We start from the raw sequence: 102434 nt of genomic DNA, 5'->3' as shown, positions 1-102434 counted from the left end.
GCAATTCCACTCAAACATGCATGATTTATAGTATAAAACTTTGATATATATGGCAAATTTGCCCAAGAGTCTTGTTATAAGTTTGAATATTGCTTCTTTTTATCCATCTTCTTCAATTCAACATGCTATTGGTCATAAAATGTGGCAATTCCACTCGAGCATGCTTGATTTATAGTGTGTAATTTTGATACATATGAGAAATATGCCCAAGAGTCTTGTTATAGGCTATAAAACATGCTGTTGGTCATAAAATGTTACAACCAAGCATGCATGCTTTGTAGTATCTTCATGACATTGAAACTTTGATGCATATGACAAATTAGCCCAAGAGCCTTGTAATAGGGTATAAATGTTATTAACTGAGATGCAACAACTGGCTTTGATTGGAGTATTCATTAAGAAGTAAGAAGGAATTCTCTACAAATAGGGGAAACCAGGTTGTGTTGGGCTAATTGGTATTGTTTTGACAAGATTAGCATGTTGAAAGTCAAGGGGATAACACTGAGGTTGGATTTTGATGATGAGTGGATGAGGATGAGGATGTAGGAGTGTTAGGATGAGATGTTGTCACATGAGTAAAGAATAGATGAACAAGATGTTGGATAGGTGGAGTTGGAGTTGGAGTAGGAAGTGAAATTGAACATAAACAAGCCAAAGAGGTTGAGAGACAAGAGGGAGGCACAAAAATATACTTTTTGACGTCCTTGAGGATGAATTGGAGTCAATGGGACAGGGCCAAGCCTATGGTGAGGATCAAACTTGAGTTCTTTCAATTTAATGGTTATTGTAGACCATTGCCCCATTATGAATGATGAGAACCATTTGGCAAGAACAAGATAAATATTATTGGCTTTACCTACTTGTGATCAATTAGAGGGAGACCCCCTTTTATTAATTCCATATTACAATGACGAACTATGGACGGATGCCCTTAAGGTATGTACAATCGAACAAGTGCCAAAACTAAAGAATTTGCAATATAGCCTCTTGACTTTTACATCTTGGTGGCTTTGAACAAGTAAAATATAACCTTCATCTTATCTAGTTTGACTCCACATGTTGCAATTGCTATAAGACAACAATATATAAATGATAAAGCACATGATAGCTTGAAAGTAGATATGCTTTCCAATTACAACCTTTTTCCATTCAAAGCAATATATAATCTTGATCCTTTCCAATCCAGTTGGTTGTAAGCATGTGACTAAGTAAGCACTATCTAAGTGTTAAAGCATGCAATATATAAGTTTTTCCCACTCATAGGCTACATATTAACACACATAACATATACTATGTGTGAAGGAGGTAGATTATATTATTGTCTTTGGAGGTCAAACATGACCAATGAGACCAAAAATAGCCTTTTCACGTCATAGATGCGACATTGAGTAGCATCTCGATGTTTAGGAACTTTACTAAAACTCTAGCAATTGAAAGTACACACAATGATTGAGGATTGGGTTTGGTCAAGGATATGTGGAACACATAGTTGGATGTGGCCTAGCATGCATTAATGTGTGCAACTTCCCCATTCAAGAAAGAACATGGTATTGTAGTTAGGTGCAACATATGTAGTATAATGTGTGATACATTATACTACATACATTGCAAAAAGACCTCAATTTTCCCATGTCATGATACCTTGATGTTCGATCTTCCAAGCCACTTTTCCTTTCCTTTTCTTGCATCCAATCAAAACATAAAATTTTGCTTAAATTTTGGATTTGTTTGCTTCCTTCTCATGTGTGTCTTGGAAGTTTATGTGAAGGAGAAAAGACTTCTAACTAGAAGGTAAGTTCTTCTAACCATTTTATTAACCCACATTACCAAATGGGTTGAAGTTACATAAGACCTTACACTTGCTCAGTCATGACAATTTACAAATTCCAACTATTTGGGGTCTTCACAATTTAGGTGTTTGGGAAGCATGGAACCATGCTTAGGTTAGAGTCACACCAATTGCCATGTATTACATCTACCCAATTATTTAGTAAAGGATGCTTATGTATGGTGTACTTGTGTAGCACAATAGTTTGCCTCTCAAAGCATTTATATTTCTCTTATGCACATTAAATGTTATGAAAAATGAATATCTTACATAGCATTCATAGAATAAGACAACCATGAAATCATTCTGTGTGATCAGTTTTTGCCTCATTATAGGTAATATACATACCATTTAGCTTCCATTACTTTTCACATAACATGTAAAGATCGTGCCAATGTAAATATGTTCATATATAAGTCCTGAAATAGTTATTAGTCATAATGTTTTTCTTTGCAAACAATTGTGTACGAATAGCCTCAACTATTGTGCATATGCGACAAATGATAATCGCATGTAAGCTGAATGACGCATAATAAAAGTTGGTGCTCCCTTTTACAATCTTTTACAAGTTGACATGTTATGGTGTGAACTATCTTTTAAGTATGGAAATTCAAGAACTTTATTACACGACATACCAATAAAAGTGATCCTAATGAAGGAAAGTGTACTTTGCATATGTTTTCACAAAACTTTGCAAAAAATGGTTTTTACCATATGAGATATGGTCAACAACGCTTTTAAAAAAATAAAATCTTTTCTCCCTTTTTTAGCCTCAATCCCACCAAAATATGTATAGTTCTTTACATCATCAGGTGTTGTAGTTTAAAATAAATACAATTATAGTCAAGATACAATATCCTTTTTATTGTAAGTACTCGTAGGGATTTTGATATACACAAACATATGTATAATGTGTCTATGTTTTCATTGATTTACGTTTGGTTTGTTTAAGTTCGTTTACTCACTGTTTATCCCTTCCAACTAGTTTGACATCAACAGTTGGTTTGAGTTATCTGAACATCATTACCTAACTCATTGCATGAGCAAGAGTTGTTTCTAATTTTCTTGTGACCATGATTTAAATTTCAATTGCTTATGTTTTACATTGACTATGTGAAAGAGGCAACTTATGTTTTGAGGAGCCTAGTTAGAAAAGTTATAATATATCCTTTATTTAAGAATGAAAGTAAAAATGTTCCTTGTTTATGAAGGTCGTGCATATTGCTATCAATATGTATAAGTTTTTCTTTGTTGTCATGTATCTTCCAGTTTTGTAAAGGTTAATTCACAAGGATGCTTGTGACATGGTGTACATTCTGCTTGAAGTTTGCACATAATGGCATATTTGTTTCCTATCACATCTATGGAATTATTGGCAATAACCTTGATCTATAAAATACTGACCAAGTTTGAATTATTTCCTGGGCACTAGACCTAGTTATGATCATTAACAAAGACATATACATAGCGTATGACTATCTCTTTTTCAAGGTTGTGGTCATGCTTATGGAGGTGCAAAAGTTCATTCATTACATCCCATGTGTTGTCTACATTATTGCAAAAGTTATTATCAATTGTCAAATTTTACCTTTTAGTGGCTTTCTTGTGCTCATTACATTCCATTATAATTTTCGTCCTCTCTCTTTTAGTTTGTTCTCATGTAGTAAAGGTGTAGTTTCCCAATGTTTGTATTCCATTGCTTGTATTTGGACTTCCATTCATACATTGATCTAGCATGATAACAGACAACATCATTGGCAAGCTTACCCGCAACTTCAATAATCACAATTTGAGAGAGATATTTGTACACTCGGAATTCACTATGGAAAAACATAGTAGCTATGAGATTATAAAGTATATATAACTGGTTAATGGTTTATTGAAACCATAACACATGAAAAAGGTGCATGAATGACGGATTTTCCATTTGTGTTGGATAAGGATGAGATACCCATTCATTTGTTCAACCTATCCACATTGAAGAGGAGTGTAAAGTTAGGAAATATGCTAATGAGATTCATACACTCATTTATTTCAAGCAATTATTTATTTTAGGCATACCTAAGCACAAGGTGGGATACACTTTTGATGTTGTAGTCAAACATCATCCACAATGGTAAGACACATGGAGACATCATGACTGTGATGTGGAAAATCAAACGTACTCTTAGGTGTCTCTGTTTATTATTAAAGGCAACAATGGGGTGTGCAACCACATAGAGATTATTCACCATCAAAATATATTGATGACAATGCCATGAAAACATGTTTTATGTACATTATTGATATCCATGGTTATGCTTGTCCTACCAACGTTGTTTGAAGAACCAGGGGATACTCTTGTATTCACCAAGCAATGTAATGATAAAAGGAACTCTTGTATTCTCCATCCCATTGTACAGATTTTATAGCTATGAATGCTATGAACAATGCAAACAAACAATGTTCATAAAATCTTGTAAGTAGGCAGATTGCTTTAATCATATGATATAGTTCTTACAACAAGTTGGAGAAATACAACAGTAGCATTACATTTACTTGTTAATAATGTCATGTGGATGCATTATGCATAAATGCCGATTTGATCTCTTGCTCGTTAACCATGTAATGGCATGCATACATGTGGAAGGGGTTTGTGTGTTTGAATGTTGCATTAGAAGGGACAAGATGATGAGACTTCTGTAAGGGGTTACCTAATTTGTGTCATTATTTATGCTTCTGTCAAAAATTGTGCAAGATTGCATTTATTGTAAAGCAATTGTCAAGTTGTCTATAAAAGAAAAATCTATTCGCCCAATGTTATTGTCACTTGTGTTTTTTTATTAATAATCTTGATTACTTTTTGTTTTGTGATTAGTATGTAATTAGCATATTCCTTTGAGAATTTGTTCACATAACAAGTCTAAATAATCACAATTGAGTTCATTTAGTGAGGTTTTCTCATATAGCTTGATTGGAGCCTTAAAACTCTGCACATAAAACAAAGGAATTTGTTGAAGATTTGTGGACCTAAGCAGTGAAACCCAATTGGGGCATCTTATGTTTTGTGAAAGAAACATGATCCTACTTGAAAAACCAAAAGGCACTTACAAAACAACTTAACGACAAACAACACTAATCATTATCACAATGAGGTCTGCCTCATGCTCAAAGAAATCAAGACATTGGTAACATAATCCGTATCAATGTTACAAAAGGTTGCAAAATGGTTTCTGAAGAGGGCCCCCTATGAATTAGTAAAGTGCCCAATTGTTAAATAGGCACTTTAGCAAAGTAATCTCTTGAGTCTTAAGTCAACTAATATTGTGTGTGTGTGTGTGTGTGTGTGTGTGTGTGTGTGTGTGTGTGTGTGTGTGTGTGGAGAGAGAGAGAGAGGTGCGCACATGTGTACCGAAACCTTGTCTCATAAAATATAAATCATTGTTTTGGTCAACAACATTTTACTACAATAACTTTGTTTCAGTTCTCTTGAAATTGTGCCATTGTATATCAATTTATCATGATTTCATGAAACTAAAATTAATAAGCAAGTTGAAACAACCAATTTCCACATCAAGAGGACAAGTCACAAAATGAAAAGTTTGGGGCATTATTTCCTAGTTTTGAAGGATACTTGAACTAGCAAGCCAAATTAAGTTTAAATTTTAGAGATAAACCACATTGATATAATGTGGAATGTGGCATACCACCATGGCAATATTCTACTTTCGCAAAATAAAAACTCTAATAGTAAAAATAACTCTACTTTTGTTCAATTGAGGTTTGCTCTAGTGCCAATAGACAAGGAGTTCTACTCATGTAGACTTCCTAACTATGATTAGCAACGCCTATAAAAAAGAGAGTGATGGGATGAATTAAAAAATCAATATGTTATCCACAAGCCTCATACAACACATTCAACATTGTAAAAGAGTTCACCTAATGCATCTTGAAATAGGATTGAATGAGTCTTCTCCAACTTGATCTCATTTGTATTTACGTTTATTTTATTTTATTTTTTTGAGAGAGAGGAGAGAGGCCAAGTGGTGTGAACTTCCTAGGCACGATCCGATTATTGATCAAATATCAACCTTTTAGTGAGACAGTTGTTTAGTGGTGCATACTTCGTTGATATGGTTAGGTAACCTTTTAGAGGGTGATGTGTTCTTGAAGGGCCACATGTGATCTAAGAGAGAATGGGATAAGACAAGAAAAGTAAAAGAGTTTATGTTGGAGGACCACATGTGAAATGAGAGGTATGGTGTTTATTACTTTCCTTCAACAAATGAGATATGGCTCATGTGAACACGATACCACTAAAGAAAAACATTCCCCTACAACTCAAAGTCATCACATGGCAAAAGGAAAGGGACTTGTGTAAAGAGAGCATAGAGCTCTGAAAAAGGAGTATAGAAATACTAAAGGAGAGGGAGGCGGGGGGAGGAAGGCTAAAAGTCCTTCATCATCAAATCACATGGAACCCAAAAAAAAGTCAACAAGAAAAGGAAACTACCTCAAGCTCAACTAGTCTCTCTACAAAATGGGAGTTTCTAATACAATCAAGGAATGGCCTACCAACTAACATTTCTCACTGAAAAGATGGTTCTTAATACCATAAGCTACAACTTGTGAGTCGATTGTACCATTTGAACATAAAACATCTCGCTCTATTGAGGACTCAATATAGTCATAGAACTCATTATAGTCATTTGGTCCCATGTCCATGATATACAAAAATTCCTTGCAACATGTGCCAAGTTCTAAATCAATGGGTATTTCCCAGAAGTCAATTATTTTGATAGTGTCAAAAAAACAACCAACTCATGATATGGACCCGACACTTTCTAACAAGGAATGGAGTTCTTGTTGCCATTCTCAAGTGGTCAAGTAGCCAACCATTTCAAGGATTTGACATGTTCTAGCATTGAAGTTGCATGTCAATTGCTTCATCCAAAGATTTTGGAAGCAATGACTAAGTCCATGAAAGAGAGACAAAGGAGAAATAATGAAATACCATGTAGTGTTTGACAAAGAAATGGATGCCTTAAGGCCCATGCAACAAACGACTTTACAACAAGTCAATATATGCACATAAACATTGTTTTATCAATTGCTACTGAACAATCTCACAAATACATCAAAAAGTCAAACAGAATGCAGTTGAGTTAGTCAAGGAGATATGGTTGATGCTTCTGCATACTCTAAGAGGTCAATATGAGGCAAAAACTAGTGGAGCTTGATGTTGTGTTTCGTCAACAACATTTCTAGAGAAATGTGAACAAAGGTGGAGGAGGTCTTCATCTCTTTTGGGGAGAGAATAAAATAGAGATATGCTCCACCAAGGTGGCTTTTTCGGCCCCCAGTATAGAAGGATCCCGATTTTAGATGTGTAAAATACAATTTCTAAGGTAGCTCTGCATGAGGGCTTTTGCTATTCAACATGTTGGTTGATTTGTAGCCTTTGGGCATCTTTCTATTAATACCAAGGTGAATCTTTAAAAAAATCCTCACAAATAAATACACGATTTCCCTACATATATACATAAATATACATCCATTTCTTTGAAACATGGAAAATGTCACCAAGTATGTGTGAGAGGAATAACATAGACTCTAATATCCAATGTTCTAACTCTCTACACAGAAACCCACATAAAAGGGGGGGAAAGAATCCAAAATCTTCACCATACCATCTGAAATGGCTTTACCTATAGAGAATGCTTGGAATGTATGTTGCCATTAACAGTCGGCAATGGTCGGAACTGAACCGAACCGCAAAACCAATGCTTAACGGTTTAGTTCGGTTCGTTTCAAGTTTAGGTTTTTTTTAATGGTTCGGTTCAGTTTCAACCGTTAGAAAACACAACTTAAACTGTTTATTTATTTATTTAAAATTTAAAAATAAAACTTAAACAATCATTTCATTTTCAAGCCTTATTCTCACATTTTAGGAAAATCTTTAAAATTTTGAAAAATTAAAATTAAAAAATAAAAATAAAGTTTAATTTTAATTTTGGATTGTGACCTAAGTTGAAAACTGAAATTGAACCACAAAACCGCGGTTTTAACGGTTTAATGGTTTAGCGGATTGAAATTTTTAAACGGTTCGGTTTAACAGTTTTGTGGTTCGGTTCGGTTTAACAGTTTCATACTCTCCAACCGAACTGAACCGTTGCCAATTGTTAGTTGCCATCATCCTTGAGCATTGTTTAAAAAATATATCCCTTATGGAAAGAGCACCAATTGGTGAGTAAAATATTTGATTGCGTGGTCATTGAAGAATGCATTGACGATTTTTATCCAAATTATTATTCGACATTTTTCACTATGTATAAACCCTAAGTTAGGGTCTTCCATGACCCTTTGGATGTGGAAGAATCGACAGATGAATTGTAGTGAAGAATCAACTCGTTGAATCCACTTTTTCGCTTGTATGTCAAAAGATGGACAATAGTTTTTTCTCTCTCTAAAAAGATTTGACTTGGATGCAAGAGAAGAGATTTGAGATGCAAGGGAAGAGAATTGACCGAATAGTAAATACAGAATACATATACAAACCCGGGGATAATTGTTGCGTTGTAGGGTCATTAATTCAATAAAGCTATGTACGACATTGATATGCTACACAAATTTATCGAACCTCAAAAGAGATGGCTCAATTTGGTAAGGTTGTTTGACTAATAATAAAATTCCATGCATTCTAGTAACTTTCTGGAACATCGACTTCCATGCATGGGTGAATAAAAATATTGCCTACAACTAGCAACATGCGTGCGTGCGTGCGTGTATGGGAGAGAGAGAGAGAGAGAGAGAGAGAGAGAGAGAGAGAGAGAGAGAGAGAGAGAGAGAGAGGAACAAAATGAAACAAATCACTAAACTAATAGTGTTACTAATAGCTACTCTTCTCTCCAACAAAATCCATTGTGTGTTGGACCTTTGGCTAGGTTGGAGAACTAGTTGCAATCTATGATAAATCTTGTGGCATCTATCACCTACTTTGGGTTAGTCATGTGCCATGACAACTCGTGCTTACCAAGACGAAGAATTGAAGAAAAATAAGCGAATGAACAAAAGTTGCACACAGAGTAACCGACCATTAAATATTTGTAGCCCTAAGGTCTAGTATCCAAACCAAAAGCATCTATATTGTGCATGGAAAAACTATCAACATGCAAACTGACCTCTTGTCCTTCTCATCAATTCCCATTGTCACGTATGCAGTGTGCACATTATTTGCAATAGCAACAACTCATTTGGTAAAGTTGAAACTGTACGTAACACATGTTCTACAAATAAATTCATTGGATCAATGAATGAGGTGGGGGGTAAATTAATGGGATTGGTAAGTGGCTAGATTTGGTGGAAAAAAGTCTAAATTATGGAACCTTATAAAACCCTTACATATAGAGAAATAGATTTTAGGATAGAGGTAAAAATCTCACATTTTTTCGGGAGGGTCCAACATGACTCATGGTTTTCAATGTCAACACTTCCGGGGTCAGTGTCCAAAGGATTCATCCTCCTCTCAGTGGGGGCTAACTCATAAGGACACTTACCTCTCTATTTTACACAATCGGAGAAGCCTCCAATGTGTCTTGAGTTAATATAAATTGACACACACACCTAATCATTACACTAATTAAAATATATAACTGTATTAATTAAATAAATCAATAACAAATAAGAAACACACAAGATGTCTAATTCAATATACAATTAATGTGTAAAAAAAACATGTATACCTCCAATGATAAGTTGGAAAAGTTAAATAGAAGAAAGTGGGTACTAGTGGATGCAAAGGGGAGATAATGAGGACTAAAAGGTGGGGCACCTAAAGGTCTCTTTACATTAGAGCTCTTACCCATTGGCAATTAATCATACTTACTTACTAGTTTTAGTTCCTCGCCAATTACAATACATCATGTCAATAAAAGTAGTTCCTCACTAATTACAACACATCATGTTTTATCATATAAATTACAAAGTAGGATGGAGAGAGAGACAAAAACAAACGTACGGAGACAAAGTAGAGAGACAGCGACATGTAGAGAGAGAGAGTAGAGAGAGAGCGTAAACGTAGAGAGAGAGAGAGAGAGAGAGAGAGCGAACCCGCCAGAATGTAGAGAGGGAGACCTCAGAGAGAGCGAGAGCGAGAAGGTAGAGAGCGAATAGAGAGAGAGGGACAACGAGAAGGGAGAGAGAGAGAGTAGAGAGAGAGGGACAGCGAGAAGGTAGAGAGCGAGTAGAGAGAGAGGGACAGCGAGAAGGGGGAGAGAGAGTAGAGAGAGAGAGACAGCGAGAAGGTAGAGAGTGAGTAGAGAGAGAGGGACAGCGAGAAGGGAGAGAGAGAGAGAGCAGAGTAGAGAGAGAGCAGAGTAGAGAGAGAGGGAAGCGACATTTAGAGAGAGAGAGACCGTAGAGTAGAGAGAGAAGCCATCTTCGTCTTCATTACTCTTAATTAATCCGTCGTCACACACACACTCTCTCTCTCTCTTTCACTGTGTTCTCTCTCTTTCTCTTTCCCCGCGGGCATCATGACAATGATTGCTTGCTCATTGATAGATCATGATAATCAATAAGAATTGTACAGCCATTGGTGGTGGTGGTGGTGATGATGCTATCGATGGCGATGGTTATGGTTATGGGCCATGGCTATGGCTATGGCTATGGCTATGGAAATGATGGTTTCTGATGAAACATAACCTATCTATATTGGCCATTGATGTTTCCAGACCAGACCGTCGACAAAGAAGAAGCCATAGCTCCTTCCCTGTGATTTCTCTATCATTAATGTAACACAGGACGCACATACAAATCCTTCTTCTTCTTCTTCTTTGCCGCCTTCTCTCTCCTCCATTAATGAAGCTTTTGTCTGTTTCTGCTGCTTTCTCTTTAGTGAGAAACATTACTTTGTGTCGGAGAAGTAAAAAAATAATGAAATGGTGTATGGTGAGTACTTTGACGGATTAACATATTTGCAGATTAGGTTTCTGCCAAGAAAAATTAATCCGTGGTGACTTCTGTGACGGGATCAACATCTGTACGCAACAGGTTTTCTGAGCGAAATTTGATCAGTATGGTGGGTAAAAAAACTGTGCAGATCAGTTTGTGAAGAAAGTTTGATCTTTGGGGATGTTTCTTCAAGAATTACTTAGCTATGGTGAAATTCGGAAGGATAAATCTGTACTGATCCATTTGCGAAGAAAATTATCTATGGTGAGTTTGTAAAAAGATGATCTATGGCGAGTTTCTGAAGAACTGTGAAGGCTCAATTTTATGAAGGAAATAAGATGTTGATCTGTGCAGAGACTGTCTGAAATGCTCTTATGACAGAAATGTGAGAAGAAGGATCTCAGAGAAGAGAGGAATTGCAGAGAAAGCGAATGCGAAATGTACTAGTTCGTTTTCTTCCATCCTCTTCTTTCTTTTTATCTTTCTTCTTCTTCTGCTTCTGCGAACAGTTGGATTCAAGCTTTCCACTATAACTCCCCCGTGAAGATAGTAAAAGAGTCATATTTGATTTGTAAAGCAAACGAATTACGTTTTACTGAAGATTTAGCAGCAAACTCTTCTTCTTCATCATCTTCTCGACAGGCAGAGCAGGCTATTTGCGAGCATTGTTGCTATTGTTCTTCTTCTTCTTTCCTCTTTCAAGCTTACCAATAAAACTCTCCTGTGGAGGTAGTAAAGGATTGTGCTACAGTCAGAGCGAGCGAATTACGCTTATTTTATCGCAGTTCTTGTTCAATTTCTTTGTTCCTCATTTTCCTTCTTCCTTCTTCCTTCTTCTTCTTCTTCTTCTTCTTCTTCTTCTTCTTCTTCTTCTTCGAGCGTTGATGAAAATCTTTGCTCGTCTTGAGATCGTCCTTCTCTGTCAGCAGCCGCAGACGCTATGACAGATTACACGTGCAGGAAAGAGAGGAAGAATATGTCATCCACTTATGATCCTGTCCCAAGAATCCATGGAAGCTTTTCTACGTCAGGGACATCACCAGGTATGGCCGACTATTATATGTGCAGAATTAAAGAGAAGGGGAATATATCTATTTGTTCTGATACTTCCCTAATCCATGGAAACTTTTCTCTGTCGGCAGCTGAATCTATGAGAGATTATTCTGCTTCAAGGATCTCAGAAACAGCAGCAACCGCAGATTATACCTGTAGATATGATAAGAAGAATATGATCTCTACGTCGGATCTTGTCTCAGTGATCCATGGAAACCTTTCTCTGTCAACAGCAGAAGATACGACAGTCTATAGAACCTGCAGAAGTACAGTGAACGAGAACACATTCATTTCTGGTCCGTCCTCAACGGTAAATAGAAACCTTTCTCTGTTTGACGCAAAAGCTATCGCAGACTGCACTGACAGAAAAATTCAGAAGGAGAAGATCTCTATTAATTCTTATCCTGTTCCATCGATCAATGGAAAGCTCTCTCTGTCAGAATCAGCCTTAACTAGGGACAACTATTGTACGTGCAGAAGTACAGAGAAGGAGAGGTTCTCTATTGGTGCTTATCCTGTGTCAAGGATCCATGGAAACATTTCTCTGTCAGGACCAGGATTTATTGCAAATTATACCGATAGCAAAGATCAGAAGGAGAAGAAGATCTCTAGTTTTACTTCTTCTGGAATTAATGGAAAACTCTCAGAGCTTCTCACTGCTCGGAACAAGCTAAACACAGCGATGCAGAAATGCCAAACATTACAGGAAGATCTGAACAAGACTCGTCTTCACACTATAGCTCAGAGTATCCCAACCTTAGAACTGGAATTCAAACCGATGAGATATCACAAGAAATTAGCCATAGATGATCTACCTTTGAGTATAGATAAAGCTATAGCCCCAGCTTCTGCTGTTCTGCAGGTTTTTGATGCGATGCATGACCTTGAGAAATCAATCTTTCAAGATCCTCAACATGATCTTCCCGGTTATATTGGTCTCATATCTCGTCTTGAAGAAGCACGCTCATTCTTGTCAGAGAATTGTCCTATGGCCATTGAATGGCTTCAAGAAATGGTTGAAGTTCTGAGGAAAAATGAAGAAGTGATTGAGGAAGAAAAAGATGGATGCATGAAGAGGATGTCTTCTCAATTAGAAACTCTGCAAGCTTTGCAGAGAAGTGGTGAAGAAGCATTAAACCTGGACGGAGGTCTTCTCTCTGAAGCCTTAAATAGGTTGGAAGGTGAGTTCCAAAGGATCCTGTCTATGGGAAGCTTACCTTCTATTAATTTAGATACTAGCTTTTCTTCTTCTTGGTCTTCGTATAATCTATCCACTCAAACAAGAAGAAATCTCCAACTTATCTTACAGAAACTAACGGCAGAACCGAGTGGCATTAGAAGAGAACGATGCTTGAATATGTATACAATGGCTAGATTAAAGGTTATCAGAGCAGCTTTGAAACCTATCCCTTTGGGCTATCTTCATCTCATGAAATCAGGAACAAAACTCGAGTGGACGAACATTGAAATGCATATAGTTTCCTGGACTAAAGACATTGAAATGATAGTGACACGTGTATGTGATGCTGAATATCATCTTTGTAGCCAAGTCTTCGAGAAGGAGCTCGGTTATGGTGATTTACTCGAAGAAACTTTTAGTAAAATTTCCTCTGGGTCTGGACTTCTTGAGCTTTTGCAATTCGGAGAAGCTTCAGTTAAGAGTAGAGATGAACCACCAAAGCTCTTCAAATTGCTGGATATGTTTGAAACCATGAATAATCTTTGGCCAACCTTCACAAAACTTTTCTGTAGTCATGGATGCCGACACTTGCAACAGAAAACCAGAGATTTGTTGAAAATGATAGTGCAAGGTGCACATAACATCTTATTAGAGCTTAAGGTTCAAATAGAGAAGCAGAGAAAGGTTCCTCCAAAAATTGATGGAAGTTTGCCCAAGGTTTCCAGCTTTGTATTAGCCTATGTCAAGCATCTTGTTGGTGATTTCTACGGACCTATCATGTCTCAAATCCTCATCATCTATGAGAGTTGGAAGGATAATAATAATAGTAACACTAATAATAACAATAATAGTGATGGCAATGCAATCATGGTGAAAGATAATAATGCAACAAATATATCAAAAAAAAACTGTGATCGACCTCTTTCTCGAGCTGTGGTCAAGATTGTGAATGCATTAGTATTTAATATGCTAGAATGGGCTTCGTCGTTCAAGGAAGAAGAGCCCGTTCTTTTCCATCTCTTCCTTTGCAACAACTATTGGTACTTGTGGGTGAATTTTCAAATTTCACCAGGGCTCAAGGCTATGGTGGGAGAGAAGTGGATTAAGGATAAAAAGCAAGAAGCCGAGGATCATATGTCTCTTTACATGAAAGAAGGCTGGGAAAAAATTGTTCATAATCTCAATGTTTCTACCTCTACTACCTTCACAGGCATAAGCAGAGCATCGACTAGAGAGCTTCTCAAATCAAAGCTCAAAGCTTTTAACATTGCATTCGAAGATCTCTATGAAAAACACATGAAATGGGTTGTTCCTGATGCTGAGCTTAGAGAGAAGATGTGCATAAAGGTTGTGAAATGTATTGTTCCTTCTTATAGGACATATCTTCAGACCTATGGAGCTCTCCTTGAACAAGATGGTAGTAAGAGCAAGTATGAGAAATATAGTGCCCAAGACTTGGAGAGAGTATTGAGTGGTCTCTTCCAAGGAAGGTCGTGAGGTCTTTTAGGGTAGCACTTGACAAATGCCAAGTGTTGTATGACATTGGGTTGTCTGTAAATAAAAGAGATAAGAAGCTTGCAAAAAGCCCAATGTATAGGTAGTGGCAGTAAAGAACCAAAAAGGGTAGGAATTCGATGAACCAAACGCTGTGTTCATGCCTACTCGTATATTGAGTGAGAGAGATTTCTCTATAGTGAAGCAATGCATTCTTGCTTTTCATGAGGAAGAAAAAATATCCCATTTTTTCCACAAAACCTGGATTCTATGTTCAACCGAAGTATGCATGCCCCTCCCAAGAGAGGTGTGTCTCTTAGTGAAGCAAACTATCTTCTGTATGGATGAAGCTAAATATATGCACAGCCTCTCTCAAGAGAGGTGTCTCTTCATAAAGAAAATATCAGATTAATCTATGAACTAGGAAATGGATGGAGCTAAATATATGCATATACCTCTCAAGCGAGGTAATATACATGCAGACCTTTCTCAAGAGAGGTTTTCTTATTATTATTGTCGTGATTATTCATACATTGGGATCTTATGATAATTGGATTTGGATTGATGTACAGTTCAAGATTGCTTTATTTATCTTATACTCAATTTGGTCAGTTCCGAACATCTACAGCATATTATGTGAATTACAGGCATGCAGCGGATGGACAACTAGGAAAAATTCCTGGTTAAAGCTTAGATGAAAAAACAAATGCAATTCTTGGTATAAGTTGGCAAATAATTATGGAAACGATATCCTTTTTTAACACAAGCAAATGCACACAGTTCTTCATTTCATAGTCTTACTTTCTAAGTTGTATTATATACATATTCAGGGATTGCGAGTAAATTTCAATCCACGTGTGTATACAGACATCATCAATTTCTAATACAATTTGAAGCATTATATTGAGATGCATAATTTGAGCATTTCTCAGCTCAATCGATTGTGATGCAAAGCGAAGCACTATATTGTGATGCATATTTTAAGTATTTCTCAATTCATGGATTGTAAAGTAAATTGAAGGATAGATTGTAATTTGTATCCCAAAATATTGTAATGGAAAATTATAAAATCATCAAATGGAATGCAAATTTCAACTATTGATCAACATCAAGTTGCTCTTACATGTATGTACTCATATCTAGTTCGTTTTTTGTTTCTGATTTATATATGTGAAACCGAAGGATTTTAGCTTTAAAGATTCATGAGAAAATTCAGTAGGCACGATGTATATGGATCAACCAAATGCAATCAATAATGAGATATATATACATACATCAGCAAAATTACTTTTTCCTTTCGTACAAAAGATACATAGATGAAAGATTGTGTGTATATATACATTACACCCACATAAAAAGATATTTATCCTCTAAGAGAAAAGAAAAGAACCTAATTTTTAAGACTCGTTTGGCTCTTACCTTTTAATCTCAAATGTAAGGGAGTGTTATTTCACGTGATGGAGCCCACCCAAATTTACGAACTTGTGCAATCAATTATCAGTGATCACATGGATTGTTAGGTAGGGTTCATCTCTACAAAAGTGTATTTGTGTTATATGTTCGTATGAAGTAGACCCCCGTACAAAAGTATGTTAGGCAAACATGGCTTGCATGTAAATTGCCTAGAACATTTTGTACCAATCCTCAGACCTTGTGAACTATTGCCCATGAGTAAGTTTTGAGAAAGCAAATATAATTACGTATGCCACGCCTTAGTTGAAATCGTAACACAATTGTTGCTCGTGCGTGATCATTTGATAGTAATCAATTATCACATGGAGTGCTAGGCAGTATTCAATTTGGCAAAGTGCATTTGTGTATGTATGTTGAAATGAAGTGAACCATAGCAAAAAAGGTATGCTACGCAAACCTTGCTTACATGCAAATTGCCTCACCTCATAAAGTTTGGGCTATAGGGAAAGTTTTGAGAAACCAAATCAAAGTATTTGTGTCACTTATTGGTTGAAATTGTGACATAATAGCTGCCATTGTGTAAACATAAAGAAAATAAACCAAGACACCATGGGAGAGATGGAAATTTTTTGGAAGTTTTTGTACTATCATAAAGAATACATGTTAACATTTATCCATCAACAATATAAATGAGCTTGAATTGGTGCCACATCAACAACCGAATGAATGTGAGCCTTATCATATAATGAGAACAACCCATTTAAGGCATCTTGGGATTGTGGTAGGTGTTTCGTGAAATATGCTAGAGTAGAGTGGCATATTGATAACCTTTATATACATTTCACCTAATTGAAGACTTTATTTAGCCGCTCTTTGTAAAAAATGAGAGAACATAAATGAAAAACATCTCACAAATGCTTTTTGCAAGATGATCTTCTTCTTAGTAACCAAGAGGTCTCTCAACATGTGTATCTATATATATTTTTATAATCATTGTGGAGTTTCAAAGGTTATATTGCATAGAGAGAGAGAGAGAGAGAGTTTCATGTAGTGATCTTTCACCATCTTACCGTGGTTGATCTCTCTTTTTATGAGAGTCACATGATATGCATAAGTGTTTCTTTTTTCTCAATATTCACATAATCTCTCTATCTCTATCTCTCTCTAAAAGCATTTTTGAAATAAAACGTGAGGATACAAAAATTCCTCGCAATCTCAACTACTCCAATCGTAGTAAGGTTCTTATGGCAAGGTAAACCCTCTATGGTGTTGCAATACTAAATGAATGGCATAACGCCAACTCATGCAGGGACAAGGTGCCCACCAAGCATAGAGCATCACATTAATTTTCCTTTTAGTCTATCTATTGATCTGTTATTCCACAAATTTTTTCAAATATGAAAGATTGTATAGCACAGTAGATTGGCACATTGGACTACGGATCCAAAGGTCGTGGGTTTGAATCCCATCGTAGTCAATTTGAATTATCTTTGGCCAAATTTGGTCTTAGAAGATGTTAATATATATATCTTCTTTTTTTCGTAAATCTATGTTATTAAAACAAGATGATAATACAACCCTTGTTATCTCCATTACTTCATTAGTAGTGATATGGCAAGGTAAACTGTCTGAGGTGTTGTAATACTAGATGACATAACTCTACCTCATCTTGGGACAACATCCCCATACAACATAGTTGTAAAAATTGCCAAATGAACTTACCTTTCATCCTACTAAGTTGTTGTGTTACCCCAATAAGCCCATCAAATAAGAACCCATTTCTAATGGTCCAATTAAACCACGCCCCCAATACCTAAGGTAATCAAACGCAACCTGATATGATGTTGTGGGGTATATAGCATTACCATCATCAATAACAACTCACTTAAAGGTGACCAAATTTGTGATATAATCACCCAAATGGCTTTAGCAAATGGACGTATGATGAACCTATGTCTGGCATTTTCATCAACCAACGAACAAAAAAAACATGTCCCATTCGAAATATGTCTTCGTTTTAAAGTCATTGCCAAAGGCAACCCACCGACCATCGTATGCCAAAGAAATGTTGTTGCCCAAAATGGAAGGTGAGACTACCATCTTGCATCTAAAACTCTACGCCACCACCTTACATGCCGAGTTATGTACCATGTATCCAAAACCTTTTTTGCTAACCAAGCTCTATTTTCACTAACTTATGGTATATATCATTAGTGTGCACTACAAATATCGATTTTCCAATACCAAATGACCAATCTTTACATGGTTCCTCAACCACCAACTCTGGAACCAGGAAAACTAAAGTAGGCAATGCCAATATTGATTGCCAAATATACTCATATCCACATGGTGTATGAAACTTATTTCTGATTGTCCAAAAGGCCATCATTTTCTTACAAGACTCTAATATATCGTCTTCTACAATTACCAAGCCCAACCTTGTCATGTGATTGAACTGTGAATTTAAACTTTCTTTTCCATCCCAATGTAATATCCTTGAAGTTGCCAACACCTCTGTTGCGAAAGAATTACTATATTTTCTGCACTCATGGGGTCTCCAATTAAAAAGTTGCAAACATAGTTGCCAAGAAAGCACTAATTTCTAAAGCATGATAGATTTTGAACATGTAAATGAATGAGTACTATTAACAACATGCCACAAGATTGTGATTTTCATTTTCCCATGGTATATACCAACCTTTTTCACAAAATAACGAATCACTTCTACCCAAGGTTGGGTACCTAGTGACCTATGCACATAGCTTTTAAAAGATTGAATCTTTGAGCCACCATATGATCATCCAAATTTAGTAATAGGTACATATATTATTCTATGATACCCAACTCATACCAAATTTTGACTCTTTCTTCCACAGTGTATATTTAAGTGAACGAGTTAATTGATCACGTGATTCGTTTGACCAAGGTAATAATGGCAAAAAACAAGAAACCATTGGAATCATTGTAGCTTTTACCACATTGAGACTAGTACTAAATGGCCAAGCTTGAGACTTCCAATACATAAACTTGTCTAAAATGGTTCCCGATATCCAATTCAAACTTTAAATCAACACCAATAGGTAACCTATGTTTACTCATTACAGGCTTTCTCTTACCTTTGATACATTTTGGCAAGTGCATTATTCCATCTTACCGTTATATTCTTCTTCTTATAGTGTCCTTTTTTATTTTTTACGTGCTTGGTTTTTATTAGATGTTTGATAATAATTTAGTAAGAGTTACTACTTTATCTTATTAATAATAGTATTCAAACGTAGTGGACAATGCCCCACACAAATGTAACAATGAAATGGGTATCATTTTCATGAAATGTTAACAAACAAACGTGTCAAGGATTTTACGATGTCAATGTTAACAAACAAATATGAAATGACAAATTTGTCAAGGATTTTACGATGTGAAGTTTGTTTGGTGGTAAAATCACTTTTGATTTTATTTTCCAAACCCAAATTTATACACTAAATACGTAGCAAATTTTTATGTAGAACGTCTACTAGCTAGAAAAACATTTTCTTCACTTTTTGGAAGTTTGGCGATTAGACGTTTTCACTTGTTTATTAGCTACCTCCTTTACCTTGACCTCACGTCCTTTTTTTAGAAGACTATTTATTTCCGGTCACTTCCACGTGGAGGGAAAGTTTCTTCTTTAAAAAAGTTGAAGATAATACATTGGTGCATGGAAGGTCTAAAGGTGATGTGTGAGTAAGCCTTATGTACATGGCAGTTGACCCCCAAAGTTTGTAAAAGTAATCCCATAAGCCCTAGCACAAAGCAACACATTAATCAAACAAAAACTTACATTTAGTTATTCTCTCCTCTTCATTGCTTTCCGAAACCTTGTTTGTTTTATCTTTGAGGTTTTTTGGGGGGGTGGGGGGGAGGGTAACGTGAACCCACCCTTCTAACATGTTAGGCGACAAAGCTAGACAAGCGTCTAGGAATTATTCCACTAAAAGTGATTGGTAGTAGTGACTAAAGGCTAAATTTGATAATCTTGTGCATAACATGCATCCACAAGAGTGGCAACGACAATGTTGCTCTAGAATCTGACCTAGCAACAATCAAGATAGCAATCCCACGAGTTATGATGGTCACCGTCAACAAGAAGAAAGAACAAACTACTTGTGTCTATGAAGGTTAGAGAAACATGAAAGAGGGTTCGAGAAACCTTGGGAACATCGCCAAGGAATTATCTCAATGATAGTGATAGTGTGATAGTGTGATGAAGGGTGACAACAATAATGATGCTCTAGAATGTGTTCTAGCAAGACAATCAATATGGCAACCCCACAAGTGATGATAATCATGATGAAATGAATGAAGAAAACTCTTGATCAAAAACATAAAATGGCCAAGATCAAGTCAGTGAAACACACTGTTAAACATAAAAGTCTGAGAAACTGTAAGGTAATCTAGATCTAAGATCACAAACCATAAGTGTGGTGCTCACAAAGCAAGGTAAGCCAACTTGTCTCTTGATCTATGGGGAGACATGTTCATCAATCTAAAAACCATCAAGGTGCAAAACATCTTTGGGTCCTATCAACAAAAATTCCAACACAACAAAATAACATCAAAGTCTAGGGATTTAAATACATTTTAACCATGATATGGAGGTTTTGTGTGAAATCCAAAATGGATGCATGTAGCAAAAGGCTAAAAGTAATGTGAAATTCATGTAATGTTCTAACTATGCATTAGATTTAAAGGGAGAAAGCTCTCACTATTGAGATAGAGAGAATACATATGAAATTAATGCACAAACATCTATACATTAAATTAATGCCAACTTGACGATGGTTTTAAAGAGAGGGGCCATTGTAAATTTGAGTAGCATCTAACTCTTTAGACAATCTCCAATTGTGAAAATCATCACATAGAAGTCACATGCATGATGCAAGATGTAAAGTTGGATGTATCATGAAAGCAACATTATCACTTGTAGTTGGATGGATGTTTACCAAGAATAGATTGCAACATCAAAAGTACAAGATCACTTGGATTTGCAAGTTCAAAAGAGAACGAGAGAAATGGTTTATACTAAACACTCTCCGCAGTGCAAATTGGAAAACAATCAAACAAAGCTCAAGAGTTAGTACTAGTCAAAAAGTAATATCAAAGTTACAAGAGAGTTAATACAAGGCAAGAGCCAAATTCACCTCTTGGGTGACATCTGGCAATGTTCACCAACACTCAAAAATGTTCTCAACCACCGCATGCAAACTTGAAGAAATGCCCAAAGTTTACGCCATCCTCACGTAGAAGTCACATGCATGATGCAAGACGTAATGTTGGATGCTTCTCACATTAGAATCATGAAAGCAACATTATCACTTCTACTTGGATGGATGTTTACCGAGAATAGATTGCAACATCAAAAGTACAAGATCACATGGATTTGCAAGCTCAAAAGAGAACAAGAGAAATGGATTATACTAAGCACTCCACAATGCAAATTGGAAACAGTCAAACAAACCTCAAGAGTTAGTACTCATAAAAAAGTAACATCAAGAGAGTTACGAAAGTGTTAATGCAAGACAAGAGCCAAATTCACTTGTTGGGTGACATCTGGCAATGTTCACCAACACTCAAAAATGTTCTCGACCACCGCAAGCAGACTCAAACAGATACATAAAGTTTACGTCATCCATCCTCACTACGTACATGGGCAAAAATAGAGCAACCACAAGAACAAACTTTAGTCTTTGAAACAAACAGGGCCCCTATACTCTCCAATTCTAAGGTAAAGCTATATTACAATCCATTGCTGAAACCTATGCCTTCCTCAGATAGGCATCAAGTAGAATGAGAACCATACTCACACAAAGATGCTATCTACAACCACAAAATATCATTGTAGTTATTAGTGAATATGGATTTTTAACAACTTTCCTTTACTTCCATGGATGACTGCTATATCCACCTCCTTCACTCAAACCTCACTTGTAATGAATTCCTGTCAAGACATAATCCTTAAAGATACCAACAAAATGAAACAATAATCAACTTGATCCCCAATCATAGTTCTTTCCACAACAATGAATTTCTGTGTGAGAAAGACTAAACGAAACATATGCCGCAGACATAGCATCCCAGTTGGAACAAGCATTGAGATTCAGCTAATAAGGAAATTATACTGAACAATAACTGTACCATATCATATACTCATGTAGAAGTTACAGACACTACAACATAAAAATTCAATAAAGCAAAGTGATTCTCATTATGCTAACAAATCAACCATTACAAGAAAAATCGAAGGGTTCAAAATTGCCATTGTTCTCAACCACTTCAATGAGATCGTGTCAAAACTCAATAAAACTCTAGTTTACTTCTTCTTCTCAGCACCACCAGCAGACCTACAAACGTTCAGTTGATTATCAATTAAAATAGTGTGTATTAAAAACAGGCGAGACTTGCAACAAAACATACAATGCTTAGTAATTTTGTTCTTTACTCAAAAATGATATATAGTAAATCTTTACAGTCATTGCATTATACCCTGCAAGTAATAGACATAAGTGCATATATGCAAATATCCTGGATGATGCATGTATACAATTCATGAATGAAAACTCAAAGAGAAGTATTGGAAATATAACAGAGAACAGACAGCTTTGTATTGATTTGGTACATAATTCTTGTGTATTTTGTAAATCTAAAGGGTTTATAAAGTCTCAAGTCTTGTGAAGGCATCACAAAAAATTGAACCTCCTCTCAACATACTAGCTTCTGGAAATCACAACCAAATTTATATAATGCTCAAACGTGGAAGATGATCTAACGACTTGTAAAACAACTAAAAAAAGTCTATCTTGTCCAGATCAGCATTTAGAGGCCCGACACAGTGATAATGTAGTATATAAGCAGACAAGGATCAGTATGTTAAAAGTAGAAAAAAATATTTTGCTCAAGATGAAATAAAAGTATCCGACTTTGTGCAATTTCTAGTGTCTTTGTGATATTATCTCTTACTGAATTTTATTCCTTCTACATTTAACACTACGCTTTTTTTTTCATGATGGTCTTTCTTATTGTATGTGAACTCATTTTACATGAAAAGCTAACTCTGTTAGAAATGGTCTTGTACCAAGTACATGTTGTACATAAGCAATAAACTCAGCCTGTACTCAAGAAAACGAATGTACATTGGTTAAAGATGTCTAAAGCCAGTTTACCTCAGGTTACGAGGAAGAAAACATCAACACGCAGAATAATAGTTTAGAACTGGATGTGTAAACTCGTCTTAGATAGAAAGTCATAGAAATGAAGAAATATATTTTATGTATTAGATGTGTTAACATCACCTTGGAAGAGAATATTAGTGTAGAGTATTAGATGTGCTTGCCTCACCTAGAAAGGATGAATTAAACAAGAAATCTAACATGCATTAAATCAGGAAATATACAATAGTAGAGAGAGCATTAGATGTGCTGAGCTAATTCAGCAAGAAAAAGAAAAAGTCATGGGTTTTGGGATGCATTAAAACAACAATTGTACAATAAAAAATTGAGAGAAGTAATAGATGCGTTCATCTCATCCAGAAGAGAATAGATAAACCATTTCATGTTCATTAAATCAGGAAATATAAAATACTGGAGAGAAATATTAAATGTGTTTTACCTCATCTTGCGAAGAGCAGAAGACATCTCTTCTCGTTTCTTCTTGGCACGGAGATGTGTTCCTAACCTTCTCTTTGCAACTTTCAGAGCTCTCTTATCCTTCCCAACCTTCAGGAGCTCAGTGATACGCTTCTCATAAGGAGCAAATCCAACAACTTCTCGGATTAGCTTCCTCACAAAAGAGGTCCTCTTCCCAAGTTTCTGCAATACGCAAACATAAATTGATAAAAACAATAGAATTCTTCCAAGAAAATTAGTATAATAGATATCTTTCAAAGGAAAAAACACAATGTGAGGCATCTTTACGGTGACGAATTAACAAAGGCCAGTACATGTGATTTTTAGAATAAGAGATTTTCGTTAAGAGTGAACAAAAGACGGTTTGGGAATGGATATTTCCAGAGAAATAAAAGACAAGGTGACGTATCTTTGAAACATAAATATATCATGACCTATCCTTACATGGCAAATCAGGAAAGCATTGAGAACTGATTTCTGGACAAGCTACGTAGGTGAATGAAAGTTAAAAGAAAGAGTATGGCTTGAGATATCTTACAAACGAAAACAATACATTAACGAGAAAACTTCAAGGGGCTCAAGAGAATAGGACAGCTAGAGAGATCGTAGAGAATCAATGGCAAGCAAGATATCCAATTTCAGGTATCCTTCGAGGGAAAAACAAGCATAGGAGAAACTCTATTGCTTACGGATGAGAAAGAAAGGAGTTGCATTGAGGCTCACCTCAAAAAAAGACAGTTATTCTAATGAGGAAGTTTCAGAATTTGAGAGCCCGTATCGCAAAAATCTACACTTTAATCACGGACAAAATAAAATAAATGAGAAGGAAAGAGAACAAACCAGGCCATTGATGAGCAAAGTCGTGCAGGAATTCCGAAACAGAATCAATACACATTGAATAGAGTTTCAAAGAGAAACGAGAATTTCTGAATAGACGATTCAAATAAATACAGGGAGAGAGAGGAGGAGGAAGAGAAGAAGAAGAAATCGCAAGACACTCTAAGATAGAAAACTGTAATAGATTTACGCAGAGATGAAGCAAAATGAGACTGGATGATGGTTAACTTACCCCTTTGGTTGACGAAGGACGGGCAGGGATCTCACGTTTAGTGACGACATGGCCGCGGTTGAGTCCTGCTGCAATACCACTCTTCGGAGCTTGAGGCGCCATCTCTATCTCTCTCTCTCTCTCTCTCTCTCTCTCTGTCGAACGAGCGATCTCTGCAAAGAAGAAAGATCTGGAGACGAATGGAAGAAGAAGAAGAAGAAGAAGAAAGGGAGCCTGTAGAAACCCTAAAAATATATATATAATTTTGTTTTTTTAAGCCCTTTCAATTTGAAATTTATATAGTAATAATAATTGGTACAATGAATTGGGGGGGGGGGGGGTGGCTTAAGAATGCTCGCTGTTTTATGTTACATATTTTCCTAGAATTGTCCCATGATGGCAGGTCACTTCATATTTCTCCCCGAGACAAGGAATAGAGCACCCATCTATAGTGCCGATCTAACTCATTCCGTATGATGCATTCAAGCAGCATTCACGTCCTACTTGTTGGCTTCCAATATGTCATTCTATGGACCTGGGGTAAAACTACATGTAGGAATCATGGTGTCGGCATCATGAGTTTTCACTTGTGCCTTTTGGGGTCTTCACGAACTATTGTGCTTGATCGATCGACTATGCTTATGACACTTGATGGCTATAGTCTGACCAAAGATAGCCATAATTGGCATATTCGTGTTGATGATGTACATTGTGAATAGGGAAGCATTCTTGAGTAAGAAAATGATGTGATGGATGTTGACTCCACGAGAGTTTGCACTCCTCCATCCAATGCAACCACGAACAAGGAGAAATGTTCGACCTTAGCTTTCTTTGGCCCCTAGCGCTCCTCCTCCTACTACGAAGCATTTAATCCAAACTTTGCTTCGTGTTGTGGGCCAAGGAGCCAAGTTATTGGCAGGAAAGCAACAAACGTCGTGAATGAATGCTGGCGAAAGTCGCAACAATACAGAAACGATGGGTGTGAAATTGTAAAAATACATATACATACGTATATATGTACGCATGTACATTTATACATACGTACATACATTTATACATGGTACATACATTCATAGATACATACATCATACATGATACACACACATACACATACATACATACATGGTACATACATTCATAGATACATACATCATACATGATACACACACATACACATACATACATGATTACTTCGAAGCATGCCTTCCCATTATAAATAATTAAAAACACCAAACGGGAAGAAGGTTCATGCCCCATAGCCAAATTAGGAGACGAAAAGAAGAAGGAGAAGGAGAAGGAGACGACGACGACGACTACAAAGACGAAGCAGCTCCTTCACGCCATAGCCAAATCACTGGAAGAGCAGCTGCATGTCCATGCCGTAGCCAACAGAAGAAGAGGAAGCAGGAGAAAAAAGAAGGGAGGAAGCTCCACACCATAGCTGCAGGAGAAGGAGAAGTAAGTGAATGCAGCATCTAAGCAGAAGTTGAAAAGCCCTCTGATGCAGAAAAAAAGGATATTTGATCTCTGAGTCTCACAGCATTGCCATAGGTATGGCCACTATGGTTACAGAATGCATTTCACAGGGCCACAGAGAACTACATGGAAAAGGAGGAGGAGTTGGAGTTGCAGTTGGAGTTGAAGAAGAAGGCGTTGAACTCGCTGTCTGCATTCCCATCGATGGATCAGATCCCCTCTTTCTCAGGTAAACCATTCTCCATCTTTCTTTTTTCTATTCGACGATTTCCTTCCATGTTCTGTGATGAGAAGGTTCGCTCTTGCTCTTGCACATCTTTCTGTTTTTTTTTCCTTCTGACAAATGATTGATATCCGCTCTCTTTCTCTTTTTGTCTATATTTTTTCTTTCATTTCCGGCTGTATTTGTGGATACGTTTTTTTATCTGTCTTTCCCTTTCCCCTATTCTCCAATGGAGAAGGGTCGTTCTTTCTTTGATTGTGTTTTCCTTCTTTTTTACCAGTACCCCGCCGTTTCTCATTTTCTGTGTTTTATTTTCCGATGGAAAAATGATCATTGTTTCTCTGTATGACATCGTAGATTTCTCGTTTTCCTTTGCATTCTCTATGAGAAAGGAGCATGCCTTGTCCTCTATGTTATTCCTATACAGTTTTTATATGGCAAATGATTGTGTTTCTTTCTGAACTTAAACTTTCCTTTCGTTTCCTATGGCAAAGGATTATTCATTCATTCTCTTCCATTTGTTTTCCTTCCATTTCAATATGATGAACTGTCTTCTCCTCCTCCTTCTCTCTCTCTCTCCGCCTTTGCGTTATCCACATTTGCATTCCTTAAATTTTGCTTTGCCAATGGATACTCCACCTGATCTCCTTCTTCACTTTTCACTGTCTCTTGTTTGTTTAATCGACTCAGATCATTCCGGAAGAAGACAGGAGGTTCATCACCAGATATGGATCTCCCTGAAGAAAACACTACTTTGCAGAAAGTGAAGCTAGAAATGAATAGATATAGTGACAGGATCATTGAAGAAGACAAAGAAGAGGATTTAGCTAGGGATGAAGACGATAATCATTTCACCATGTTTCCTCCTTCACTGACGAAGTTCAATCTGGACGAGTCTCAAACCTTACATCTAGACGCTTCTTTTGGCAATCATACTTTGCCACAACCAGTAAGTCTGTCTGAAACACTAGAAATCACTCTCGATATTGGAAGCCACGAAGATATTTCACTGGTAAAGACTCCATTTGGCAATGCTGCTGATGTTAACTACGGTGTTTTATCAGAGAAGAATAATGCATTTTGTCTTTCTCCTTCATCATCATTATTATCACCTTCTAATAGTTCTTCTACTATCAGTGACCTATTTGTTCTGATTAATGGTGAAGAAAGCTCTGGTTTTGATCCAGAACAACGCAGTAAACCTCGGTTTAGACTAGTGACAGAATTATATGGAAGTGAACATGAAGTTACTGGTTCTAAGAATCGTCCTCCCAAACGCCATAGCTGTAAACAGCGAGGTTGAAGAGGGACAACTTTATATAAAAAGATACATTTGCTCCATAGAGAAATTTGATCATTTGTTATAACTGTGTAACTTGAAAGACTTGAAAAGAAAGGTATTCTTTTACGAAAAGCGATGGAATGAGGATAGAGGAAGATATTCTTGATCAGTCGCAATCAATTTTATCATGAAGAGGTGAGAGGATCAGAGATATTTTATTAGAGGAAATAGAAAGAGGTGAGAGGTTTATCAGTTGTCATAGCATTGTAAACCGAAAGAGATGAGCTGGAGAGTTTTTTTTTATCAGAAGCCATAGAAAGAGGTAAGAAATTTTCATCAGTTGTGATAGCTGTGTAAGCTAAAAGAGATCTTTTATAAGAACCTATAGAAAGAGGCGAAAGATTCTTAACAATTGCAATGCCATAGCTGAATGAGATGGAAAGGTAAAATCTTGTTTCATTAGTGAGTGAAAGAGATGTGAAAGACATTTTAATGTGCCATAGCAGTAAGAAGGAAGAGATGAAAACAAATTTACTACTATTGTTATCAGAGGATGGAAAAATACCAAAACAAGAGGTAGGAAGAGACAAAAGCTGCAATACCAAGAGATGTGATACAGATATATTTGAATTAAGTTGCCATAGAGAGTTGTTTTTGTAATCAGTTGCCATACCTGGGAGATGGAAGTGTTGAGATACTGATGAGGTGAGATGCAATATTTTGGTTTCTTTATCAGGTGCCATAGCTCTTAACCAGAAAGAGACGCGAAAGAGGAAATTTGCAGGAAATGGAGAGCATTTTGTGAAGGAGATATCTCCATTATTGCTTTATAAGGTTTGTCTTGGGTAGAATGCTTTACATGTAAATGAAATCGATGGTATATACGTACTTCATTTTTTTTGCTATGTTTTTGGATGATTATAAAGAAAACACATTAGATTGTTTTAGAATTTCTGTGTTATTTTGACGTTATTATTAAGGAAATACATCTGAATTTTTTGAATTGTTGTGTTATCTTGATGATGATTGTGAAGGAAACACATTAAATTGTTTTCAAATTGCTGTTTTTTTCTATGATGATTTTGAAGGAGAATGTATTAAACCATTTTTGAGTTGCTGCTATGTTTTGATGATGGGTTTGAAGGGAACTCTATTGTATCAATTTTGTATTGCTGTGTCTTTTATGATGATTAGTGCATCAAACTGTTTCCAATCTGCTTTGGTTTTGTATTATGATTGGAAGTTAAACACGTTGATATGTTTTCAGGTTTCTGTGTTTTGTAAATGAAATGTATCAAATTCATAACCTCGGGAAGGTCTTTACGATTGTTTTTAAAGGAGTTGCATCCATTATAGCTTGAATGTTAACTGTTTGGATAAATCAGGAGGATCCATCAATACTCTAAATGGCATATATGCATCCATGGGAGCACTTGCAGACACGCACGCGCACATTCTCTCTCTCTCTCTCTCTCTCTCTCTCTCTCTCTCTCTCTCTCTCTCTCTCTCTCTCTACATGTAGTTTGACCTTCTCTATTAACTTGGTTGCCATTCTTACAGGTAAGATATTACTCACACATTTGCACGGTCTGTCTCACTATCTGTAATCTCTCAATTAAAACAGTTCAGACAGGGAGTGTGGGATGTTCATTGTGCCTGCTAGATACCACACTTTTGTTGATGCCACCCTTCGCCTACTAGGGAATATGTTGAAGTGTTGTGAAATTGTTGGATGATGGATGGATTACACAGGAGATGTGTTGAAACACTTATCTTTTGCAAAAGATGTTTCGATAGCTTTTCACATGCCTTGCTCAACAATTGCAATTGAAGGATATAACATTTCATATCATGAAATTGAATGCTTTGACAAATATCCATCCTATTAGAATGTGCATGCCATCATGCTCTGCTCTTGTTTATTTGAAGCACATTGTTGGTTGCAATTGTGGTTCTCAAGAACCTTCAATTATTGTTAGTTCAAGGTAAGAAAATGAATGTTAACTTTGCAGCAGTAATATGTTTCTATGTGCCATTTGTCACAACTTATAGCTCTGGTTTTAATGTAAATAGTGCAACAAATTATAGTTAAAGAGTTATAACTATTAATGTAGAAAGCTTGCATACTGTTGGCTAGCCAATGCCATTCCCCTCATAGATTGAAATATTGACACTAGTAGTAAAGGCATAGGTAAGGCCATATATTACATGTTTGTTAGGTCGATGTCTTGTGGTGCAAATTGATGTTTCATATTACTAGAATTGTCTTTACATGTACCAAGTTTATGCAAAAAAACACTATGAGAAAAGAGGAGAATACTCTCAATATATGGTATGAGTTGAAAACCCCAAAAAGAGTTGCCACAAAAGAATATTGGGATATGTGTGAGAGATCTATCCCATTAAATGACTCTTTAAAGGGCATGGAGCCATCAAGAAACTAATGGTAAGATGATAAATGGAAGTAGTTTAAGAGCATATACTAAGGAGGTTTTGTCATGTTGTATTCAAACATCCCACAATCTTCCAAACTACATTGCCAAATAGGTGAAGAATAAAATTTAAACTACAAGAAGGGATCCATGGGGCATGATTGTAAAGATGAACCTTAACTTATCCAACAATCACGTGGTATTGTATGACGTCAAACATAAATGTCAACTTTGTACAACTTCTTATAACAATCTTAGGATGATGCCAATCCAAATTTATCATCAATAGAAAGTGACCTATCTATAGCTCATCATGACAACTTATTGAGCATTGTATGTACTTCGAGCTGTTTAGCTAGCTCTCACCTTGTTAAAATTTGATTGTTGCCGTGGAATTCCCTCAATGCCCTATAATAATGAATCATCAATGGTACCTTGACGATTATTTGCTCATTTAGAGTATCCTAATACACATTCCTTGTACTCTTGCCACCATTAGTTGGCATGGTTCAGTGCCCGTCATCCTATTACAACTAACATCATTCTATAGTTGATGGTGCAATGTGATTTAAAACTCCAACAACTAAAGTGACATCAATTTATATTTTATGGTAAGTTGATATCAATGGTTTGAGTTTTGATGTGGCACATTCCTCACGATCCTCGATGATAGTAACTAGACTGTGGTCAAACTACTCTAGACCAAGAAAGGTATTGGTTAACATCATTGGTGAGATGAGATGTGTGGAATGGCCCTCTCTCACACACTTCCTCCACTTTGCTATGTGGAAGACCTTATTTAATTAGAGTGTTAATATCATTATTTGTTTATAAGAACCACTAAAACATAGAGATGGCTAATAGTATAAATGAGTAGAGTTATACGTAGATGATGAAATCCATAATTTATTCCCAAACATCCACTCAACTTTACACATTCTTGAAAATGCTAATGCCCAAAATATGAAAATCTTGCTTATGAGTAATTACCATACTTTTAAAGCATCAAATTCCAAAATGTGAAAGGAATGTGCTTTAATCAACAATGGGAAGAGAAGATGCTTTAATCAACAATGGGAAGAGAAGAAAATCTCGAAGTAGTAAGCTATGAAAATCTCGAAGTGGCATTTTCCGACAAATTTGGCAAACAAAGACCATAATTTTGATAGAAAATTGTAAGTTGTGGCCCGTGGGAATACCGAATAAAATCTCCCATAGGGGTAGATTTGTAATTATTCAAAACCCACAAAAACAAAATAAAACCAAAGAGCACAGGTAAAGAGAGGGTTTTAGAGAGGAAGAAAAAGAAGAACTAAGCAGTCAAGGAAACATGGCGATGGCTGCGATCTTTCGCTCTGCAGCGAAAAAGAAGAAATGTCTTCAAGTCATGTCTTCTTGTTCTCTCATGAGGGAGGAGAAGAAGCATCTCCATGTCCATACGACACAAACGTTTGCTTCTTCTTCCATTCTTTTCTCCAAAATCAACAGCTCTTTCGGTCTACCCCCTTCCTCTTCTTCCCCCACAACCCACGAGCTCAAAGTAAACCAGTTCCTTCGCAAAGGTACTTACATTCTTTCTTTCTTTGATTTTTATTTATATTCTCAAAAAACCAAAATTTTTGATATTATTATTTTTCAACGTAAAATATTAAGTAAAATAAATCAACTTAGTTATTTTCAGTATTTTTTCTTCTGATGAGGAATTCGTTTTACGTGAAGTTTAACTTTCCCTGAGGATTAAGCGTTGCGTGCACACACCCACATATTTGTGAACATACATCCTTGTGAGATCATTTTCTGGTTATTTTCTGCTTTTTATGATGAATGAGTGCTAATAGGATTTTGGGTTCTTGCCTGTTGTGTCAAAACACTTTATTCTTTTGATTTATTTTCTCATTCTGTTTGCAGTTCTAGTGACGAATTAATGTAGATGCTGGTTTTCATGTTGCATCTTTTGAGATTCCATTACTGCATGTAATATCTCTTTTCCCATTTAAAAATTTACATTGATTTGATTTCATTAAGTCCTTTGATGTCATAGAAAGCTCATAGAAAGCTTAGCTTCTTGTCGTTTTCTAAGAAAGGCATTATATTCTTCATTTTATAGAGATAACCTTATTGGTCATAGTAAGGCACAATGTTTAGAGCCTCATTCACTAAAACTCTGTTCACGTTTTTGAACTTGTTGGGAGGAAGTACATATATAAGGGAAACAAATCTGATAGAGTAAATTCCTGTAGGTTTGTGATACTTTTTCATAAATTCCTATTCTATTAATTACCAAAAGAAAATCTTGATTGATTAGCACATTAAAATATCCTGAACGCCTGCAATAAGGCATAGAAGTAATAGATATTTAATTTTACAGACATTTTTGAGAAACATGAATAATATCATGAACGTCAAGGCCATGATGGCCCACAAGAGGTTTGTGAGAATCTCTTAGGAGCCACAAGGCGGTATATAAATCTTCAAAATGATGTCCCTTCAACTGTCACACATTATTCATTGTCTATTGTTCAAGTATTCTGTTAATGAACATTCATATAGTTCTTTGTATCGGACAACCACCTTGATTATAGCTTTCACATTAATTCTTAGTAATAGCATTCTATGCTCTTAATGACTATGGAAAACATTAGCTTTACATGCACATCTCGTATGAATGATCTAATAATGGAGAATGGCATGTACATCTTCATCTACTAGTGCTTTGGTTGAAAGTTAAGAATATTTGTAAATGATTATTATCAGTAATAGTATCTTGAATTTCAAAGGTCAATTTGTTTTATAAGTGGAAAATCCCCTGCTCAATACTGCATATTGCACACATGATATATTGAAAGCTTGTAGCTTCACAACATAGATGATTAAAGGGTATAAATAGCTTGATTGTGGAGCCTGGGCAAGAGTGGGAAGGAATGCAAGTAAAGGGTGAAATGAGGGTGGAAAACACAAAAAGAAGAAAACAAAAACTTGGGCATTTTTGAGAGGAATCAGAAAATTATCAATGTGAGTTTGTGGAGGTTCCCAGAAGGATCAAGCGACTAAATCAAAAGTGATTTGGAATGGAGTGATTGTTTGTGCATGAAATTCGTCAAGGATATAATAATATATATGCGTGTTATATATTGCATACAAGATATATAGAGACCTTGTAACTTCAAAATAGCTATTTATATATCAGAATTGAAAGTTGACTCTAGTACAACATACCTCCATTTTATTGGACAAGAGTGGGGAGGGGAAAGGAATGTAAATAGAAGGTACGATTTGGGTGGGCTTTTTGAGAGGAATCAGAAAAATTCAGTCAATGTGAGTTTGCGGAAAGGTTTCCAGAAGGATCAGTGACTGAGTCAAATTTGATTCGCAATGATGATTGTTTGCGTGCAAACATTTGCAAAAGAGAAAACAGAATGAGGATTTCTATTCATTTACTTGTGGGTTTAGCTTAGAAGATAAGTATTATTACTTACAAGTTAATTTTAACTGAGAACTTAGAGGATTTATCTGAGAAATTCTGGAAACACTTGTTTCTTTACCAACCATGAAAACATGTTTCTGTTACCAAGAGTTGTTGTTTGTTTTCTTCTTTTCTACTATTATTTGATAGCTATTTCATTCATAGTTTTTTGCTTGCTACCTTGGAACTCTTGAAATATGGCTAGAAGACATTGCATGGCATGCGTGAAATTGTTGAGGGCCAATGTTTGCTAGAACTTAGGAGCCAATGCTGGCAGACCCCAGGATTGGCATCGGTGCAATCAAGTTAGCATTGTTTTGCCTAACACAAGTTTAGGTTAGGCTCTGCATAATTTGCTTAAAAGTTTAAAGTGAGTGAGCTATTAGCAATGGCCCCGGTTTCGGCTCAAACTGAACCGAACCGAAAAACCATGGCTTAACGGTTTATAGGTTCAAAGATAACTAAACAATTTGGTTTGGTTTCAAATGTTACTAATCGGTTTCGGTTCGGTTTTGAATTGACCGGTTTTGCGGTTTTGCGGCTTATCGGTTTCTGTTTGTGTGGTTCGGTTTAAAGGTTTAAAGGTTTATAGGTTTATAGGTTAAAAAATACTCATAAATATTTTCTATAAGCTATAACTTTCAACTTTTAATTTTAAACTCTTGTTTTGATTTATTAAATTTTATATGTATTATATGTAGAGTCTCTTTTTCATTTATGATGATCAATTATGATAAGTATGATGATCAAATTTATGATTAGTATGATGATCAAATTTATGATTAGTATGATGATCAAATTTATGATTAGTATGATGACCAAAATTATGATAAGTATGATGACAAATTTTGTAATAAGTATGATGACAAAATTTATGATGAGTATGATGAATAAATTTATGATGATTTTCTCACACAAATTTATAATAAGTATAATGATTAATATCAATAAAAAATGGTTTGGTTTGGTTTGGTTTTGATTTATGATAAACTAGTTTGGTTTGGTTTTAAATTTTTCGTAAACGGTTTGGCTCTAAACAGTTCGGTTTAAATTGCTTCATAAATTTTAAAACAGTTTGGTTCGGTTTTTTTTATTAATAAATGGTTTGGTTTGGTTTGAAGGCCAAGAAACCGAACCGAACCGAAACCGAATCGGGCCCATTGTTACGAGCTATGGTTATTTTTTGGGAAGGCAACACTTGACTACATGAATTTCAAACTGACCTCTTTCAAAATTGACCTCAAAATTTTTATCTTTGGTGGTGAATGGAGAGTCATTTAGAGTGATTTAATCATCTAGTCTCATAGAACATAGTGTTAACTCTTTTGGCTCAAAATCAATCCAGTTTCATCATTTGAAATTAAGACTTAATAAGCCCAAAATTTAAGGAAGTGTATCTTTGGTGAAGAAAATTTAGCTAATCTGATCATTCAATAGCCGTTTTACCGCTTTTGGGAAGTTCCACAGGTTCTGGCAACTTTGTTTAGTATGCAGGTTAAAACATCACGGAGAGGGGTCACTTGTATTGTCTTAAGATGGAACCACACCAAATAATGAAGGGACCCTTAAGAGCATCATTTGTCTAATGGTGTAGCTTGAATTCCTGTACTACTACTTTGTTAGATTTTCCTATCACCAAAGAATGGATGACACTGACCCCACTTTGTATAGGCAGATGCCTGATATTATATAGTTTTTATGGTGAACATATTACCAAAGCTGTTTGTGTTGCTTGAGCATTTAAGCAGGATCAATTTGATCCTGGGAAGACACTGACTTCATTTCTTGTGTTGGATTATTGGAAGGAAAGACGACAAATTCATATATGATATGTGAATATTGGCAGTTGCAAGCCTGACATTTTGACTCCACATTGGTCTGCAATGCATGATTTGGATGCAGTGTACCTTGACATTTTCTGGGATTGGCAATCAATGCTATGTCAAAATTGAGCGTGCTATGTTTTTTAATGTGGACTGTGAAACATAATGTATGAGAGTCGTAATGTATTTTATTAAATCTTCTATGTGCTTTGATAGATCTTTAAACATCATGTATGATTGTACTTTAGACTGATAAACCTGTCTAAAATTGTGTAAAAGAAATAAGCACCTGTTCTTCCTCGCAGTTTTATACATGACCTCTTACATTTAGTGTAAATTAAAGCAGGATTGATACCTTTTGTAGAAAGAATGGAAATTAATTGGGAGAAAGGGATCCTCTGTGATTTGTTTTGGTTAAGCTCAAGTCAATGTAATGAACTTTTAGAAACACTGTACTAGATACTGAAATTCTCATTATTTAAATAAAAAGATTGAATCTACTGCTAAATCTTTGTTTTAATGTAAATTAATCCATAAACCATTCCCAAATTAATTGGTAAAATAGGCAATTTATCCATTTGTTATTTGCGTACAATATCTTGTTTGGTTTGTAAATTTCTTCAGCTCTTAAGTAGATAAATACTTAAGTTTAGAACTTGTTATTTGGTGGTTTCGTCCTAAGATTGATTGGTAAAGAAGAAGTGATTAACCCTATTTAATAAGCATCCTCTTTTCCTTTTGCTACTGTATTCAGAAATTTCTTTTGCATGTTTATATGCCGTTATAAACCCGAAATCTAATCCTTTTTATGGTTAATACATTATTTTAGTTTGAAGTTCGTACAAGGATACTCTGAATTCCAAACCATTGAATTACAAATCAAAACGTTTACTGATATTTTTAGGTCCAATCATGGACTTATCAGCACTGAATTCTGCTGGATTGAGCTTGGAAATGTACCAGAGAATGGTATTTATAAAGGCTGAATAAAATATGCTCCTTTTCTTTATTGTAAGAACTCGTTAGAATTTTTTATCTGATTATTCCTACATACAAGTTTCGGAGTATTTCTACGATGAGTGCTCCAACGCTTAGCCCACCTCTCAGTGATGGAAAAGATCAGCCAGTTCCTTCTCCTTTAACAATGGTGCCGATGCCAAGTGATTCTGCAAAGACAACTCCTACCACAGAACCAGTGAAAAGGGCAGTTCAAGCAGTGTTGAAGAAGATAAAAGAGGTAAAATCTACTTCAGTCATTGAGAAGAAAATTTCAGTTATTTAAATTGAAAATAATTCATGTTTTTGTTCATAATCATGTTCCTCCTCAAACACCTCTTTTTGTCAAAATTTGTCTTGGGAGACACTTTTGTGGTGCATTACAGAGTTTTTGTTTTGGGATTTCCCAAGTACAAAGTAGATTTCATTAAATAAAAGCAAAGTATAATGCGTATCTCTGTATACATGATAGAGATGTTGTCCACTCTTTTAATAAAAATGTGTTTTTAGGGAATTCTTTAACCTGCTGTAAAAACATTTAATATGTACAGAGTCCAAAGAAGGTGAATTTGGTTGCTTCTCTTGTTCGCGGCATGCGAGTCGAGGATGCCCTTGCCCAATTAGCAGTGCTTCAAAAGAGGGCTGCTAGAACAGTGAAGAGGGTATCTACTCTCTTTTATCGCATATGTTAAAAAAGAGAATTTTCTTCTAAAAAGGGATCTCTTAAATATTTTAAAAACTATCAGTTTTCTTAAATTTTTGATAGGTAATATCCTTAATCAATTCAACATTTTGTCTTAGAAAGGAAACACTAAATATACACTATAAAAAGAAATTTCATTAGGAAAATTTTGGACTGAAAATGGGGGTTTGTAAGAAACCGCCATGTCATTGATGTACTTATCCTATAACAATTCAATATTTTGTCTTAGAGAGGAAACACTAAATATACACTATAAAAAGAAATTTCACTAGGAAAATTTTATACTAAAAATGGGAATTTGTTAGAAATGCCATGCCATTGATGTACTTATCCTTAATCAATTCAACATTTTGTCCTAGAGATCAAACACTAAATATACACTGTATAATGAAATTTTATTAGGAAAATTTTGGACTGACAATGGGAATTTGTAAGAAATGCCATGTCATTGATTTACTTCTGCAAAGGGTGTGGCCAAATATGATGTATTTAGGTGTTACCAAAACCTTATAAAATGACATATCATTGTAAAGATTTTAATAAAACTATTCCAGAACACCATGGATAGCTTACTTGGAATTTTTAGCATGGAGTTATGTTATTCTCTCATAAAGCAACCCCCCAAAAACCCCAACAGCGAAGCCTCTTTCTTACTGTTTGAGAGTTAACATATTGAGAATATTTGAAATGCTTGGCAAGATTGAGTCCAAATTTTTTCCTTCTGTTCTCTCTGTTTTATAAGGAACAACATTGTTACAATAATAATGCCAGGTTGTTTCAAATGCTCGTGCAAATGCGACACACAATCATGGGTTGAATGGGGATCGATTATATGTTGGTATGTGATGTTTCATGACCTTTGGTACTTTTCAAAGTGGACTTGTTGCTAGTTAACTCATATTTCTACATATTATGAGAATGATATATGTTATGAGCATTTCATTATTATGAGTTTTATCTACACAATGTGGCATTGGGGATAAATATATGTATTCTAAACTTCCTCACAGGGTTCCATGGAACAAAGATCCATAATTTTTAAAATTGATGTGAATGGATCTTTGGACAATATAAAAATACCCATGGTAGTCAGTGACCACTTCAAGCAGCCTTCAGTTTAAGGATAATAGTCTCATATAAGTAAATTGATACAACAAGATTGTATGTTGACTTAGCAAATGAATGCATTTAGATGCTCAGGATTACCTCAGGGTGGGATGGGGGATTCAGCAAGCCCCCATCCTGAAGTGCTTGCCTACTTTACTGTCTGGACAGGTACAACCCTTCAAGCAAGCAGTGACCGTAGGAAAAAGACTGGTCAACTCTTCGCAGCTGCTGCTTTCAGGCATGACTTACGTGGAGTTTTTACACCACCCTCTACGGCCCACATTCACTAATGACAACTGACCTGGAAACTTAGTACAAGTCCTTACAGTACTCAGTATTGTAGCCCGTAATTGTGAACTGATGACTGGTTGAAATAGGTTCATGGCTGAAGACGCAGTTTTGGATGGCATGTGAATTCTAGATTGCTTCATTAAATTATATGAAATTACATTATATAGGGTTATTAGATTATAGTGTAATTAAAGGAAATCTCAATTAAGCTTCATGCAATTAGATTAGATGTCTTGATTGGACTCAACACCTGACGTACCACAGGTGATGTTAAATTTCTGGAAATACCAAGGGTATAGATCATATTTGTGGAAATGCCGAAGATAGCACTTGGTATGGAAATACTAAGGGTATAGATGATATATGTATAAAAATGACTAGTATATATATATGCTTTTGGGGGGAAGGACAGTATTTATACCAAAGTACTTGATATGGAAATACTAAGGGTATAGATGATATATGTATAAAAATGACAAGTATGTATATATGCTTTTGGGGGAAGGACAGTATTTATACCAAAGTTTTAAATATATTCATTTGGCAAAATTGTACATGTGAACTTTGTTTTTTCATGAAGCCGAAGCATTTGTTGGCAAAGGAAAATATTTGAAGAGGATATCAATGCATGCGAAAGGTAGGTCAGGAATTATGCATCATCCGAGCTGTCGGCTTACTGTAGTTGTGAAAGAACTCAACGAGGACCAGGAAACTCAGATCACTAAATATCAATCTATGACTTTCCGAGAGCGTTCCAAAGTCAAAAGTAAGCTATTCCCACATAAATTGATCGAAGTTACTCCTCAGTGGAGTCGAAGATCAAAGGAGTCTTCTTCAGGCACTCTTGACGCATAATCATTTATTTGTACACATATATCTCCAACAAGTTCTGTATTGATGTCTGTTATGATTCATATGTCTCTTGTAAGTTTCCTTTACATTGGAACTTCTAGTTGTTTACTTGTTGAAGCATAAAATCTTGGTAGTTTTATTGTTTACACATTGGATAAAGTGTGTGCCAATAAGGTGTTTGAGTAAGTTAGAAAATGCCAAAGTTTAATTGAGGATGAGACGCGTTTCTCTGAATAAAAAGAGAAAACTGCTGTAAATGTCTTGTCTTTTTATACTCAGTTTTTTTAACAATGCCTCTCTAAAGAGACAGCCTATTTGAAACAAAAAATTCAAACTTCTTTGATGCACGTGTTTTTCTGTTATTTCTAGATTATGGGCTGTATGTTATGTGTTTCGAAAAGCTATAAATGACTACATTAATTAGGGAAGAATAACATCTTCAATATATGTTTTAATTAAACTTGTGAAAGGTAGGTTTGAGGTAATGAAAATGGTAGAACGATCTAATTTATGAAGCTCTTTAGCACAAGATTCTAAATGCAACACCTTGAACTAAAATGTCATGTGTTTAAAGTGTGTGGATATGAAAAGACCGTGTTGTGCCTCAATGTATCTAATAACATGGTCTATAAGGGTATATAGACAAAATGCTAGCTTTATAGGATTTTAAAGGTTGAATGAATGACCTAAATGTTGCTCAAATAGATAAATTAAAGATACATCACACGTTTATGACCAGTTCATTATAAAGAGCTATGTCTATATGATTTTTCTACTATCTTTATTTGTTTCCATTTGAAGCTATACAGCTCCCTATTCCTAGAGCCTATAGAGATATCTTATCAACCTATGTGTAATAGAAGCTGCAGAGTCTAGACTAGTTCCAAAAAGTCTTGAAATTTACTTATTATTTAAAAATATATTAGATTTCTAAGAAATGAATGGGCAAGGATTAGGTAGACCAAATCATCACAAACGAGTAGTGATAACAAGGATTTGAAAACTTGCCACCCTAGCACACGAGTTCAATAAAAGATATTAGTCAAACATTAGTACTCAAATCAATTTCATTTCAAAATATGGTTGTAGGTACATACATAATTTGTTTCCAACATATTGCATTTCTCGGATATTTTAAATGTTTATCATGCTTATATTTTCACATTCTCTTTTTCTATCTCTCTAAAACTAGTACAAAGATATGAAATCCCCTTGGTGGATCTTTTAGAATAGTCTTTATGACAAGGTCAACTCTCAAAGGTGATGCAAGACAAGCTAGCATAAAGTAAACCAAGTTGGATGTATCCAATTGAGGAAACGAGTCTTAGTATAAATCTTGATAAGGATGTGCGATGGTTGTATGTCAATTTATTGGGGCAAAAAATAACTATCTTGTGAATTCCAAATACCATGTTGGGTGAAGCATATTCATGTTGAAATGAACCCAAACTAGGTCGCGAAAACTTTGCATGAGGAGCTTTGATGTTTGGGTAGAAACTCCATTAATTTTGCACAATAGTGGTGTGAGATTTTTTCAGCGTGATAAAAGGCATTGAGAACCAATCAATGAGTAATAAAGGAAGAGGAGGCAAGGAGACTTCCTACCAAAAGGTAAACAAAGAGGGATACAAAGAGGCAAATACACAAAATGTATAGTCCACTCCAAAGCTATGAACATGAGCGCGAGTCTGTGACAGGGGATGACAAAATGTGAACCTCCACCAAGGTTTACTGTGCTATTGGAGGAGGCAAGGCAAACCCACGTATACCAAACAAACAAAGCGCGTGCGCACACACACACACACACACAAATCACGAACTCAACAATTCTAGTGTCCCCCCTAGGGTGTCGGGGAGAACCTTACTCTTGGTGGCCAATCAAGGGTTGGGCAAAACAAAGTGACATTCTCTAAGTTATCGATGATCAAGGTACGTGAGGACGGACAAGCGGTAAGTCTTTCTTGTGTGTGTGTGTGAATGTGGTGTTAGTTATGTCTTGAGCCTATATCATTCATTGCATTACATTCAACTCATCTATCCATCTCTATATCTCTCTCTCTCTCTCATTCATTGTATTACATTACATACATTCAACTCATCTATCCATTCTCTCTCTCTGTGTGTCTCTTTATGGATCTACTATATTTATCTATCTATGCCTACATTTTCCACCAGCAACAGCAGCACCAACACCAGAAGAAGAAGAAGAAGAAGAAGAAGAAGAAGAAGAAGAAGAAAAGCTGGATGAACAACAAGCTCAGGCACAAGAAGCCTAAGAGGAAGGGTCAACCCACCAAGGTACCCACCCCTCTGCTGTCTGTGTATGTGCAATCTCTGTCTGTTTTCTGTCTTAATTTTTGTTTGTGTATCTCTCTCTCTCTCTCTCCCCCCCCCCCCCCCCCCCCCCTATATATATGTATATACATATGTGTGTGTGTGTGTACACTTATATGAGATCTGAAGAGGATCAAGGTACGTTTCACTTTGTTTTTTGCCGTCTCTCATTATTTATCGCCTGGATTTTCTCCCTCAGAATGAGTTCTCTCATGTTTTAATTGAGGCTTTTCTCTTTTAAGAAAGATTTTGAGCTCTCGTTTAAAAAAGTGCATGCGTTTCTTCTACGGGAAAAAATGATCAAAATGCCATTCTGAGTTTTCCACGATTCCTAAGTTTGCCACTCTTGAGTTTTACTGAAACTCGTAAAATGCCACTCTAGTTTACTGTAATTACCCATCTAATTTACTGCAATTTCCACTCTAAGTCTACTGTTCTTTGGGAAAGTGAATTATTTTCGGTCATAGTTGAAGTGTTTTCTGATAATTACCGACCAATTCATCAAATCAGACATCGTTTACTAATAAAAATTTAAGAAACTTCGAATCCTATAAGCTCTTACTTATTAACTGATGAAAATGAATTAAGTTGTTGTGCATTGGGAAGTATGGCAAACTTGAGTTGTGTTTTAGGAATTATAACAAATTTTCGTACGATTTTGAGATTGATAGGTGCTAGGACCACCTTCCCTTAATATATCATTTAACCTAGTGGACATGATTAATTTATCCCCGAAGAAATTATAAGGTTAGACGTTTTGATTCATCACCTAATTAGGAAATCTTCAAATGCCGAGCGCATTCCATCCACTTGTATGATCCAGAAGCCCAAAAGATTAAATATTTTTAAGGAAATGAATGGGAATAAATGCATTTGGATATTGCTAATGTATATTCCATAAACTACGTTTATTTGATGTGTTTGGAAAGTTTCTCTCATCCAGAGAGGTGTTAATGCACTGGCTGGCAGATGATTTAGTTATAGGTTTTGGATCATGCTTGTTCTCAAGCTGATGCCAATGGAAGGTGGCCCTATGGAGAACGATACCTTAGGGAAGAAGCGTACTGCTGACATGGTGGTAAATGGTTGAATTAAAAAAGTGGGGTTAAAACTTAAAGGGTGTTGTGTTGATGTGATGGTAAGTTGTTGGCCGCAAAAAAATTAAGGGTGGTATCATGCCTCTTAGAGAAAGGGGCATGATGCTGGTGTATTAAACGGTTGGCTGGAGAAAAGGGTATCTGAGGTAAAATGAAGCCTTAAGAAAGAAATGTGGTGCTGATCTAGCAGTACATGTTGGTTGCAAAAAAATGTGGCAGTTAAAATTGAAGGCCTAGATTAGGGATACATGGATAAATGCTTGGTTCCAAAAAAGTATCAGTTATTGTAGTTCATGTTTCCAAATTTAAAAAAAAGAAAGTTTCCAACTCGTGGCTGACCAATCATATGTAAAGTTTGTTCTTGTTTTGTACCAACACTTTTCTTTGTCTTTTGACAAAGGGGTTTGCACTTTTATGGACTGAGCCTAAAGGTGTAAACTTAAGATTCTCGAAAAACAGACCGGGTTTGGCAACCAAAAACAATTAAAATTTATAACTGATCTTGTCTTGAACAACAGTACCAGTAACCTTTCTTGGTTCCTTGACAATAAGTAGACTGCTATTATAGTTGAGTATAAGATAATACAAGAAGTAGATGAGATTTGCCACCAGATTATATAGCTCTTAATAGTACACCATATTCCAGATATATAATAGCCCTAGGTTTGCCACATCGTATGGTTAATTAAATAAAGTGGAGGGTCAATAGCATAGCGAGTTCTAAAATATTCTACAGGAGAACCTAAATACTCATGTAAGTATAATATCTTTAATCTATTCTAAAAAAGTCCAACTTAATTAGTCTACTTTGATAAATCTTCCTATTGGCACTCATATTGTATGCAGAGTTAGTCAATTCTTTCCTGATCTTCTCGCTATTCTAAACAAGTTCAAGTGTTGTCGTGATATGGATGCATTCAAAACTATGCCCAAATGATATCTGAACATATTCTTTGGTTCTAAGTGATAGTGAGCTTCAACATGGAGAAAAACCATGATTTTAGAGGAAGAAGAATGATACTTGATGGGGCCATCCACAAGGGTCAGGGTTCAGTCGCTACACCCAATAGGCCATCCACTAGCAAAAGGATATGCTTAAAGCTTCATTAATCCTAACCAACTTAGTCATATATATGTTCCAAGAAGATTTAATGAGGAAAAAAACACATCCTTATGATGAATTGACCCAAAAGAGGAATGCCTGTTTCTGCAGTTGGGGAACCATTGAAATGTAAAAGGTGAAATTTATTGATTAATTCGAATGTAGTTTGTTTTATTAATTTATCCATAGCTCAAAGGTTATTACAACTGTTTCCTTTTATCTGTTTCAGAGTTACTTTTTGACTCTGGAAAGAAATGATTGATGAATACAATGGTTAATTTTTATTTTATTTTGTTCATATAGCTCAAAATGATTGCACTTACACTGTGACTGATCAGGAAGGAAACTAATCAGAACGGAAATGCTAATATTCCTTGTTCTTCACATGTTGTTGTACTTTGTGACCTAACAAAATCAGGTATCTCTGACAAGAAAACCAGACGAAAAAACCATAAGTTATTTTGGGATACAGCTTGAGGTGGTTTTCTTGCATTCTTGAAAATTGAAGAAACGTTTACTCTTGAAGTCATAGGGTGGTTGAAATTATCACAACAGTTTTCAGGTAAGCTGATGTACTCATCCTTCTTTGTTGGGAATATGGAATTAATCATGGAGTGATGGCATTTGTGATTTTCTTCTAAATGTTCTCGCTTCAGGCTGTGCGCGCTCTTAAGGTATGGTCAGCATTCGGAAACGCCGTCACCTCAGTCTTTTGGGTATGTAATATCATGTGAAAGTTGCTAGTATGTTTTTTTTGTAGCTTTTTAATGTAAGTGAGGCCAACAAGTTATTGGTTTGGATGCTTTGAAAAATGCATTTAATCAACTAATGCTAGGACATTGGTGATATTTGCGTTATATTTTGTTGTTATCATTGTGCATTGATAATGGAGATTGAGTTCTCCATATCTCAATGCCTATTTTTAAATTCAAATATTGAAATGTGTTGTGCAGAAAGGCATAAAGTTTTGAGCCAGATTTCTAGAGTACATGGACAACACCCAGAATCCAAAGTTGAAACTTTAGAAGATCCAGGTATAGAGAAAGGCATTATAGAGTCAGAGCAATTCAAATCTGAGCTGAAGCTGGTTAGTGCATTTTGAAGCGAATTATAGATAACATTGATTTAATACGTGGTTTTATTTGTTCTAAGTTGGATGTTTGTGGTATCATTGCATTATGATTGTTAACAACCACCTTAATTTATAGCAAACATTTGGTGATTCCTCCAAGTACCACACACATTTTCAATGAAAATAAATAATTCGGTTTCTATGTGCGCTCTGCTCTTGATTCCTCAATAACAAGATTATTTTTAAAAAATTCTAGGAATATAATAAGTGATTGTAATTATGAATCCAGCATAAATTTTTGTATTGGAAGTATATTTAGAAGTATGCATAATACAGGCACCTCTCATCTTGAGGAATTCATTTGACCATTGACCCTTGAGCTAAGGATAATATTTTATGTACATCAGTCAACATCACAATACCCATCAGAATTAGCATCAACCACAATCACAATAAAAGAGAACCCCACGAGCTGAGAATGACAATAAACTTGCCATGAGCAAGGACACATTTCAGAGGGAAAGTGCAAGTGTTCTTAAAGACGAATAAGTGACTGAAAGAGTTACGAATCCTTTCAATAATGCCAGCCTCTCTTCTTTCTTTCTTTCTTTCTTCTCTAATGTAATGACTTTGATTAGAAACTATTATGAATCAAAGATTAATAATAAGCAATGCATACTAAGATTAAAAAAAGAATATTTTAAGAGTGCTTAACCACATTGAGCTCCCCCAAGTGAATGACAAGAGATGAACATAAAATACCATCAGCGTCCTACTCCACCCAATATTATTTAATGTCGTACCATGGACGTTAAGATGTATGTAGCTGAAACAGATTGCTTGGCCTACCAATAGAGTCTCAGCACCATCTCAAGTTGCTGTAGTGAAGAGGGTAGTTAGTGCTCTTTATATAGCCCAAATCCTTAGGCTCTAAGACAGCCATGTCTTTGCGTGTGTCACAGATCCTTATGGGTTTGCCCCAAGTGCGAAGATGATTGGTTTTCGACGTATCTTACCCTTAAACAATTGAAATTAGCCTTTAGAATTGGTTCCTAAGTTTGTTTATGACAGAAGCAGTGTTGGGGTCTCTTCTGACTAAAAGCTTTACACTTCTAGATAAATTCCATGTAGGAAACTTGAGTAAAGCCAGTATCTTTCTGCATTATTACCCAGACAATTGTGTGTGGGTAATGTAATTCTCCAGAATTTATGAAATTTTATCGACTTCTATGCAGGGGTCATTTTGTCAATGTGGCATAAATTTTTTTGATTGTCAAATGGTTATTTTGTTTATGATGAAATGAACTAAAGTGCATAAATGGTTAAGAGATTGATCGTTTCCTTTTTTTGTTGCAGGCACTCGAATATGAGGTCACTGCATCCGTGATTTCAGAAAATAACTATTCCAAGGATAAACAAAGTAATCTGCAAGGTATATGTTGTAGAAATTGGAAAAGAAGAGTTCTGGTATACATGCTTGATCTTTTACTGATGGGAATCCATATGTTGTTTTCTCTTAGAAATTCAGTTCATACTAAAACAACACGGGTAATTGAAGGGCATTGAATATTTAGATAGATGGTATATTGGGGTGAAGATAAAGAGTGAAAGAAAAGGAAAGTGCCAATTTCCTCAGATTCTATAAGAATCCATCAACATATTATAATGCAATTTTCCTATGCTTGAAAGTATCCTAAGATCTTTGCTAATCCCCTGTTTTTATCTGATCCCTGAGTTCTTGCCATTCTCCTGGTAAGAAATACATCCAAAATTGTAATGAATAGGTAAAGAAAAGATCCTTATATATGGATAGAATTCCTTAAATCTTCTATTCCAGGTCCAACTGAACATGAATCCTCCTTAGGGATGGTCAGTGTTCTCAATAAAATGGAGTCTAATTGTCAATGGATGTTAAATGATCATCTGATGTATATGTATACTTCATTTCTGTATATTTGTGCATGTGTATGTACATATATATAGAGAGATGTGATTTTGCCAGACAGTTGTAGCTTTGTTGGTAAGATTTTTCAGTAAAGATCAGATGTCACGTGCACAATGCCTACATTCTGCAGTGGCATCTAACTGTGTATACATTGAGATTTCAACCTCGTTTGTTGAAACTGGCCTTACCTATAGGGTATATCCCATTCTTTTCAATGTAGGTTTTTGTATCCTCAGGATTAGGGCAGTGCCAATTATGATGCATTCTTTCTGTATAGATATTACATGCCTGTTTCCTGGCCAAAAGAGTAAAACATGGAGAATAAGAAGGGAAACTCTTTTTTTATATGTTTTATGTAGAATGTGAGCTAAAACGAAGGAAGAGACAAAGGAGGCGCCAATCAGGAAATCAAGAGACTTGCATGTTGCGAGGTGTTTATTTCAAGAACATGAAATGGCAAGCTGCAATCAAGGTGGAGAAAAAGCAAATACATTTGGGCACAGTGTCATCCATGGAAGAAGCTGCCCATCTTTATGATCGGTAACTAATTCTCCATCTTTTTATGTTGTCTTTAGCATTGCTAATATAACCTCAAAAATTATGAAAGGTATGTAGAGGCTGTACCTATATGTATGTGTGTGTATAGACTACTAGCAAGTGACTTATGGTGTCTATACTAGGATGTTCACACAACTATCTTGGAAGGTTTTGTCACACTTTACGGCGTTTTAAAGCATAGAAGAGATTTGTTTATTGTGGGTGCACATATCATTCATGTTTCATGCATATTTTATGGATATGAAAGAAATTCATTTGTTACTAATTCATGGATAATGTCTTATATGGCTCTTGAGACAGGGCTGCATACAAATGTGGAAGAGAACCAAACTTTGAACTCTCCGAGGAAGAAAAGCAAGAATTGCAAGGAATGCAATGGGATGAATTCCTTGCTTTAACGAGAAGTGCCATTGCAAACAAAAGTAAGCTAAACCTCTTTCTTTTTGCTATCTTGGTATCGTGAAAAGGTAACTTGAAGTCAATTTGCCCATCACCATCTGTTCATAAATAAGTTACATTTCATCAAGCATAATGTGTTACTATGCAATGCAATACCCCCATATTCTTATAACATAAACATAAATGATGTATGTATATGCGCATAAAAATCCATCTATATTCGCATATAAATCACATACCTAAAGATCCATGAATATAAGTGCATATTAAAAAGCAACATAAATAAGATCCATGTATGTATGCGGACATAAAACAACGCCATCATATACAATGTTGGTAGTGGCAGGGGCCAATTGAAATGTTGTCTTCCTATAAAATTGTCATTGTTCCTCATAATTTCATATTATTTCAATCCATGAAAAGGAACTCAACTGGTTAGTAAAAACGATGTGTTTGCAGCTATGATATGCACCAAAAGGAACCATCACTAACCACAAATAAATTCTCTTCACTGTGTTTGTTTATCTTATTATGCCCCATTTGATTGAAATTTGTCTATTTATCATTTTTCTCCGTCAAAAGATATTATATTAATAGTGTCTCGTTGGCAGAGAGGCAGAAGAAAATAGACACACGTGTAAAACGAAAGCAATCAATGGAGTTCAGTGTGAGCAGCCCATGACTATAAATAGGTCAAACTGTATGTACCATACCATTTAATACTTCTTTTTCGTTAAGGGCTAAATTTGGTCCGCATGAAAAAAGACTAAGAAAAACAAAATAGAAGTAAATGTATATTCCTTATTCAATTTAAAACATGAGAGAGAAGAAGCCTTCTTATGCGTTCACGATGTTTAGGAGATATTGAATGTGTTACTCGTGCATTTGCGAGAACTGCCAAATTGTATATAGCAGGTAATTATATTCAATATGAGCATGTGAAATTAAATGTGCCATTGGATGTGTACTGGTAAAGAATCTCTTCCCTTCATATTGTGTGTCTATGTTAAGACAAGACTATAATCTACATTAGATGCATAATAATGTGTGTATGTCTATCTGTAAATATTAATATTAAAAGCATAATGATATGTATGTGTAAATATTAATACATACATGTTTGCAACTCTAGTGTACCATAATTAATTCAAGTTTCACTAAAGCAACAGAATGTTATGAAGTAGTATCTGAATGTTGTCTACTACAAGATATGGTACTACAAGATATATGAGACACTTGAGAAACTTGATGACCCTTCATAAATAATTAAGGCAACTACTTATCTATCTTCAATGTCCCAAAAAGGATTGTTGAAATCATTGATGGTATTGATGTTAAGGGAAAAACACATGTCTTCTTACAATTATTTTTTGTAAGTTTTGGATAAAAGATGATTACATATTTTGGTGTAGTGTGGGGGACATTTACATGGAACCTTGAGACTTTGATTGAGGTGTTATTCCACTTCAATGAACAAGGATCGAAGACGTTTAACTGTTTTAGATTATTTTGAAATAGGGGTTTAGATTATTTTGAAATACTCCACTTTCCTAGAATCATAATGGATATGTAACAGAATACTAGAAAGAGAAGTCTTTTGCTGTTAATTACAACATGTTAAGGTAAGGTCGAGTGATCAAAATGCTACTCTAATATGCCAAAACTCTATTGAACTTCACCAATGTACATAAAAGATTTGGGACCCAATATTAATTTATTGTCATATCTATGTTTCACAATTCTTTATTCACCAACTTGGCTAACTAATGTGTCGGGTTAGCATATGAAGCTATAATGAAAAGTGCATTTCTCACATATTCTTGTTGGCATCATGTGCTTTTAGGAAATCCATTGGCATAACACTTTTTTTGCACATCAATGCATGTAGGTGCCTGCCTGCTCATGATCATCACCCACCATTGTTTATTTGATTAGAGCTCACATTCTACATTAAAGTAATAACTTTTGTTCAACTTGACCTATTCTTCCATTAGGACCATTATCTTGGTTGTGATGTGTATTCTAAATTGCAGCATTCATCAATAACTTTTTAAAATCTTGAACATCTAGAGTAACTAACCAACCTTGTAGTTGTGCAATCTATTTTTGGTCAAACTACTATGAATAAAAAAGAGGTGGGCAAGTATGGAAAATCACTTCGCATACTTCCATGCTCAATTACAAAGAATCTAGCCTTATGGAATGAGACCAATAGCATCATATTAAAAAGCATGAAAGGAAGTACATGACTTGGTTGGTTACTAATTCAAAGGATTTCAAAATCCAATCACGTAAATAAATGTAGCAATGGTAAATATTTTGAATGTCTTGACAGTGTGAAATTCTACCATTACATTTTTTAACGTAGACTTTAATAGAGCACCTTTATACGCTAGTTGAGATGATGCAACAAAAGGCAAAGGTCCAAAATGCTGAGACACTAGTATGGAGATACAATATTTACTTTGAACAAGTTAGATAAATAAAGAAGGGAAACTATTTATTGTTTATGTCCAAAACTTTGCAATCAAAACAAGATCTTTGTTCCACTTAGTTCAATGTATCTATGTACATATACTTTGCTCTATATTTTGTAGAACCTTTGTTCTTGAATCAATTCTTGCAAGTTGCAATATAACATATCAAACAATACCATGATCAATGTGCTACACAGGGAAAACTAAATTTGGTTTGTCTTTGTAGAACTTTTGTTGTTGAAACAATTATTGTAATACAACAATACAATATATCAAACATTACCATGACCAATATATGCTAAGCAAGGAAAACTAAAGTTGGTTTGTCTCGCTACCAATAGTAAAGGAACAAAAACCATCCATTGCCTATGTTGGAGGCCTTTTGATTGACTAAGTCAAGCCTAGACAAAGAGCATTCATCTACACCCAACCATTGTACTAGGCAGGTGGAACACCAAACAATGAAAATAGAAACTTTTTGCCAATCTAGGAATTTGAGAAGGTTATGATTGAAAGCAATGTATATTGGTTGGAGGCAAAGTATATTGGTACATGAAATTAATGTGCCAACAAGAATATGGGATGTAGACAAAAACACGAGAGAATTTACAAATATGCAATAGAGTTGAGAAACAAAATAATGTAAGCATGCATTATTGATTGGATTCATTCAAATATTGTCTTGTTTGAGAGAGGGGATATCTTGTGTAGGCACTAGGGTAGTTGGATTGCTATTCTTTATTGACCATATATAGGCATTCACTAACCCACCACATTAAATCAAATACCTTTTCTTTCCAATTCTCATCTCTAATCAATCACCTTCAATTGTGCAAAAATGGTGAACTTGTGGACACCATCAATGGGTCTATCTATGTTTGACTATGAACACGGAGAGAAACCAATGATGTCATGGGATTCTAATTATGATTCAAAGTTAATTATAATTATGGGTACGCCTTGTAGCTTGAAGTACATGTAGCTCCCTGTGGGCATCACAAGGTGTGGACGCCCAAAGATGCACAAGGTATAGAAAGAAATCAAAATCACAAGTTAACTCAATGGAAACAAGCACACAACAAAGGGCATTCCTCTCCATTAATGGTAGTAGTATTTGATGGCCATCCACTTGTTCAAGGCCTTTGAAAATCCCATATGACAAGACATGTATAAATATTTTGAAAGTCATATTATGACTAGGGAACAAAAAACTGTAACACATCAACATGGATAGGGAGAAATATGTTTCTAGCCCATCCAGAAGTAACATGTCATGTGCCCATTCAAAACAAAACATTTGACATAATCGATACAAACTATCCATAATTGTGTGATTATTATAATCTACAACGTAGCTTCCTAGCTAGTAGCAAGAAAAAATGATGATTTTCTATCCCCTTCATTAAAAATAAACGCAACATGTACCAAACATTTTATCCTTTCATGATTCCCCAAGTCCTCAATCCCACTAGTGGATAGCTTAATTAATTTTTTTTATAAATTATTTGAAAATTGAAATATGTTATCTATATATATATCTTAAGCAATTAAAAAGATTTGGACCAAAATTGACTCATTAGAATGCAAAACTCTTGTTTTGGTTTTTGCTGATGTGCTCGTGAACAATAAAGTTTGAAGATGCACGCTAGCATATTGCTTGTAATTAGGAACATCTCAAACAATTATTTAAGCTTCCCATTTATCATTCCTGAATAATACATTGATTTTATATATGCATTTCATACTATATTGTGGGGTCGCATGGTAAAACCACAGGGCAAAACCCCTCACCTATCCCAAGTAGCTATAACAAGGGTTAGGGGAGTTATACCATGGTTTCGTTAGTTATACCATAGTTTAGTAAAAGGTTAGTTAGAGGGAACTAGATGAGTAACTATAAGTGTGCCAAGATAACTGAATGTATCTTGGAATGTACTACCAAACACTATAAAAGGATTTAGATGGAATGGAAAAGGAAAGAAGAGTTTGAGGCATTTTACACACTTTGGTGGAGAAGACATGCAACACTCAAGACACCAAATCAAGAGATAACTGAAATAAAACAAGACGCTACCCCAACACAACAAGACGCAAGAACAAGAAGTCGAAACCAACATACATTATATGGCATCCCCAATACAGAACAACGGTGCAACAGAATGCATCGACATGAATCCAGAATTTCTGCAACAACACTAAGAAAACCGTCAAACTTTCCAAATAGATAAACTAATACAAGGGGTATCTAACATCGTAGTACAATCAAATTTGACTAATCAGGCCATGCTATCTTTTTTCTCTTCGTAGATAGATAGGCACAGTAATTGTCCAGATCCATGAGTACGACCTAAATCCTTCTCTGGTCTACTGTCTAAGGACATCCTTTCTTGGCACGATCATTTTGAAATGGTGGCAAGCTATCATCAGTGGACCGAAACACGGAAAGCACTAGAGATGCGAACATTGTTGGAGGGCATCGTAGCAACATGGTTCATACAACAATTAGAGGAGGCCAAGAACAATTTGTCGATACTTAAATCCCTCATGATCGGGAATTTCGCAAACCATGACTCAACTCAGACGGCCCTGCAACAACTAGAGACAGTCAAACAACAACAACATGAGCTAGTAACACAATTTGCTATCCGATTACAACAATTACTTACTCGCGCAAATCCAACAATGCCAGAAATGATGAAGCTATTCTTCTTATGGCCACGTATATATCGTCAAGTGCGCGACCAAGGCCCCAAAACATTTCAGGAAGCCATCCTCATTGCACAACGCATTGAAGCAACAACACAAACAGAACTCCAAATGACCTGGTCATCCAATGTCAATTTCGACAAGTAGTACAATAGCAACGTCACACCAATGGAAGTTGATGTCCATAACACTAAACTACATGCAAGGACCCTGCCAACTGTGATGCACAAGGAAGACCTAAGTGTTTTTTTTGGCAATAACTATGGGCATGTAAAGAAACACTGTCGGAAATGGAACAATCAAACACAAAAGCAGAATGTGCAAGTACATTTGGTTGAGAATAGTTACCGGGCCGACTTGTCGGAAAACTGAGTCACGGGGTGTTGAAGGGAGCACTACCCCTGCACATACAAGCATCCACATCCTTAAGTTCTCCTGTGTGCATGGACATGGTCACAATGCTCAATAGCCCACACGAAGTTATCTTCGATTCCGATAGTAGCATATCTTCCATCATCCAAGATTTGGTCGATCGCCACAATCCTACAACCTCCAAAGCCCCCCCCCCCCCCCCCCCCCCCCGTCAAAGTGTTGTTCGGCGATCACCAACACCTATATAAGTCCAACACCACAACCGTCTGCACACTCAAGCTTGGCCCCACCACAATCACACACACCTTTTACGTACTTCCACATCAATTGTTCCCACTCACACTTGGATGTGATTGGTTCATCCAGAGCAAGGCCCAACTAGATTTCCATATGCATCACCTCACATTACCACAAGCAAGGCCAGTTCCTCTCTTCACAAGCAAATGCAACCAACAAATCAGTAATGCACCGGTAACATTAAGCAAGGAGGTTTGACTAAACGATGTCCAAAAGGTTTTAGCTCAATACCCTGAGCTAATCAACTCATCTGACAACCCCACTACAGTCTCATTCCAAGTCCAACATGTCATCAACACAAGGATCGCAACACCTGTCCGGACAACAACAAGATGACATTCTCCTTTAGATCATGCACACATTGACCAAGCAGTGAATGAGATGCTTCAAAAGGGGATCACCTCACCCTCACATAATGATTGGGTATCAGAGCCACACATGGTCAAAAGAGGATGACGACACATACCGATTTTGTGTTGACTTTTGCAAGCTCAATCAAGTCACCATCCATGACCTTTATCCTCTGTCGTGAATCAATGATCTCTTGGACCAGTTGGGATGCTCGACGTACTTCACCTCTATCGATCTTGCCGCCGAATATTGGCAGATTCCAATGGACCCAAGAGATGCACATAAGACAACTTTCAGAACACAAAGAGGCCTATTCCAATTCAACACGATGCCATTTGGCTGGTCCGATGCAGGCAACACATTTTAGCGGATGGCAAATTCAATATTCGCAGACCTTATCTCTAAAGGTACAATCCTTGTATACTTGGATGACATTCTAATTCATACTTCCACGTAGCCACACAGTTCTACAACGAATACAACAACACAATCTGAAATTACAGTAGAAGAAATGCAGATGAGGTAGCACCCAACTAAAGTTTTTGGGCTACATAATTTCTACCGAAGGCCTATAGAAGACCGAGGTTGTCAAGGTCAAAATAGACCACCAACCCCTAATTCATCTAATTAACAAGCCCCAACCACCAGGTCGCCTATTAAGATGGGCAATGGCTTTACAGGAATATCGGTTCACATTGACTTATAAAAAAGGAGTCCAATATCTTATCGTCGATGATTTATCAAGTGTAGAAACACAATGTGTTCAATTCCATCCTATGCTAGTCCAAATGCCCACAACGATGGCCCAAATAGCAACCCTACAATATCTTATCGTCGATGGTTTGTCAAGGGTAGAAACACAATGTGTTCAATTCCATCCTACACTAGTCCAAATGCCCACAACAATGGCCCAAATAGCAACCCTACAACAAGCCGATGAGCAAATACGACAAATCACCCATGAGATCCAGTTGACAACATGCAAAAAGGTACACACACATTTCCAATTGCAAAACAATGTCTTATACTTTATACAAACAGGGAAAGAGCCACGGATCTACATACAAAATAGCTTGCGGAATTTATATTTGAATTTTTTTCACGATCACCCGATGTCTGGCCACCTCCGATTCCTCAAGGTGTTGTACAAGATCCGTCTTCGGTATTATTGGCCGCAAATGCGTACAACGATGGCAACCTACATCAAACAATACCACTCATGTCAACAGATTAAACCACCTCATTCCAACGACGGCCTACTCTAGTCTATTACCGTCTTTTCCCGAATATCATCGACCCTTTTCCCAAATCCTAGGCATGAAACATGTATATCTTAGTCATCTTCGAATACTTGACGCAATGGACCGAAGCCGCCGCAATTCCAGATGCACATGCCGTCACCATAGCAACAAAGTTGATGGAGCGGATTGTTTTCCCACATGGCTGTCCAGGTCGCATCCTATCAGATAAAGGACTGCAATTTAGTGGAGAGGTATTGCAAGCATTAGCCACACAGTTAGGCATTCAACCGATATTTACCTCCCCATATCATCCCTAGATGAACAGATTAATAGAACGGATGAACAAGACGATTAAACAACAACTTGCCACATTCATCGACCCATTACACACAACGTGGGACTTGATCCTACCCTTCATCACACACGCATATGACACCTTGGTGCAATCCTTGACTCGAATCAGCCCTTTCCGAACACTATATGGGCAAGACCCCCGCTTACCCCCCGACATCAAGGTGGATCTACCCAACAAAAATACTTGAGCCGATACAACGGATTGGTGGTTACATTTGCAACAGGTTCAACCTATCTTACGATTGAACATACACAAGAATCTACAACTAGCTTAGTCACGACAAAAGTGGTGCTATGATAAAGGCCGCTGCGAGATAAAGTACGCAACAGGAGCAAAGGTCCTAGTCTATTTACTGATCCGGTGCCGAGGACTCAGTGAATCAATGATGTATCGATGGATTGTCCCTTTTACGGTCATCCGATCAATGAAGGCCAACACTTATTATTCCCTCTGTCGAGATGCCATGGACAAATGACCTATGTGCATGTTGTCGCGGAATTCCGCGAGTACGTGTAGGATCATAGACGGGACCGTGAGGGCCCTGGACCGAGGAGTAAAGGGAGAAGAAGACCCCAGAAAGAAGAAGGTAAGTCATCTTCCATTCCGTGCAAAGGTGTTTCTTTGGCGTGCCATAGTTGGTGGGTTGCCTTTGGCGATGGCCTTAAAACGAAGTCATATTTCGAATGGGACATGTTTTTTCTGTACGGTGGCTGAAGAAGATGCTAGACATAGGTTTATTACATGTTCGGTAGCTAAGGCCATTTGGGTGATTATGTCACAAATTTGGGCATCGATAACAGGAAATATTTTGTCACCTTATAAATGGGTTTTTATGGATGAGGATAAAGTTATGCCCACACCATCATATAAGGTGGTTTTTGATTACCTTAGATATTGGGGGATGTGGTTTAATTGGACCATGAGAAATGAGTTCTTGTTTGATGGACTTGATGGGATAGCACAACAAATCCGTAGGATGAAAGGGAAATTGATTTGGTAATTTTCACAACTATGTTGTATGGGGATCTTGTCCCAAGAGGAGATAGACTTATGTCATCTAGTTTTACAATACTTGAGAGGGTTTCCCTTGCACTATCACTATTTATAAAGTAGTGAAGATAGCAAGGGGTGTATTATAATTTTGTTTTAATAACAAACATTGATTTACGAAAGAAGAAGAAGAAGGTAAGTAGATGTCAAACGGAAAGATTAGATTGCGAAACAGAGTACAATCGGCTTGGCTGGAAAACAGAGCTGTAAACTTGACGAACAAAACCCGCACACAGACACCCAGACACTGCGGGGAGCCTCTGTCGGGAGTACACAGGCTTCTTGTGCAAGGAGAGGCGTCGAACCGAATCAAGCACAAAACAGAGAGTAAGAAAGACAAAGAATGAGCACTTGATCCCCAAACTGACACCACCTCGTCCTCCTAAAATCTACCCCCTTCCTTAGTCCTCTCTCGCTCCTTTTATAGGCCATGGAGAGAGTGGGCTGTTACATCAAGTAGTTAAATTGGCCGCTTTGGATAGAGATTTTCCTTGATCTCCTCGCGTCAAACTCCCATATTCCACTCTATCCATGCGGAACTTTAAAGTACCTATTGAAATTCCTAGTCCCTAGCACCTACTAGCCCTACGCTATTTACATGTGTCCATACATAAATGCATATTTGAGTGCATCAACGCACACCCTCGTTCACCTGCATTCGGACCCCCTTTTCCTCTAGCAGTCGTAATCCTCCACGACATCCGCCCCTACCAAACCGCACATCCACCAGTATGTGCCGAGAGAAGGAAGGAGGAAATTCTGGTTTCTCTTTACTCGTCGTCCACCCTCGAATCGGCGACCTCCGGGTTCGCCATCCTTGCTCTCGTACTATGGATCCGACTCCTCCTCGTGCCGCTTCTTGAAGGACTTAATCTGCTTCACTGCAACTGGTACCGCTATCCTTGTTCCCTCGAACTCCGCAAGATGGTATGTGGCATTGTTGTTTGCGCTCGTCACCACGTAGGGCCCAAACCATCTTCGCGCAAATTTCCACGTGGCCTTGTGCTAGTTGTCAAGGCTACTGTCGTAGACCAACACCTAGTCGCCTTCTTCGATCTTCCTCGGTCGTAGCCGGTGCGTTCATCGAACCGGTCCTTGTTCCTCACCCGTACCGCGTGCAATTTTGTCTTTGCCCTCTACATGTCCTCTGCACTCCGCTTGAGTTGCTAAATCCTCACTACCAGCAGCTCCTCTCGGTGCATCTTGCTCGTCCAATTGATCGCCGCCCACGAAGATATCGTCCGCTCCATCGACATGATCGAGTTTTGCCCGTACATGAGTTCCGTCGACATGTACCCAGTCACCGAACTATGCGTTGTCCGGTCCGCCCGTAACGCGTAAGGTAGAAGCCGGTGGCCAATTCCCGACCTGTCACTTGCATGCCCGTATCAGCGCCTTTACGAGTGGGCCGTGTCCGTGCTCCACCTTCCCGTTTGCTTCCGGATTGTACGTCGTAGTCAAAGAGAGCTTAATCCCTAACCGTTTGAACCGCTCTTCGGCTTCGCGCATATCCAGCTCCCCTCGGTCGGCCACAATCTTACCCACGTACCTATATCGGCAAACCACCTGTTCGATTAGGAACCGGCACACGGCCGTAGTCGTCTTGTTCTACAGTGCCCAACCTTCCACTTGGTTCGTTAGATCCTCCCATGCAAGCAACAAGTATCGCATTTGCCCAACCCCCATTGACATCGTAACTAAGTCTACCATCCACTTGAAATGAACGGTCGGCGGGTAGATCGGGTGTAACTCGTCCTTTTTTAAGATTGCTTAAAGTGTGCGGCACTGCCACTTTCGTAGAATGTCAAAAAGTGGTGCACGCCACGATACATTCCTGGTTTATAGGTCATGGAGAGAGTGGGTTGTTACATCAGGTAGTTAAACCGGCCGCTTCAAACAGAGATTTTCCTCGATCTCCTCGCGTCAAACTCCCATATTCTACTCTATCCGTGGGGAACTTTAAAGTACCTATTGAATCCTAGTCCTTAGCACCTACTAGCCCTACACTATTTACGTGTGTCAATACATAAAGGCATATTTGAGTGCATCAACGCACACCCTCGTTCACACGTATTCAAACCCCATTTTCCTCTAGTAGCCGGAATTCTCCGCGATAACGTGATACGGATGAAGCCATATGTCACAACTCAAGCATCACAAGAAGCAACTCACCACGATGTCTCCTTTGATGATGAGAAAACCCTTCAAACATAGCCAACCAGCAGGAAGAACTAGAGCCATCATCGAATATGAGCAACTGAGACGCTATCTACAATGGAAATGCGTCAGATGTAGCCCCCATAGCAACAGAGTAGAGGCACCATCAAGCACAATAGACATACTCTGGTTTTTTGAAGGGGGGAGTTGTGGGATCGCGTGGTAAACCATAGGGCACCCTCACCTAACCCAAGTAGTTATAACCAAGGTTAGGGGAGTTATACCATAGTTTATTAAAAGGTTAGTTAGAGGTAACTAGATGAGTAAATATACGTGTGCCAAGATAATTGAATGTATCTTGGAATGTACTACCAAACTCTATAAAAGGATTTAGATGGAGCAGAAAAGGAAAGAAGAGTTTGATGCATTTTACAATATCTTTAATTGGAAATTTTATTTAATAAAGGTAGTTGCATAATTGTCATTAACATTAACAGCTTTGCACATCATTACATGGACATTGCATTCAATGTGTTAAAGGTGAAAATGTGCACATGATTACTTTATGTAAATTGTGTTTGCATGACATTGAATTATTGTGTTATGTGATCAATTATTGCAAAGTTCTTTTGCTCATAGAACTATGATAATGATTTGGACAATTTATTGCATACATGAGAGGGTGGTTACAAGTGTTGTGCAATCATCCCACGAAATATTTATGTGAATTGTGTTTGCATGACATTGAATTATTGTGTTATGTGATCAATTATTGCAAAGTTTGTTTGCTCATAGAACTATGATAATGATTTGGACAATTTACTGCATACATGAGAGGGTGGTTACAAGTGTTGTGCAATCATCCCAGGAAAGATTTATGTAAATTGTGTTTGCATGACATTGAATTATTGTGTCATGTGATCAATTGTTGCGAAGTTCTTTTACTCATAGAACTATGATGAAATTGTTTTAAAAATAATCACATACATCAATATAACATGATCTAGGGCAATCTTTCCCATGGATAATGAAGCTTCAAAGAAGAGTGCATGTTGCCACTGTCATTAGTTGCATGTGGAGAAGAGGTTTCTTAAAGTGCGTGAAATGAAAACCAAATCTCTTATAAAAATTTAAGTTTATTGATGTATGCATGGTCATCACTACACCAAATGCTACCAATTTTGAAGAGGTTGTGTGAAGCCAATGGAAATGTATGAAGATTTGGACCATGGCATTGATCAACAAATATGTCATGACATGTATTGTAGAAAATATCAGACTTGTAGAAATCTCATCCTCATATAATTTTATGTTGGTTTATTGAATCAATTTATCACATGTGTGTTTATTTAATTAATGTGTATTGAAGTTTTTTTGTGCAATGTATTGCATCATCTTTTGATAATGTTATGTTTGTCTTTTAGCAAATGCTATAGTTCTTGTTCTCGACTTTGGGAGGAAGGAACATGCTATAAAGCTAGCAAGTGTACAGTCTACAGAGTTGTTATGTCTCTTACGGACAATATAAAAACCATGAATACTAGAAACAATATTTGGAGGAGCTCAAAGTGATAAAGGTGAAATTTTGGTTGGATTTGCCCGAAACAAATTACTTCTCAATTCTTTGGAACATATGAATATGATTGATAGAGGTATTCCTAGAGAACGTTTAGCATGATGAGGTCGTTCCACCCACCGTGATTTTAGACAAAGTGTCTTTGTCAACATGATTGTTCCTTTCTTTATGTTTTGTGTAGCAAGTACTAATAATGAAATTTTCAATGTAATGCATAAATTTTGTTTGCTCTTGCATCATTTCCACCGGCCTTTTACATCTAGATTAATTACTCCTTTCAATATGGTACAATTTCTTCTTTCCTTAACGTAGACCATGTTGACATCACCCATGACATCTATCTATATAACATGATTATTAAAGCAAATACAATTTATGGATCAAACACAGTTTTAAGTCGAAAGAAGTTGAAACAGATCCCGGGAATCTTTTTATGTAATGATTAATATTGCAATTTGCCTAGGTCAATTTAAATACTTTTTGTCCATTGTCTTTTGAACTTCACCTAAGGGTTTAAAGCACCTTCAATCGATTTCTCTTCGTGGACCACACACTAAATATTTTGTTGGTAGATATGCAAACAATGTCCTTTGAAATTTTGATTGACCTTATCTTTGGAGGCTCATTCACAAGTCGTCATGTAGCTCCTTCCATCTATTACAGGACCTAAATTTGACGGGTTAGTATTATTAAAGTTTCACATTTTTATGTATGGAACGGAAAAGAATCTTAAAACAGCTTTTCGGACACCCTCTCTTGTAAAAGAAACTACTTTGATATTAAGAAAAGGTAAAGCCTATATTGCATTTACCAATAAAAACCTCAATGCTACAAAATGTTGGCCTATTGTGTCTCCCCTTCCACCTTGGTATACAACTTGCATACAAACACTTGGAGAAGCAAAATAACGTATGAATATACCAAGCATTGGTGAGAGATGACATATACATATGTGGTTCATTAGATGTATTTTGTGGGCATATTGCTCCGATGCACCACTACTATACATAAGCCATGCACATATTGTAGTTTCATTTAAGTATAAATATGATGATTGGGATTTAAGTAGTATTGGACAAAGATGACTTTGATATATTAGGTTGGGCATTTAACATGTAAATGTCCAAGATAATATTAGACCAATCTAATTTGTTCTTTTGGGGGTTCTTTGAATACCAAGTAAAGCATCACGTGGCAAAGTACTATGAAATTTGATGCATCTATTGCACAATGTAAAAGTATAAGACCAAAAATCAATGGTACAAACCCCACCTAGATAGCAACAGGATTAACTTCAAATTCACATGAGCAATATTTGTGACAAAGATACACATATGCACAATGCATATGCATGCATTATGTATACATCTTTCTCTAAGACACTAAAGCTAGAGAAGTTAAAGCCATAAAACTTCTCGAACCTCTTCTATCTAGCTAATATAGGTTTGCACAATAAATGCATCAAAATAGATTAAATTCCATCCGAATGATGCTACAATGTGAGCCATGAAGTGATCTATCAAGAGGAGTGCAATTTACTTTTATAAGCCATAATAATAACCTTACCATATCGCTACTAATGAAGTAGTGGGGATCACAAGGGTTGTATTAGACAAAGATGTGGTAATGTAGTTTTACACACACAAATAGACTACATATATCTATTCATGTAATAACATCCATTGAAAATTGATGCACTGTTTATCTAGTATAGAATGTTTCAATGAAGTTCAACTTGACAAACCCAAAATGTTGAGGTATATCAAATTGGCAATGACACTGTATATTTAGGTCCATTTATATAATTAGACTTGTACAACAAGTTCTATACTTTCCTTATAACTTGTATGACAATGGCATTGTGCATAATTATGCCTTGCTTAATGTATCTATCCATGTGCACAAGTGTGTGTATATATGGCGTCCATATGTCTATGATTGTACTCTAATCCTACCTTCAATAATCTTGATAGTGTGATAAGAAAAAATGTCGAAAACTCATGGATCACTATTTACTTCCTAGATGCCATAATATTTTTCAATGAAGAAACCTTCCAAGAACTTACAGTAGTTCGAACTTTAGAGTTTGTATTAGTGCTACACAAAAGGCCATATTTAGGTAGGGAGAATGGACACTAGAGTGACAACAAGAAAGGGAAGATGAGAGTAGAGAGATACCCTTAAGTCCCAAACATATTTACATATTTTTATATTCATGTATTTAAATTACATCTTGTCGAGAGGGAAGAGCCTACAAAGGAAAACAATCTTCAATAATTTAGAAAGCATCCTTAAAAAAAGTATCTTCTAAATCACATTACCATACTTGCCATTGTAATCTATAAATTTCTTTTTGTATCCTTTTGTGTGACACCATTTCCAAAGCTCTTTGATCAATTTGTACCATATATGATGTAAAGCCTAATGGCATAAAGGACAATGTGTCTCAATCATTATTAATGTCATAACAACTTCCTTTTATCATTCATAGTGCATCATCATCAATGAGAACTTTCAATAATGTGAAGCACAAAATAGTGTCACGTGGTTGAAAGGCATGGAATTGATAAAATATAATAATAGCTACTCATGTCAAAGATTAATCTGGTGTAACATGTGTGTAAGGAAGGTGTTAGTATTATGTTTAAGATAGTTTGATCTTGTCGTTAGGGATCGGCAACGGTTCGGTTTAGGCTTAGCCGGTTTGGCTTGGATCAGGCCAAACCAGCTAAGCCTAAACCGTTTACAGGATCTCAAACCTGAGCTGAGCCGAGCCGGTTCACAAACCGGTTTATCCTAAACTGGTTTGGTAAACGGCTTGTAAAGCGGTTTCCAAACCGGTTTAGAAACCTCTCTCTCTCTCTCTCTCTCTCTCTCTCTTAGATGATCCACTATATACTATATAGTATACATTGTACAAGCTCTCCCTCTCTCTCTAAACCAATTGTCTCATGGGCCAAATTTGGCCTTAGAAGACGTTAATATATCTTTCTTTCTTTCTTTCTCTCTCTCTCTCTCCTTATATGTTGTCTCCCTCCCTCCCTCTCTCTCTCTCTCCTTATATGTTATCTCCCTCCCTCTCTCTCTCTCCACGTTGTATAGTTCTCCCTCCCTCTCTCTCTCTCTCTCTCTCTCTCTCTTTCCCCTTGTCTGTTGTCTCTCTCCCCCTCTCTCTAAAGTTTATAAACGGTTTAGCCGGCTTGAGCCGGTTTGGAGAGGCTCGAGCCAAGCCGAGCCGACCTCAAACCATTAAGGCAAGTTCAAGCCTAAATCGAGCCGAGCCGAGCCACTAAGCCGGCTAAGCCAAACGGTTTAGGCTTGAGCCGAGCCATTGCCGATCCCTACTTGTCGTCAAACTTATTACTAGTGGGAAACTTGAAAGGGTGGTGAAAACCCACAAAGAATAAAGATAAGTATACTAGTGTCAATTAGACATTAAAGAACTTAGAAGCCTCTCAATGTAAAGAGTGTAAATTTGCATTGTGATGTCTCTAAGTTGCAAACAATCAAATAGAGATTACCAAAAGTGCTTCTCAAACCTTCGGCTAGAAATCTGTGAGAAAGACATGCACTTAATCGTTGTACAAATGTTAAGATTTGACCAAAAATTGACCTGTCCCTAAACACGAACTTCCAAACATTGAATCAAAAAGTTTTTGATTGAATAAAGAGAAAATGTATAATACCACAAAAAGTGGCATCAAGTACAATTTTCTTTTGTTCAAAAATTTGAAGTTCCATAAAGTTCTTGCAAATGAAGATATATGAATTGCATTTCGATACATCCCAAATTATTTTAATTTCCAATGCAAAACCATCATTCATCTTTGAAAGTATGGTTTTCACACGTTCCTCCCTACCTTCGTATTCCACTATCACGTTACTCAAACGTAAAAATTATATGAAAATAGATGTCTTACACCAACCCACAACTTTATGATGTACCTATTAACCATAGATCTATGCTAGACTAGAGATGTCTTCAACCAATCAATGGAATCGTTGCACAAAAGAGTATTATGTGAAGCATTCGTAGCTAGATGTTTGGATAATGAATTGAGTGGTTGCTGATAAAGTTCTATTAGGAAATTACGAATAAATTAGATTAGGACGGATTCGTTGGCGACAAAGAACATTACAATGTAGCAATACAATCCAAATTTGGCTTTCTTAACATTCATCACAAGATAATCTTGCAACCATTGCTTGTAATTACCACATTGATAAAAAAGACAATAATCTCTCACATCATGAGAAGTACAATATTCATTCATCAATGTAATTGTCATGTAGCCACGTGAGGCACCAAACCATGATTTCCTAAAATGGTAAATTGTTATTCATCATTGTGAACAAACATACAAGGAGCATATGAATCACGTCTCTTCACGACAAGGATACCAAGTGCCAATCGAAATTGAAATCGAAATTGACGTAAGGCACGAGTGCATTTTCTTTGCTTTATCGAGAACCTCAATGGACGAGGGCTCATTCTCTCATGCGAAACCGATTCATCATGGAAGGTGTATGCAAGTGGTGCACGAAACTGACATGATTTGGTAGTGTGAAATTCAATGCTAACTCAGCACACTTGTGTGTAGCCATTGTTTACCATATCCAAATCTAAAAAACATGGCAGAGACTTTTGACAAAAAGTTTTAGAGACACTTTTGAGTCGGGGCTTTTTCATCAGAACTCTGGCCCCTCCCTTTTTCATCCTTCCCATCACATAAATGCTTGTAAATTGTTCATTCCTCTTATAAAAATTGAAAAAAAACAAGCTCTGTTCATCATCCATAACTCTATATAAAAATGAACACATATCTGCCAGAGCTCAGTGAGATACAACACATTCATCACCTCAGTGTTCAAGCTCTCGTATTTTTCCTTCCCTTACCATTACTCAGATGGCATTAAATGCATGTTCCCTTCAAACTCTCCTCATCCTTTCTAGCTTCTAGCTCTGTGATACTCCTTTCTAGCTCCTAGCTCCTAGCTCCTAGCTCCTAGCTCTCCTTCCACCTCCAGTCACACACTCCTTGCTCCTCCTTCCTACCTCTAACTGGTTCTTTTGCTTCAGTGAAATGTATAGCATCCCATTTTCTCATTTCTAGATTCAGGAAGTCCCTCTCCTTCTTCCTCTTCTTCTTCTTCTTCTCTTTCCTCTTTTTCTTTTCTTATTGCAACATGACCCATGTGCAGGAAATCAACACACACCCATATTCCCCATCACCCACCAGGTCTCCTGCTCCCTTGCTACTCCACCAACAACAATATGGAGCCACCCCTTCTCCTCTCTCACAGAGAGACATACAGATGGGCAAACTTGACTTCAATCGCCGTCGTCCAGAATCTTCAACTCCAGTTACCCTCACTTGGAAGGACTTATGGGTCAGTGTCTCTATTAAGTCCAATAGCCACAAGCGTCACCTCCTACATGGCATGACTGGCTATGCTGAGCCTGGCAACATCATGGCCATCATGGGACCTTCTGGTTCTGGAAAAACCATTCTTCTCGACACTCTTGCAGGTACAAATATCTTTTCTACCTTCTTGTAAATTAGTTTGAATTAACTAAGAGAAACTTTGAAAGGCCATTGAGTTTTTCTTTCTTTGCATAAATTCTCTTGTGCATTTACTTAATCCAGATGAATGGACCATGTAATTGCTCAAATAGCACGGCATTATACAGCTCTTTCAGATGTTGATCGAAGCTATTCCAGAGTTTTTCTGTATTAATTATGGATACCTTGTTGACTCTCCTAAGTTACTTTAGTTCAAGCAAATGACCAAAATGCCCATTACTGATGGATATTACATCCCTACATATTAAATTGGTACTAATCACTTTTTGAAAACTTAAAGAGAAACCTGGTAAATATCTAAAAGGTTACAAGGTAGTTTGGTATTTTGCGCTATTATATCTTTTCTTTACATTCTCTTAAATTGTTTTACTCTTTGAGGTACCTAACTCTTTTTATTTCATTGGGCTTCTCTACTTGCCTTCTCCATTGAGTAACCTGCATCCTTTAACAGGTAGTTACAACTCTAGATTTGAGCTTCCTTCTCCTTTTTTCCAGGGAGGCTTTCTTCCAATGTAAAGCAGAATGGAGAAATACTTGTTAACGGCGTCAAACAAACCTTAACATATGGAAATTCAGTAAGTGCCTCACAACCCAATGATGGATCAGTTGTCATCCCAAGCATTACCAGACTTCACCAACTCTAATTGACTAGCGAATGTTACTGCTAGGAAGAACTAGCATAGAGAAAGTCAGTCAGAGTGCATTGTAACACACTAAATCTTATCCCTAACTGATATTAATACTAACAATCAGAATTTAAAATTTGTGCACTGATCAAGCATGCTGATATACTATCTTAAAATGGATAGGCTCATTGTATTATGAATCATAACTAGGAACAATAATGATTATCATCACATAAAATGAGATAATTATCAGTAACGTAAGTGCACAGTAATCCTACAACTCACCGACTAGAATTCCCACACTTCTCCAATTATTATGCATGGATCCACAACTAGATATATTAACAATCACGTGGTATGTGTCCCAGGCTTATGTGACCCAAGACGATGTTTTAATGGCAACCTTGACAGTGAGAGAAGCAGTGCATTACTCAGCTCAACTCCAGCTGCCAAGCAGCATGTCTATCCAAGATAAAAGAGAGAGGGCTGAGAGTACCATCAAAGACATGGGTCTTCATGATGCTGCAAATACTCGGATTGGTGGATGGAGAGCCAGAGGGATTAGCGGAGGTGAAAAACGAAGAGTAAGCATTGCCATCGAGCTTCTCACTCACCCTCAACTGCTCTTTCTGGATGAACCGACTAGTGGCCTTGACGGGTAGAAAAGTCCAGAATCATGCATGCTTTGCATAATTGACCATATATAGGATATGACTAGGAGCATTGAAAGTTTAGCATATAAACCTTGCAAACATCACAAAATATCCAGAGTCATGTTTGCATAATAGACCATAATTGCTCTAATCATATATGCACAGGATTCTTGAAAAACCAATTTTGTGTACTATTCTGCAGAACATTTTGCATATAAAAGATAAAAATGGCATAATAGGCCTGATTCATATGACATATTTGACAATGAATCATCTAATCATATACACAAATAGACTACAATCATCCTAATTATATAGTTTAAATATACAAATTTATTCTATCACTAGATCTACTATCTAGGGACTAGGGTAGGATCATTCAAATCAAGTAGTCTAAGTATACAGACTTAATCCAAATTTATCTTTACATTTTTTGCCCCCAGTGCAGCAGCATTCCATGTGGTAAAGCGGTTAAAGCATTTAGCCCAAGACGGAAGGACAATTATTGCCTCAATCCATCAACCTAGCAGTGATGTATTTGAGCTCTTTGATTTCCTTTATCTCCTCTCCAATGGAAAGACGGTCTATTTTGGTATTACCTCACAGGCTCAAGAGGTAAATATTCAGAGCATTATTCCCAGAATGTTAGGATCTGGTTTATTTGAAGCCCTGATTATTATATAGCTGATTATCATTGCTTCCTTTTGGTATAGTTTTTTTCTTCCAATGGTTTCCCTTGCCCAAGCCTTCGGAATCCATCAGATCACTATCTTCGGACAATCAACAAGGATTTTGAAGTAAGCTTTTGAGATTCTGTCAATCAATTGATCAGACAATATTAGGAATGGCAGGATAGGCACCTTCTTTAACCACTTCATTCTTTACATTTCCGAATTCAATAAGAATATGTAATGACACATGACTATACTACAACATGGGGAACATCTATGTTTGCATAACTAGTATAAAAGATGTTTATGTTTGCTTACATGCAGTCTGCAGACGTGGAAACAGGGGCTCAAATCACGCTGAAAACTGAGGAAGTTATAAGCAGGCTAGTCAAAGCTTATATGGACTTGTATATGGGACCTGTAATGAACCATGTGGATGCACTTTCAAAGCAGGTAAAAAAATCCACCTCATACATACGGATAAACTAAAGATTAATTTGGTCAGCAGACAGAATTGTAGCCCAACATTGCACACATTTTAATTGATGTTCTATTTGTGGATGGCATCCCAGGATGGACCGATGTTACAGGCTGCACCTAACCCTGCCAGCTTCTTTACCCAAGTTAAAGTTCTTACCATAAGATCATTCAAAAACATGTATAGAGATCTTGGATATTATTGGCTTCGGCTTGGTATATATGTGGCACTATGTATTTGTATTGGTACAGTATACTACAAAGTAGGAACTTCCTACAATGCAATACAGGTGTGCATATCAACCTATTGGTACTTAGTACGACTCAACCTATCTTGGAAAAATCCTCATTCATCTTATGTATGCATATTATATTGTTCAGGCTCGAGGATCTTCTATCGTGTTTGTGTCTACTTTCTTAACTTTCATGGCAATTGGAGGTTTCCCTGCTTTTGTGGAAGATATTAAGGTATAGAATGTAGCATGCTCAAAGAATACTTATGTGCATAACAAAGATGGATGTTTGACATTAATTAATAATTATCATCGATGATTTTTGGCTTTTCAGGTATTTCAGAGGGAGAGGCTGAATGGGCATTATGGAGTGGCTTCCTTTGTAGTTGCAAACACTCTTTCATCAGCCCCATACCTGTTTCTCATATCAGCATTTCCTGGGGCGCTGGCCTATGTGTTGGTGGATCTTCATCATGGTTTTATTCGATTTTTATACTATGTTCTTACACTCTATAGTTGCATGCTCGTTGTGGAAAGTCTCATGATGATGGTTGCAAGCATTGTCCCTGATTTCCTTTTGGGAATCATCACAGGTGCAGGGATTCAGGTACTTGTGTAAAATCTTCTTTTCACTTCCTGATTAAATAATTAACCCATATTCATATGTCTCCGCATCCTTAAGGTTTAAGTTCAGGGTTTAGAGCTCAGAATGTGATTCATTATGTCAAATAAGTCATGTATATGCATTACCAGAGTCATTCTCATACTAAAACGTTTGTCTGTTTTCTGCAGGGTATGTTCATGTTGACTGGCGGGTTTTTCCGTTTGCCTAATGACATTCCAAAACCCGTATGGAAATATCCAATATCCTACATAGCTTTCCACGCATATGCTACTGAGGTATTTCACAAGGCTAAGATCGATAGTATGGTTTATTTAAATGTGATGCAATCCCTGATATTTTAGTTGTTTTGCATAACTATAACAGGGCCTCTATAAGAATGATTTTCCAGGTCTCTCATTTGAGAGCAATATACCTGGGGCACCTAGAATATCAGGAGAGTATATACTGACGGATATATATCAAGTAAAGAGCTTCTCAAAGTGGCTGGATCTCTTGATTCTATTTGGAATGGCCATATTATACCGTTTCTTTTTCTTTGGTCTCACCAAGCTAAGGGAGAAGTTAGCCCCTATAATGAAAGATATGTTCTCAGGGAACTACACAACTCCAAAGACACTAGAGGATGACTAGTGATAAACAGTAGATGAGGTTCATTTGATATAGATAGAACTTAATTTTCAGTGAACCTGGCCTATGCATATGTAAGAAAATAAAAAAGAGGTGCTAAAAGCAGTTCATTTTCATATTGCATTACTATGCAACCTCAAATATGTATCAAGAACAGAAAAATGCAGAAGCTGTATTTAAAATATTCACGAAATGTGACACTGTTGATGAGTTTCAGAAGGCTTATTTTCTATTGTAAGGATACTGTCCAATGTATATTTACTGATATCACGGACAAAAACGTGGAATCCAAGAAATGGACTTCATCATTATGAAAATTGCATATTGAAATAACCGATTGAAATTTAATGCCACATGGACATCTGGGACACATGCACATAGTTAAATTAGATTAGATAGGATGGACCTGTTAATGCTCCCATTTTCTCACTTGTCCATAATGAATCGTGCAGGGAAAAGACTTTTCCAAAATGAATCTAGAATAGACTTTCCCATTTTCTCACTTCTCCATAATGAACCACTTTTCCATCTAGAATAAACTCTTTAGGAAGTTGCAGAATGGTGGAAGAGATAATAGTGGCATTTGGAAACCATGAATCCCTCCTCTAAAGCTATAAACGACTTTGTCATAACTAGGTGCAGAAGGGCTAGCTACTTCCTAAATGATAGTTCAAGTGGGAAAATATATGGCTGTTTGGAGAGTGTTCTCTGTAGGGTGGGAAAGATCAAATGGAAAAAAAAGAAACAAGTGGTTGACTACTCGAAGAAAATTGAGTTGAATGGGAGAAAGAAATATGAGTGGAGGCTATGGAGACGTCACAGCTCTGATACCATGTGAGAAAACAGTTATAAAGAGTACAAGATGCCAACAAGGCTAGCAAAAACAAGAACTACATTTCTTCATGAGGTTCAAAGCATTTAAATACAATAATGAGTGTGGTTTTTGTAACCCGTGCATTCATGAAAGGAGATAAAATACTCCTAGGTACATAATGAGTTCAAGTGGTGGAGTGGCGAGAAAACAACGATGCATGAAATGTTGTAATGTAGTGGTAGTTCTAAAAGTCATACAGTAATAAAGTAAATCTCGAGAGAGAACATATGCCAATAGATTCCGAAAGCGAGAAATCAGTTCTAGGGCTGTCACCCTCCAACATGGTCAAGCCAAGGGATTGATAAGAAATTCCCTAGGAATATGTATCAAGAAAAAGAAGTGTAATCCTTGAGCCTTACATGAAATAAGTCTCCTGGTAGAGAATTTTGGAAAAAAATGTTTATGAACACATTTAAGAAGACTTCCCTGACTAATGTAGTGAAATTAGATTCCAGTTCCTGTGCATTAACATCCTTCGTAAAGACCAAGTATACAGAAACGTGATTTTTCCTTGCAAAGACCAAGCTGAGATAACAGGAATAGACTTGCCTCTAAATTTTACACTTAAGACACAAGCCTTTCCTTTTATGAAGGAAAAACTTCTTGTTGTAGGCATCTACCAGTGCATGAAGCCTAACAAGCCAAGACTTACCGACAACACATCTCCATCTTCCAAGGGCATAATGTAAAATTCATTACGTAAGTATCTTTGAATGTGCATAGGAAGCTTTCTAAGTATTGTGATAATAGACTTGAAATGACTAGAATATGCCAATTTTGTTCAGCCATAGATCTGATCTCCTTTGGGTGAATGCCTAACTTTGTTACCAATGATGAAGTAATAATATTTGCATGAGCGTTAGGTTCAATAACCATTATAGCTGTATGATCCTACATATTTCTCCAATATTTTCATAAAGCAATGGATTCATTGCAGGATTGCAAATAAAAAACATCAGGCATTAGTCAAGAAGAAGCATTTGGGTTTGGCATCCTTCAGTTGAGGACAATTAGAGGCATAGTGTCCTTTATCTTGAAAAATATTTATTGGTTTCCAGGGTGTAGTCCACTAAACAAAAAAGAGTTATGAGACAGGTAATTGAGTTTTTAGAGAATGGGATAAATCAGCCCAGTTCAAATCCTTATTTCTGCAAAAGAAAGATGGTTCTTGGCACATGCATATTGATTATTATACACTGAACGAAAACACAGCCAAGACACGTTTCTGATACCAAGGCTTGATGAAATTCTTGACTGGTCAAAAGGATGGACAATTATTAGCAGGATTGATTTAAAAATTCACTGTCACCAGATTCGGATTAGACCCGACGATGGAGTGCGGTTTTATCACCCTCTGATAGTTCCCTAAACCGGTTTCATTCCCTATCAAATTCTGGTAAATATTTCTTACATCAGGAAATAAAAGATTGGAGCGAGATATCATCTCTCACTTTCTATTTTGATAAAAAACTGTAATTATCAGATTGCTGAATACTTGGGTGTGGGATCACAAGGAATATACAGACCACAACTTAGGGTTTAGATCACATCTCTTGATGCTGCAATGCAAGATAGCTTCAAATTCATGAGTGAACTTGTGGAAAAACAAGTCTCACGTTACTAGACTTATCCCCTTTCTTGACCATATTTAAACAATGAACAATCTCTTCACACCCCTTTCTTGGCTTGATTTGGACAATGACAACGTCCATTCTCACCTTAACTTAACTTAGTGAGAAATCTCATATTTTACCCTTTCTTGATTCCCTTCCTGACAATTTCCCTTGATTTAGATGATGAAAATCTCTGATTAACCCTCTTCTTGAGTTGATTTACATAAAATGAAGAGTCTCATGCTTCACCTTCTTGACTTGATCTAGACATTCTTGACCTGAAAGACTCAAAATTCAGGATTCATCCCTTTCTTGATTACATTCAAGGACATTGAGAACTCGTTGCTCAAAATGAGAAGAAAAACGCATGATTTTTGAGCGAGAAAGACAGTGACAGATAGAAGGGGAAAGGGGAAAGGGTCGTAAATACCTTTAAAGACTATGAAGCAGATCCATCGCCAATCGTTCATCACCAAGCTTCTTTCCTCTGTTCGGTTTCTGTCTAGGGTTTTACGAAATGAGGGCCTGCTTCATATATTTTTTACTACCTTTTTTGTTTGTACATTATTACAATTTACATATATGTATATATATATATATATATAAGTACATATTTATTTATTATTTATATTTATATTTAGTTATTTATGTATTTATTTATTTATATGTACACTATGACCATCATTTGAGAATGTTCATCCACTCGAGAGACAATTTGTCATGTAAAGGTGTTGAACATATGTCGTGATAATCACCATTCAGATTATATCATGATTGTGATGATGGCACTTCTGTGACCATCATTATAGATGGTGATGATATATGATTCCTAGTGAGCCTAAGGAGTACATAGAAGTGGCTAGAGATAGACAAAGACAGAGAATAGCAACACTGGAAGTGGCTAACAAATCTAGAAAGTGCGATTAGAATTGTTTAAAGATGAAGAGGGATGCTTTGACCAACAAAGAGAACAAGAAGTTAATGTCTTTCACCTAACCATGATAGTTGGAAATAACTCCCTAAATTAGGTCTTACCACTATGCTCTATCGCGAATTTGGCTCACATTCCATTATCACCTTTCCCTAGTTTTTTTTATCACAAATGATGAGGTTTTTTGTCTTTTCGATTACTTTATGTGGCCATCCACACTGTCATTGCTCTCCTTCTAACATCATCTAGAGATAAATCTTACAAAGCCCCGATTTCATTTTGTTGCTTTTTGCTCATGAAGAAAGTTTTTCATTTTACTTCTCCTCATTGCTAGGAGTCGGCAATGGCTCGGCTCAAACCTAAATTGAGTCGTTAAACGGTTTTTAAATAGTTTGGTAGTTCAATTTGCACTTCCTTACCCAGTTTGGCAAGGCTCAAGCTGAACCAAACTGATTTTGGCCAAACTGGTTTAGGATATAGTTTGGTTCAAGTTTGAAAACTTCCAAACTAGGCAATGCCTTAACTAGTTTGGTTCAGACAAGGCCAATTTGGTTAAGCCAAACCCAAACCATTGTCAATTTCTACTCGTGGCCATACTCATTCACCAATTTAAGTTATCCTTGATTTCCAATAATCCATTCAGTAAGAGCTTTTGGGAAAATCTATTTAAATCTTCAACCACCTCCATTGTAGGAGATATATTTATGACATAACATTTCCTCAAAGCTCAAATTTGTGTCCAAAATATGCTTGATTGAAAGGTTCTTGAATGCCTTAGTATACGAATGATAACCATATAACATTGTTATAAACTTCACAAGAGATAGAAGTGTTGAATTTATGATGAATATGACCATGAAATCTTTTGGGCGATACAATGTTTTCATATGGATATAAGACACTTATAGGTGGATGCCTCAAGTTGTCTAAAGTGCCCTTTTTTGCATATTCAAATTGGGTTGACGTTAGCTATCATTGCTAATGCAAATAAGCCTTGTTCTAAACTAGTATGTGAGATTTCCATCTTGTAGAGCTCCTCCAACATAATGCACCACATCTAAATAACAATCAAAATAATTGGATCATTCATATAATATCCAACCTATAATATACATATTTTCTAATTATGGAACATGATCAATCCCCGTTAATTTTAGGACAAGATTCTAATTGGTCATCTTCACATTTTAGTACACCATGGATATGACATCCTTTGTATAAATGTGTGGTTTACATGTTTTTAAATATATGAAAATCTTCGCCAAAATATTATTTTCTTATTTGGAAATAGAAGAGGAAATGCAAATGGCACATTGCGGGGGGCGGATAAGTATGCATGGGATAAGTTTCGTTTAGCATATAATGTGATAGACTATTGGAATGCACCTAACTTTCAAATGCAAAAAGTAAAATCTCTTCTATACTCTAGAGTAGGAGGAAGCATGCATGGGGGGACGATGTCTAGGCTGGGCAGATGGTATTTGGACCCTCAGCTCATTGATAGGGAAGGAAAATGTATTATTTATCCTGGAACAATGTTCTCTAACCATACACTAGTTATGTTACATATACAAGAAAACAATCGATGCAGGCCACATAATGTGAAGGTGAGCAAGGAATTGGTTATGGATAATAAATGGACTAATGATATACAAAAAATATGGTCTAATATCAAATGGAGGTACCTTAATCCTGCTCATAGGCTACCTATGAAACTTGAGGAATGTGCATGGTTTTTTCGGAAGAAAGTGATTGAAATTAGAAAAGTGATCAGGGAGAAAATGTAGAGAATGCAATGGACTCTCGCTTCTATGTAATTACTAAGAGAACTATGCCTGCATAATGTATGGATTGAAGCCCGGCTAGAGGAGGCCAAAAGCAAATTGGATATAAGGATTACCTACGCCTATCGAAGTAATGCAGCAAGATGGATGAGGGTAGGAGATCGGGTTACTAAAGGTTTTTTTGAAGTTGTCAAATGCAGAGGATCCGGGACTCAACCTTCATGTTTAAAAAAGACAGATGGCACAATGACCACATGCAATGAGGAAATGCTTGAAATAGATACGAGCCATCATGCTCAACTACAAAATGTATGCAAAGAGGAACAAATTGATCAAGATGCCTTCAAAAATATAATAAATGGGATACCAAGGAAAATTACTATTCAGATGATGGACTGGCTAAATACCCCTAGATGTATGCAATAATTGTGGGATGCAATTTGGGACATGAACAAACAAAGTTGTGCAGGAATTGATGAACTTCCTATATTCTTTTACATCAAACATTGGGATTTAATTAAGGATGACAAGTTGGCCAGGATGCAATGCATTATGGCAGAAGGATTAATGCCCACAACAATGTGCAGAGGAATGATTTATTTAATACCCAAGGATGGAAAAGACCTGACAACGATCGATAATTGACGACCATTGACGATTTTCACCAATGCTTATAAGATAATGGCCAAAGTTGTAAGTAAGAGATTGAAAATGGTACTAGGGGACATTATACATACAACACAAACTGGTTTCTGGGAAAACTGGAGCATTGTTGACAATGTGATAACTTTTTGGGAATACTCAGTATGGGCGAAGGAGCAAGAAGTGGACTTGATAGTAATGCTACTTGACTTCGAAGAAGCATATGACAGGATCTCATGGGAATTCTTAGAAGCAGCGATGGAGGCCCTAGGCTTTGAACAACAACGGATCCTTGGAACGGGTGCCTTTTACAGAGGTGCATCCAACCAGGTTTTAATGGCTGGAAGTATGGGGAAGAGCTTTAAGATGTCATGATTGGTATGCCGAGGATGCCCATTGGCCCCGTACCTATACATCATTGTAGAAGACTCTTTGCATTATCAAATTGCTGATAAATCTTGGCAAATACAAGGCCTCCACTTGCTCGAAGATGCAGGAAATCAATGGTGCTTGATACTGCATATGTTGATGACACAACGACTTATGTCAAGGGTGATGCAAACAACTTGGGCAGATTGCAAAGTGCAAGGGGATCGACTGCTAAAATAAATTGGAATAAATCATTGGGCATTTGGATCAGTAATAAGCTCGTGTTAATTGGGCCCTAGACCCCAATTTCATATGGTTGAGGAGAGGAGAAGTTATTAGATACTTGGGGTTCAAATTTGGTATGGACATCGATTGATCAAAACACTACAATCTACTAGTGGACAAAATAAAAGTGAAGCTAATAGGGTGGAATGCAAGAAAACTATCCTTTGCGGGCAAGATTGTGATTGCAAATCAGATTCTAATGGCTACTATATGGCATATTGTTGCATGTTGGATAATCGTGCCCAAATCGATGAAATTGATAAAAAGGATTACCAGAAAATTCTTATGGGGGGCACGGAGGAAAAACAAGTTCGTGCAAAGGTTGTTTGGACCACACTTATAAAAGGAAAAAGTGAAGTCGGGGTGGGATTGATAGATCCCATGGTGCAAACAAAGGCCTTGCTAGGCAAAATGGTGGTCAGGAGCTTGCAACCACCTGAGGCTCCTTGGAAAATTTTATGGAGACGTAGATGGAAGATGTGGCGACTGAGACAAGGTGGAAGCTGGTCAAGCAACTCCTTTTGTGGTTTTGTGCCAGAAATGCGACCCAAATATTGGGGATGTATGCATAGTCTATGTGTTGTTGGAATTATGAAAGCATGGCAAGGAATCAGAAAGGAGATCAGGTGGAGAAATGATGCATATGCCCGGATGTACATGCCAATTGTATGGAACCCACTGATTAGAGATGTGGATAGGTTGATGATAGGACAAAAATCAGGCTTCAAATGGGCCGACTTAATCAATGCCCAATGGAATGCATTAGTGGACAGGAAGAGATTTCTTTCTAATGATGTGGGCACTAAAAAGGCTAGAAAAATCAAGACTGGAAGAGATTTTTGTCTAATGATGTGGGAAGATGAAGATATAATGTCCAAAACTGAATAGACATGACTTATAGATTTTGAGAATTGTCTAATCAGAATTAAGGGAATGAACGCAAGATCTAATGAGGCATGCTAGTATAAAATAGAGAATGGAATGACAATATGTGAGCAACCAACTTATCAAAGCGAAAAGTTGATTAGACTGATTGCAAAAAATGGAAAAGATATGATGATTGACCCCAAACCAAGGGAGATCACATCGACAATAATGTGTTGGCCAATAGAAGGGCATTCGGATCAACTATCATGGGACCCAACGATGTATTTATGGAGAACTCAAGGATGAATTGAGGGTGCAAAGGTGGTTGAAATTTTCAGGTACAACACGAAAATTGGGAGGCAAATTATTCTAGAACAAGAGCATGAATATATTGCAACACATAAATTTTAGATACATGAGGGCATTAGTGAAAGGAGATTAAATAAGTTCTGGAAAATGATATGGCATGACAGTAATGACCGCAAGATAAGGATGTGTTTATGGCTTATTGCATTGTCGTGAAGATTTTCGGCAATGGTGTGAAAATCGTGTGGGACGGACAAAATCGAGAAGGTGGAATGTGCACGTGTGAAAGGGGTGATGGTCACGCGCGTACGCTAACATGTTGTAAATAGGAACGAAATGAGAATTGGAAAAGAAAGGCTAGATATAAGGTTAAACACGTGCTCATGTGATGTGTGCACATTACACGAACACTTGAAAATAAACCTAGGGCCTAATAGCATTTTTGTGCATAACAAAGGTGTAAGTAAGGTTTTAAACCTTGCACTTCTAAGATAGGAGACAATTGACATGCCATTAGCCTAAGTTATTTCCTTAAAATTTTCTTTCATCATTGTACTTTTCACATGTAAATTATCATACATGAGAGCTTGGATGAGCGCCAAATGGCAATCATGCATTGTAATAATGTCTTGCACCCTCACATGCATCATATGCATGGGGGCATCTATAAAAGAAAGGAAGAAAACGAAAAGGATATCAATCAAGCTATGTATTGAATGAAAATAATAATAATAATACCCTAGTTATCTTATTGGTGATGTATTTTGTCTCTCAAAATTGAAGGCAAGGTTGAAACTCAAAATTAAAATTTCCTTCTCTCTCTCTCTATCTTAAATACTTTCTAAGTGCTTACGCCAGTAAAAACATCGAATCCTTCTGGTCCATGACCCCGGTGGTCCCGCTTCATTTCACAAACACACGAGGATTTCCTTGACGACGCATAGAGCCTTGCCAATAGGGAGTGGGGCAAAGGCCCCAATGTAGACCCTAGATGTACTGCATGTGGACAGTTAGAAAGCATTTCCCATTGCCTATGGGAATGTCGCGAGGCAACAATTCTATAGGGAAGGGCATTACTTTTGCCCTCAAGCTTGTTCACCCTCAACTAGGGACATACTTGCAAGCAAGATTTTGGAGATCTATGGATGCTGCTTGCACCCATTACCATATGGTGCATATGGATGGCAAGGTGTACCAGGGTGTTTTCAGGAAACAAACGCCCTCCAGTTGAATCGATTAAGCTAATATGGCACACATTAATAACTACATTGAGAGCACAATATGAGCGGATTGATGGAACTGATGATGCTTTAGAACTAATTAGGCTGGATTTCAGAAAACGTTGGTGTACTACACCGATGGCTACAACAAATGGAATGGATATATGATGGCAATATGTAGGTACCCGTATGGTTGTTCCCCCCTCCCATTAGTTGAAAGAGTGGTGTGAACAAGATGACATGTGGGATATTGAATGCAAGTGATGTGTATGGAAGTTTGGCTAGAGACACATGCAAGTGATGTGTATGATAAATAAGTGAGATCGCTCATAAATGATAGGATAATTTAGGCAAAGACTACCCGATAAAGGGATCTAAGTTGTGTACATTTTAACTAATGGAGTATATTCTTTTTTGTATAAAAAAAGATATTTACGAAAATATATAAGCCAAAATATGTTTGCATGATCAAACATCATGAAACCACATTGCAATGTCCGCCATAATGTAACATTCATTCACAAAACGAAGATGGATTACCTATTGTTGAGAATCCCAACCACAAACCTTGTGGATATTTGAAGATATTTAGAAGTGAGCAACAAGACATGCTAGGACCAAAAGTTTCTATCAAGATAAAGTGAATGGTGACTAGTTATCGGATATTTCCAAAAACATCTTACTCCGTTAAATATGATATACAATTTTTTTCTTTTGATGAGGTCTATACTCGTTGTGCTTTCTGAAATGTCAATATTAAAGCCTTGGAAAAAGTAGACAAACTAAGTAGTGAATGTTCAATCTACCTTTTAAGAATCAAATAAAATATTTCTAGAATATTTGTTAAAACATTTGGATTTTAGTATCGTAACCTTTAAAGTAGATAACTGCCTATTGTTTATTACTTCTTGAGAGCTTAATTAGGTTTACTTACTTCTTATTATGTCAATGTCCATGATCTCAATAGGAAGTGGTATAGACTCCAAAAGTATTAGCATGTATGACTTTTGAATTTTGACTAGGCAAACAAATCGTTAAAACGTGCTTTTGAAAATTTTCAAGTAGACTTAGATATGTTGCCACAATCTCATGTACCAAACTCATAGAGAAACAGTGATATCAAGTGTCATAAAAGGTATTGCTTGAAAACCTAACCTTTTTATGTGAAGCTTTACACTTTCAATTGGTGCATTATTGTACACGGTCTATTGTTTATCCTTATTTTGAGTTTTCGCAAACCGTGTACAACAATGTGCCATCTTACCATTCTTTTCCACCCATGTCCTCAACATAGGCTCCATACACATCTAATAGTGTTGCTTTAAGTTATTTGATTATGGTCGTTTTGTTACATTTCTTATGCATCTCTCATGTCAATAATGGTTCCAACTCGCACGTTAATAACTAGGCATGCCATGTTGCAATCCACAATTAAATATGTCACTTTTCCAAACATGTGATTCTATTAGAATGAGAGAACTAGAGCAACACAACACTTATCCAAGCATGAACTTCCTTTATAATGTGTGAGGAAGAGTGAGTGAAAGCAACCTATCAATTGTTTCACTTTGGAGCAAGAATTTAAGAACAATACATTTCCTAAAGTCCTAGCAAGAGTAAATTTGAGCAACAAAAACTTTCTTTCCCACAGATTTGATCCAAAGGAAATGTCAAAATGAATGATCCCATGGAGGGTTCTTGCATAGTGCTACTTAGCCAATCTTAAATTTTGTAGGACAAAAAACGCAAGCATTTATTGCAAGAACATCCAAATTCTTGTTGACGTTGGTTCGATTGCATGTCAGTCCATGACTTGAGTTATGTGTACTATGCTCAACTCAATCTAGGCACAAGATAATATTGAGAAGTAGTTACGAACAAATATTTTCAACACAACTTACATGATACAACGAAAAGTTTAGTTTCCCATGCATTTTGTGGACTCGCCCTATAAATAGTATAAATCAAATTGAAATATAATTCATTACCCCCAAATTTGGGGGTGCAAAGGAAATGCTTAAATGAATTATCTCATGGTGATTTCTTAAAGGGTTCTCAACATACATTGAACAATCGAGAAGACAAGCATCAATTTGCAAGAACAAGTATTTTGGATTAGTGGCATGTTGCTCGATGAACTAAGCCAAACATACAACACTCAACCCAATCTAGCCACGCCATTATATTATTGTGTGGTACTTTCAACAAAACTTGTACGATATAGTGATCAAGTTTGGGCACTCACGAGTATTGCTTCACTTTAGAGAGATAGATAGACATATTCCATTATCGTATTCGGAGGTCAAATATGACTTATGAGACCAAAAATATTACATTTCACATTATACATGTGAAAGTGAGTAGCAACTCTCAATGTTCAAGAACTTTACCAATGAATGTTGCAAGAGAGAGAGAGAGAGAGAGAAAGATATATTAATGTCGTCTAAGGCCTGCATTTTGTGAATTCACACAATGATTGTAATCAAGCCACAAAATGACTTCTTGTCCGCCAACCATGGGCATAAAGATATGCCTAAATGAGTGATCACATGGGGTACTTTTTCATGAACTCGACGTGACATATATTGAGCAATTGAAAATGCAGCATTGATGACAAGAACATTTAAAATACTCACCAATAAATTGGGTTAGTTGGATGTCATTGAATGAACCGGTTAGATGTAGAAAGGCCCGCCTACTCAAGCCACAACATCACGTTATTACGTAGTGTTACTCATATGTCTTTTTAACAAAACACTTGTGATATAACGATGCCATGAATGTAAGGATGAGTCCAAGGTGAATTGGTTTGGTACTTAATAGTGTACAATAAAGTCGAAGTCGATACAAAATCCCATGGTTTTTGTTACTATGTTGTAGTTGTATGGAGTCTATTATCGAAAAGTACGGACTATGGCTCTTTGTTTTTTAGCATAGTTCGATATGAGATAGGTTGTTACGTGTTACCGGCCGGCAAGGAGTCCAAAATACGGAGTGAAGGAATTAATTAAGTATGGTTGTAAATAAGCATAGTATGGACGGACGGACTGGAAACGGTATGCCGTTCCAGATCCGGACGGATCCCGAATAGGTGCGATAGGCACCGTTTTGTACTACGGGCCGGAAATCTATTTAAAGGCCCGGACCCCATTGTAATCGCATCGGATAATTAATAGAGCATATGGTGTTTATACTTCTGTGTTGATTTCCGTTCTGTACTTACTGTTATATCTTACGCGTGTAATTAACAAAAGCGATCTAATCGTGTAACCTACGTAAGTCGGTGTAATCGTTGAGTCATAATCCTATGCCGTAATCACCCTTTGGTGAAGTGTCTCCGTGACACCTTGTGTTAGGCCTTGTCCGGTCAGAGAATAACACAGTTTTGGCGACCACGATTCCTGCTTTCTCGCAGCGAACGACGGCTTAATGGATGATGAGACCAACGCACGACCTGGTTATAGACCGAGCTCGACGCCTCGCCGAACGGCAAAGACGGCGTGAGACTTTCCAGCAAGCAGCGCACGAAATTCGCTCGGATCGTTCGTTCTCCAACGAGATCCGGAGAGTCGCGGAGGAATCTCTTCGGTTACAGCAAACTCGCGACCAGGACGACGGAAGCAGTCTAAGTAGTCTCCGGGAAACCGAACGCCTCCTCGAGGCGCTGGCAAGCGGAGAAAACGAGGCAGAAGCCTTTTCAGCCTACGAATCGGATTCCGAAGGGGGATACAGCGTGCACATGAACTACCGGAGCAGCAACGATACCCCCGGCGGCCCGGAGGACGACGGGTCGGATACCGTGCCGACTCCAGAACCGGAACCGCTCGACCAGGGCTATCCGGAACCGCAAACGGAAGCCGTCAACCCACCAACACCGGAAGTGGAAGAAGCAAAGCCACCGACACCAACGAAAGAGCCGGCGAAGGTATCGGAAGACGAGCCGGTGAAAGAACCGGAAGAGGAACCGAAAAAAAACACCGGCAAAACAACCGGAAGTGGAACCGGAGAGAAAACCGGAAAGATATCAACAAACGCCACTAAACCGCGGCCTAATACTGGACGACGACATGCCGTTCCAATACTCAAAGTATCGCGATGATCCGGACGCGGAAGCGCATGTTCATGCCTTCGAGCAGACATGGGAAGCAAATCACACGTCCCAGCGAATGACACCGTAGGAAGAAGAACGCTCGAAGATAGCGGAATTCGGGGTCACGTTGGAAGGACCAGCGACACGATGGCGGCGGACGCAGGACCCGGCGACCATCACAACCTTTGCAGAATTAAAAGCAAAATTCTTGCATTTTTTCCACAAGGAGGTCGACCAGACGACAATGGTGGGCCTGTTTTATACGATCCGACAGGAGGCAGGGGAAAGCATTCCCCAATTCGTCATCCGTTTCCAACGAATGCATAGCTAGCTTGCCCGTGCACCCCCGGAGGAGGAATTACGGACGATATTTTTAAACGCACTCCGGGAACCGTTACGCATAGTGTGTACGGTAATCGACTTTCGAGGAAGCACCATTGACCAGGTCATTGACCGGGTCAGAGAAATGGAAAAGTCAAGTTCATGGCTTACACTGGGAACACTGCAACGGGCGTTACCCACCGATGAAGATCTCCGGTTCCGGCAGGCAATTCAATGCACAATCTGCTTGAATGCCGGACACTCGGCAGTGGAGTGCACCATGCGAACTCAGTGTGTGATTTGTCAATCCAAGAGTCATACAACGGACCGGTGCGAGTATAACCTGTTAAACCGACAAGCACCACCCGTCCGACGGATCGAGCCAAGAAGCAGCCGAGACGAAGATGAAGATCGTTGGCAAAGAATGAACCGGTACCGACCGGCACAGGATGTCCGGTACGGAGACAGACAAGAGAATGATGGCCGGTACGGGGATCGGCATGATAACTACGACCGGTATGAGCGATCGGACCGTTATCGGGAGTCCAACAGACGACACGAGCAATACGATAGAGACCATTCCCCTGGTTACCGAAGGCACCAGGAGGACTAAGGCCGATTTTACGATCCACCACGACCGGACTACCGAAATAAAAATAAGAATAATAAGAAACGTAATTTCAAGAAAGGTGGTCACACTAGGGACCCGGAACATGGAACCCCAAGGAGCCAACCGACACAGAACGCACCACTCACTACGGGACCGACTCCGGATACCAGCAATGCTGAATCCAGCAATACCCGTAAAGAGTACTGCTATTACTGCAGGCAGGAAGGCCACTACAGTAACCAGTGCCCGGCAAAGAGCTACGATAAACGACCAGCAGTTAATATGGTGGTTCCAGAAGTGGCGGATATACAACAAGTAACCACACGGTCGAAAGGCATGGCCAAAGAGTGGGAAACACAAGAGGCCATACGAAAACAGGCGACGGAATGAGTGAAGGAAGCCAATGAAAGGAACGTCGCGGACGCGGAACGGCAAAAGGCGAATACCATAGGGAGTGCCGGCGGTAGCCACCCAGAAAACGAGACATGGCAAGCACTGCAAGAATGTCAGATCATGTTGCCATTAGGAAGACTCTTGCAGCTCGTGCCGCGATTTACGGAAGGACTAAAAACGGGCATGACAGACGGTATAGCCCCACCGGCACCAGTCCTCTTCTCGAATCCGGAGGAGGGACCGACGGTGGTGGACACTAGTAGTCCGGTGATTACAGCTATTGTCAAAGGGCACGAACTTCCCGGCACAGTAATCGATGGAGGTTCCGGGGTGAACGTAATAAGCCTCCGCACGTGTGATGCCTTGGGTATACATGAATGGGAGCCATGTCCGTTCTGGCTACGGATGGCGGATACGAGCTCTGTACGGCCGACGGGCTTAATACGGAAATTGGAAGTCACCATAGGAGGTCACACATTTCACATCTCGGCTGTAGTGCTGCAGCTACAGGCGCAAGGCGCGTACCCACTGTTGCTGGGCAGACCATGGTTGAAAACAGCACACATCAAGCAAAATTGGCGGAAAAATATGATTACCTTCCGGCGCGGAAAAGCCAAGGTCCGGGTACCGACACAACCACGGACGAGCAACGGTAAGGAATGCACACCGCTGTATGCGGAATGCGTGAACATGCTTGAAGGGTTGGCAGACGACGAAGAAGCCCAGTACTTGGAGGAACACCCGAAGATCGTACCACTCTTCGAGATTGACGTAGCTGAAGCCGTAGCGCCATACTTGCCGCAACGGGACGAAATCGAAGCCGAACCAGACAAAGATTCGATTCGAGAATTACGGCAAGCACAGGAAGCGTTGGAACGGGAAATGGCCGTTTCCCAACGGGTAAAAACATCCCAGCTCGACGAAGTGAACCTAGGAAGCAAGGACGAATCAAAGCCGGTACACATCGCCAAAGAAATGAAGCCGGAAGGTAAAGCGGCGATGATCAAACTTCTCACGGAGTTTCGCGATGTATTCGCCTGGTCATACGAAGACATGCGAGGGCTGGACCCTCAATTATATCAGCATCAGATCCACTTAGGCAAGGACGCGAAACCAGTGGCGCAAAGACGTTACCGAATGAACCCCAACTACGCCGCCAAAGTGAAGGAGGAAATCGACAAACTCCTAAGAGTGGGCTTCATCCGGCCGGTAAAGAAAGCGACGTGGCTGAGCCCCATCGTCGTCGTCCCCAAGAAGAACGGTAAAATCCGCGTGTGTGTAGATTACAGGAAACTAAATGCCGCCACAATTACGGATGCATTCCCTCTTCCGTTCACGGATGGAGTACTGGATGCCGTCGCCGGCCATGAAGTTTATAGCTTTTTAGACGGGTTCAGCGGATACAATCAAATCCGGATGCACCCTGACGACCAGGAGAAGACAACGTTCGTAACCGAATGGGGGGTGTTTGTGGCCGAAGTAATGATGTTCGGACTAAAAACGGCACCAGCAACTTTCCAGCGAATCATCATGGAGATCTTCGGCGAATACATTCCAGCCTTCATGCAGGTGTTCCTAGATGACTTTGCAGTCTATAGCCGGGAAAAAGACCATTTGCAGTACCTACGGTTATGCCTTGAAAAGTGTAGGTTATACCGGCTAAGCTTAAACCCAGCAAAATGCATCTTTGGGGTTTCAAGTGGAATCTTACTGGGACACATTGTAAGTAAGGAGGGCATTGCGGTCGACCCGGACAAAGTAAACGCGATACTAGGGGCACCGGCGCCGAAAACGGCCAAAGCACTAAGCCGATTCTTAGGACAGATCCGGTGGCACAACCGGATGCTCCGTCACTTGGCTGACTTGGCTACACCATTACACACCGTGGTACATCGGACACCGTTCCAATGGACGGATATGGAGGATAAGGCATACAATGCCCTGAAGGTACTTTTGTCGCAAGCACCCGTCGTGCAGCCTCCGGATTGGAGCAAGGAATTTCATGTGTTCGTTGACGCTTCCGACATCGCTATCGGCAACGCCTTAATGCAACTTACGGAGCCCAAATGGTACCGGCCGGTATACTACGCCAGCCGGAAGTTGTCCCAAGCGGAGAAGAACTATTCGACTACGGAACGGGAGGCCCTGGGCATGATCTACAGTGTCACAAAGTTTCGTCATTACCTATTGGTAAGGAAGTTCTCCTTTCATGTGGATCACTCGGCGCTCCTGTACTTAGTGTCCAAGGCGTCCCTGACCGGTAAGTTGGCCCGTTGGACCTTGCTGTTGCAGGAGTTCGAATTCGAGATCTTCCACCGGCCCGGTATCCAGCATGCCGTAGCAGACTACCTGAGCCGGTTAGAGTCCGGAGAATCAGGCGACGGAGTATCGGATGAATTCCCGGACGCAGAGTTATTCCGTATCACCCCGGAAACGGCAGCGGACGACACGGTGGCATCAGAAGATAGGTGGCTGACAAACATGCACCAGTTCCTAAGCACGGGCCTGCCACCGGAGGAAATGAACCGGGACGAGAGGAAACGACTGGCGGTGCAGAGCCGCAATTTCTGTCTGTTACGGGACACTCTCTACCACAAGGGAGCAGATGGAATATGGAGACGGGCAGTCCGTAGTGACGAGAAACAAGTAATCTTACGGGAAGCACACTGTGGGGTTGCCGGAGGACACTATGCCGGGGAAGCGACGGCAAGGAAAGTATGGCAGAGCGGCTTATGGTGGCCCACGACGTTAAAAGACGCCGTCAAGTATGCTAAGGAATGTGACCTATGCCAACGAATGGGCCAGCCTACGGAGCAAGCACGGATGCCACACCAACCGGTACTTCCACTAGAGCCATTCCAGAAGTGGGGGTTGGATTTTGTCGGACCGTTCAAGCCACCGGCAATGAGAACGGGTAATCGTTATGTCATCGTGGCAACAGATTATTGCACTAAATGGGTGGAGGCTAAGGCCTTGAGAGACAACACCGCGTCATCCACAGCAAAATTCCTGTACGAAAACATTTGGTGCCGATATGGATGTCCGATTGAATTAATCAGCGACCAAGGAGGGCACTTCCTCGGCCAGGTAGTTGAAAGCTTAACAACGTTCTATGCCGTGGTCCATAAACGGAGCACACCGTACTACCCACAGGCAAACGGGTTAGCAGAGTCCACCAACAAAACGCTGCAGAACATTCTCCGCAAAATCGTCAATGAAAACCGGACGGACTGGGATACAAAGCTCCATAGCGCGCTATGGGCGTACCGAACGGCATACAAAACAAGTATCCGGACAACACCGTTCCGGTTAGCATTCGGCTTAGAGGCGGTCATGCCGATGGAATTTCAGGCACCAAGCTTACGGATCCAACTACGGGAACGGCTGAATGAAAAGGAGTCGGAGGAAATGCGGCTAGCAGCACTATGCGAACTGGAGGAGCAACGGCTGGCCAGCATCCTACACATGGAACTGGAGCAACGACGACGGAAAGCGTTCGTTGACCGTCACCGGAAAGGTAATGAAAAGATGTTCGAAATCGGAAAGCCGGTGCTAGTATTCCAAACGAGGATGGGCAAGATGCCGGGTAAACTCCGGTTTAGATGGACAGGCCCGTATTGGCTGACACGGGAATACAACGGGTCCTATCAGTTAGGGACACTTGCCGGTGAAGTGCTAGGCAAGTGGGTCAACGGATTTAGACTAAAGCCCTATAAAGGACCGATGCCAAATAACCCGTTTATGCAGCCCACCGGCACTCTACCGGGAACGGTACGGATGGAAGAAAAAGACGACGGAGAACCCGTAGCAGAGGCGAAGGAAGACACGGCAACCCGTAAGGAAAACGGTAAGGGTCCGAAGGGACCTACGGATGTGTAAGATCACATACCGTCATCAAAAAAAAAAAAAAAAAAAAAAAAATCATTAAAAATCGAGGTATGAACGGACGTGAAAGCAAGGAGCGAAAAGGTACGTAGTGGGCGTTTAAGAGCCGCCACATTACTTAATACTAAATTGGTACACGACGTGCGCATGCTCGAAAAAGGCGCCAAGACGCACAGAGAAAAAGAAGAACGCATGGAGACCTTTTTTTTTCGCGAGCCAAGAAGCACAGAAGCACCAAGGCAGTGGAAGCTTAGCAAACGCGAACCTGCACTCAGAGAACCCCCATGTTCGGAACGCTCTCTCTCTCGCTCTCACTCTCATCACCACTCTACCTCGCCATCTTTCCTCGACCTCGAAACAGACATGGAACCACAAACGCTGTCGGAAGCGGCCAGGAAATGGCTCAAGCAACACGGACTGGATGGGTTCTTGACCATCATGGAGGCACCACCGCACAAAGAAGCCGACCGGGTCATCAAGGAGCTCGACACAGAAGTCATCACCGAGGAAGCGATCCGTGCGTTAACAGGCCTTCCGGAGGGAGGTATTTTTCAGATTGATAACCCAACCTCGGAGCAACTCATCCGATATTTCGGTGAGTACTCTGTAGCCGGCAAAGGCTATCGAACGTAGGGCGGCGAAGATCCGCTATTCAGGGAGATAGCTCGAGTGCTCCATGAGTACGGCCACGTGTACCCCCGACCCCCTGTCATGCCAAAAAATCGGGCAGGGATGATCATAGCCACCTATGAAGGGATCAAGGTGGATTGGCCGGTGTTGATTGCAGACGGGTTGTGCACGGCAATCGACACGGTACGAGGAAAGGACGGCAAGGAGGGCCGGAAGCTGTGGCATGCCGTAGCTCAGTGGATAACATTGCTCGCGCCGCCGGTCGAGACCGTTCAGCCAAAGAAGCGGCCAAGATTATCGGAAGGAAGCACCTCGAAACCCGCGTCCAAACGACAGCAGCTGCTGGCGTCGAAGGCGACGAAAGGGAAGAAACGGCTCCCAGAACCGGAGGAGGTGTCACCGGCCCTACCCGTTAAGATAACCATACGGCGACCGGGACAGAAGGAACCGGAACCCTTGACGGCACAGATACCTGCCGTTACCCAGGAAGAGGAAACGGAGGAGCCAGTAGAGCACCTCCAACGACGGTCAAGAAGTAGGACCGCCGGGACAGCGGGGGAGCGTTCGGACCCGCAAAAGGAAGAAACGCCCCCAACTCAACCTGAGCAAACCACAAGGGAGGAACCGGAACCGGTGCGTATGGAACCGGCCTTGTCGACTTCTATACAAGAAGTCATTCCAACGGCTCCGGAGACGGCGAGAACCGGAACTCAACAGCCGGCGAGCCCAGCCAGCACACACGGCGGCCAAGGAGTAGAACCAGAACGGCAGATACAGGCACTCAGGCCAGACAATTCCACAGTGAACGAGCCGACCCGACCAGTACAGCAGCAAGGCACCAGTAGCATGTGGCTACGGTGGGTAGGCGAGCAAATCGCCGGAGCGGTCGAGTACATAGAGGCGGAGGAGAGAGCGCACCACGAACGGTTGCTCGTCACAACCGTAGATCTAGAGACGGCCCTGTCCAGAATCCGGAGCCTTGAACAAGACTTGGACAGGGTCACAAGGGAAATGGCTCAATTGGCTTTGACAACACAAGTCCAAGCACCGGTGACTCCGGGCAATGTACAGAATAAAGCGTCAGATCAACCTGTACATAGCAATCAGACCCCGGCAACGGAAACCGTTCCGGAGAGAAATGCGGCACAAGCCCAAGAGCTTGCGGACTTAAAGGATGAGCTAGCTGCTCAAGAAGCGCTGAGGAGCCGCGAAAGAGAGTTGAAGACGGCAGCGGAGGCAGAACTCAAAAAGACTGCTGAAAATCTACGCCGGGCCGAGGAGAGCTTACGAAAAGGCCACCAAGTGTATGACCGGCTCAAGGAGGAAAAGGAGAAAATGCTGCAAGAGAAGGACAGGCTCCGGAGAAACGCCGAAACAGAAGTAGAGCGCCTGAAAGAGGAACTCCGGCAGCTAAAGGACCGGGAGGACCGGAACCATCGCCAGATCAACGGCAAGCTCAAACAAAAAACGGAGGAATTTGAGCACTTGCACCGGGAGTATAAACGGTTGCAAACGGAGCACAAGGAACGGACGGATGAGCTCCGGTAAGCAGTTGATCGGACCGCAACGGCATACGCTAATGAACAAGCGGAAACCAGAAGACGGTTGGAAGAGGCGGAGAAGGTTCGGACAGAGCTCCTCAGGCAACAGCAGGCGGAAAAAGAAAGAGCGGCGGAGGTACTGCAGAGGCTGCAGACAACATATCAAGGGCAGCTGACGCGCTACAGAGAGCAGGCGGAGGATACGGCTAATCTCATCAAGCAGTTGAAGGAGGAACGACAAGTTGTGGAAAGTAGAGCGCAAATGGGAGCAAGTCGCATCCAGGATATCATGCGGGCCTGGTTGAACCAGACCAAGAGCTTGATTGACAACGGTTCCGTCAAATGGTGGACCAAGTGGGCCACGAACGCGGCGGAACTCCAATTGCTCCGGGCCGACGTAGAGAACCGGCGGAAGGAGGGAGATGATTGCTATATGCTGACTTCCGAAGACTTCACCGGCATAAGAGATGAGCTGGCCGAAGACTTTCAAGCCTTGGCAGAGGACCAACTAGGGCAAGTCCGGCAACTTGTAGCTCAGCTGGACGACGACAGGCTGGAGGCGCAGATCCAGTTTGAAAGCTACGAGAGGTCCCGGATCCGGGAAGAGAAAGCACGAGAACCGGTTACGGTCAACCTCAGTGATGAGGAACCGTTACTGGAAGGAGACCGGACCGGAAGCAGTCAAACGGGGATGCCGGAGTCAGAGAAACAAACGGAGCAGCCGCCTATAGAGCAGCCGGAGCAGCCTCAGTCCCAACCGCAACCACAGCAGCAGCAGCAAGCACAGCCACAACAACCACAACCGGAAGAACAAGTGGAAACTCTGGAACAAAGTATTTTGGACAATTTGGGTGAACAATGAAGGGGCCGAGAAGGGTTCGACGTACAAGGTACTGTCCCACGGGCGTGCCATGTGTTACCGGCCGGCAAGGAGTCCAAAATACGGAGTGAAGGAATTAATTAAGTATGGTTGTAAATAAGCATAGTATGGACGGACGGACTGGAAATGGTATGCCGTTCCAGATCCGGACGGATCCCGAATAGGTGCGATAGGCACCGTTTTGTACTACGGGCCGGAAACCTATTTAAAGGCCCGGACCCCATTGTAATCGCAGCGGATAATTAATAGAGCATATGGTGTTTATACTTCTGCGTTGATTTCCGTTCTGTACTTACTGTTATATCTTACGCGTGTAATTAACAAAAGCGATCTAATCGTGTAACCTACGTAAGTCGGTGTAATCGTTGAGTCATAATCCTATGCCGTAATCACCCTTTGGTGAAGTGTCTCCGTGACACCTTGTGTTAGGCCTTGTCCGGTCAGAGAATAACATTACGGCTCTTTGTTTTTTAGCATAGTTGGATATGAGATAGGTTGTTACGGCTCTTGGATATGAGATAAGTTGTCATTCTATTTTGCTCATTGACTCAAATTACTGAATTATCAAAGACTTGATGTAGGATGACAAGGACCATTTTGTCCTAGTTTCATGTCTATATCAAAACAATTGAGGCTACTATGCAAGCAATCTTTAAATTCATGAATGGACCTTAGGAAACAAAATCTTATATTACAAAAATCACACTGATCTTTAGTATTCCAGTATTCATCCCCTTTTTTTCATTAAATTTGGTCAATGAAAAGTCTCTTCACACACCCCCTTCTTGATTTGATTTGGAGAACTAAGAAGCCCCTCCTTGACTAAATTTGTTCAATGAAAAGTTTGAACTACATATCTAATAAAACACTCCATGTACCCAACTTGATTGAGACAATGAAAAGTATCTTTGATCTTGTTTCCCACTTGATTTAAACCACACAAACTATCTTCATCAGTCTCCTTGACTTGATTTAAACAGTGAAAAGGTCTCTTCACCATCTTCTTGACTTAATTCAGACAATGAAAACGACCCACCTTCACAGAATTTAGACAAATGAAAAGTTGTATATACCTGGTTCACCCTTCTTCTTGACTTCATTTACAGAATGAAAAGTATCAAATATCTAGTAATACTCCCCCCATTCTCAAATTGATTTAGACAATATCTCCTCTTCTTGACTTGATTTAGCAATGGAAAATACCATTCATTCCTGAATTAGACATTGGAAAGTATCATACCCTTGCTTCATTTCCCTTCTTACCTTGATTCAGACATGGAAAATATCCGTTTCATTTTATTTGGAAAATTGAAAGCCTAACATTCTTGATTCATAGCCATTCATGCTTTGATTCAAACAGTGACGACTCTGCTATTTTTCCCCCTTGATAAATTAAAAAGACTCAAAATCCCTTATTTATCCCCTTCTTGATTTCACTCAAGGATAGACTTCTCTTCAAAACTTTTCGCCCCAAAAAACAGGACAGTGAAACCATAAGCCTCTCTCTATCAATATCTATCTTTCTTTCTTTTTATTGTACTTAGCTTGCCCTAGTAGTAAGTTGTTAACACTAGAAGCATTGTGTCACGGACACACCAACTGCGGACTACGACGGAACATGGATGACGAACGTGGAACTAGAAATGACGAGGCTAAGAACTCTATAAGTTGTGAGTGATGAGACTATGAACTTAGGAAGCTATGAAGAGCATGACGACAGAGATGAAGGAGACATGATGGAATGAAACAAGAATACTAGATTGATGTGTCAATGTCTGGTGTTGAATCCCTTAAAAGGGACCAAAGAGGTTACAAGTATTTATACTGTGAGTCCAAGTACATGCATTAGAATATTTTGGAGAATATTCGAGAGAATATTCTAGAACCCTCTAGAACCTTCTAGTTCTAGAACTTTCTAAAAACTCCTAGAACTTGAAATAGATAATCTACGAACATATATATAACACGACCATGTACTTGGATGTGTTGGGTACAATATAACACTTGATTATAATACAAGGGGTCAAGAGTTCGAATCTGGACATAATTGGTGTCATGTCTGTGACACATTGCGTCTTGGGTTTGAAACTTAATTTTCTCACCTCTCTATTATATACTTCATATACATATATCTCTTAATTCACTAGATGCAACTGTAGAATCATTGGGCAACCTTACCAACTGAGCTCTATCTATCTGTCTAACTTAGTGACATCAGATAAGCAGATTTAACTTGGTGACATCAAATAAGCAAATTGGATTTGATGTCAACAAAATATGTTGTGCCCGTGGTTGTATGTCTATGATTGGAAAATCAAAGTTACGAGAATTAAGGCGATACTATTTTTCGATGATTGGTGATGAGCAAGACACTTACCTTGGGTCACATATGCAACTAGTGTCTGACAAATGTACGGGGATCAAAGTATCATTCGAGTATTATATCTTCCATCTGCAACAGATATGTAGAGTTGCATTCAAAATTGTGTTATGTGTTAGTAACATGCAGTTACATAGAGTACAACAATGTCTACTTAGCGGGGATTAGATGCTCAATTGTAAAGAGGTTCCAAGTATGAAAGGTGCAATTGGAAGACATGCTATTGGTTTGATGAAAAGTTACTTTCAGTTAAATTGTGAAGTAATGCCCACTACAGGTAGGATGCACCTCTCTGATAATACACACGTCGGGAAGTTTATGATGTCTATCGATCAGATATGGTGGGCTCACGTAATAAATCTGTCACATATAGCCAATTCACAAGATTATGGAGAGCTCGGTTTTCAAATGTTATCATTCCACGTAAAGTATGCATGGGGTATTGCTCCATTTGTGCAAATCTTAAAAGTTTGGCTAAAGGTGCAAAGACATCAATGGAAAAGGATATGAGTAAGAAGTTACTACAGGAGCATCGTGAGGCACAATTGTTAGAACGAAAGAAGGTGATGCATCATAGAGAGAAGTGTTTGAAAGGCCCGAACAATACATGTGCTTAATGATAGATGGCATGGACCAGAAGAAGACGTGCTTGCTGCATATGCGGAGGCTCCCCAAAGACATCAATGATGAGTGCCTTGTTCAAATGCACTTGGTGGGATGTTTGGCTTATAATAGGTTTGTTGGACCTCACGTCTTCATTACATACCCCAATGTTCACAATGACCCTAACCTAACAGTTATAGTGATTCAATTGGACAATACTGCTAGAGAGAACAAAAATTCAACTGTATTTGGCTATCTAACTATGTTGGTCAACGAAGGACTGGTTAGAAAAGTGAAAGTCAATTTTCTTTTGGTTGGCCACACACATGATCATATAGATTAGATGTTTAGCATATTCTCCAGAAAGTTGTCTCGGCATGATGCTTTCACATTACCAAAACTATTTGATGTCATTTGTGATACATATACACCACGCCCAAAAGTGTTACACTTGAAGGAGGTATATGGCTTTAAGAGATATATATCAGATGGGGGTGTTGGGAATGTTAAAGTGCTCACCTAGTTAAACAATTTAAGCTTCAATCACATAATTATGATAAAGAAAAATGAATTAAGTGGTTCTACGCTTTTGTATGCTAAACAATGTTCATCTTCTACAACATGGGAACCTGAAGGTGGTTGCCAGTTATTACTTTGTATGCCAAGCACAATTGTCCATGGAGCTAAACAAATGCCAATTGAGAAGAAAGGACAGTTGCATATTGACTTGGTATCGGAACAAAAACAATTATGGCTCCAATCCTTAGAAGAAAAAAGAAAGCATATTGAGGCCGCAAAGAAATATGCCACACAACAAGACACATCATGGTGGGATGTATTTTTTAGTGATAAGAAAGGAATTATAGACAATTGTGTATTTGGTGATAATTGGAATTTGGAAACGCCATTCACATGGTCACTACAACATGATCGTGTAAATAAAACTCTAGAGCAACCATCAAATGTGATTAATGACAGTTTGGTCCATCCACAACAAAGAGACATTTATGTGGGACCAAGGATGTCATGAACAGTACTGAGACAGAGAAGAAATTAGTACTAAACGAAGGATTAGTACTATGAGAGGTGTGGAACTTCTTCGAGAGAAGGAAGAAGTGAACGAGACAGAGAGAAAGAGAGAGATTGAGAAAGAGAGAGTGTGATGATAAGAAAGATATGTATTATATGAAGAGAATATACAATGGCGGCTAAAAGGCTTAAGACTGGCGTTGAACCAATTTTGTTCAACATAATGCCTAGTGCCCTCTTTTATAGTGTTTTCAAGAGTAATCCTAAAGCTTCTAGAATGTTCCAGAGAAATCTGGAATATACACTAATTTCCAATAATAAAATGAAAATGAAAATAATATCCTACGTATTACAATAGATGATCTAATGATCAAGAGCTCGACCCATATAACCTAAGGTCATGGGTTCGAGTCTTGTCATATCATGACAAAGGATGACCAAAGCAGTCGAAGCTAGATGGCAAGGCAATTTGCAAGAGCTCACGGCGGGGATGTTGATTGCAACGCCGACTGATGAGAACTCACATGGCCACCAATTTTGGGTTGGTAAAATTCTAGAAGTGCTAATGCATGAAATAGAAAACACGATCAAGTCTATAAATGTTCATTGGTACAACACTAGAAGTGCAAATGCTTTTATAGATAAATATACATTGGAGATGATTGAATGCCCAATGACAAGGGGAGGTAGGAAGAGGAAGCGAAACATTCGTAACACCTCGACCCTTGATATCTCTGATGTGGATATCAGCGTGTACGACTTCACGCTTACAAAAGTCGGACGATTAAGGAAGTCAATAGACTTGATCGTGTTTTCTATTTCATGCACTAGCACTTAGAAGTACAAATGCTTTTACAGGTAAGTATACATTGGAGATGATTGAATGCCCAACGACAAGGGGAGGTAGGAAGAGGAAGCGAAACATTCGTAACACCTCGACCCTTGATATCTCTGATGTGGATATCATCTTGTACGACTTCACGCTTACAAAGGCCAGACAATTAAGGAAGTCAACAATAGATATAATAAAAGAAAAATTACCAGGTCTACAAGGTGGCTTGAGTCAAAGGCAAACGAGATCTGGTACATATAATCTAGAGTCAAACCATTTTTTTTGGGGGGGGGGGGTGGGGTAAAACGAATACTTGACTACCCATTCATATTCGTATTCGTTTGCATTCAAATGGGAAACCCGACGAATGCGAATATGTCAATCTATGGTTATAGTAGTGATTCTCCTTAAAGGAGTGATCATGAATGTATTTTTGGCTATTAAGTGTAACTACATTTCGCTTGTAACAAATCGAGTAATATAAAAGCGTGTGTTTTGAATTCTTATAATTTCTAAAAATTCGTTTCTTATAAAATAATATTGGTTGTAAAGTTTGTGATATAAATTGAGAATGTAACTTTTTGAAATTCCTCTTCTTATTCTTTTTTCTAAATCACAAAAATAGTGGATTTTTAACCTTTTTCATAGTATATTTGAACATGTATGATACTGGTATCAATGTGTTTTGTAAAATCATTGAAAAAGTACTAAAATCAACCAAAATATTCCTTATCCTTCCATTTATGCGCGATCCTTCCACTTGTGAACGCGAGCGTTGTCGCGTTGTTATGCGTGTGCGTGTAGAAGGGCGAGACCACGGGGGTCTCGAACGAAGGAAGAAGGGAAGCCGAGAAGACGATTCCAGACACGTTCTGGAAGCAACCGAACGAGAGAGAGAAAGAGAGAGAGCATGCGCTTGACACCGACTCACACACACACACACACATACATGCACCACGCCGACCCAACTCACGCCCTTATGTACAGAAACGGAGGTAAGAGAACACCAAAACACCCACACAGACACCAATACGCAGAACCCTCCTCACATATATTACAAGAATAAGATACAATACTGGCATCGAGCCCGACCTAAGTAGCTCAGGTTGCAACAGTTGTCTACTGCCAAGCCGCCGGTCGGGGAGCTCTTGGGCTCATCGCACCGAGCGGGGTCTTGCATAGAGGACGGGGGCAGACAACGGAAATGCTAGATGTCCCGGCTCAATACACAGAATGATGAAGAGGGAGAAGCCGAGGCAAGAAGAAGAAAAACGAAACCCTAAACAAGAGGAAGGGAAAGAGAAAGAGAGGACGTCTCTTAATCTAACGGTATACCCTACTAATACAAAATGGGCAACCCCTTCACAAGAGGCGCTCCCTTCCTTTTATAGAACAAGGAGGGAGATGCGTTACAATGTGGGATAAATCCCGACTTACATGGGATTCTTTGTCTCGACTTGACTACTCTTCGGCGCCATAAAGGCGCCCTCGTTATTCACACTAAATGTACAAGGGTGATCGCACATGTTGCACCCTGTCGATGTAGCCAATATTTCCCGGTTTCCGCCTCTGGCCTAAATTCTTCACGACATCCGCCCCCACCAAACCGCACGTCCACCGGTATGTGCCAAATCCGGTGAAGGGTGAGAGATTTCAGCCGGTGAGAAACCGGTCTTCCGTAATCCGCATCCCGGCTCGCTGCCGATTTGAATTGTAAGCTCCGATTCTTCCTTCACGCTTACCTCCCCGTAGGCTCGTTCGACCCGTCGATGGGTCCTTCACCGCGATTTTCGTAGTATGCGTACTTCCGCTGGCCCTTGTTCGGCCATATGCACACTCCGCTCTCCATTGTATGCCCGATGTCCTCCGCTTGAATAACGCCCATAGTGGCCTGCTTGGCCTTTTCCGTCTTGCGCTGCTGTAACAGGTCCTGAGTCTTCCACTTGCCGTCGTCCCCTCGCCCCACCAGCTTGTCATCCCGGGCTTGTCGTGTCAGTCTTCGCTACTCTAACTGAGCTGCTGAGATCTACGAAGCGAGTGTGGAGGATCCTCCTCCGAACTCCCTTGTCATCCCCTGACTCTGACCTTGTGCAGTCCACTATGCACCCGTTACCTCGTTCCCGGCACCTCCCTTGTGCCGTCTTCCGCTTCCTTTGTTCAGCACCGCCCGTGCCGAACACCGACCCATAGTCACGCTTCGATCCGGCCCGCGATGGCCACTTGCGAGACTCTTGTTCCATCCCAGGTGTGCCTTTCCGGCCCGACACACCTCCCCGTGTTTGCCCCTACCGGCTCCTTCCGAAACTGTAACCAGCCGCTGAGGGTTTCGCACTTCATCCGCCCCTGTCTTACCGACTCCCAATCCACTACCTCGTGTCGTCGGGTCCCGTTCCCTGCCGCCACCGTCCATCTCCCTAGGTCTCACGTTGCCACGTTGGCCGAACTGCCGGAGTTTCCGGATCGGTGTGAGGGTCCCATAGGACCGGACTCCGTTTCTCTGCTTGCCGAAATTCGGGGTGTCTTTTGTCGGAGTCCTTTGCGACTCTCCTCGTGTCTTCTGCGTAGTCGGGTCCCGTTTCCCGCCGCCACCAACCTTCTCTCTCGGTCTCATGTTGCCACATTGGCCATACTGCTAGAGTCTCTGGTTCGGTGTGGGGATCTCGTAGGATCAGACTTCCTTATGCCCACTGACCTTGCTGGAAGGTCCGATTCGGTTCGTAGCCGCCCCGCCGGCCTAATACCTTCTTTCTCTACTTTCGTCGTCCGATCACGTTCACCTGCCGCCACCGTCCTCTCCTATAGGACTCACGCCAGCACTCGGGCCGATAGCCGGATTGGTGTGAGGATCTCCGTAGGACCGGTGTCGCGTTGTTACGCGCGTACGTGTAGAAAGGGGCGGGACCACGGGGGTCTTGGACCGAGGAGCGAGCGAGAGAGAGACAGAGAGAGAGATTCACAGACACGTAGAAGCGAGAAGGAGAGATATAGAACATAACACTTAATTACAATGACGAGAGATTACAAACTCCGACGGTTACAACCGACAAGGTGGTGACAGACCCGACACGGGGACCCTACTCACGCACACCGACCACAGTCACACGACTCCAAGAAAAAAAAGGGGAAAAAGGAGAGAATCTGTTGGAAGCACACGGGCTATCCCCGAAGCAGAGGTAGCGAACTCCCGACACCCGCAGAGAACGACGGCCGGAGGAGAAGAGAGAGGCTTCGCACCCAAATCTGTAGCCAAAAACCCTTGTCCTCCCTCGCTCACGATCCCCTTTTCTCTTGTCCTCTTCCCTTTATTCCCTGTCCCTCTAGCAGGGATATGCACAATCCCCCCCCCCTAATAAATGCGTGTGGCTTAGTATTTATCTCCACCAATTCGTGTACAAAATACCAAGTCACGCGTCCATCCTTGTAAGGGCCGGTTTATGAGCTTTCTCTCTGATTCCGCCTATGGCCGGTTTTCTTCACGACATCCACCCCCACCAAACCGCGCATCCACCGGTATGCGCCAGAGACGGGTAGATATCGAAGAAACCCGGCCTCACTCGTTTCTCTCTGATTCTACGCCCCCGCTCGCAGGCTCCAGCTCGTCTTCAAACCGCTTTTTGAACGCTTTGATCCGCTTTCCGGCCACCGGCACCGCTAACCATGTCCTGTCGAGTTCCGCGAGGTGGTACGTGCCGTTTTCATTCGCGCTCATCATCGTGTAGGGCCCGAACCATCTCCTAGCAAACTTTCACATCGCCTTGTGCTGATTGTCGAGGCTGCTGTCGTATACCAAGACCCACTCGCCTTCCTCGATCTTCTTTGGTCGTAATCGGTGTGTCCGGTTGAACCGGATCTTGTTCCACTCCCTTGCCGCTCGCAGCCTTTCCTTCGCCTGTATCACATCCTCCGGCCTCCGCTCAAGTTGCCGAATCCGCGCCTCCAGCAACTCCTCCCGACTCATTTCGTCCTTCCAATCTACCGCCGCCCACGAAGAAACCATCCGCTCCACCAGCATGATCGGCTTTTGTCCGTACATCAGCTCCGCCGGCATAAACCCTGTCACCGAATTGTGCGTAGTTCAATCCACCCATAGTGCATAAGGAAGGAGTCACGGCCAGTTCCCGACCTGCCCACCACATGCACGCACCAACGCCTTCACAATCGGTCCGTGCCCATGTTCCACCTTTCCGTTCGCCTCCGGATTGTACGCCGTGGTGAGGGAGAGTTTGACGCCTAGCCAGTCGAACAACTCCTCGGCCTCCCGCGCATCCAGCTCTCCCCGGTCCGCCACGATCCTCCCGATGCACCCGTACCGACACACTACTTCTTCGATCAGGAACCGGCATACCGCCGCGGTTTTCTTGCTTTGCAGTGCACGGCCTTCCACTTGGTTTGTTAAGTCTTCCCGTGCAAGCACCATGTATCGCATCTATCCTACCCCCATCGGCATCGTCACCAAGTCCACCATCCACTTGAAATGGACCGTAGGCGGGTAGGAAGGGTGTAGCTCGTCCCGGTGTCGGACTACGGAGTGCATCTGACAGCTTTCGCAAGTCGTTACGAACCGATGCACGTCTTGATACAACCCCGGCCACCAGTACTTCTCCTTCAGCTTCTCAAAAGTGGCCTTTCCGTGGTGTCCGGCCCAGGGGCTCTCATGAAATGCCGCCAGTAGTTTCCCCTGTTCTTCTTTCTTTGCCACTACTCGGAGTGGAATGCTGCTTCTCTTCTTCGGGTGCCTCCATATGCACCCGTCCCGCAGGAAGAATCGGTACGCCTTCTTCCGTATCCGGCTCGCCTCCTCTCTTGCCCATGATGTGTCTGACGTCATCATCCATAGGAACCTCCCGATCTGGAGCCACTCCCCGTCGTACCTGCTTTCGTCAAATTCGTTAAGCGCCGGAGTGTCCCCTTTCCTCATCGTTACGTTAGCCAACCCGAAGAAGTCCTCGCCGACTTCTTCGTCATCCGAAACCATGTCGTCTTCGTCGTTGAACCTTGCCCTCGAAAGCATGTCGGCCATGGCGTTGTCCTTTCCGGAGATGTGTTGTATCTCCGGGTTCACGGACTTAATGTACGCTATCCACCGGAGCATTGCTAGGTCCGGCGTCGCACATCCGGAAACCATGCCGAGTATCGGTAGGCAGTCTGTCTCGATGATCACCTCCGTCCCGATCAGATAATCCTTGTCAGCCTTGACTGCCGAAACGACACCCCAAAGTTCGCGCTTAACTTGGGCGTACCCTCGCTGTCGCTCGCTCAATACCTTCACCCCGAACCGGATCGGGAATCGTACACCGCCCTTGTCCTCCTGACTGATTACCCACCCGATCCCAGTCGGGCTAGTGTCCACCATTACGCAGATGGGAACATCCTTTTCGTAAACCGCTTTATGGAGAGCCGGCGCTGTCGTAAGCGCCTCCTTTAGTCTGCGAACCGACTCCGTGTGCTCCGTCCTCCACTCAAAGCTACGCCCCTTTTTCAATAGTCCGTAGAGAGGTTCCGCGACATGTGCGTAGTGCAGGATCCAGATGTGGTAGAACGCGCATGCCCCCAAGAATCTGCGGACCTCCGTTACCGACCCGCAATCGTTCCTCATCGCGGAGATGGCCTCTACCTTTGCCGGAGACGGTTTCCTACCGTAAGGCCCGCACAGGTGTCCGACCACCAAGATCTCCGACTGTCCGAAGGCCGACTTTTCCCCAGAGAAGGTGAGCCTCGCACGTTCTAGTCTCTGTAGCACCTTCTCGCAGTCATCGATGTGGGACGCCACGAAGTTCCGACATCCGTCCGGCCCGATTGCCTCGTCCCTTTTCTCCACCGGGCATCCCCTGATCGGGATGTCGTCCAAGAATGGCATGGTGATGTCCGGGATACAATCCCTGAGCACTTTGTTCATCGCGTTCACCATGTGAGCCACTGAGTTCGTCCCTCCTTGTGGTAGGGTACACATCCGCATTAGGCCGAGAGGAGTCCGCATTGTCATAATGTCTCTGCTCTACATGGCTAGTTGGAACTGATCGTACCCAGAGTACAGATCACCGACAGAATAGATCGACCTTCCAGCGAAGGCCTTCGCGAACTCGTCTATGGTCGGTCCAATCCCTGCATTACGGATGGTCATCTTGTTGACCGGTTGTAGGTCCTGAATAAAGCGCAGCGTGCCGTTCTTCTTCGGCACCGTAAACCACCGATTCGAATACGGGGCACTCGATGGTTCGAGGATGCCCATCTCCACCTTTTGCTTCAAGAGCTCCATCAACTTCGGGATGTGAGCTCTCGGTACCGGAATCGGCTTGAGATTCCATGGTACATGTGGTGCCGTGAAGATCACCATCGGTTCGACAACTGTCAGGTCTACGCACCCGATGTCCTCCGGTGAGAATGCGAAAGCCTTCCTATCCCTCCCGAGCATCCTCCGAAACCGGTCCTCCTCCGCCGGCAGTAGAAAGCCGCCCCCACTGACCTTAAGCTCCCGTAGCGTTATGTCGGTGAACCGGTGCCCTATGC

At 39.3% G+C, this 102434-nt stretch overlaps 6 protein-coding genes and 1 long non-coding RNA gene across 10 annotated transcripts; 5 read left to right on the top strand and 2 right to left on the bottom strand.

The window, feature by feature from the left end:
• Positions 1-10287: 10287 nt before the first annotated feature.
• Positions 10288-15410, top strand: LOC147866652 (exocyst complex component EXO70A1-like). 2 transcript variants are annotated; one of them, XR_015529512.1, is made up of 2 exons: positions 10288-14953; positions 15134-15410. XR_015529512.1 is itself a non-coding variant. In XM_087317105.1 (2 exons), the coding sequence occupies exons 1-2, from the start codon at positions 11700-11702 to the stop codon at positions 14487-14489; spliced, it is 2691 nt and encodes an 896-aa protein (XP_087173231.1). In that variant the 5' UTR covers positions 10288-11699; the 3' UTR covers positions 14490-15410. The 2 variants fall into 2 exon arrangements, 1 of the variants encoding a protein (XP_087173231.1); XM_087317105.1 differs by having other exon boundaries at positions 10288-11802; positions 11902-15410.
• Positions 15411-22119: 6709 nt separating this feature from the next.
• Positions 22120-24801, bottom strand: LOC147866651 (large ribosomal subunit protein eL36z-like). The gene is made up of 3 exons (XM_087317104.1): positions 24630-24801; positions 23544-23743; positions 22120-22279 (listed from the first exon to the last, which is right to left on the bottom strand). The coding sequence occupies exons 1-3, from the start codon at positions 24729-24731 to the stop codon at positions 22249-22251; spliced, it is 333 nt and encodes a 110-aa protein (XP_087173230.1). The 5' UTR covers positions 24732-24801; the 3' UTR covers positions 22120-22248.
• A 1057-nt stretch (positions 24802-25858) lies between these two features.
• LOC147866650 (uncharacterized) lies at positions 25859-28053 on the top strand. Its single transcript, XM_087317103.1, has 2 exons — positions 25859-26313; positions 26998-28053. The coding sequence occupies exons 1-2, from the start codon at positions 26162-26164 to the stop codon at positions 27608-27610; spliced, it is 765 nt and encodes a 254-aa protein (XP_087173229.1). The 5' UTR covers positions 25859-26161; the 3' UTR covers positions 27611-28053.
• Positions 28054-31292: 3239 nt separating this feature from the next.
• On the top strand, positions 31293-39390 carry LOC147866649 (uncharacterized). The gene is made up of 6 exons (XM_087317102.1): positions 31293-31583; positions 36212-36276; positions 36365-36544; positions 36855-36965; positions 37778-37844; positions 38985-39390. Exons 1-6 carry the CDS (start codon positions 31352-31354, stop codon positions 39257-39259), a joined length of 930 nt encoding a protein of 309 aa, XP_087173228.1. The 5' UTR covers positions 31293-31351; the 3' UTR covers positions 39260-39390.
• A 2039-nt stretch (positions 39391-41429) lies between these two features.
• Positions 41430-48609, top strand: LOC147866648 (ethylene-responsive transcription factor-like protein At4g13040). Of its 2 annotated transcripts, XM_087317101.1 has the most exons (8): positions 41430-41554; positions 44208-44351; positions 44446-44505; positions 44743-44876; positions 46218-46293; positions 47166-47346; positions 47665-47786; positions 48375-48609. In XM_087317101.1, exons 3-8 carry the CDS (start codon positions 44466-44468, stop codon positions 48443-48445), a joined length of 624 nt encoding a protein of 207 aa, XP_087173227.1. In that variant the 5' UTR covers positions 41430-41554; positions 44208-44351; positions 44446-44465; the 3' UTR covers positions 48446-48609. The 2 variants fall into 2 exon arrangements, with proteins under 2 accessions (XP_087173227.1, XP_087173226.1); XM_087317100.1 differs by lacking the exon at positions 41430-41554 and having other exon boundaries at positions 44005-44351.
• Positions 48610-65183: 16574 nt separating this feature from the next.
• On the top strand, positions 65184-70067 carry LOC147866647 (ABC transporter G family member 1-like). Its single transcript, XM_087317098.1, has 11 exons — positions 65184-65875; positions 66426-66505; positions 66925-67214; positions 67653-67824; positions 67923-68006; positions 68205-68333; positions 68453-68647; positions 68739-68825; positions 68925-69197; positions 69383-69490; positions 69579-70067. Exons 1-11 carry the CDS (start codon positions 65533-65535, stop codon positions 69843-69845), a joined length of 2028 nt encoding a protein of 675 aa, XP_087173224.1. The 5' UTR covers positions 65184-65532; the 3' UTR covers positions 69846-70067.
• Positions 67377-72868, bottom strand: LOC147866646 (uncharacterized). 2 transcript variants are annotated; one of them, XR_015529511.1, is made up of 3 exons: positions 72760-72868; positions 68199-70204; positions 67377-68022 (listed from the first exon to the last, which is right to left on the bottom strand). It is a non-coding gene; the product is annotated as an uncharacterized LOC147866646 (long non-coding RNA). The 2 variants fall into 2 exon arrangements; XR_015529510.1 differs by lacking the exon at positions 68199-70204.
• Positions 72869-102434: the final 29566 nt, after the last annotated feature.

This window comes from Azolla caroliniana, unplaced genomic scaffold (genome assembly GCF_043228905.1).
Source record: "Azolla caroliniana isolate FFs.n. ecotype wild unplaced genomic scaffold, voAzoCaro1.0.p SCAF_3, whole genome shotgun sequence".
In the NCBI taxonomy this organism is placed as follows: domain Eukaryota; kingdom Viridiplantae; phylum Streptophyta; class Polypodiopsida; order Salviniales; family Salviniaceae; genus Azolla; species Azolla caroliniana.
The sequence above is the reverse complement of the archived record's forward strand: the minus strand, read 5'-3'. Positions and strand labels throughout refer to the sequence as shown.

Excerpts from the sequence above, each read along its gene's own strand:
- LOC147866652 (XM_087317105.1), top strand. The coding sequence starts at position 11,700 with ATGACAGATTACACGTGCAGGAAAGAGAGGAAGAATATGTCATCCACT. Across the intron at positions 11,803-11,901 it reads TACGTCAGGGACATCACCAG|CTGAATCTATGAGAGATTAT; the intron begins GTATGGCCGACT and ends CTCTGTCGGCAG.
- LOC147866651 (XM_087317104.1), bottom strand. The coding sequence starts at position 24,731 with ATGGCGCCTCAAGCTCCGAAGAGTGGTATTGCAGCAGGACTCAACCGC. Across the intron at positions 23,744-24,629 it reads GTCCTTCGTCAACCAAAGGG|AAACTTGGGAAGAGGACCTC; the intron begins GTAAGTTAACCA and ends TGCGTATTGCAG. Across the intron at positions 22,280-23,543 it reads TCTGCTCTTCGCAAGATGAG|GTCTGCTGGTGGTGCTGAGA; the intron begins GTAAAACACATT and ends GAACGTTTGTAG.
- LOC147866650 (XM_087317103.1), top strand. The coding sequence starts at position 26,162 with ATGGCCACTATGGTTACAGAATGCATTTCACAGGGCCACAGAGAACTA. Across the intron at positions 26,314-26,997 it reads TCAGATCCCCTCTTTCTCAG|ATCATTCCGGAAGAAGACAG; the intron begins GTAAACCATTCT and ends TAATCGACTCAG.
- LOC147866649 (XM_087317102.1), top strand. The coding sequence starts at position 31,352 with ATGGCGATGGCTGCGATCTTTCGCTCTGCAGCGAAAAAGAAGAAATGT. Across the intron at positions 36,277-36,364 it reads TGGAAATGTACCAGAGAATG|TTTCGGAGTATTTCTACGAT; the intron begins GTATTTATAAAG and ends CCTACATACAAG. Across the intron at positions 37,845-38,984 it reads TGGGGATCGATTATATGTTG|CCGAAGCATTTGTTGGCAAA; the intron begins GTATGTGATGTT and ends TTTTTCATGAAG.
- LOC147866648 (XM_087317101.1), top strand. The coding sequence starts at position 44,466 with ATGGTCAGCATTCGGAAACGCCGTCACCTCAGTCTTTTGG. Across the intron at positions 44,506-44,742 it reads CCGTCACCTCAGTCTTTTGG|AAAGGCATAAAGTTTTGAGC; the intron begins GTATGTAATATC and ends TGTGTTGTGCAG. Across the intron at positions 46,294-47,165 it reads TAAACAAAGTAATCTGCAAG|AATGTGAGCTAAAACGAAGG; the intron begins GTATATGTTGTA and ends TGTTTTATGTAG.
- LOC147866647 (XM_087317098.1), top strand. The coding sequence starts at position 65,533 with ATGACCCATGTGCAGGAAATCAACACACACCCATATTCCCCATCACCC. Across the intron at positions 68,826-68,924 it reads CTTTTGTGGAAGATATTAAG|GTATTTCAGAGGGAGAGGCT; the intron begins GTATAGAATGTA and ends TTGGCTTTTCAG. Across the intron at positions 69,491-69,578 it reads TCCACGCATATGCTACTGAG|GGCCTCTATAAGAATGATTT; the intron begins GTATTTCACAAG and ends TAACTATAACAG.